The sequence below is a fragment of the Xenopus laevis genome, chromosome 1L (genome assembly GCF_017654675.1).
Source record: "Xenopus laevis strain J_2021 chromosome 1L, Xenopus_laevis_v10.1, whole genome shotgun sequence".
NCBI classification, from domain to species: domain Eukaryota; kingdom Metazoa; phylum Chordata; class Amphibia; order Anura; family Pipidae; genus Xenopus; species Xenopus laevis.
Window position 1 is genome coordinate 32386927 of NC_054371.1, and position 144179 is coordinate 32531105.

Consider the following 144179-nt stretch of genomic DNA (forward strand, 5'->3'; position numbering starts at 1 on the left):
AGCACCCAGGTATTCGTACTTATAGTGTGTGCCCAAGCCTTTGCACATGTATATATATATATATATATATATATATATATATATATATATATATATATATATATATATATATATATATATTAAGAGATACATTTTAACTTTTGTCACTTTAATTTTTAGTTTTTGATAATGTTGCCGTTAAAAACCTTTGTTGTGTTAACTATGTATTGCCTTTCATTCATTAAGCATTAGCTGTGACTGGCTTGTGTCCCTTTAGCACCACCCTTAGGATGAGACTATGGGAGTGTTAACTAGAATGTTTTTATTTGTCATGGACACTCTAGGCAACCTGATGACCCGTGTCACCCTAGCCACAAATCAGAGGTCTCCAAATCAAGATGAAGAGTATTCTTTCAGCTCAGTAATAGTAGAAATGTCAACTGAACTGAAAACATGGAACTCTTTCATTCCAATATACAATGAAGACGCTCTACATCTCTTGGTGTAAGAAAGACCAAACACACTGGCTAAGAACAAACATACACTGCATTTGGATAAGGGCAAAACCATATGAACATATTTCCGATGGTGCAGGCTCTCATGTAACATCAGCAGCCCATGATATTAGTTACAAATGTACTGCTGCACAAAGAAAAGAAAAACTATGGATTCTTTCTATAGTTACACTTGCGCTAAATATACTCGTCATGGTCGCCAGTGACAAAGTGCAGTTATGCAAAGCCCACCGGATTATATTACAGTGTAATGCTTTTACATGATGCCAATCATTTCCCCCACGTATATTCAATCTCTGCAGATAATACTGATCTTTCCTGGAAGGTGATGTTACTTTATTGTGTATTTATTTCTTCTGAATCTGTGAGGATAAGGATCTCCTGTTGCAAGCGTCTCAGTGCTGCTCTAAAGAGATATTATCTTGTGTTGTACTAGTTCTACCAGTTGTGCCATATTGGAGCGTGTACAGAAGTGTGCTAATATCTCTCCTTTGTACTTCTGCTGCACTAAATGTGGCCATATACATAACAATTACGATCTTTCCTGGAAAAGATCTTTCCAAGAAAGATTGTTAATTTCAATACACATTTGTAGAGCTGATATACAGGTAGAAACAATAGAATTTTATCTGTATCTGATGATCAGCATGAACAATGGCCGATGTTTGGGTCCCTTCAAAGGCGCCCGATCAAAATTTTCCGTCCAGCCTGATCGACGAGCGACCGATATCCAAGTCTTCTGCCAATATCATTTGGCTCTTTTCCCACCATACACACACTGAATATCGTACGAATATTAGTTTTGTACGATATTATCTGTGCGTCTATCAGGGCCGTGCCAAGGGGTAGGCAGGGTAGGCAACTGCCTAGGGCGCAGTTACTGGAGGGGGGCGCACTTCTCAGACTTTTTGTCATTTTTACTTCTTAGTTCACTTTGCTTGTTGGCCTTTATTAAAACACATCATAATTCATAAAATTCTCAAGCCCCAACCCCCTTTTGGGTTTGTTTTAGCCTGGTAAATGTCTGAAGGCAGCACTTCCCCACCCTGGAGCAGACTTGGTGCCTTCCAATGCTTCTAATACCTTGGTTTCAAAACAGTTAGCACCTCCCTTTGTCCAATAGGTGTTTAGAAAATTGTTCCCTGGCACTGTGCACCAATCACCTCTAAGCATTGCCATGTGGGCGTGAGACAGGAAAATGTTGCTTATTGGCAGCCTGTGCTGGAGCCGCGGAGCAGGATTGCAGATGATTTCGTGCAGACTGCAGTTGTTGTTGGAGGGTTGTTGGAGTACAGGAATATCGTATGTGGTATAAAACACAGTTTCAGTTGAATAGAGAGCACCTGCTTTTTTGGTTGCAACTTGCTTGCCAAAGGTAAGAAGCGCTTGTAACCACTGCAAAGAGTGACCCTGCCCTATCCGTAGCTTCCTAGAGAATATACATACACCTTTCGCTTTAAAGGGCTTCTGCTCCCAAAAAATAGCATTTTGCCTAAGGCTTTAGCTTCTGCTAAATTGGTACAATTACACCGATGCAGCATTTTCGGCTTAAATGACATTTACAGATAACTTTAAAACAACTGGATGTATATCCAACCCATGCGTATAATTACATATTCTCTCTTTAGGAAAACATGTATTTTTGGGTTTACATTTACTTTAAACATGCAAAAGAGGGTGAGCCAATTTGCAAAGGCAAGACCTGCTAGATGTCTGGCAGTGGCAATTGCTGCTCCTTTAAACACTGATGCTGAAGGTTCCCAGTTTTTAATTATTTGCCTTCTTCTTCTGAATCTTTCCAGTTTTCAAATGGGGTAAATGACCTCATCTAAAAATCAAATACTCTGTAAGGCTACACATTTATTGTTATTGCTACTTTTTATTACTCATCTTTCTATTCAGGTCTCTCCTATTCATATTCCAGTCTCTTATTCAAATCAATGCAAGGTTACTAGGGTAATTTGGACCTTAGCAACCAGATTGCTGAAATTGTAAACTGGAGAGATGTTGACTAAAAAGCTAAATGACTCTAGAACCACAAGTAATAAACAATTAAAACTGGTTGAAAATTGTCTCTGAATATCACTCTCTACATCATACTAAATGTTAATTTAAAGGTGAACAACCCCTTTAATCTTTATGCAGCACTTCATATATTATTGGATCACTTTTGTGTACCTAATTTTTTAAACGGGTTTAACCCATAGTAGCCATTCAGCAGCTGTTTGCTTTAATCAATTCAGAACAGGCAGAATAAAGATATCATTGATTGGATAGCAACCAGGCAAAGGACAGACAGATGGATAAATAGAATAGGCCTGAATAGAAAAAAGGAATAATAAAGAAATAACAAGAACAGTAAAAGTGTTGCCTTAGAAACTAATAGATGTTGTTTGCTGGGGTTTGTGACCAACAACAAACAGCAATTTATTCTGCAAGTTGTAAAGTAGATGAAAAGGAAGGCAAATATTTAAAAAAACTATAGTTGAAAAACTGAAGAACAGTCTATACTTAAACGAGTGCTTCAGCGCTAAGTTAACTTTTCATATGTTACAGAATGGCTAATTCCAAGCAACTGTTCAATTGGCCTTCATTTTTTCTCTATATATTTTTGAATTGTTTGCTTTCTTGTTCAGAGTACAGATTTGGGGGCAATATTTATATAAATTAAAAGTTTCATTAATGTGTTGCAAGGTTTGTTTATTAAAAAACTGTAATGGTAATGTGGGAAATGGTAATACAGGATGGGGGGGGGGGCGCTAATTGAAGCCCTTGCCTAGAGTGCCAACTACCTTGGCCTGGCCCTGGCGTCAATGGCCACCTTAACTCCCAGACACGACCTCTGTATTAAAAACTCCATATATGGAGCTTGGCACTATCGATACTTGCTATGTAACTTATGTACTTGTTGGCAATAAATGCCATAACTTTTGACCATCCCGAAGAAATGACAGATCCATCATTTTAGTCACATTCTTGGAGATTCAGGATTTCATGGATGAATCAAACAAGAGTTATTTGTCTTTATCTCTTTGCTAAGGGCCGACTCTTCTCTACACCACAGACATATGAACACATGGGGGTATATTTATCAAAGAGTGAAGTTAATAGTGAAGTTCCGCCACTAGAGTGAAATTCCGCCACTTTCGATTCATTTCTATGGGATTTTTTAAGGCGTATTTATCAAAGGGTGAACTTTCACCCATTGATAAATATGCCTTTCAAAATCCCATAGAAATGAATTGTGAGCTGCGGAATTTCACTCTAGTGGTGGAACTTCACTCAAAAACTGCAAAAACTGATGAAAGGAAAGATAAGGGTGACCCTCCTACAGATATAGTATGGGTGGAATGAGGGGATCCACAGATTAAATGAATGCCTTAAATCTACCAGTGCCTTAAATTGTCAGACTGGAAAGTGTACAGGCAAAGCAAGACTGAACTGATATTGGTATATCCAGTTTTTCAATACATAAAGTCAACATGGGGTGAGTAACACATGTCTAAACATTTTAACAAACCATAAGTCAATAGAAACAAGACAAGGCACATTTTATAGGTGAGAAAGGCTGCAGCTGTAAAACTTTATTTCAATTTTGGCAATAACATTCCTAAACAACTTATTTCAAACAACCATTGAACAGTTTATACCGTGAGACCAATTAAAATGTGTTAGCCCCAGCAGGCCGCCTCCATTTGTATGCACTTTAACCCCTGCCCAGGGCTTACCTCCAACAGCTGCGACAATATCAAGATTTTACTCCGTCTTATAATTCATTCATTTCATCAAATTATTTATTTATTTATTTTATTTTTTTGAATAAATTAATACAAGGGGGTGGGAGGGAGGGTGGTTGACATCACTGTCTCCCAGGTCTGATGACTCTTCTACCACACCAGTGCCAGATGTTCCCCTTTTTATAGGCCTCCCAACATTTGCCCACTCGTTGTTGCTGGGTAAAAACATCTGCCTGCCAATCACCAAGCAAACACCTGCTAACCCAAGGAACCAATCACAACTAGGGCCTAGTATGCTAGAAACTTCCAAGACTGCCATCCCATAAGCCCTTGCGGTATAAGCCCTGGCAGCTAAACTGGAGATGACCTGCTACTCATCAGCAGCAGGTAACTATTACTACCCTACTATTTCAGCATGTACTACCCCCATGAACCTGAGGGTCAATTCGGGCCCGCAATATCTTTATAGACCTTCATAAAGAGACATACTGTACATAGTAGGGATGCATTGAATCCACTTTTGAACCCCCGAATACTTTGTGAAAGATTTGGCCGAATACCGAACCAAAATACTAATTTACATATGCAAATTAGGGGTGGGAAGGGGAAAACATTTTTTACTTTGTGACAAAAAGTCACGTGATTTCCCTCCCGCCCCTAGGATTCGGATTTGGTTCGGAAAAGCAGAAGGATTTGGCCGAATCTGAATCCTACTGAAAAAGGCTGAATCCCGAACCGAGTCCTGGATTCGGTGCATCCCTAGTACATAGGGATATACATAGCAATGAGGTAGCAGAATATAGATTGAAAAAAAGGATGACATTTTTAGCAGTTATCCCTAGTGTTTATATCATGCACCTATCCTAGTCAGTTACCATTAGGTCTTGATACCTGTATAGTAGGAATACCCTATGTGCCCTTTGTGTTTGGACTTTATCACAATCTAGTAGCAGAACAAAAGCTCATCCCAGCTACGGAGACTTATTTAACATTATGAGCTAAGCCGGCACCCATCAAGCCTCCAATTTAACCGTCACAAGCAAAATAATATTTATATTGCAAATGTACCATTGATCGTGGATAAAAAATTATCTAATTTCATTTGGATTTAATGATTGTACTTTCCTTCCCAGTTAATTCCCTAAAACTCCAGCCAAATGAGATCGATATTGCGATGTGGAACAATGCCTTTGATTACTGACTCAGACATTTTCTATTCTAAATGTAGTTTGGATGATTTTTTTTTTTTTTTTATTAAAAAATTCTTATCTCATATATTTGTCTTAAAGTTCAACTTTTAACTTAGGGATGAGAATGAGAAGTTATTTAGAACAAAGAGTTACTGTAAAATGCCTTTTACGCCAGCTGAATCAGTATGGTGGGCTCAGAGGTTGGAGGTATAAATTTGAAGGAAAAAGATAGAAATCACAATTATTAAAAATGATGATATTTTAAGGATCAATTTATTTGTATTTTTGATAATTGATTTATCAGTATAGTTACATGTCCTCCAACTGCTAAACTGAGCATACAAAGGAAAATAGCTTCTATGTTTTCAAGAATACTAAAGGGGTAAGATGAAGAACGTCATGATGAGCATGTCAATGGTGAGGACCATTTGAAGACAGGTTTGAGTGAATCTTAAAGCAGGGCTCATGCCCTTTGGTGTGCCAACTCCTCTTCTTAAGTGGCTGATCCTGCCTTTCTGTCAGCAGTGGGGAGTTGGGCTAGGTGAGGGTCTTAAAAATGATCTGACTGGGTTAGGTGTTTAGTTAAGAAATATTTCATTAAAACATTTCTGGCTTACATAACACTAGAAGAAAGGCTTCTTGGGTTTATGTTTTTGAAAGCTACTCATAGGAGTCTACACTACTTCTAGCACTACTCTGCTGTTTGCTAGGTCTTTTATTATGCACCCACCTTATTTTTTCTCGAACCTAGGTAACAGCTTGCCAGGAGATAGGGAGCAGGGGCGGATTAATGCATTGTCTACCCTAGACTATAGCCTAGGGGGCCAGTGTAATCACGTGCTCATCTAGATTTTTTCATATATTACTTCTATTTTCTTTTAAAATGTATTTTTATTTGCATTGCTGGGTCTAGTCCTGCTGGGAGAAGATAGCAGAAACCCGAAGCCAAAGCAGAGTAGAGAGTTTGGGTGCACACGTGCCTAGATCTGCATGCGTCTGGACCCAGCAGTAGCCTAGAAGGGGGGGACGGGGACGCTGTGTGTGTATATGCAGCCTAGGGGCCACACATCTCATTTGTCTGCCCCTGATAGAAAGTATATCCTCAAGGCTAAAAAGCAGGTGAAGTGGGGTGATGGTGATTGTTGGTCTCCTCACGCATGTGGTTCTGGGAGATGGCAGAAGGAAAAGGGTGGTATGTAATAATAGCAGAATCCCTGCCAGAGGTGAAATAAGCAAGATATAGGTTACCATGCTCCTGGGGTAAATCCTCCCATAAAGTAGAGCTTCCCATACAGGAATACTCAGCCTGGGGTTTTGTATCTTGGCATCCTGACTGGTTCTCAACTCACCCACTAAAAAACCCTGCACTAGTGGTGGACTCACCACGGGGTCCTAACCCCACTATTTCTCCTTGTTGGAGCGGGAGCTACTCACTATCTTCCCTGAGAAACTATGACAAAACTTACTAGTCCTATATAACTCTGTCTAACTTTTACCAGACGGCAGACCTGGGCCTGTAACACCTCACAGTGAGGTGAGGTCCCAGGAAAGACCTTGAGCACATGGGGCTAAACCCCTTTATACTTTTACATGCTGCCACCTAGTGGGCAAACCATAGCCGCCCTAGAGTAAGTCCCAGTGGACCCAGGAAAAGGGATATAGCAGACCCAGGAAAGGGGATTTAGCTGCCTGAGTAACTAAAGGACTCTTAGGTGTCCAATTACATAGGGGGAACTGCTTGAGTTAAATATACCCAAATCTCAGGGTGCCTACACTAAAGGTCCCCATAGGCACAAAGATTTTTCTTGCCGAATGACCGATTATAGCGAAGTCCGACCAACCCTTCGAAATTATCGTGCGGTTAGTGGGTTTCGAACGATCGTACATCTTACGATTTTTCAGCCACCTGTCAGAAAATTGATCGGACAGGTTAAAAAATCTTTATCGGTCCCAGTGCAATCTATCTATGTAGGGACAAGCATGCAGGTACCCTTTGTTTTCCTGGCAAATGGTCCTTTTAGTTGATAGACAATTCGTGGTCTCACGATGACGATCGGATCTTTTAAAAAATCTTTAGATCTATGGCCAGCTTAAGATGTATTATTTGATATATTTTGATATATCAAATAATTTACACTTATGTAAGTTCTAAGATAAACTTCAAAAAATATAGGCAAGCCACAAGTATTGGCATTTTCTATGTAAGGTTCATGCATGATGGAGATTTGCAGGGCCTATACTAACATAAATAGAATTGGATGCTTAATCAAGCTCATTCTCACTTTTCTGCAATAGAAGCGTCCCAGAAAATAGAATGTAATTTTGAACCTACCCCATGGCTTTTTCTGTATTTTGGACCTTAAAACTTTAAGTAGTTTAAGTCTACTAGAAAATCATGTAAACATTAAATAAACCCTGATTTTGCTTCCAATTAAGGATTAATTCATACCTCCCAACTGTCCCTTTTTCACAGGGACAGTCCCTCTTTTGACAGCTCAACCCGCAGTCCCTCATTTGTACTGGAAAGTCCCTATTTTCTCTGCACTGAACAGCCAGAAACAAAGTTTCTAACTTAATTGGCTTTTAGCAGAGAGCACTAGTGATGGGCGAATTTATTCGCCAGGCGCGAAGTCCCGCAATTTGCCACGCAAAAATTCGCTGGCGTAAAAAAAAAATGGATTTGTCAAAAGACGGACGCTGGCGTCAAATAACGGACGCCGGAGTCAAAAAACGAGACACCGGCGTCGTTTCATGAATTTTTTGTCGTTTCACGAATTTTGCGGGCAATTAGCACATTTTTCAGCGAAACGGAGCACCCCAAATTCGCCCATCACTAGAGAGCACAGCACAGCTAACAGGTGCAAATAAGATACGTTGTAACAATTTTGAGCCATAAAAAACAGTTTAGAAAAGGAGAAATATTTTCAAACTTGCATAACCTGCCAAATTTTGTAAAATGAACATGGTAATTAGGGGGTGTGGCCACCGAAAGGGGCGTGGTCTAAATGTTCGCTGCTCTACGTACGAAAAAAAATGTTGTCCCTCTTTTTACTTCCAAAATGTTGGGAGGTATGTTAATTATATCTGAGTTCAAGGTACTGTTTGATTATTACAGTGAAAAAGAAAATAACTTTATATGGCTAAAATTGAGTCTATGGGAGATGGCTTTTCTGTAATTTGGAGGTTTCTGGATAAAGTCTTTCCTGATTATGAATCCCATACTTGTACCTGCAAGTAGGTTTTGTGAATCTGATGGCCGTCAGAAGTTTAAACTGATCACCTTAACCATGAACAAAAGTATTGTAGAAATTCCAAAACTCAAGAAAAGATTGACATGGCAATAAGGGAAGGATATTTGCATGATATTTCATTTACATGGATGCTTGCTGCATACAAGTATTCCTTATGCCTTCTCCCCTCAAAGCAGAACAGCATATTCCCAGTGGTCAAAGTCTAATCACAATAGAAAATTGTCTACTTCCGTATTTCCCCTTGAGACACATTGACCGGTAACTCCTCAAAATGGAACAACTTTTTCCAGATTGGCAGCTTTGCAGGGTGACTGCTTGTCCAATAGAAGAATAAGTTCAGAATCATTCTGCTGTCCTTGAAAAGGATCAGTGCTTATTCGTAGTGCTTGCATGAATGCAGTGCTGCATTGGGTAATATAAACAAGTATACTCAGTTTCTGCTAATCGTCTAAAATGTAATTAAAGATGTTATATACTTGACTGCATTTGGTTCTTATAAATACACTGTTTGCTCCATATCATAGTCTGTTAGATATTTTTTTTTTAGATAGTTTTATAATGAAGCCTGTGAAGCTTATTTTATATTTTTGTACTGAGCCTTTTTTTTTTTAAATCTTATTCCTGTACATTAGTTGTGGGGTAAAGGAATAGGGGGATATGACTAGGATCAAACAGGTAGATATGACAAGTGCCATAATATACAGTAACAATAGTACTGGTCTCTCTTTCAAGTTCCATTAAAAATGACTAGAAGCTAACCAACCCCACTATCATTTGTAAGTTCTACTAAAACAGTGATCCCCAACCAATGTCTTGTGGGCAGCATGTTGCTCAATAACCCCTTGGATGTGGCCTCAAAGCAAAGGTTTACATTTGAATTTCTGGTTTGGTTTTTTTGTTGGCACAATACTGCTAAACAGAGCCTCCTGTAGGCTGCCTGACCACATAGGAGATACCAAATAGCTAATCACAGCACTTACTTTGCACAACCCAGGAACAGATTTCATGCTTGTGTTGCTCCTCAACTTTCTTTATATCTGAATGTGGCCCTCAGGTATAAAATGTTGAGGACCCTGCTCTAGCAGAAGGAAGAATACATACACTAGAATGCAAAATTAGTTTCAACAAACAAGTATTCTGTTGTGGTATGGTATTATAGAACATGTGTGTTTTGCACTGCTCAGAGCATTTGGGAATCTAGATGATTCCCTGGAACACATTTGGCACAGAAATGAGATGTAGAATGTTGCACTACTATATTTGTTGTAGCCTTAATATAGAGTTACCAAAGATTTGTGAAATGCGCAACTTACCGGTAATACTTTTACCTAAAATAAAGTTCTATGCAATGGAACTATGCAAAAGTGTTCCCCTACATTCATGAGATATGATCTAGGGTCAGACAGGACCTACAAAATGCTATAGAAGGTCACTTCTGACTGCTCAAGGAACCAAATAAATATTATATTATGTTTCAGAAAAACATAGTCCTAAAGTTATATGATTTAAAGGTACATTTAATTAGTTCAGCATGACATGACAGAATTAAAGGGCCAATAAGTCTAATGGCAATCGTTGTTCCACTGGCAGGCTGGCTGCAAGCTCCTTATCTAGAGCTCCTATCTTGTTTTATAATTCCATTAGAGTAACAGCCAGCTCTGAAAGCTTACTAGAACAACCAGGAAGATTGTGTGCCTTTTGCATTACCCTCTATAAATCTATGCTATGCCTTTCTATTAAGCAGAATTCTCCTGGAAACAGAAGAGAATAGTAGTTTCTGACCACTAGTTGGTAATGTTTATAGAATATAATGGAGAATATCCCCCTTCCAAGTTTCTTTCATATCTATAAACACAAACATCCAGAAGAATGACCCATGCACAGGTTACTCTATAGCCTCCTATTTTATCTTTAATTAAGATTACCTTAATAGAAAGTAAACACCAATAGAGAGTATAATTTCCTCGGCCAACAGTGATCACATTTTTCCTTTGAGATGAAATGAAAGAGAATATAAAGAAAGCAATAGGAGGTCTAATTCCCAGTGATAAGGAAATATCTACAGCTCTTTCGACCCACACAAGGTTTCCTCAATAATCAACAGAGGCTGAATGAAAAGTAGGAAGTTAAACAGACTTATCAGTATAGACTAATGGGAAAGTGATAAAGTAGAATCAAATCAACTCAATCATGGATTACTAGAAATGGTAACATAGACACTGGAAAGACGTTAGTGTGTGTTTTAGATATGGCATTCTAAAGGGATAGTGGACATCTTTTGAAAAGGGCCACAGACACCTGGTCTACTGCAATCACACGTGCAAAATCAACTGAAACCTGGTCTCGAGCACAATACTCGTGCAAACACAGAAAATGGGATTTCGATTCTCTCTAGCTTAGATGCAGAATAAGGTTATGGCAAATCTTTATACAGGTATGGGGTCCATTAGCTGGAAACACGTTATCCAGAAAGCTCCAACTTATGGGAAGGTCATCGCCCATTGACTCCATTTTATCCAGATATTCCAGATTTTTAAAAATGATTTCCTTTTTCTCTGTAATAGTAAAACAATACCTTGTACTTGATCCAAACGTCAATAAAATTAGTCCTTATTGGAAGCAAAACCAGCCTATTGCGTTTATTTAATTATTTTCTAGTAGACTTAAGGTACGAAGATCCAAATTGTGGAAAGATCCATTATCCGTAAACCCCCAGGTCCCGACCATTCTTCATAACAGGTCCCCTACCTATATACAATCTTTTCTCTTCAATTTAAGGGGCTTTTAATGGAAGGATATTTAGTAGGTTCATAGAGCAGATCGTAAGTAGCAAATTGTACTTGGAAATTTAAGACAATATTAGCTGGAATTCGGTCACAGATCCCTCATGTGATAGTGAAGGCATACCAAACTGTACCAAACTGGGCGAATACTGATAATGTATATAACAAAAATCAGCTATTAATCTATCTGAAATTTGTTTGGGAATGTACATCTAATTTCAAATCTGCATTAGAGGGAAATTGTGGAAGCACTCAAGGCTAAATCAAAATATATTTAAATATAATGGAAGTGCTACTTATAATGCACTTCCCTGGGCCCCTGTCTCATAAATAATTCAGTATAAATGCAAGTGCATGTTTACAAAACAGGGGTTTTTAGTTACCAAAGTTATGATCATAAAATTGAAAAGCCACCATACCACGTCAAGGTAAACCCCATATGGCGGTCCCTAAATTACTTATTAAAAAGAAGTGTTTCTCTGCATAATAGCATTACCTGTGTTCAATGTATGTTGAGCATTGGTTTCAATTTGAAGGCTGAATCCTCCCCCGCCAGTAAAGGCTTTTAAGAGAGAGAGATTGCCCAAACCAACGCCCACATTTAAAAGCGTAGGACCACCATTAGTTTTAAGGGGTGGGTATGGGGTGCTATTGAAAAACCACATGAAGCTTTGCCACAGCTTCAGGCCAATATACTACATTAGAGGGAAATTGTGGAAGCACTCAAGGCTTAATCAAAATATATTTAAATATAATGGAAGTGCTACTTACAATGCACTTCCCTGACACTGATTACACTGAATGCTACTATGCAGTAAGACTTTTTATACTATGGCCAAAAGGCAAACAAGTTAGGGACCACCATGTGGGGTTTACCTTGACGTGGTATGGTGGCTTTTCAACTTTATGATCATAACTTTGTAACTAAAAACCCCTGTTTTGTAAACTTACTTTTGAGACAGGGGCCCAGGGAATGTGCATTAAAACTAGCACTTCCTTTATACTTAAATATAGTATTACTTAGCCTTTAGAGTGCTTCCACACCCCTATTTTTATACATCATAATTTCAAATCTGTTTGGACAGAGGTGGCACTTGACAATAAAGGGGTTATTTATCAAAGGTCGAATTTTAGAGCTTTGTGATCTTTTTTTTAGACCTCAAAATGAACTCACAAATGGTTTCTAATTTAAGAAAAAAACTTGAATGTAAAAAACTTAAATCAGTGTAGTTGTGGTGGAAAACTCAAATTGATCGAGTATTTGGTGAAAAAACCTTGAATCGCTCAAACTGATGGAATTTTCAAAGCAAAACCCACCAAAAAAACTCCAACATTATTAAGGCTATTAACATCTTCAAATAGTTCAAGGGACCTCTGCCAATGACTTCTACATGGCCTCAAAAGGTTTTAGATGGTGTATTCTCTGATTCGAGCTATTTCCAGCTTCTGGTTTACATCTTGAAAAAATCTAGTTTATTTAAAAAAAAAACCTCGAAAAAGCTTATTTTTGACTAAAAATACCCTAAAAAAACTAGACTTTTTCATGGAAAACACAACCTTGACCCCCTAAATCTGTCCTCATTCCTCTGTGCAAAGGGCTCCAATATTTAGACCCAGCCAACATCAGAAAGAATCTTATATATTGTTACTATGACTTTTAAGCCATAAACTTTGGTCATTTTTGTTGTTGTTCAAAATGACTGAAATCACCTCCCCCAACAATGGAAATCATGGGAAAAGGATAGCATAATAGACTTCCCAGTACCGTTTTCAGGTGGGAATTGTGGGGCCGTTTTGGCAGGCAAAAAGCATAAAAGCTCTGGTTGTCGAAGTAATTATGTCTATGATAAATTATAAGTAAATTTGTAATTCATTTAATAGATAAGCAGCAAGTGCTACTTAGGGAGCAGGTTCTGTAGCTGAGCCTGTATTTATAAATCTGTTATCATTAGGCAGCAGCATTGGGAGTACACAGGGCTTAAACCACATCTGTATTTTTCTGATCCGACTGTTTATGTCCTGGCCAAATCAGCCAGTGCAGAGTCTCTTTGCAGGTCTTTAAATTGTGTTAGCTGTTGGTTTGTGGGCTGAAATCCTACAAAACATCAGCAGCTAATTACACTTATTTGTGCAGTTGAGTTGAAAAGCTACAGTGACTGGTAAAAGCAGTGCGCTTTTCGAAACCAGGTTATTCAGACTCAAAGAAAAAACAAATCTGGAAGGAGGTGGAATTTTCATTGGATGCTTTCACTTTTAAGCCCTAGGGAGAGAGCTTCTTCTTTTCTTAGGCAATCAATACATAAAGAGAAGAAAATATTAGCAAATACTTTGCAGTATAATGGAAATAGAATACTTTGTGCCTATCTACGGAAATACATAGAAACACATCCCCAAGGGCTGCATTCAATTCTTCATTCAATCTTTCTATGGTTTGAATTACTATATTGCAATCCTCTAAGGAAGAGCTGTACTGTTTTTGACCTTCTTCCTTAACCAGATGATTGAATGGACGGAGAAGGATATGCTAAGCTTGCAAGCAAACACCATTCTCATTTAATGCAAGGACCTGAATCCCCTACTTTTTTACCCCTTTTTTTTAGCCCCTTTCTAAAAGTGGTGGTTGGTGCTTTGTTAGCAACATACAGTGTTCATACCTTGACAAGTGATGGGTGAATCTGTCCCATTTGACTCCTCTGAAAAATCCGCAATACCAGGTGAAATGTTTTGCCCATCACTAATCTTGAATATTGATTGCATTGCGAGGGCACAGGTTCTTCTAGAATAGGTACGGTAGCCCTAAATCAGAAGTGTTCATTACAAGGTTCACAAAGCCACTTTGTATTTGGACATTTGGACTACAGCTTTGCGCCCTTCTATGGTGGTCAGCCCTACAGTTTGGAAACCCCTTCCCTGGGCAGATAGTATTAAAAGCCCACTTTACAGAATTATGGAAACTGTGGGCATTAATCATGACCATTCAGCAGGTAAACCTGCCCAATGGGCTCTGAGCTGTGAAATTACGTTCTATTCATTTAACTATTTCCTTTTTACGGTGGAGACAGGCAGCCATTCAAGAAGACAATACTAGGCTCTCTAGCATTTAAACAGAGTTTGTGTGTTTTTTGCAGATGTCATATTATACATTCTAGATCTTCTAAAGAACTTGCATGGAGGAGGTGATTTTCAAAAAAGTGTTTTTAAAAAATATAAAGCTCATTTTAAAGTTTTAGTTATGGGTGGATTCGATTATTGGGGTACAAAAGGTAGGAAGTACCGAAACATAATTTCCTCCGGCCTTGGCAATGAACAGTCCCTGTAGCAACAGCTCAAGGATAGTCATAGTGATCAAAGTGCCCATGTCTACGGAAAACCACCAGCCATTCACGTAAATGGGGAACATGCTGTCGTAGCAGATGCTGCTGAATTATAGTGCCAGGTGATCATGTAACAATTAGCATCTTTAGCAGTACGGATCATTGGCAAAAAGGTAATGGAATTTCACTTTATCAACCATATTGATTTTGTAGCAATGCTGTTACAATGGATGTTGAATCAGTAATAAAGTTATGACAATGCAACCAAAATGGCTGCTCTCCTGTAGGAATGCTCTGGGTACTTAATAAAAAGCTTTTCCATAGAATAGAAAGAGGCATCCAGCTGTTCTGGTAATTGCTTGGCAAAGCATTTCTTGGTTGTCAATGAATACCCTTGTTTTACTCAACAGTGAAAGCAGATTTCACACGTCATAATTTATCAGCATAACGTCCCTTTATTGGGGAATCATTGCAGATATGAATAATTAGTTGCAGTCAATAAACAACATATAGGGGCAGAGTTATTAAGGGTCGAGTTGTGTTTTCCATGATAATTTGGGTTTTAGAGCTTATTTTTTTAAAAAAAAACATTTTTTTTTTTACTTTTTTTGAGAATTATTATACCCTGAACCTGGAAATAGCTTAAATCTGAAATTACACCATATGTTGTCATGTAGGAGTTACTGGCAGAGGTCCCGTGAACCTATTAGTAGTCTTCATGATGTTCAAGTTTATTTCAGTGGGTTTCGATTGAAAACTAGATCAATTCAAGTTTTTTTTCACCGAAAACTCGATCAGTTTGAGTTTTCAGGTTGTTAAACCCAAACTCGACCTTTGATAAATAACCCCCATAGTGTTTTCATCCATTTTCTTATGTTAACATATTAAATTTTGAAATATTTAGCAATTTAGGAGTTCCTCAACCTACCATTTTTTTCTGCATTTAACACAAACATGCTGTGAGTCACTGACAGATTTCCCTCATCTGTTTGATTCCAATATGGGTAATTGACTGGTTCCCAAAAACTAAACTAAATGTTGGTGCTGGTGCCCCCTAGATTACTGGGGTGGGGACCTTGCTGATTTCAACATGGCTCAGCAAATTTTAATGCACACAGCATGGTTGGTTGGTTTGCAATAGAAAAATAAATGTTAGGTTGCAGAAACACACTTATAAACCATATCTCAATAAGTAGAATATAAATGCATGTTTATATCTATGACATTTCCCATATTACGCAAAACAGTAAAAGAACCGTTAGTGAATCCCATAGTGAATCAGCCCCACAGTGTTCACACCTTGACTAGTGATGGGTGAATCTGTCCCATTTCACTTCCCTGAAAAATCCGCAATACCTGGTGAAATGTTTTGCCCATCACTAATCTTGAATATTGATTGCATTGCGAGGGCACAGGTTCTTCTAGAATTGGTACGGTAGCCCTAGATCAGAAGTGTTCATTACAAGGTTCACAAAGCCACTTTGTATTTGGACATATGGACTTCTGCTTTGCGCCCTTCTATGGTGGTCAGCCCTACAGTTTGGAAACCCCTGCCCTGGGCTGATAGTATTAAAAGCCCACTTTACAGAATTATGGAAACTGTGGGCATTCATCATGACCATTCAGCAGGTAAACCTGCCCAATGGGCTCTGAGCTCTGAAATTACATTCTATTCATTTAACTATTTCCTTTTTACGGTGGAGACAGGCAGCCATTCAAGAAGACATAAAAAACGGGAAAGGACAGGTGGCTTTTTGAAACATTTGTTTCCCTTTATTAGCTCAGTGAGGCCAAATGTGTTCTGCACATTAAAAAAATAATCACAGGATTTTTTTATTTTATTTTTTAAATACAATGAATAAAACCACAGTACATGTAGAATCGGCAGGTGAAAACTTGCCCCATGGGTTGCAGGTTAAGCGTCTTCCCGCCGTCGTTACACTTTCTACAAATCTAACCGTAGCGCAATGCATTTGGCCATCTGTATTACTAACAGTGTCTGTCACACAGGTACAGAATTATCATCACGTTGCATTCTATGGCTATTCTAGGCAATTGTAATTCTCATTAAAGACATTGAAGAGGACACAGAATCATTAACCTAAAAAAAATATCTAGAGGAGGGAGGAAGTGCTTTTTAAGTTTTCAGCGCAACTTTTAAAAATCTAACTTTCTCTGCATTTCTGTGCGTCCATCTTTGGCAACATGTTGTAAGCACAATCTCATATGTTACTTTAAATTTACATCGAAAGTCTAACTCTGAGAAAATAAAAATAAGCTATTTGACTATCTTTATCTGTTTTCACAAAAGAGGCAGCTGTAGAATTTACAACCATGGGGCTCATTGCTCCAGTGAGTCAACCAGTTGCAACCAATCAGCTTTGCACAAAACAAACGTTAAGTTGCGGTCGGCGACTACAATCGGAGCAATGTTGCACCTTTGTAAGAGAATGAACCCCTAAGAAAAGCAGCAGAACCTACATATGTAAAAGCTTGAGGCGTTTTATGCACCTTGCATATACCGTGTAACTGGTATGTTTCATATTTTGCATCATTAAAAGAAAAGGTGCACTTCTACTTAAAGGGTAATATCTGCAAAAAAGGGTTTATCTTGCATTTATTTTAACATTTAAAGGATTAGGGTATTAATGTGTGCACAGAACAACTTCCATGTTGTTTGAATAGCCATGGCTTTTGCCATATACAGGAAATGTGCCATTTATTTTGACTATAAGATGGAAGGTAAGTTTTAAGGAGAACGCCATTGAGGCAATATTGGCCATATGAGGCAAAATTGTACAAAAAAAAAAAAAAAAAAGACCTTTATATGTCATTGCACGTTTCAAACAAATGAAAGATTTACCCAACTGCAGATAAAGCACAGTTTCCCTTTAATAACCAATAAAATGTTCCCGATTTCTTTAAAAATGCCCCTAAACATTGGAAAAAAAAACCAAAACACCAGCATTTGTCAAATCTTCCCAAAAAGTCAGCATTAAGATCATGTATTTTTTATGTTCAGAGAAAAAAACAACAAAATCACACCTTTTTTTTTTTTTACTCATTTCAGCAATACAGGCTTAAAATAGAAAGCATAAAACATCTGATTACATAAATTTAAAGGCAAAATAGGTAATGCATCTGATCTTTAACACATAATATGATATAATAAACATTGATTTCTCAAAAATAATTTATTGCTTTTAATATATATATACTTTTTTCTTTTCTTTTTTTTACAACAGAAGTTACTCAAAATTCCGGAAAAAAAAACAAAAAAAAAGAACAGAAAGAAATCTGTAAACTTCGGTTTGGCGTTCACATAAAAAATAAAAATACCTGCATTTTAACCTACGGTTTAAACAACTGTTATACGGATTAAAGCTGTTAATGTTGTAACAGAACCTGTGGAAAAGTTCTTGATTTATTGCTAACTACATTAAAAAAAGAAAAACTAGCAAGCTTCCAGTATTTCAGACAGTGGAATCTCTCAAAACTATGCTGGTGATATGATTTTTTTATATATATATATATATATATATATATATATATATATATTATATATATATATATATATATATATATATATATATATATATATATATAATATATAAGGATACCTTACGGTACAACAGATTTCTGTAGTACGGTAGATTAGACCTGGTTTACACAAATGTATTGGTGTTTAGATTCTGTTTTTGCAAGTTTCATACAATGCAGCTACTGTATTTTTAAGTCTAACATAAAAAGTATATGGCTGTACGGTACAGGTATAGGATCCCTTATCCGGAAACCCAATATCCAGAAAGCTCAGAATTACGGAATGGCTGACTCCCATAGACTCCATTTTATCCAAATAATCCAAATTTTTAAAAATGATTTCCCTTTTCTCTGTAATAATAACACAGTAGCTTGTACTTGATCCCAACTAAGATATAATTAATCCTTATTGGAAGCAAAACCAGCCTATTGGGGTTATTTAATGTTTAAATGAATTTCTAGTAGACTTAAGCCATGAAGACCCAAATTACGGAAAGATCCGTTATCCGGAAAACCCCAGGTCCCGAGCATTCTGCATAACAGGTCCCATAACTGTATAATTATTGTGCATGGAATGGGCTTAGCCAAAATGCAGAGTAATTATGAGGCTAGGGTAAACTTGTATGCAGCCAAAGTCAGCACAACATGGATTAGGTTGGTGTTGCACCCTTTTTACACCAGTGATACCCAACCAGTGGCTCATGAGCAATGTATTGCTCCCCAACCCCTTGGATGTTGCTTCCAGTGGCCTCAAAGCAGGGGCTTATTTTTGAATTCCTGGTTTGGTGGCAAGTTTTGGTTGCATAAAAACCAGGTTTAGTGCCAAAAAGAGCCTCCTGTAGGCTGCCAGTCCATATAGGGGCTACCAATCACCGCCCTTATTTGGCACCCCATGAACTTTTTTCATGCTAACTCTTTTTACATTTGGATGTGGCTCATGGGTAAAATAGGTTGGGGACCCCTGCTTTCAACGCTCATTATAATTAGTAGCAATTGTGTAATTACATTCTTCCTACCTTTATTTTGTCAGACAGGGGCATATATTGTCCCAGAACTAAGACACCAATAGCTGTATAAAAATTAGTTAAAAGGAGGTCCAGGTGCTCATGCCCAGACCTTTCATCTTAAAGGAGTGGTAGTAAAAACTGCAGACAGGACTCAAGCGAAAGATTCCAAATGTTGCAGATCAAACAGTATTTATTAACGAAGAAATAGCATTCCACAAGTGACTTAAGCTTGTATTTATTTTCCCTTTATGCACAAAACACGTAAGACACCCTTAGTGAGATGCTATTTCATCATTAAATACTTTTTGATGATTATGGGCATTTATTTCACAGCTTGATTCTATATATATTCTTTGGAGATATCTTTCTCATGGTGACTAAACCATGCACAACTCTATGTAATACAAGAAAATAAACATTAACACTTGTGTAAATCAGGTATTCCAGGCATAATATACATTCTTCCAAATTTTCAATATTTCCATAAATCATCATCTGATGATATTAACCAGCTTCACCCAAACAGGGCCTCTGATGAGTGTGTGTGTTTGTTGGGAAGATGCAAATGCATGAAAAGCTGGGGACCTATCTCAGCATTCTAGTTGCAACTAATAGAATGCCTTGACAGCTGTAGAACCATAGGTCATACAGCCTTGAGGAACATATTGAATATATATATCTTACTAAATATCTCCTCTGTATATTGTTCTCCTCAGGGGTCCCCATGCTGTAAAACTAGCCCTATCCCCCCCCCAAAAAAAAATTATAATTGATTCACACTGGTGGAAAATAAATATACTTTCCAAGCTTTAATTTATAATAAACAGTAGATTCCATCTGTGTCTGAGAAGATTTCACTGCAAATAAATGAATTACAAGTAGCTGCTTTAACCTAACAATACAGAGAAACTCAAAATAGTATGGTGTGAAACGCGTTGGTTCTTTTGGGTACCAAAACATTTGCATTCTGCCCATCAGTGGGCTTCCTATATAGGTTATGTTTACAAAGAATGTCAAAGAGTGGAACACCACATGAGCTAATTAACATTTAGCAATGTCTGGCAACGGAAGCATTATTCAAATGCAGCATAAGGGTGTTTAGCATCCATATATTAAATTGTACCACTGGCCATATCCTAAGTAATCTGCCTATTCGTATAATAAATAGGATAAAATAAACTGATAAATATGTATTTAGTTAACAAAGGAATGAACGATCAGTATTTTATCAGGATGCTTAAACTGTAAAGAAAAATCATTATATATATATATATATATATATATATATATATATATATATATATATATATATATATATATATATATTGACAAATGCCATAATTTAACAGTGCCGATGAATAACAACAACAAAAACATTTTTTACTGGCTTACTGAACAGTGTTTAGACAGAAGGACATACCACACAAGGTATACAGTGCTGAGTTACCCAGCAGCATTCATAAAATAATTGATTTAATAAAAAAATACACACACAAGCCTATTGTAAAAATAATCAATAGTAACATTCATTCCCGACGCATATAGGCAATAAAAACAAAAATCACTATCAACTTGAACAAGACTCTTTATAAAAAACAAAAACAAAAAAAAAAAACAAAAACACAGATGTTTTGCTTCTGAATCAAATGGGTGTGACAGAAAAGAAAACATGGTTGCACAAGAATGGCAGGCATATTGTCCATGCAAACAACGGCCCGAAAGGATTTCAGTGCCGTATTGGAGGACAAGGCATTAAAACAAAAATAAATGCGTGAAACGCGTTGCCTTCCAATTTGACACTAAAATATTTGAAAGGTCAGATAAATCTGTCACAAACACATAAAAGGAAGCTCACCAAAGTATGGTATGATATAATCTGTGCACCCAAATTAAAAAAAAAGAAAAACAGAAAAAAAAAAATCCACTCACACTTTTTTTGTTTTACAATCAAATATATAAGCATAAATTCAGCTTCCTAAATAGATTAGTATACAATAGTTGTTTCACCTTATATAATTACAATTGAATAGTCTCAATTAAGAAAAAAGTATTCAGTATTTAAAAGAAGGCTGCATTTACAGTGCATAGCTGTAACAAATAAAAGACATTGTCATACTTTATGTACAAGAAAATAAAAATACTCCGTAGAACCTGTTTCCTGCCAGGGGAGCGGGGCAATGTTTGCCGTTGCCCGACATCTCTGGCAGAGAAGACATTTAATATCTGTAAATACTTTGACTACAAGTTTACAACGTAGCTTACAAACTACTTGGACTTGCCTCCGATAGTTTGACTTCTTATTTATTATGTAACACCACATCCACTCATCAGAAAAATAATGCTGAACAAGCTGTGAAATTGACCACGTTACAAGGCTTTTGATGCGGGAGGTCGACACTGTAGACAACTGCATGGGTGTCAGAGTCAAAGAACGGAGAAGCATAAATAGTCTTGTGGCTTCTAGAAAAGAAAAAAGTATTTTCTGTCGTTTCCTCATCAGGTTCCCAATAGAAAAAAAAAAAAATAAAGTCACTAAGGCATTGTCTGTACTGAACAGTTTGTTTTTTGTCATTAGGAGTTTTGCTTTCTTGAAATGAAAGAAATGAGAAGAAAGGTGGGGCGCACCATGGCATCAGTAGTTGTGAAGCTAAGAATTATAAATATTTTGCCTTTCGTATATTTCTCTGTAGGGCTTATTGAGTGTTCCCTGGTGGAGGGCAGGTGGCCTTACCATTCATCAGCCATTACTGGCACAATCCAGCAACAAACTTCTGACACCCATGTTAACGTGTATTTTGTCCGATAACTACTTTGCCTCTTCAGTCTTCAGCAGCTTTGTTCATGTAAACCATTGTAATACAGAGTGTAAAGTAGGAGAAATTCCTAGGTTTGACTTTTAAGAGTCTGTTATTGAAGGACGCAATGTCCTTGAGGTATTCTCCATATTCCTATCAGGCTTGGCGCGATGCTTGTTACCTACGCAGGCTTCTCTGTGCCTCCTTGAGCAAACTGTCAAAATCCATGGAGTCATATTTGCTTTTGGTGGAAGCAGGATCAAAGTCATCTGAATTTGAATCTGAAACCGATAACAGACACTTAGGAAACCAATCTGACCGCAAGCCTAATGCAAAACATTTTTACACTGGCTCATGATGTATTATTTGCCTACTATTTACAGTTAGGAGATCGCCAACTATGTTTCTGATAATAGCCATGAAAATTAATCTGCAAAGAAGATTGTTTCAGTAAAATACAGAAAATAACACGGAAGATCGCCCTTAGGCATAATACTGCGAGCTCTTAAGTTATGTGATCTCCCTTCATGTTGACCAGCTGCCATTGTTATAAATAAGATTTTTTGGGGAGATATTGCTAAAACTTTGCTTGCATTCTACCATTTTGCCTGAGAACAGTTTGATCATCACTTCACTCAATATTGCGGATGAAGCTTAACTGGGGTATCTCCAAAGGAAATGTATGGCTACTCATAACAGTGAACATTAATATGCAGACATATATGGCTCCCTTTAGAGAAAATCCCCTAACTTGTGTTTACAGAACACCCCCAAAAATTGTGAGTGTAGCCCCATATTACATATATTTAATTATGCAGATGCAAACAATTGACTGAATTGGACATGCTTACATATGGCAAGACATCAAATTTCTAAAAGTTCTACAATAAAAGGATTATCTTCTAGAAGCAGTTTATAAAAATGTTTTTAGCTGCAATAGGGCAGCTTTAAAAACACAGCCACTGTCTCCTACCCTGCCCCCCTTCCCTGTTTTTAACAATACCCACTGGATTTAAGTAAATAATCCCATTAATACATAATTTCCCAAGGGAGTTTTCAAGTATTGGTAAATAGATAAGGCATAATAGAGGTGTTAATTTACAACAGAAGAGCTTTCAATCAAATGGGCTTTCCCATGTCACGCCAATAGAAACAAACGACTGTCACTCAAGAAAAACCCATGAATTTGTAAAAAGGAAGCCATCTTTTGGATGCTTAGTATAATGGTAGGCTAATTTCTTTTGATAAGTTAATTATGGAGCACCATTGACTGTTCTAACAGCCTATTTACACTCCAGCTAATGAAAAGCTCCTCTGGATGTTCTCAATCTCATTGTGCATCCCCTGCTTAATATATTTCAAGTGTGAGCCACCAAAGCCATCCAGATGTTACTGAACTACAACCCTAGCATCTCAAGGCTGTTGGTGTGCTGGAAGTTCTAACAACAAAATTTGAAATGATGATGGTTGCCTATAATAATTCATATAGACCACTAGTGGATTAAGGACCTCTTGGGCATGGAGCTACCAGTTATAAGTGAAATGGCTATTAATGGACTGGTGTATGTGAGGGTGGGCAGTAGTGTATTAGACTGTAAGCTGTACTGGGACAGGAATCGCACCATGTAATGCCCTTACCTAAGTCTGCATAGTTGGACTTGCAAACCTGCTTTCTTTCGCAAAAGCAAACCTCAAAGTCTGGCTCGTTTGACCTGCGCAGCGTGTATCCATTTTCAAGAGCAGCAAAAGCGTCACAGGTGTAGCGATAGGTGATAAATCCGTAACAATTGCTGTAACAAACGTCACAAAAAAAACAGCGTGAGCACCGGGATCTGTACATGTTAAATAACGTTCCCCAAAGCTCCGGAGAAACCCTTCCTCTTAACAGGAGCAGATTGGTACCATGGCGGCTCGTATAACACAGCTACTGCATTCATTTATCAGTGTGATTGTCCTGTCATGGAGCTAAATACTTATTTCTGAGGGAAGTGATCTCAACTAGCAAGACTAATAAATAAGAATGAAAGAAAATAAATAAGACTTTGAACTCAATGTGTCATCTGTCACTTCCTTCAGTACAAACTCCTACACCCACAATCTTGCTGCAATGCTTTCTCTTCCTTGATGTGGATGTCTTATCAGAAACACCAATCACTGAAGTTCCTTACCCATCGTCCCGCAGATTTACTGTGCATTCCTCAATTTCTCCAAAAACTTCAAACCGGGCGCGCAGCTCCGTGCGGCTCATGCTGGATCTCATTTTACCCACGAAAATCACTCTATGTTCTTCCTACAAAAACAAATAACATATAGAGAATTTTAATGTTATAAAACTAACAGGCCATGACTTATAAAACCAGATGGGAAGAGTTAAAACATGTATAACGAAGGTAACAAATGTGCAAACTGAAGACAGATGAATGGATCGGGATGTACAGCAGATGACAGATTGTAAACTGAAGTATAGGTTGGCAGATAGTATAGGTACTCTTTATTCTGATGATAAGTTATTATTGCTGATTTTCCCAATATATTACAGAACATTAGATTATAAAGACCACTGTATCTTTTATATTAAAAGTTTGCTAAATGTGAATTTTGCCTAGGCCAGACTAAATCCTAAATAATGACACCATTTCTCAGATGTGCATTAGTCAGGTATATTCAGCAAGAATGAAATATATAAGGTAATTAAATATGGATCACGTCTCACGTTACTGTTCCTGAAGGAACTGCACGCTTCGGTAAATGAAAATGGTTTCTATAGCACTTTAAAGGCACACTCAAGCTTGCTGGGTATTTTCTGCATGTTTGTTTACCACAATAATTATCAGAAGACTAGATTATGGTGTTTCTGCTGCATAGCTTTCCCCTGCTTCTATCAGTGTTTAGAAATGGTTGCATATACAAATTATCAAGCTGCACTCGACCCTAAACCGCCACATAAAACCCTCACCTGACTCGGCCCGTGGGTCTGGGTCTATTTATATACCTGCACTGCCCGGTCTCTGATGCAACAGAGGGGATGGGGCAAGCATGCATCTATGAATAGTTGCTACCGGATGCGGAAGTAGCGCAGTTAGGTCGCAGGCAGAAGGGCAGCAAGTGCAGCAAACCACCAGCGCCTCAAATATTTTTTGCGAGTGTTGCCCCAAACTCATCCGACCCATGGGTAAACCTGAGGTCCTGCAGGCTTCGGGTTGGCCTACGCATCACTCATGGATACCACCCAAGGGCCACAGACAGTATTGCCACCTTACTGTTCCATATTTTGAGCCAACAGCAGCGCCTCCTCGATATTTGGCTGATGATATACAGTATATAATAGCATCCCCAACTCATAGACGTACCACTATCCATGGTACAGGTATGGGACCTGTTATCCAGAATGTTCAGGACCTGGGGCTTTCCAAATAATGAATCTTTCCATAATTTGGATCATCATACCTTAAGTCTACTAGAAATTCATATAAACATTAAATAAACCCAATAGGCTGGTTTTGTTTCCAATAAGGAATAACTATATCTTGGTTTAGATCAAATACAAGGTTTTATGTTATTAGTACAGAGAAAAAGGGAATCATTTTAAAGAATTTGGATTATTTATATAAAATGGAGTCTATGGGAGACAGCCTTTCGGAGCTTTCTGGATATCGGCTTTCCGGATAAAAAAAGATTCCATACCTGCACATACAGTTGGGATCACCCAGCCACTATATACATAATAAAAATTGTATGGAAAGTACCATGAATATCACAGCAAGTTTGCCAGGAACATTATATTAATAATCAAAAACACAGAACAAGATTAAAATTTGAAATAGCAATGGCTGTGGTTTCATTCGGGAGGTATGGTAGGGCCCCCTTTCCTATTACCCAACACTAGCTGCCTGTGTGTGAATGTTTGTGGGTTATTGCCAATTGTTTCCAATGATTCTGGTTTTATAGTCAGAATGTTATTGTGCCTGCTTCCATTATTTCACAACGATTCTCTTTAATTCAAAATGTGTGTGAATGTTCCTATGATCCCTTCCCATTGCTGCAAGCTGATTCAGTGTTGATGTTTCTGTGCCGTTTATGTATTTCCTGCTACTAGAGAAGAAGCAGCGAGGAAATGATTTATTTCTTGTGACTGCCGGTGAATTATGATCCTTTCCCCATTAATACTAAGCAACGTGGGAATATCCATACTGTGGGGTTGCTTTATAGCGCTGTCCTTCAACTGTTATTCAGGAAAACCCTCCAGATGTATTGTGCCACCCTTGGAAGCCTTGAACCTCTATTAAATAGGTGGCCTTACATATGTGTGATAGATTATTCTGTCCACCCAAGGGGTTTAACCATTTTGTTGAAATGTGTATTTTTATACATTTTTTTTTTTACAGCAATTTACATAACTAAATATAAGCATGTATATATTAAAGGTGGACAACCTACGACCTTCCAGATGGTGATTCAGTCGTTTGCATTGTGTAATATATGAAATACTATACCTCCATAAGGATATCAAAACCACTTGGGAGTACTGCGAACAATTAAAGGCCCAAAGAAACACTCTTAATATCCTTTTACTTTAAAGTAGGGGGTATATTAATTTTTACCATCATTTCACAATCGGCGAGTATAACCAACCATCACTAAGGTCATTAATGTTGTTGCCAAGGGTCCATTGTTGACCCTTGGTGAGCATGTAAGAAGAGTTAGTAGCACTATAATATCTATAGACAGATCCTGCCATAGGAAGGAGGCCGTCCAACATTAAATATAAAGTCATGTGATGGTAAAAGAGGTCTTAATGACAAATGTAGGACATTTCTGCTAAGGGATAACTTACAATGGCTTTTTGCCTTTGTCTCTCTCTTTGTTTTGCTCTCTCTGATTCGCGCTTTTCATACTCTTTGCGGTACTCCTCCCTCTTCAGCCGTTCATGTTGGTATTCCTCATAGCTGTCATATCTAGAAAATTGATACGCAAATGAACCACACACTTAAAGGGGAGACTTCATGAGGAATCACTGTAAATGATCATAAATGAAGGAGACTCCATACCTGGGCCTACGACCATATGGTGACCTTGACCGTGATCGTGCATACATTGGAGAACTTTTTTCTCTGCAATGATCAGTCTCATGGCAGCAGCAAGACCTTTAAGCAAGGAAAAAAGGCACTTCAAAACACAAAGCACTGAAAAACTGTTAATAATAAACCATGGTACATAGTGGAATTTCTATGACTACATAAAAGAACGAGGACGAAGGCTGAGTCTTTTTATACAGGTCGTGGAACTCCAAAGGTGACTTCTAATATCCTCATATTTTGCAACAGGGGGGTACTTTATTTATTATAATACACAAGTTTCAATGAGTCATGTGACAAAAATGATCACTAAGCTCCAATTATAACCGATGGCATGACTAATTATAACCGATGACATCACTAAGCACCATTTACTAGGATATCATTTACAGGATATCCATGGCTCTTGCGTATTATAAAGGGCTACTACAGCCATTAATTGTCTTGAAACTGAAGTGTAATGTGCATTCCCTTCCTTTTAACCACAGAGGGTTTTCGAATGCACCTCCCAAAATGACTGATCATCTTTGATTTATGTTGTCCTTTCCCTTTATACCTTATCAATGACTTAATTTGGACCCTGCCTTCTCCCTTTGTAATGTGCAAACCACCTGAACACAGGTGCAATGTATCCGGGGTCTAGTGACTTATACATTATTTGTTTTGGGGCCTGGGATACAAGAACATCTGTATCAACAAAACCTGCACCGTTGGCTCATCCAATGGAAAGGGGGCAGTTAAACCAGTCATGTAGAGGCAATGTTATTGGAAGTGACTTCTAGACACTGTGATTTCAAAAGGGGACCTAAAAGCCCTTGAAATTCTTTGTTCTAGGCTGGATGCATATTGCCTAGAGCAGAACCCCTTCACTGGTTATGCAGATCTACTCAAATAAATGGGAATTCACATCTACACAAGTCTTAGTGAGCAGCCCTCTCCTCTACCCCATTTATGTAAGCCAAGAATGGCCTCTTCATCTGCCTGAGTGAAAACAGGAACGTCTATAAGCTAAGTGCCATGGTGCTTTATGTAGAGAAAAACTATGTCTATGTATAAGCGCCTGTAGAGCAGCAGAAGCTGCCACACAGGATCGTGCAGAGCTCTTTGGCCTCTATTACTCCCCTCCTATAGCAGCTAAGTTATTTAGAATATAATTGTTCTCGTCCTGAAGACGAGATAAGCATGAGTCAAATGTCATTCATGGCTCTCTACGCACTTCTTCCTCACTGCCAAGAAAAATGGTATTTGTGGTTGCTTTTTCGATAGAATTGAGTGCTTTTACTTTTTGGAGTTATTGGGCCTTTAGCACAATGCCACTTAAAATGATAACAGCTCTACCCATACAGCGACTTGTCATGGATATTTTGTTCTTCCATTAACATGAATGTGTTTAATTGTTTTGTGTATAAATGACACAGTTTTCATAAAAATACACATTTAAAATCTTCTTGTTTGGTCTTGAAGCAGCCTTGGTCTGATAAGAGGGACCAAACCACAACTTGCTTCCGATATGTGTTTTCTGACTAATGACCCAACAGGGAGAATTTTTTTTTTGGGGGGGGACGGGGGACGGAGGGGAGGGTTTCATAGTCAACTTCATTGTAACCATTAGAACCCCGTCACAAGCCCAGTACAGGTAATTGTGTACCTTGACAGGGTTATATATGTTTTCCTATCTAACAGTGCATGTAATGCATATAAAGGCACAAGGCTGGGGATGAGTGTTCGATATAGATCCTGGAACTCTAAGGTGACATATTAGCCTCCTAGGTTACATGGCCTAGAGGTTAAGTGATCAGAAGTGTTATGTGAGATAACTGTTTAAAAGGATATATTTTACAGCTCCTTATTATAACAGCTTTCATTACACTTTTACCCTGCTTTTCTACAGCTGAATTTCAGCTAGCATTATGATCTTGCAATGTTGAAATCATTCGGGCTCATTTAGAAACTTTGTACAGCACAGAATGAGTGAGAATATTTGCCCTTCGCATGGTTATATTTAAACCTGGATGCGGTGTATTTAATGTGCAAACAGAATGGCAAATTTATATTCGCACAGCAAATGTCAATAAGGGTTTTCTAGAATAATTGCAAATTGTGAATATTTATGCACACACAGTTACACCAGAATGTTATTGGCAGAGAAAATATTTGCAAAACGGTTTTCACAAATTGTGAATTTAAGTTACTGTCAACGATAGTTTCTCGCACAAGGATCTCGCACAGTCGCAAACACTCATCTCATTTGTGAGCCATTTGCAAATTTTTTTTTGCACAAAACAAACGGCAAGAAGTGCACACCAGTGCAATATTTTAGCATTCAGAAAAAAAACATGGGCAATACAACCATTTGCAAATAAATATGCGATGGGTAAACTTTATAAATGACCCCCATTGTGTCCTCATGGACATGTACATTATAGCCTTACATTAGGAAACTATTCTGTTATTTTATAGGATGAACAGTTGAGGAGTAACGGGGCAGTAAAAAATTTACTATAAAATAAAAAATAAACATTTCCCCTGTAGGTTTCAAATATTCTACCCTTCATGTCCCTGTCATTACCTCCTGAACTATCCAGCAATTGCCTCCTATACAATCTAATCATCCTCACAACTTTACCTCCTCCAGTATTTTAATCAATTTATCCTTGTTTCCAACCATAGAGCTTCTCCAGCTGAACTTCAGCTCGTATCCTTCTGAGACTTCTTCTCCTCATCTCTTTGTCCTATTACACAATCTAATCATGCTCTACTGCAAAAATATCCCTCTTTTACATTCTGAACAAACCTTGCACAATCCAACCAATTTTCCTCTCGCATGCACAATTATTTATTGTGCAGATATTAAACCATTGTTTCCTTCACATTTAACTAAATGCATTATGATTTTGCAAAGTTTAAATCATTCTATCCTAATGCAATCTTCATGGACATGTAAATGATTTGATTGCTAGTACATTATTTAATCATTCTGTATCGGTATCTTGGAATGATGAGTAATTACTCATATGGGCTACATGTTCTATCAAAGAAACACTTCCCTAAATGTTGACTCCCCTTGGCACAAGGCACCATTAAACTACCAGCTGTGTTGGCATAGTAACTAGCTGACCCTTATGACTATGTTTTACAGTTTTTACGGGGGCATTATCAAACCCTCAAAAAGTGACAAATACTAAGTAAATAGAAGTCTGAACTGAAGAAGCGCTGGCTTCTACTGCATTGGTTCAAGAGTCAGTACAAGCAGTGCAGAAGGGACAGACGGATACTGCTTTGAAATGACAGATTTAGAACTAACTAGAATGTATGTATATTGGAAAGTTTTCTTTCATTAGGCAAAATAAATAATTTGGATAAAGCTTCCTTTTGACTATAAATGCTCCTCACCAGAATGATGAAAACAAAGGAATTATTAATGGGTAAGACAGACTGTGAGTAATAACTCAAAGCCATTGAAAAATCAAATTGTGTGCCTTCAGTATATATACAACGATGATGTGATTACTTACTACCATCTTACTAGTCTATACTTGCGATTCATGGGATTGTAAAATAACTCATGTTTGTTTTGGGTTCAACCTTTCCCTTTGAACTGCAGCATTTGGCCAAGTTCCTTTTCCCATACCAACATAACAAACATATTAGATTACATTTGTGTATTAGTATTTTGCTATTGTTCACTGAATATCTAGAACAGAAAATCAATCTAGGGCAACAAGCGTCCCTAACTGCCCTTCAGACTGGGACCCCTGCATTGAGCCCTCAAGGCTTTAGCCTTTCATGTGTTTATCTGTAGAAATAAGTCAAATCAACTGGACTTGCTGTGTTTTTCTTGAAGACGTTTCACCAGTCATCCGACTGGATTTCTCATTTCAATTGAAAAAGAGAGATCTTTCTGGAATAAATACCCTGGAATGTTGCTCCAATCAGCATAATCTGTTCATCATAATCAGCAAGGATCTCATGAAGTTAGGTACTGATTGTATTAGCATGATTGGAGCTTTGAGTTATTAAACTGTCCGGGGAGAGGTGCCAAAACAGCATTGTATATGGCTGTGATTCTACTTATTTCTACAGATATACCATGACCTGGATGAATGAGAAGCTTCACAAACTTTCATGTGTTTCAAAAACAATTGAAAATTGTAACACATGGGTAAGAATCCTGAATAGCTATATCTATTATTTTGTACTGTACCATAAACCATGCCACACAGACTTTAAACTTTACATACCCTGATGATGATCTGCTTGATGGAGATCTGGATCTTGAACGAGAATATGGGGAAAGAGAAGATGATCTGAACTGTGAAAAGGACCTAGATCTTGATCTAGAGCATATCCTTTGTGAAAACAGGGAAGTTGGTGGGGATACTGAATATCTACTTGGAGAATTAAAAGAAGAGCAAGACGGCGATTCATCAAATAATGAATATGACTGTGTTTCATCCCAAGTATAGCACAGTTTATCATTTTCATCCTCGCTGTCATCAAACAAACTATCTATTTCCAACCCAGCAGTTAGAAACATAGGTAGTCTTGACAACTGTTCATCAATATATTTATTGTCCACCAGTTCACTGATTTTAGTTTCATCTTTGTAGACTGCCTGCGTTGGGTGCCCAAAGTGCTTGTTGAGTTCGGCTCGTATTTCCTGGTCCTGGAGCTGTTTCCTATGGCTGTTCTGAGAACTTGGCATTGTGACTGGTAAGCTGTCTTTCTGGCATTGCTTTTGATCAGTGTATGAACAGACTTGCAGTTCTTTGCCAGGAAAAGGATCCTTACATTCAAGATGTCTTGAGGCCTGTAATTCTTGTGATAAGCTAATATGTATTTCGGATTTTGAATTCATAAACTGACAGTAGTCGTGGTCTCCAAAAAGTCGTAAACTAGGTCGCTTTGCTTTTTTCTCCTCTTGTCCAATTGCCACGGTCGTTTTACTGAGCTGCGCATACAGTTCTGATTGCTCTGGACCTTTCTTAGCTGGATATAGAACTTGGATATTGGAAGACTCAATGTAGCGAGATTTTTTAGCAGGTGGCACAGAAGATTTGCAAGATTTCAGCTTAGGAGAGGTTCTAAAGGGGTTTTCTTGATTGGCTTTGTGAGGAGGTGTTGTAGGTGGAGTTAATCCTATAGCAATAAAGTGAATAGACGTAAATTATATAGAGGAAAATGCCAAGACAAACAATGGTCTACAATCATATTTGTGCAAGACACATTTTCATCTTTATGGAAACTTATCAACTGCTCTACATAATAAGACATATATACTCACATATATAACACAAGTAAATTTCATTTTTGCATTTTAAATAATAACAAGAGTATTTCGGGTCAATCATGCAGTCCTGCCTAAATGCTTCTCTTCTAAAAGTTCATCAGTAGAATCAAATCCAGACATGCAACAGAGACTAATTTAAGACAGACCAGAGAGAGTGGGGCTGATTCAATGTAATGCATGGATATTGAGAAAAACTTAAGTAGAGCAGAACTTGTACAATAGTAATTTGGGTGGGTAGTTAATGGGGTTTAGGGATCCCTAGAAGCCTTCATTTGGACAGTTACGTTGTGCATATCATTCACAAGCTAAACAACACCATTTTTTAAAAAAATTCTAATTAGAGTTAGATTACTTTTTATTAAAAACCAGAGAACAAAATTCACTGTACAGTATGTGCACTAATATGCTGGCCAGCAGCTACACAACTAGGCAAGAGGGGGGTGGGTGAGATAAAGGATTATGGGGAAGCTAGTGTAGACGGGGTAGTGGGGTTAGTAAGGGGTCATGGGGAGGAGTGAGGGGGGCATACAGTTTACCAGCTAAGGAGGTCCCTCTGTTACAAGGAAAACAGAATAATACTAACTTAACGTATAATTCTTCACTAAGTAATGCACATTTCAAAAGTAAAAGTAGTAACCTCCGCTGTATGCTGGCAAATGCACGGAGTTTGTCAGGTAAAATGGGAGACCTAGAATTAATTGCATGCTCTAAAAATTATGATATAATTGGTATCACTGAGACCTGGTGGGATGAAACATGTGACTGGATTGTGAATTTAAATGGTTACACCCTTTTTAGGAGGGACAGAGGGATTAAAAAGGGTGGAGGAGTGGGTTTGTATGTAAAGCCTGAATTAAAGCCATGCGCTAAAGAAATAAAAATAGCTGGCACTGGTGAGGGTGTAGAATCACTCTGGGTAGAGATTTCGACTGGGCAAAAGGTATCAAAAAGAATTATCATTGGTGTATGCTATAAACCACCTCGTATAAGTGTCGAGTATGAAGCCCAGCTACTCTTGCAGATACAAGCGGCTTCACAGCTGGGTCAAGTTGTTGCTATGGGTGACTTCAATTATCCAGACATTGACTGGGGTAATGGGGTTGCTAAGACAGAAAAAGCTAGTAGGTTTGTAAATATGCTGAATGACAACTTTTTATTCCAGCTCGTTCAAGAACCTACTAGGAATAACTCTCTTTTGGACCTTGTAATAACTAACAATACTGAACTCATCTCTAACATTTGTGTGGGTGAGCATTTAGGGAATAGTGATCATAACATGGTCTCCTTTGAGATTCTGTTGCAGAAGCAATTCTATAAGGGAGTAACTAAAACACTAAATTTCAGACGTGCAAACTTTGACAGTATAAGGGCATCTCTGCAACATATTAAGTGGGAAATGCTTTTCACAGGGTTAAACACAGAACAAAAATGGGAAGTCTTTAAAATGCTGCTTAATAAATATACTTGTCAGTATATTCCACTTGTAAGCAAGGAACGTCGTTGCAAAGCAAAACCTTTTTGGTTCAATAGAAGCGTTGGTGTTGAGGTGGGTAAGAAAAGACGTGCTTTTAAGGCTTTCAAGTTAGCTGGTACAGCCGAAACATTTATAAGGTACAAGGAGGCCAATAAATCATGCAAAGAAGCTATAAGGCAAGCTAAAATTGCTATAGAAAAGGATATTGCAGCAAGCAGTAAAAAAAATCCCAAATTATTTTTTAAATATGTCAATAGTAAAAAAATGAAGCAGGAAGGGGTGGGACCCTTACTATCAGAGGGGGATCAGCTGGTTGATGAAAACAAAATAAAAGCGCAGATTCTGAACTCGTATTTTTCATCTGTTTACACAAATGAAGAACCAGTAAGTGAAGGTTTCCTTCTTAACACTCCCAATTCTAGTAATACAACTAATGATGCATGGTTCACACAAGAAGAAATTCAAAAGAGACTTGAACAGGTTAAGATTAACAAAGGTCCAGGGCCAGATGGTATTCATCCCAGGGTAATTAGCGAGCTTAGCTCTGTGATTGCCAAACCTCTTTACTTAATTTTTCAGGATTCATTGAGATCTGGTATTGTGCCAAGAGACTGGCGAATTGCTAATGTGGTGCCTCTATTCAAAAAAGGATCCCGTTCTCAGCCTCAAAACTATAGGCCAGTTAGTCTGACGTCAGTATTAGGAAAGATTTTCGAAGGGTTAATAAAGGATAAGATACTGGACTTCATAGCAAATCATAATACTATGAGTTTGTGCCAGCATGGTTTTATGCGTAATAGATCTTGCCAGACTAACTTAATTTCTTTTTACGAGAATGTAAGTAGAGACCTCGATTCTGGGATGGCAGTGGATGTGATTTACTTAGACTTTGCTAAAGCATTTGATACAGTGCCACACAAAAGGTTACTGGTTAAATTAAGGAATGTTGGCCTGGAACATAGTATTTGTACCTGGATAGCGAACTGGCTAAAAGATAGACTACAAAGAGTGGTGGTAAATGGAACATTTTCTAATTGGACCAGTGTTGTTAGTGGAGTACCACAGGGCTCTGTACTAGGTCCCTTGCTTTTCAACTTGTTTATTAATGACCTGGAGGTGGGCATTGAAAGTACTGTTTCTATTTTTGCAGATGATACTAAATTGTGCAGAACTATAGGTTCCATGCAGGATGCTGCCACTTTGCAAAGTGATCTGTCTAAACTGGAAAACTGGGCAGCAAACTGGAAAATGAGGTTCAATGTTAATAAATGCAAGGTTATGCACTTTGGCAAAAATAATATAAATGCAAGTTATACACTAAATGGCAATGTGTTGGGAGTTTCCTTAAATGAAAAGGATCTAGGGGTCTTTGTAGATAACACGTTGTCTAATTCTGGGCAGTGTCATTCTGTGGCTACTAAAGCAAATAAAGTTCTGTCTTGCATAAAAAAGGGCATTAACTCAAGGGATGAAAACATAATTATGCCTCTTTATAGGTCCCTGGTAAGGCCTCATCTGGAGTATGCAGTTCAGTTTTGGACTCCAGTCCTTAAGAGGGATATAAATGAGCTGGAGAGAGTGCAGAGACGTGCAACTAAATTGGTTAGAGGGACGGAAGACTTAAATTATGAGGGTAGACTGTCAAGGTTGGGGTTGTTTTCTCTGGAAAAAAGGCGCTTGCGAGGGGACATGATTACACTTTACAAGTACATTAGAGGACATTATAGACAAATGGCAGGGGACCTTTTTACCCATAAAGTGGATCACCGTACCAGAGGCCACCCCTTTAGACTAGAAGAAAAGAACTTTCATTTGAAGCAACGTAGAGGGTTCTTCACAGTCAGGACAGTGAGGTTGTGGAATGCACTGCCGGGTGATGTTGTGATGGCTGATTCAGTTAATGCCTTTAAGAATGGCTTGGATGATTTTTTGGACAGACATAATATCAAAGGCTATTGTGATACTAAGCTCTATAGTTAGTATAGATATGGGTATATAGAATTTTAATTAAAAGTAGGGAGGGGTGTGTGTATGGATGCTGGGTTTTCATTTGGAGGGGTTGAACTTGATGGACTTTGTCTTTTTTCAACCCAATTTAACTATGTAACTATGTAACTATGCAACCACATTTTCTTTTGTTTCTGCACTTCATTAACTTGGTAAAGCATTTCTAATGCACAAATAATATATCCTTTTAAGCATAACTAATGCAGCTGTCTGAAATTTCTTTTTTCTGCGACACACAGGCAAACGAACAGTTTCAGTTACCACTGTGGCTTTTGATTTATTCCGCCGAGATTTTAAACAACAGTTAATGCCGGTTAATCTCCCTCAATATATGCAATTATTGCTGAAGTATTAAGTTTCGCTTATGGATTTGTGATTTAATTGATTACTGCTTCTGGTGTCCACATTCTAGAGCTTGAGCGGAACTTATTGAAGGAATTCTAATGCGATGCTATTTTCTTAATACCCGGCGCCCTACACTCCCCCAAAATATTAATAAACTTGCAACCTGGAATAAAACTACGTCTCATTGAGGTTTATACACTTTGTTATACACTTTATTTACCTAAACGGCAAATTGGGAAATAATGATATTAAATGATTAGCTCTAGGGAAAATAAATATTGCATTTTTAATTTACTTTCTAAGCAATTCCCTCAAAATAAAATCAAATTAGTATTAGTACTATTAAGTAATTACTGTATGTTGACAAACTCACCAGGCTAGTGGTATTAAAACAAGTATAATTATAGTTTCAGTGAAATTTCTTTTTATGGGAAACCATGTTGTTCTTTTAACAGTAATGATCAAATAAGGACGTGCATGAGTTACACATTAAATTATGATAAATACCATATTTTTATGTTTAGAAATGAAGCGGTTTCAAAGACAAAATAAAAATCTTTAAGGAATACTTTGAAAACGTCTCTAATTGATGTATATTGGAGAGTTTCCTAGGATTGCATAGTCTTTCAATGGCAAAGATTCTCAGTTGGACTGAGATCAGGTCACTATAGGGCATTCACCTATTTGTTCTTTAGCCGATCAAATGTGATTTTGCCGTATGTTCAGGGTCATGGTCCTGTTAAAAAAAAAAAATGAATTTTTTTTTTTAACAATTCCATATAAAATTGACTCGTCTTCAGTGCCTTAAAAATAAAATATCCCACAATTAACTTCCAGAATAGGATTTATTATCCAGTAAAATGAAAAGAATCGGTCAGAGGTGTAAACGTATATTTTAGGTTGTTATTCCTTTGAGTTTTTCCACTATTCTTATTCCTAAAGGTTTAGTTTCTGTCGAGTGCATAACATTGATGCAAAAATACCAGCTGAAATTATTTGGGGGCATTGTGAAATTACTGACAGTTTTATTTAACAATTGCTCATGGTGCTTAGCTAAAAGCATTTGTTAAAAGGGTAAGTTTTCAATGAAAGGTGATATTTCCACTTTGTGTAACTTAATGGTGATGTTATCTGAAGTTTGCCTCGTCAGGTAGGACTCTTACCTTACAAACAGTAAAATTCGGAAGACTCCTAGAACTGACACTTGCATAGAAATACAGGTGGCCGTTATAGGCCGACAACAGGCACTGCTATCACACTTGCACAAAGTATTGGCACTGAAACTCTGCTCAGAAATTCCGACTATGTTTTTTATTGCTGTCTATTTTCTTTTGTCAAAGGAGCCTGCTGTGCACAGCAACAAATAGCTGCCATTACCAAGAATGTAATGGGTGTCAGACAAATCGCATAACACAAACAGTCGGGACTATGTAGGTCATATTTCTGCAGAGCAGAATCTTAGCAATATTTATGATTGCGCCATTGAAATGTGCTCTATAATAAACAAGTAGCTCTGTATCACTCTCACTTTTGGATTTTTAACACTCGCAATCTGTTCATAGTTTTATGTAAGCAAAATTCAGTTTATTTTTGTGTTGGGGAAAAAGAAGCAGACTCCTGCATAGGTTTGCATGGCTGTGGTATAATGTCCCATGGGCAGTCATTATTATTCCACCTGGGATCTCCTCTTGAGATCCAGTAACACATAAGAAGGCTTTAATCTATAAATCAATCCCTCCTCATTAATGATTAAGATGATAGATCAATATGTGATTGTGATCAGAAAAACAGAGAAAATGTCCCAAGGTTATGATGAGGGTATAAATGAGATTATGATGGTGTATAAATGTAGACACTACGCAATCTACAACAGATGGGGCTTAACTTTTGGGCTTTCCTTAGGTAAACCTTTGGCCCTCTAGTTGTTTAACTGCAATTTTAAGGATACCCCAAGAACCAAGATGGAAGTCACAGGGTAGAATTTTGGAAACCTCAAATTTTGTGTCCCCTTTGTTTCGGCTATCTTTTTTAACTTCCATTCTGTAATTACCCAATACAATGCTTCTTACAATGAAGCACCATAAAGCTATTGGACCTGATTGTTAAGGATCCGGTTTTAAAATATTCTCTTCCAGAATTTACAATCATTTTTTTTATTAGGATTAACCTAGGAAAATGTTTTTTCCTATTAAAATCCATGCTCATAAAATGCATATTGTATGGGAATAAACTGCCACACAACAAGACATTTTCTTCTAATTTAATTTTATTGATCTATGTCTGTTTTAGAACCTATGACTTCTGCCTATGCTTTGGCTGGACACCCTCATTGAAGCTAGGAAAGCCATTCAGTAGGGGTTACATAAGCTTGAATAATGCATTGTGCTGGTTTCTGGGAAGAACGGCAAATCTTTTATCTGTTCTTTGATTATATTGATGATGTATGGGAGATGTCAAACTCTTAAAGCCCCCAGGCCAGTGTTTGGAGGTATGAGAGCAAAATCACCTCTTCTCTCAAGGCATTCTTTTGAAAACCATGCAATGTAATATATATGGACATCCCATTTTTCTGTACTGAAAAAAAAACACACATGATCAAACCTTTTTATGCCTCCAAAGGGGGTTGTCATCTTCTCAGAAAGAAAATACCAACCTTCCTTTATATTTTATCTTTCTATCCTATGCAACCCAACCTGCAAGTGATCCTCTACCTTGCCTGAATATATTCACGTTCTTAGAAGTAAGCTGAATGTCTTCCATATGCTATTTCAAGGGCAACTAGCTATGTTTTGAAATTTCTAGACATGAGGCCTTCATTGGCAAGTCAAGCATTTATGGGTATCCAGTGATAGGGCCCATGGCAAATGAGGTTACTTTAGCACCCTATATTTTGTCAGTATGAACCAAAACAAAATAATCTTATTCACTTACATCTACTGACTCTACTGAACTGACTTTGTTAGTTCTGTAGCAGAAGGTATCAGAACCAATCACAGATGCTCTCTTAAATCTCAATTATAATATTTAAAACATTTTTTTTTCTAGCTGACAATTTGCCAAATCATAAAAAAAAAACACTAGGTTAGCAGCTGATGTCCATGTAATAAATTGGTCTCTCACTACCAAGAGATTCCCCCTAGGATATGACAGGAATAGAACACAATATTTATTATGGCATTACTGCTGCTGATGACCTAGAGCAGCAGTTACGTTATCTGATGCGAAAATGCCACATGATGGGTTCCCATCCCCATTGCCGTCTTCTATTAATGATTGATTACGAGAAAATCCCACAGGAAAGTTGCCACAAAAAGCCATTCTAATTCCTTCAGTGGAAATGAATGAATGCTGCGAGGATCAATATATTTAACAAATTGCATGTGATTGGGTGCCTTGGTAACTCCATGAAGCTCTTTAGCCACATCAGTCCTTTGAAGCCTATACACCAATTCATGCATGCTCACGGTTTGATATTCTCTAAATACATAATATTAGATTTTCATGTGCAATATACTGTACACGCAACATTAGTGTCATGGCTACTAACTTCTGAAAAACACAGGTTGAGCGATTAAAATATCCTGGGAGACTGAATTTCTACCTGAATCAAAGAGGAATCCTACTCCTGAGCCAAAGTACTACTGGCTCCTGTATATTAATTTTTTTGACCCAACAGTTGAGCACCAGTCCCATACGACAGCATGGTACCCTTCAATATAACCACGGTTATGTCTAAGTTGTTGCTGCAGAACAGTATTTGTTGCTTCAGTTGTGACCCTCTTTAGCCACAGTTTGTTCTGATTATCCATCCAAAGCAACCACATTATTATTATTTCTCACAAGCAGCTTTATATTTTACCAGAAAGAAAACGAACCACCAACATCCTAATAGGCCCCGTTCAACTAATCCGCAAAACATGAGCCTGGAAATAACATCCTCCAGCCCAACTCATTTAAAAGCGCTTTAGGGTCTATTTGACATTTGTAAATCCATGTTTCAAAGAAAAAGTCAAAGTTTTGCTGAAAATGCAAGTTGGTAAAAAAAAAAAAAAAAAAAAGCAACTAGAGGGAATTATTTTAGAAATCACAAGTTTCTGGTTTTTAATTCAACTGCCCAATGTAATTGAGTTTAAACATCACTTGGAAGGCTCATTTACCTGGTGCCAAGTCTGGCTAGCAGCATTATATGTGCCACTCATTCTTGTTTAGGGCAAAGAATGCCTTCTTTTGGATAAAAAATTCCCCAGTGACTTATTTAAAAGGACAAGTTAACCCCCAAATCACAATATTGACTTTGTTATATTAGAAGCAACGATTCTGTAATCACCACAAAGATCTAGGGTGCCTAATTTTCCCCTCTTATAATTAAGTTCTGGGTGCCAACTTAACTGCCCCTCCACCTATTGGTTCACATGCATGCCTGGATCAGAACATGCGTGAAAAGAAGTTGAAGCCCAGGCGAAGTAAACTACTAGAGCTTAATTAAAGGAATAATGTTGTTAAAATACTGGATCTATATTTAATCTCTTTTTCCCCACATTGTGGAACTTATTCCTGGACTGGATTTGACGGATTCTCCACATTGTTTGAATACTGAAACTACATGTAATTTGAGTATTCAAATTTCAGGAAAATCCCAAGATGGCTTATGTATGTTGAACAACATTCAACATTTCAGCTGAACACTCCGAAAAGTGCCAGGATTCTGTCAAATGCCAAAGTGAACATTGGATTCAGTGTGCAAAATAGCAAGCCGCTGCTTACTGTATATGTCCTTGGGGCACTAATGATATTTAAGATGAAGTAGTGTGTCAGTGAACACTTTGTTTTTATGTCTTTATTTAATGTTAAAAATGCATTGTCAGCAAATTTTACAAAGTTTTCATACCTTGGTGGAACATTACCTTAAAAATAACAAACCAGCATGTGTAAATTCTTTAAAAACAAAACATACTCCTCCAAGAAAGGCTTCTATCTAGTTGATCTATAGAGGGCCTGTTTGCTTACTGGTGTTTAAATAAGCTGGTAATGAGTGACAGTTTAGAGAAGGCAGCTGAATGCTATCTCTAAATATTTCTGTAATCTTATCACCAGCACATTATAATAATGGTTGGGTTGCCTTGTTACAAGCGTGAATAAAGAAATGTTCCAACATAAGAATGAAGTTAGTATTCATAAAGTGAAATAACAGACGGAGCGACTTGGATATACAAAGTCATTGAATATGCCACGATAGGCACCCAAGACTCCCTCTTATGGGGGAATGTAATTAAAGTTGGTAACGGAAAAAATATTTGCAATGCGAAAAGTTATGTCTTTGTGCAAACAAATTTTCCTTTGGGTGAATTTAATAAAGCTTTTGCGAACCCGGAAGCTGTTTAGCAACCACTTCCGACAGTGGAAGAAGGTTTGGGAATTTTATAGTTTGCGCCACTGCACAGTGAATGTAATAAAACTTCTTACTGAAAAAGTCATGTTTGCTCCAAACTATTGTGACACCTTTATGCACTTCTTAAAATTGGGCAATGCACAATTAAAATGTGCAATGTAATAGTTTAAGGAAGAATATTACATTGCTAAATTCGACTTATTATTCTTATTTGTGCTAATCGTTTTACTCTTTGTGACTTTTATTACATTTCCCCATTAGTCTACTCTGCAACTTCAAAGATAAATCAAAATCAATAGGGAATCTTCATTTCAGATACAAAACAATCTGCTGTATAGAAGCTCTACAGCCTCGGCTGGCCAATCCACATCCTGCCTTCAACACTCAAGTGCCTGAGTTGGTTAAACCTGTGGGTTTGGGCAGCCAATCACAACCTACAAATTTAAGACCAGTTCCATGTAATGTCCTCCAGTAGAGGTGTTCCATTCTGCAGAGTCTTGCCCAATCTAGGTAACCTTGAATTTAGGAAAATCAAGCAGGTCTTATAACATATCCCTTAAACCTAAGATCAGGTCACACTGGAGGCCCTTGTTGTTGGTTGGTTGGCTGTGGTCTACCTACACAGACCAATATAATTCTGGGCCATCCACATATGTTTTACCCAGCCTGAACCATATCTCTCAAAAACTACCAACAGTTGACTATCAATAGTTATCAGCAAGCAAAGATGAAAGGTATGTTTTCGAAACATAAACATATATACGTTATGACATATTGCTATGAGATCTGTATTTTAGATTTTGTATTCCTGTAATACTTGAAAAAAAAAAACAAAAAACAAGACCCCAAATACAACAACACTATTAAACTATGAACTATATACATTCCACGACAACACAAGGTTCAGAATAATAATGGTCGACAGAACAAATAAACTGCAAACTAATTAGCTCTGTTTCCAAAACAAAAAAACGAAATAATTCAGGGAAAGCAGGTCCTTCAAGACTTCCCCACAGCATCCATCTCACACTACTTGTAACACATTCCAACCAGACGTGAACTGTGTAACTATGTCCCCCGGCAGCCTGTTCCTCTGGCTCTACAACCAGCATTTTTTAGCCTCACAGCTATGGTTCACGGAGAAAACACGCCCACAATATTACACAGCGAATATCAAACACAGCGCACACTAAATAGGGAGAAGATACTGAAAATAAAACCAGACCTCTGTTTTAATAGTTGGTGCTGAGCGGTTTTGTTGTGCTGCTGCAGATAAAAGGGGTGATATATTGGCCACTTCCAAAATAAACTGCTTGGTGTTTGGTGGCTGTAAAACAGTCCCTGAAGAATTTTATGTTACGGATATATATGATTACACAGAAAAGTACAGAGTAGGGTTGTTAAGTGTGTGGACCTGCTGCTGTCTGGCAGAGGCTTTTGGGACATCCCAGCTACCAAGCTCTTAATATTACGTATATGCTTTCAGATATAATATAATATATCTATATTGTAGCCATTGTGCCTTCAAATTCTTATTGTAGCAACGCAACTGTTATTACAGTACTGTTTTGTGGACACCGACAAGGATCATACACCATCTTTAATTACGTGTTACAGTCATGTGTATAACACAGCATGCCAAAGGGCAAGCAGCCAACATGCCTGGATGTAATCCCTCACCACAGGGAGAAAATGGGTTCCAGAGAACATCTGCAGGGATATGAAACCACTACGGTACTGTTTAGTTAAATGTATTGTTTTATTATTTATTATACCTGAAGCTGCTGTTGAGCCCTATTTAATACATTCTCCCTGTTCTGCCTACCTGCCCCCCCTTTCGATGACCTGTAATGGAAAGAGCAAGTAAATGTCTTCATATGGCAGTTGAGGTTACATTGCATGCTGGCCCTTAGTAATCTACCTTTAGTCACGGTATGGTTGGTCCAAGGCTGAGCATTCACAAGGCAAATATTGAGTTGTGGTTAATTATCCTGTAAATGAGCCCAACATAATTCTAGGTTCACAGAGCCAGTTTCATTAGTTAATCACTTGTAATAATAAACAAAGAAATCATCAGATTTGAAACCAATTAAACCCAGGGTGTAACTGTGCTCACCTGCAGTTCCAGAGAGCTCCATACATAAGGCTCGTTCAATAGTCTTGCTCTCAAATGGGGAACTCTTGGGGTCACTGGAAGACAGCGCATATTTATAAAAACAAGCTGAAATGGAGCTATTGTAGCCAAGACAGGAAGCCACCCATCCCATTCAAGTGTATGAGGCCAATGATTAACACTTACTTTGGTGACTCGGGCGTCAAGGGAAGCGACAAACTCGTTGACCTGGCTGCGAAGTAAATAAGAAACCCAAATTAAACGCTGGGCACATACTATTAGATAATAGTGAGCTTCCAGAGAACTGTAAAAATACACCAAATGATCAGAAATTGTGCCTATGAAAATGTAGCAACATAAATCGAGTCCCTCTATTATATACTGTAATATCATGTATATTCATTCACAAGCCATGAAATATTTGATTAAGAGAGATGACTAGGAACGCTCCAAAGAGATCATACAGGATAATCCTGCATTCATAGACACAAGTCATTTCCCACCGACAATCCCCCTGCTGCTGTTTTTAAAGGTAAAGGTAACTCTCGACTGCTTCTTCCCATAATGAAAGAAAATGTCAGTCTAAGCAACTTTCCAAAGTACGTTCATTACTATTTTCAAAATGACTTGTAAATGTCGAGCAGTATAGGTTTATCCCTTTCAGACTCTTTAATCAATGTAGCAGTTGTTAATTAGGAGGCTTTTGCTACATTGTTTTTAAAGAGTCATAACCAGCAGTGCAGAGAACAGAAATAGCTGGACAGATATTGCCTTCAAAATGACGGAATTAATCATGAGTTTGTATAACAGATGAAAACATTCCATATATTATTACTTATTTAAAGGAGAAGGAAAGCTACAACAGTGCACCATAGGTTAGCCACAACAGTGCAAGCTATAACACTATATTTATTCTGTAGAATGCTTTACCATACCCGAGTAAGCAGCTCTAGAAGCTCCCTCTGTTTGTTTTGGATAGCAGCTGCCATATTAGCTTGCTGTGACATCATTTCCTGCCTGAGTCTTTCCCTGCTCACTCATAGCTCTGAGCTCAGATTACAGCAGAGGGGGGGGGGGGGAGAGGAGCAAACTGAGCATGCTCAAGCCCTAGAGGTTTAAGCTGAAAACAGGAAGTCTGATACAGAAGCCCATGTATACACAATAGAAGGAAAGAAATGCTGTGTTTCTTTTGACAGAGGACTCAGAGCAGCATTACTTTGAGGGTTTACTGGTGTATTTATATACATCTTTCTGATAAAGCTTACTTAGTTTTAGCCTTTCCTTCTCCTTTAAGAGCAAACACCCAATTTTGCAATCAGGAAACGCGGCGATTATTAATGACCGCCATATTGTTTTCCTTGGGAGGGAAAGAAGCAAACCATGACATGAGGATACGGTGTTCCAGAAAAGATGCTTTGTCACTGAACTGGACAAACAATTCATTTCTATATATGAAGGCTTTTGTTATAAGAGGACAGCAATAAGGAATAGTACATAATGTGTTTTTTGTCGAGATTCCTGACATTTTAGCACATTTGCCTGAGGATAAGAGAGCACGTGATGCAGTATATACACACACACACCTCACTGTTTAATAATATAGCATTCCAGTAACGCTAGATTGGACTGTGTACACTAGCGGATGCTTATCTCTGCGGATTAGAAGTACAGAGAGTAACATGCTCTGCTTTATTCTGTGCAATGAAAACTATGTTAAAAGGCATCTTTTCCTTGTGTAGTTCTGCCTAACCAATGGTATAGATACAGTAAGTACGCAATGTTCCAGCTTTTTTAAAAAAATGTTTTTAGCATCCATAAATATTTTAAAGGGGAAATATAATCTCAGAAGCATCAACTGCATAAATAAAGGCCAGTGGCTAGGTGGCAATTCCAAACTACCTTGATAATGTGGCTGAGGCTGTAAGTACGGCTTCTTTTTGCTGCTGCATTTGTCAAGCCTGTTGTTTCTGCTCTCTGTCGATTTGGTCTGAGGAGGGTCGTCATTTGAAGTCAGGTACTTAAGGAGCTCTGAGCAAGGACGCCGTGGTGGCTTTTGCGAGTGACAAATGGCCTTCGGTTTATTGCTCCATGAATTCTCGGTCTTAAAAACCAAAAAAGGAGTAGAGAGGAGAGAAAAAAAAAAATCATAAAAGTTAGTGGGCTGAGCCTTCCCCAAATGAATAAAGCGAAGAGATGGATTTCTCTGGTTGCTGTGCCCTCTATATAACAGAGCTTGGGCTATGATCTGTGAATAATTGTTTGCGCAACATGGAAAGAGAAAATCGCATTTCAGACTCCCAGATGCCATTTCCGCAGACTTGGATTTTCTTTTTTTTTTTTTTTTATTTCTCTGGCACCTTTTTTTTATTCTCAACAACATGTAATCATCTTGTCTTTTACAGTTCCCTTAAAATAAAGGCAACGATTTAAATAAGATATTGCTTATTGTTACTTTGCTCTACAAAGCCACATTTCTCTGCTCTCCTAATGGCCCTTAAATGGTTTGTTCTCACTTCATTTAGATGAAAAGGGAAAACACTGCAGGAAAACAAGTTTCTCCAAATTCTTTGTGTCTATAATAGGGTCTGAGGCAGCTATAAAGTAGGCAACAATGCCTAAGGTAACAACCATGCTTACAACTGCCACCAGTTAACAGTACAGGTATTGGATCAGTTATCCGGAAACCCGTTATCCAGATAGCTCTGAATTATGTAGAGGCCATCTCCCATAGACTCCATTTAATATAAATAATCCAAGTTCTTAGTAATGATTTCCTTTTTCTCTGTAATAATAAAACAGTAGCTCGTACTTGATCCCAACAGAGATATAATTAATCCTTGTTGGAAGCAAAACCAGCCTATTGGATTTATTTAATGTCATATCATGATTTTCTAGTAGACTTACGGTATGAAGATCCAAATTACGGAAAGAGCTGTTATCCTGAAAACTCCAGGTCCCGAGCATTCTGGATAACAGGTCCCATACCTGTACTAATGCTCTTATTAGAACAAAGCTAATAAAAGTTTATTTGTCAGCCTTACCCAATATGGCCACCCAAGTGCTGGGACAAATTGGATTATAACAGGGGCATATGCAGATCCATTGGAAGAGGACCATATCAATAAGCCACTGCAGGCCATGCCCAAGGGAATTTTTTTAACCTGATCAATATCTGGAGAATCCTCAATCAGGAAGGCCTCAGTTTAGCCCCATACAAAGGCCAATAAGCTACGCACTTGCTCAGGAGTGGGGAAGTAGAATACTGCTTTTAGTCAGCTTTAGACATGGATTTGGTCACCCACAGGCTGGGCCAAATTGGGTTTATCCAGTTGTTGTCTCTGGGCCAACAATCAGATCATCTATTGGGGCCTACTGAGACCTTTCAGACCAGTGGACCAATGTGATCCTTCTCAGATGGGATTTCAAACCAAAATGATATCTGGATGAATTTAAGTTGAGCAGGCCCATACACAGGCAGATAAGCTGCTGATTAAGTCAGAAGGGGCCTTAAATCTTCTAGTTTATGGGCATCTTATATTATTGTAACTCTAGCTAAGAGATGGCTTCATGGGGAAAGCCCTTTGCACTTGTTTCTAAGAGGCCATTTGGAGGTCATATGTCATTTGGTAATCTTATTTTTTCAACTTAAAAGTACACCTTTAACAAGTCCTGAAGCTAAAGCAAAAACAACATGTAAAGCACTGTAAATAGCAGCAATAAAACACGCGTTTCTAGTAGTTACTGTCTATTTTGCAAAGATATATGGTTCATACTGCTTTCCTAATTACTGCACACTCTTTGTGAAAATGCCTTCGATTATTGTCCCATTAAGGAGATTCTCCACTGAAAACATAACATTTTTTGGACTAAAGGCCATAGAAGACTATGGGAGGCAACACGGTGGTTCAGGTCATTTCTACACTGGCAGAAAGTCTGAATGGGGACATTAGCCTGTCTGTATAATGGCAACTGCACACATTCATAGATGATTCAGTATTCACAATCTGCAAACAAACCCAAACCCAAGCAGCAGCCCAGTAAAATAAATATAATATATAAGCACAGTGCCAAGTTAAAGTTTGTACCTTAACAACCGAAGAATTAGTTCTGATCCTCTGACTGGGGCTGGCATGGTTCTGCGTAGTGAATCCAATGCATTCATTGTAAATCAGCTGAGCGTTAGCTGGGGCCAGTAACAGCTTCTTGAGCTAGGAACATAGAAAGAGCAAAGACAAAAGTTACACATAAGTGAGGAGTGCAATGGTTCGGCCAATATACTGCATAGCAGGTTTAAAGGGATTGTTTACTTTCGAGCTAACTTTTAGTATGACGTAGAGAGTGAAATTGGTTTTCATTTATTATTATTTGTGGTTTTTGAGTTATTTAGCTTTATATTCAGCAGCTCTTCATGTTGCATTTTAAGCAACCTGGTAGCTAGGGTCCAAATTACCCTAGCAACCATTCATTCATTTGAATAAGAGACTGGGATATGAATTATAGAGGCCTAAATAGAAACATGAGTAATAAAAAGTGGGGATGCACCGAATCCAGGATTCAGTTTGGGATTCGGACAGAATTTGACCTTTTTCAGCAGGATTCGGATTCGGCCAAATCCTTCTGCCCGGCCTAACAGAATCCGAATCCTAATTTGCATATGGGGAGGGAAATCGCGTGACTTTTTGTCACTAAACAAGTAAAAAAGGTTTTCTCCTTCCCACCCCTAAATTGCATATGCAAATTAGGATTCCGATTCGGTTCGGTATTCGGCCGAATCTTTAACAAAGGATCCGGGGGTTCGGCCGAATCCAAAATAGTGGATTCGGTGCATCCCTAATAAAAAGATAGCAATAACAATACATTTGTAGCCTTACAGAGCATTTGTTTTTTTAAAATGGGGCCAGCGACACCCATTTGAAAGCTGGAAAGAATCAGAAGAAGGCAAGTAATTCAAAAACTGTTAAAAAAAAAAAAAAAAAAGACCAATTGAAAAGTTGCTTAGAACTGGCCATTCTATGACACACTAAAATAACTTAAAGGCGAACCACCCCTTTAAAGTAAGCATTATTTGGAATACAATTAAAGTCACAAGGTTTTTACCAGTAACCGACAGCAATTAATCAGGTGGTAGGTAGGTTACTAGACCTGGTGAGACTTCAGTTACATTAACCCTTTATAGAAGTGTGCGGACATATCTGCTACACAAATCTAGAAGTAGTTTTCCACTTAAACATTCTAGTGAGATGTCATTTCTTAGTGTGCACAGAACGTTCCTTTTCTTCCTAAAATGGAAGATGCCGTTGTGCTAGCCTCAATGGCTACTCTTCGTAGAGCTCCACCCGAGTACTCATGAATAGATCTTTGCTTCCGTTGCTTTATTTCATATAAACAACTTGAAATGTTTTGAACACACCAATCAATAAACCCCACTTGTATATTACTTATTGTTTTAAGAATAAAATTATAACGAAGCTGGTTTTCTTTTGCTCTGAACAAATAGGTATCCCAACAGAAAGAAAGCAAAGGAATACTCACAGAGTAGTTAATATCTAGATATAGCAATTATCGATTCAGGGCCACTCCTACTGGACCTTACAATAAAATTGTAATCACAAAAGGATGTGACACACAACAAAAATAATGTTATAGTCGCTTGTAAAACGTATAGCATATTTATTTAGACATGTGAGAAAGCCTAATGTGTTTCGTACCTGCATGGGAGGCCTAACGCACTTTGTGCAACTCAACTATATTTTTTAAAAGCGACTACAACCTTATTTTTTGAATGTGTCCTTTCATTCTATTGTTACAACTTTATTGTGACAACTTTAAGGGCAGAGACACACGGGAAGATTCAGGGATTAAGTCACCTCTTCTTCAGGTGACTTATCTACCCGAAAAGCCTTCCCGCCGGCTAGAATCTAAATCGACTTCGAAAAAACAAACGCTCTGAGTGCCATCCCGCCGGAGATTTAGATTCTAGCTGTCGTGGAAGACTTTTATCTCCCCAAATCTTCCCCTGTGTCTCTGCCCTAAACTGGTATAGGTAATAAACCTCTACCCTTCCTATTATTATTATTATTGGGGCTTACAATAATATGTGCACAGCCCCCTGTGGAGTTCTGCCTCATCACAAAGCACAAACACGCACCCACAGCACATTCACATGTCTGAAAACCTTAGGAGAAACTGATCAATATCTGCGGGAGCAAGCAATACAGCACTCGTCTTTAAATAGATGGAAGGGATATCGGATAGGAGTCCGGTAATCCATTCCTACCCCATTTTAAATATTTAAATAGGAGTTCATAAATAAGTCTTTTCATGTACAGGAGAAGCCAATGGACACTCCACTATATTATGTGCTAAAGGGCCACTAAACCTAAAATTGAAGTTGATCCGATCACAATAGTTTATATAGAAGAATAGATTACTCCAAAACTTTGACAGCAGTTTAATATTCAGTGTACAATGTATCTTTGTTAAATTGCTGTGTGGTATTGCCGAGGGATTGCCTTGGCATGATGAATAAAAACCTTATATTTCCATGGACATATTCCTCTTTCCCTATTGTTTACCCTCTAGTAGACGAACAGGGCATGGAAAACGTTGCAAAGCTTGTACCAGCAACCAATCAGAAAGTATTATCAATGGCTACCCCCCCCATGATCAAATGTAACTCTGATCTCTTGTAACTTTTATGCATTTATTTATGAAAGTCACTAAATTCCCTTTTTAAGAACATTCTCACGATATATTTCTTATGCTTTCTTCCTAAAGGTAAAGTCCAAACCTTATTGGGACTACATCATACCCATGCAGCGGGTAGCCAGAAGCACATCCAATTCCTTTTAAACAGTAGGAAGGGTTCTTACTAGTGACGGCTCTTCTGCCTCCTGAGTTGGAGGGGTGCCGTCAGGCATAGATGAAAGGCTGGGATCATGTTCATTGGTCACATCTCCATCTGTCAGTGCATCAAATGAAGGCAATCCATCCTCATCCACAGGGAGACTGTCCAATGTCTCGGTAAGAACTGCTAGCAAATTCTCTTCATTCTCCTCATCTATCTTCTAGAAAGGGGACAAAAGGTGTCATTAATACCATTAAATGTTATCTGTTTACATACAGCAACATGTCACCAGGATGGAATTTGCACAGGTTTGCAGTTTTGCTTGGCAAACAGTGGTATATTGAGTAATACTTACACTTATTAAATATAACATTACACAGGTCAGTTATGGACTTTATTCCTATGTCTAAGAAATGCCTTGTACAAATGTAATTGACTGGTAGGGTCAAACAAGTTCCAGTCTGGACCTTGGCAGAGAAACCGGAATGGCAGATGGCCAATAAAATAAAAATCAGCAGACAAAGCTGGTGACACACAGGCAAATCTTTCCAGAGAATTAATTTATTTGCAGCTAAAGTGTTGGACCATTATTAAGTTCAAACAAAACATTTTGGATGATCAAACCTTGGTGCTTCCATACAACACTTTGTCAGCAAAAAAGAAAAAAACAGCATGGGGCCACCTTTGGTTCAAGATTTGTGGGGTGATAAGGCTGTTGTGGTCAGATTGCATATTATCTGATTGTTCCCAATGGCCATATTAAAAATTTGTTTCTATAGTTACTTCAGGATTCTTCATGCAGAACAACCTAGTCTTATATGTTTTAGTAAAAAAATTCTAAATTTCTTAGAAGGTCAAATATTGACTATACCCATGTGTTTATAGTATATCAAAGAAATCTGTGGAGTCCTCCAGCAGTTTAGGGTCCATATATAGCCCCTGAAGGGCCACATGTGGTCAGTTAACCTCCAGGTTGGAAGTACAGATGATGACCAATCCTACTGATGGATAAGATGCATCTTCTCTAGCCTGGAACAGTATTCACCATGTGTGTTTCTTCTCCTATTGACTTTTATAATTTTTTAAACACTGTGCCTATTACCCCAAATCATTAACCCTGAGAAGCAGACTCACTGGATCTGACCCACATTCAGGAAGGAATATACATCAATGACCAAGCTTGGGCAACTCCACAGTAAGCCTATATATCAAGTTGTGACACAGAACATGTGCACAAGGACAGTGAGGAGGAAGGTTGGCTTTGAAGTTCAGTAAATACTACAAAAAGATACTGACGTACCAATCAAATGCCGCTCGTAGTTTTGTGTTTGCTTTTACATCACGTTATTGCAAACATTATTCAAATTAGATAATTTTTTTTTCAAGATAAACCAATTTACAGGAACTGTTTTTAAGAGTAGGTCAATGGCACAAGTAGTATATCTAAACCATTGACGGAACAGCCAATTATCACCCTGAAAATAAAAAGCTACAACAAATATGAGGTGGTCATTTGTTGAATAAGGAACTAATTTCTCAGCAGCAGAGAGATCTAATTGCCAGCAGGGCTCTTTGTGTCAACAAGAGCCTTTCAAACAGATGCCATACATTACAATGGCATGGTGCCACCGCTACAGCTGTGCCACTCATACAGCGAGCACTTATTTTACCAAGCCTTAAAAGTCTAACAGTTCCCATTTTTACTCAACAGCTTGCTCATTCTGGATTTCTCACAGAGAACATGAAGAATGGCGAGAGGCAGGCATTCATCTTGTATCATTTAAAGTATTGCGAAGTCACAAGTGTGACAGTCTTCTAATTCATCCACAACAAAGACATTCTGTGGAGCTGGGTAAGAGCCCTGAAAACACACACAAACTTGAGTGTGACACTAGTTATTGTGGGATACTCTATAAGACCACCTATTTACTGCTGGCAGCAGACTGTGGGCCAATTTGCAGCCATTCAATAGCTGCAGTGCAACAACAACTCAAAGACTAAAGGATGGATAAGTGTAGTTATATTTAATACAATTAACAGGACCCTAAGCCAAATACCATTACAGATTACTCTTGCATATTTTAAAAACTGATGAAATATCTAAGACGGTATCCCACTGACCCTTTTTGGAGCAACTTCTAGGGTAAAACCAGTAGCAGTTCCTCTAGAGGCTCCAATTTGGCTCCATATTTTTACATTAAGGAAATGAAAATGTAATATTGGTCATTAGCCTTTTCTGTAGAACTGAAAACTGGCAGTCAGCTCCGAATGACATATCCGTGGGCACTAGTCTTCAAGCAGACTCAATTAGTTTTGTACAACTTTCAACAATCAAACACCCAAGAGAAGTCGGCGCATGTTACAAAGACAACTCTGCTAAACAATTAATGTCACGTTATATTATTGCCTGTGTCCCAATTTACATGGCAAATAAATCAACGTCATTGTAAATGAAGCAAACGTGCCTACTTACACAGGTCTGTTCAGAACTGACATGGCAGCCCAAGCCATTACTTTGGCAAAAATGATTCCGCAAGGTAACCTCTAGGTTTCTTTGATTCTGCTATTATTTCTAATTATCCCAAATTGCTATTTATTCAGAAGCAAATCTTGTTGCTGCAAACGAACTAGTGCACATTTGTTACAGAGATCGTCTACCCATCAATGTGGGGGAAGAACACAGAGTTAATTATGAATAATCAGTTCCAAATAAATTAAAATACAATATATATTGTAGTTTGATGTGTACAGGATAAAGGCCTCCAACTAAATCATTGTACATTACACATTCATGCTTGGGCCAAACACTAGCATAGAGTGAATCTGGAACTTGACTTGGGTCAGCTACAATGGTTAAGCAGAAATCTCCACCTTTAGCCCTTTCTACAATTACAGTATCTGTTGCAGATCCATGGTGTGGACTTCTGGATAATGGATAACAAATTGAGCATTTTTATAGGAAATAAAAATTACATTTAAATCATCTGTCTCTACCAGACTCTAGATAAATGATTGTTGGGTTGTCGGGCCAAAGACCGCATTAAGATGCATTTTTAAACCTGTCTGATCAATATCTGCCCATATATTGGTCAGGTAGTATGCCTGTCTGAGTGACCCATACATGGGCAGTTAAGCTGCCAGAACAAACTGAAGGAGCCGAATTGGCAAATTTATCCTTAAGGATAAATTTGGAGAGGTTCCAAGGGGACCCAGGCCAAAATGTTGTATCAAACAGTTCAAGTAGAATTCTAGTATGGTTAAAAGGGTATACAATAATTTCATGTCTATAATAGAGTTCCTTATCCGACCTACACGTATGGGAAACCTCTTTAGCACAGAAACCTAAGAGAATACAAACCATCTGCAGCATCAGAAAGCACCTCTCTCTATAATATACCTAACGATAAATACTATACATCTGCCACTGCCCATAACGTCTAATCTGGTATCGCAGTTCAAAGGAAATGCTTGGCCCATGCATTATTTATAAGAGCACAGCATTAAGGACATTTCCAGTAACCCTAAAACATTGAACAAGGAGAAAGGCAGAGTTCCGAGGCATCTCAGTTTACTCACTGCTCCATCTCACTTTACTCTGTGCAGTCGTTTCATCACAGACACATCAGTCACAGGAGTAGAACCCTTGAGTGACCCTTCAGGCTCATATATGGGTGTATACCTGATCCATTCCTCATGTGTATCTAGGGCACGCAGAATGCAAAACAAGTAGGTCTAAGGGTGGATTTACATTATGAGGTTCTGAATGGAAGGGAGGTAATGTTTTTAAGGGGGAAGTTCTCTTTTACATTCATTTTTGTATGTCATAAATGAACCTATTCTATGCAACCTTGCAATTATATCCAATGTCTAAAGGAAGCAAATGGGGTGATACCTTGCAATTTGCCACCCTTGTGATTAGTGCCTATAGTGATTTGATGCCAGTGCTTACTATGCACAAAAGTCAGGACCAGAGGATTGACAACAATGGGGTTCTATACCCCAGAAAACATTTCTAGACAAGTCTTGCAGAAAAGCCATTAGATGAGCCGTACAAATGAAGACTTACACCCATCCTATATAATAGTGATCCCATCAAGTATCTGGGTATTGGCTATACTGAAGGTCTCGTTCCAAGTGGAAATTAATTTGAGGTCAAACAAAATGAATTTTAAACTGGTTGTAAATTCAGTTTTGTATCTTGGAATGGTGGCAGCCAATAATCGATTCCACTCTCCTAACCATGGTCAAAACACGTACCGCACTGCCGTCATACATATGCAATTGTGGCCTCCAGCATTCACCTGCTTCGAAATCCCAAAAAAACTATTAAATTTTGTGTAGACCATGTAAAACAACTCAGCAATAAAATAATCAATGTTTACGTGGCGCCAATAATGGATACTACTTTGCAATTAATCAAATATATCTACGGAGCCGGGGAGGGCAATACAATGCTCTGCTGCCCCGAATCACTGAAGATAAAAGAATGAGGTACCTGATGTACAAAAGCCACTTGTTAGTCTCGTGATTATCTTTATTCCTTCCATAGCTGTATTTTTCAGGCACATTTCGAGTTTTCTTTTCATATGTATTTCCACCAGTGCCTACAGTCACCATTCAAAGCAATTAGAACACATGTTGACAAGGCATTCGTCTGGTGTGCTATGAGCCTAAAGCTGGATACACATGGGCAGAGAGCCAATCTGGCCCATGTATGGGTAAACATATACAGCGATTGGCCAAACAAGGTCTGAAGCTGCTGTCTGGTCCCTTTACCCTGGAGCCTACTGAATGACTATACCTAGTGCAGTGCAAATCAACATGTTTAATGCATAACCAGTCCCACTTTAACTTTATTTCTAGGATACCTGAATAGTGTCACTGGTACTGCCAACTATTGACAACCTAAAATGTTGCCTCACTGCCTAACCTGTAGTCTGTCCGTTATCATAAGGTAAGAATATAGCATAATGAGTTTGCAATGGAAGGACACAATTTAGACCAATAAATAGCTCAGTAGAGTTTGGTACATAGAAATGGGAATCATAAAAATGACTATATGATATCGGCCTACACAAGCAACCTGGCAGTTTCAGCCTATATTTAGAAATGTCAGTCTACAGAGAAGGTATATATCAGTATGTTATTCCATCAACGATTAATGTATATTATATTTTTCCACTCACACACGAATATACCATTTACCTCCATTAGGGCTATATGCATAAACTGTTTAACAATTAATGTGGAAGCTTCTAAACATCTAACATAGAACCGTGAAACAAAGCCCAACTTAAATGAAGGCAATTTTATCACTCTAAAGGGGAAAAAGCAATGGCAGTCCTAGGAGTAAATATATTGTTGCCATGAATAACAAATACCAGAGGAAAGAGTTTTAACTGAATTGGACAGGTTTGGCTTCCCACTCCCCCCCACCTTCCTCCTCACAGATTGCTCGGCTTTCAAGAGCTTTATGGTGTCAAGGATTTGCATTCACTAATACCTCCACAGGCCCGGCCATGGCATACAAGTCTCAGGGATGAATGATGAGACAGGGCCTCCTATAAAGCTGTTCCTTAGGGACTGAGCCATAAAAACAAGAGCCAGTGGGAGCAGGAGTGAAATATAGATGAGGCCAGATGATGTTATTGACGTATAGATGAATAACAGGAGTTATGCATTTAGGTCTCAGGTACTCCCTGCCAGGCAGATGGTTCATCAAATCAGCCGATGGTAAAGCCACACACTTGGGGCAGGTCTTATTTTTTTTTTAAATGTTTTATTTATTTCCAGAGCAAGTTCAACATCCAATGTAATACAAAAATACACATCAATAAAAGCAATATTGTTGAAACCCATTGCACTGAAAACTCGTTTTCATTTTTACAATCTCAATAATACCCTGGGAAAACAATCACATACGGGAAAGAGAGGTACCCGGGAAACAGGAAAGAAGAGAAGAAAAGAAAAGAAGAAACAAGAGGCCCTAGATAGGGAGAGAGAAAAGGGAAGAGTCATACCATTACATTGCTATACAAAGGACCTGTACCAATTCAAGTATACCCCTAAACAGCGAAGGCACTCAGCAATAACAAATAGTTCAATCGTTCCATATTAAGATGACTCCATGAGCCAGTCAAGCAAGGGTTGAGAGACATCCTGTTGCCTATTAGAGTAGGATTCGTTTTGCAGGATCCAAAGTGTCCAGACTGCATTGAATTTGGCCGGACATCCCCTAGCAAAATACACTTGTTCCAGAATCGGCAAAGCCTGTTCCACCAAAGTAATCCAGAGGGCAAGGGAGGGTGGGAATTCCTCCTTCCATTTAATGGCAATAGCTTTCTTGGCATAGAAGAGCAAAAAGGTAAGCAGTATGGTTTCTGTACGGGAAGTAGTAGTATCCGATAGGAAATTTAACAAAAGAACAGAAGGATGAATCTCGATTGGGAGTGCCATTAGATGAGAAATATAGGTGGCGATCTCCGACCAGAATCCTTGGATGGAAGGGCAACTCCAGACCAGATGGAAAAAGTCCGCATTGGAACCTTTACACCGGTTACATTTATCAGGAAAGGTAGGGTTAATCCTGTGAAGGACATGTGGAGTATAGTAGACTCTGTGAACATACTTAAATTGTATGAGCCTGTCCCTGGCTCTGATTAACGGTTGGATAGAATCAGATAAAATAACCTCCCATTGCTCCTGCGTCAGATCAGGAATATTTGTAACCCACTTTTGATACAGTTCCAGCCTAGGAGGGTTACCTCTGGGTCTAAGGCAAGCATAAATGGTAGAGAGAGGTTTATGCAGATTTTCCTTACGTATGACTTTTTCAAGTGGAGAGAGTTCAATATGGAGATCAATTGATTGAAATTGTTGAGCCAGAGCATGTCGCACTTGAAAGTATCTAAATAACATACTATTAGGGATCTTAAAATTGTCCTTAAGCTGTTGGAAGGATAATAAATGGTTATCGGCATACAGATCACCAATACATTTTATACCAAAGTGTGCCCAAATCTGGGGGTCTGGAACAGAAGCTAAATGCTGTAGGTTAGGATTATACCAGAGAGGAGTATATGGAGAAAAAACCGGGATGGGCCTCCTTAGTCTATGGGAACCTTTCTGCCAGGCTTTCACAGTATTATGGATCATTGGAGTAGGATAAGCCAGACCCGGGGGCCTACGATATATCAAGTGTCTAAGCCCTTCCAACGATCCAATCAAATGCGCTTCCAACAATGTAACAGGGTCTTCCGGAGTTGGATCTAGCCAACGAATTACAGTCGTTAATTGCGAGGCTAAGAAATACCCATACATGTCAGGCGCAGCCAAGCCGCCCTCGTCCAGTGGAGAGGTCAGGACCTTATATGCAACCCTAGTAGGGCCCGGGGACCAATAGAGTCTGGTCAAGTGACTTTGTAATTGTTTGAAAAATTGCATGGGAATCCAAATTGGAGACTGGCGGAAAAGGTAGAGAAATTTAGGCAGAAACTTCATTTTAAAAAGATTAATTCTACCGATTAAAGATAGTGGAAGTCGAAGCCATTTATCAATAGTTGTGATGAGATGGGACATTAGGGGGTCTAAGTTGAGCTCTACGAATTTAACTAACTGTGGATGAATGTGAATGCCCAAATACTTAATTGCTTCTACGCGGACCAAAAGGGAGTGAGGGATCCATGTTAAGTAAAGCCTGGGGGTCTAATGCCATGATGGATGATTTCGTCCAATTAATTTTCAACCCGGAATACTCAGTATGGAGGTTAATTAACTCCAGAGCCTTATGAAGTGAAGGGCCTGCATCATTTAAATAAAGGAGAGTGTCATCCGCAAATAATGAAATTTTTTCTCTAAGTTTCCCTATCTCAAACCCCCGAATCTCAGGTGTTGCCCTAATCAAACATGCCAGAGGTTCCATAGCTAGCGCGAAAAGGCTTGGCGACAAGGGACAACCCTGTCGGGTACCTCTAGCTAGAATAAAGGGAGGTGAAAGTTCTAGGTTCGAAAGGATACTGGCGTTGGGCTGGTTATACAGAGCTTTAATCCAAGATATAAAGGTTTTACGGAACCCAAATGTTTGTAAGGTCTGCCACAGATATTCCCATTCCACCGAGTCGAATGCCTTCTCGTTATCCAAGAAGGCAATGGCTCTGGTACCCTGATTTGTGTGTGGGATTATAAGATTGGTATATAGCCTACGGAGATTTAATTCTGCCGCTTTATGAGGGATGAAGCCTACTTGGTCAGGGGCTACTAGAGAGGAGATCACAAAGTTTAGTCGCCGCGCCAATACTTTGGCTAAAATTTTAGCGTCCGAATTAATTAGGGAGATAGGCCTATAAGAGGAGTGCAGCTGGGGGTTCTTTCCCGGTTTTAATAGTAGTACTATTATGGCATCACGAAATGATAGAGGGAGAGATTCAGAATGGGAAGATAAATTGAAAAGTTCCGTAAGTACTGGGGCTAGCTGTTTAGTATACATATGATACCAGAGGTTCGGTATGCCATCTGGCCCAGGGGTTTTACCATGCGGTAGAGCCGCAATAGCTTCAACCACCTCCTGTTCTTGTATAGGAGTATCCAATAGGGCTCTATGTTCCAATGAGAGGGTAGGCAAAGCTAGATTTTGTAAATAAAAAGCTATGTCAGAGGACTTCTTCTTAAGTTTAGAGGAATATAAATGTTGATAGTATTCTGCTAAACTACAATTAATATCTAAGGGGTTGGTGATGACCTCGTTATCATTTCGCAGGAGGGTATGGATGGCTGGCTTACTGCAATCCTCCCTTGCCAATAGGGCAAGGAGCTTGCCATTCTTATCCCCCTGTTGGGGCAGGTCTTATTTATGCGTCAGGTCATGAAGGCTAATATTGAAGTAGGCAAGGAAGAGAGACATTGTTATTGGGCATTGGTATTAAACAATTTGGATACATGATAACAATGAAGCAAGTAATTATATAAAACAGAGCTCAAAGGGTATTATTTTCCTTTAGCTAAAATAAATAGTCTTTTATGTGATGTATTATCTTATGGCTTGGGATGCGTCTGTTTGTTAAAGCCGCAGCACCAAAGGCAGTAAAGATGGCAGACTAACAGTTGTCTATTAGGGCTCATTTACAAACATAGGTGTAATCTGCACCACCATCGTTACCCACACCAGTCAAGGAGACCTTTGCCATGTGACATTAGTCAAAAACTTTAATGGTAATGAGGCATGGCCAGCAAATGAGGAAAGCTTTACCAATGTGTTTAAAGTATGGGCCTCCTACAATGTTATAGTGCGAACAGATTTTTCATCTCTAACAAAGGTAATATCCTGACCCCTAATTCCGCACACTGTTCATGTCCTTTTTTGTTAAAAGTCAATTGGTGATTAGATTTAACTTGTGTAAACCTCATATCTGCCGTGTCCTTGACTCTAGGACCCAATATTGAACAAAAGAAATATCCCAGAGCAAACGATCACAATGCCGACTACATTAGCAAACCCACGATAAGATACTGCTGGAGCCACACTGCCTTGGTTGGAGGCCCAAAATGAAAAAATGTATGGTAATTTAAACCGTGGAATCCTTAGAAATGGAGTCAATTTGATTCAGTACCAAAAGGTCACTCTTTTCAATTTCTACTCCATGCCGAGAACAATACAGGGAGAGCACCTGAAAGCAAAATGATCTGATCAGTCGCCAGACCTTAACATTTACTGACTGCGGAGAGTAATTTGCTGATTAGTAAATAAATGCATTACCTGTAGCCATGATAGCGAATACTGGTCTGGGATCGCGGAGATGTTTTAACGACAAAAGAACTTGACTTTGCAGAAGTCTAAAGGTTAATTTGTTTTAATCCCATTAACCGATTTGTGCAATAAACAGTTTGGTAGCAATTTATAAGCATTATTGGAACCACTTCTTAAGGGTGCTTCCATGCGGGAATTGTGTTTTTCCACCTGAGTAATCTCCAGCTTGGTGGGTGGCAACATGCTAAAAACTACCCCCATAAAACTAAATGGCAATCATCAAGATCCTGCTGGTGCAATCTCCAGTAAAACGATTATCACTGGAATGAGCGATAATCGCCTGACTTGCATTTGCACCTGCAGGGGCCCAGCCATTATGATTTAGTTCAATGGAGGAGCCAGTGACCTAAGAGATGGGAAATATGCTGGGGGTTATATAAATAATGAATAATAATTGTGGTTAAAACATTGTTCATCATATGCTGATCATAGTGTATAGTGTTGACTTTCCCTATTTAACATACAGAATTCCCACAACCACCAATCATCAGAAATTTCTTGACATAAGGTGATACTGGTTGGGGGGGGGTGCAATAATGTTTCTAACATGTCTTCAGTAATTTAAAGGGAGAATTGAACCTGAAACATAAGACATTGTATCTGAAAACTTTTATTCTCCTTTTTACTGGTGGAGCTTACAATCTAAGCTACCTATTTTATTCACATACAATATAGTTAGCTTTATCAAGTGATGATTAACCTGCCTGTATGTTTTAGAGTGGGGACCCAATGTTTTTTACTGTGAGCCACATACAATCGTAAAAATAGTTGGGGAACAACACAAGCATATATAAAGTTCCTGGGAGGAAACCAAAAAAGGGCTATAATTGGCTATTTGGTAGCCCCTATGAGGATTGTCAGCCTACAGGAGGCTCTGTTTGGCAGTGCATGGTTTTTATGCAACCAATACTTGCCTCCAAGTCAGGAATTCAGAAAAGGGACCTACTTGGAGGCCAAACATGTTCCTTTCAAGCCACTCGGGGTGAACATGGAAGAAACCCACAGTCATGGGAAAACACACAAACGCCTTGTAAATAGGGCCCTTGCTGAAATCAAACGTGGAACTCCATGGCTGCGGGGCAGCAATTCTAACCACTGTGCCAAGGTGGGACCAAATATATCTGTAGAGAATTTCTATTATGCATTTAGATATTGCAATTGTATTATGAGTCATGCTTTCTTGAGAACTGGGTTTAGTTCTCCTTTAACAAATCTTAACTCATTATGCAATTAAGGCTCATTGACAACTCTACTCTAACAGCTACCGATTTGTTGCAGTTAGGGTTTAAAAAAAATAAATTAAATTCTATGCAACAATGTTCCAGCCAGTTGCAAATCCCAGCAGCCAGTGACGAAAGAAATGTGTGACTCATTGACAGCAGACGTGTGCCAAGGAATATTATGACACTAGAATTTGCAGATTATTTATTATTGGCTCATTTAAGCTTTTTCTTTGAGTGCTTACAGGCTTAGTGTGTAAGGCTGGGGCGGAAGGGATGCCTTGGTGAAAGACTATTAGTGCAGCTTTACCCTCTGCCTATAAATAGCAGCCACTAGAGAATAATCTTAAATACTACAAAACTTGTTCAGCCCAGAGGATGCAGATAAGTGTCATACGTTTCCATTTTTGGTCATCGCTGTGCTTTATATAGTTCTGATTCACACAGCTATTTTTTCCCTTTATCTTCTTTAAATGTCCACCTTTTTTTCTGGTAGATTTGGGAGTCATTCTTGGGGGGGGGCGATTTGCTCAATTTTCTTCAAATAGAACTGCATAGCATAGGGGAATAGAAGCATAGTATAGTGTATGAAGGGTCTTTTTATTTTCTCCTTTTAAATCATTTAAAAAAAAAAGCAAACACAGCCTAAGGCTATTATAAAATGTGCTGCTTCATTGTGAGGACATTTCTTGGCAATGAAATACTCGGGAAGCTATCCCAGCTATTGTCTATTGGAAACCCAGCTGGTAGGATACATGGGAGTGTAAAATGGAATTAAAGATGTGTATTTCTGTCCAGATCCACAAACAAGGGGGATCTTTACTTCAGTGACTGATATGAACATTCATCCTGCAGACCAACAATAAGTTTAGGTCCAGCAGAGGTTTATGGCTTGTGGACCATACATGTAGCCCTCATCCAGGGGACAACTTTCCATAGACTGATAGACATTTGAGAAAGACTCAATTAGCAGTGTGTGTTGGGGTTTTTTTTGGGCAGCGATCAACTTTCAAGGAGAAGCTACCTGTTGCACTACTACTCTTTGCTGCTGATTGAACAGACCCATGCGCCCTAGTGCTAACTGATCACGTTTCCACCAATAAGACATGAAATATTGAAGGAATATGAGCACGGGGGTTCATTTTACCTTCAGTTAGTAGGGTTTCCTCTTGCAAAAGGGTATCCTTTCAGATACATTCAGCCTACTGGTAGCTTTAAATGCTTGACCCACAAACACTCCATCTGTTGTGAACTTCAACCTCAACATTCCCTAAAAGCTTTGAAATTGTAGTTTGAAACAGTGACACATACAGTATATGCCTGTAGTAACCAGGGCTGTATTAATAGCTTATACTGTCCAAGGCCTTATAAATAAATATAATGGTGCCCTATTAATGTTATTTGTGAGAAATATTCAATCTAAAACGTTTCTCTTGCGCCGTCTAGCTCTTTAGATTCCTCCCTCAATGATCCAAACCCTTAAGGTTTTTCTGATACGCCTTACAAATCATTAAAGTGCAATACAAGTGTTACAAAGCTGCTTCTAGTACCGGTCCCCTTTAAAGAAAGAGCAGACAAAGATTAGTCACAAAGCCTGCCGATTCGTGTATTCGTCTACAATGCAAATCCACGCTTCTGCGGGTTAGGAACACAGGCCCGTCCTCTCAGTTATGTAACATAAAGCAGTCAGAAGCTGGAGTTCCATTTCACTAATCCTGTTCCCTTTGCTTCACCTCCCAAAGATCTTTTAAGCACCGCTTTACATTCCAGCAGCACGAGAGGCAGGGACAGGATTCTTCTCCACCTCTCACAAATGGCTCAATAAATTACCGGCCTGCCTGGGACTGCCACAAATGCTCTCACAAGCATGCGATATAAAGAGTATTTTTAGTCTTGAAGGAAATGTTATTGACAAATGCAATAATATATGGATTCACACAGCCCCTTCCCATAAGGCACTAGACATCCTAATTACCAAAACAAACCGCACTGCATCTTCCAATTGGCCGAGGAGAAGATATATTTAGAAAGAAGAAATACAAGTATTAACCCCTTCTCCATAGACACACTTACAAAATCTGTATATTTGAAGTTAACCAATGCAGTCAGGGGGAAAACATACAAAATAATTTTTGGCGTCTTGGCTCAAATTGAACATAGAGCCCCAGCACAATACTGCCCATTGCTTTACACCTGGTATCAGCTCTGTAGACCTTTTAATGCTCTACTGGTTGGTTGAGCCATGAGAATATTGTAAGGTCAATGGCACCCAGGTCACTTTGACCACCACTAACATCCGGTGGAAACCAGCACTGGTCAAATCACCCATCAGCCTGACGCTACTTGTGGAATAGACAGATGGCATGAAAAATGATTGTTACTGTCATAGAACTAGTGCTATGCATTTAATAACACAACCGATGCAGAGGGAGAACTTCACCCATGCTACTACGTTAAAGAGCCCCTGAAGACAGGGCCATCATTAACATGGAAAATCCCCAACCTTGCTTCTGTAAATATTTTGGGTTTATGGGATAGTGTGTTCACAGCTGTGTTCAAAAGGGCAAAGCATGTGACAGCAACACATTTGTCAATCATCCTCCATCGACTATAGATCTAAGGGTACAAATAATACCTTTAAATGTTAATTTCCTTCCTTACATCCTGAAGGAATTGCATAGGCAAGCCACATGCAACACCCTTATCAATTTCAAAGTGGAGCATTTAAATAGCTCAATGATGAGCAAATGCTGCCAGATATATCACCCATGTGTCTGAGACTGAAGCCTGCTTTGAACCTTCCTGCTAGTTATGAGAGAGCTATGTGCTACTGTCTTAAGGTCAGCAATGCTTTGCTCTTACTGGGGTCAGCCATGTAATTCTTAACCAAGGCTCTGCTGTGTGAACAAGAATAAAAAGCTTAGTGACATATCTATTGGCATTTTGCTTTATAGACCAGCAGCAATGCTTCCCCTCATTGGATTGCTTGAGACACAGCCACAACTACTCCTTTAAAGGTTCCCTATAAAAGCCTGCTTTGAAACGTCTTTAGGTGGCAAGTGTTAGGCAATCGGAGGTGACAGTGCAAGGCCCTTCAGAGCTTCAGGAAGGAAGAGTGGGGAAGAAAATCTAGATTGTGAACCGTAACTCTTGCTGGTGGAAGTCTTTAGTCATAAAGAGACTGTGGCAGTGGGATAACAGATTTTGTAGGAAAAAATGATGCCTATAGTAACAGTTGGATAATAAACTCTGGGAAGGGACTGTGGGATAGCAGGTATAGTAGGGAGAGATGGTGCCTATAGTAACAGTGGGATAATAAACTCTGGGAAGGGACTGTGGCTGTGGGATAGCAGGTATAGTAGGGAGAGATGGAGCCTATAGTAGCAGTTGGATAATAGTCTCTGGGAAGGGAGTGTGACTGTGGGATAGCAGGTATAGTAGGGAGAGATGGTGCCTATAGTAGCAGTTGTATAATAGTCTCTGGGAAGGGACTGTGGCTGTGGAATAGCAGGTATAGTAGGGAGAGATGGTGCCTATAGTAACAGTGGGATAATAGTCTCTGGGAAAGGAGTGTGACTGTGGCTGTGGTATAGTGGGGAGAGATAGTGCCTATAGTAACAGTGAATAATAGTCTCTGGGAAGGGAGTGTGACTGTGGGATAGCAGGTATAGTAGGGAGAGATGGTGCCTATAGTAACAGTGGGAGAATAGTCTCTGGGAAGGGAGTGTGACTGTGGGATAGCAGGTATAGTAGGGAGAGATGGTGCCTATAGTAACAGTGGGATAATAGTCTCTGGGAAGGGAGTGTGACTGTGGCTGTGGTATAGTGGGGAGAGATAGTGCCTATAGTAACAGTGGATAATAGTCTCTGGGAAGGGAGTGTGACTGTGGGATAGCAGGTATAGTAGGGAGAGATGGTGCCTATAGTAACAGTGGATAATAGTCTCTGGGAAGGGAGTGTGACTGTGGGATAGCAGGTATAGTAGGGAGAGATGGTGTCTATAGTAACAGTGGGATAATATTCTCTGGGAAGGGAGTGTGACTGTAGGATAGCAGGTATAGTAGGGAGAGATGGTGCCTAAAGTAGCAGTTGTATAATAGTCTCTGGGAAGGGACTGTGGAATAGCAGGTATAGTAAGTAGAAATGCAGCTAATATTAGTTCTATCATAAAGGGGAACCAGAAAATAAAATCAAGAAAACTGAAGATAAACACTGGGACCCCAAATCAAGATTAATTCTACTCAAAGGTCTACATTTGTAGATCAGCTATTATATTCAGGGTTGCTATATGGTCAATTCATTCTTCAGTTGCCATCAAGGCACACACGTGCCTTCCAAGTGGAAGGTATTTTTCTTTGGATAGAACCAAGCGAGCTGAAAAGCAGGAAGTAGTGTTCTGGCTATTATATTAAGACATCCAGTCACTCCAGCCTTTATACATTACATTTTTGGCTAACTATCTATATTGGAAATATTTTGTTAATTTTGCACAGCCTATTTGCCCAGTTTTTTTATACTGAACAATTCCTTTAAGACAAATGTCCCACTAGGATACATTATAACACAGTATTAACAACACACGATTGCCTGCGAATTGATTACCAACTGAACACGGCTTGTTTAATTAGAAACTTCTCCAACCTGAGTCAGAATACTATTTAGTGGTAGATTTAAACAAAATAATGTTATCTATATCATACCATGAATCAATTCTAAGGTAAATGTCCCCTTTAAAAAGGATAAGCTTGATAATAAGTCTATTTATTAGTCTCCAGCTGAACATAGGTGTAACCTGGCTTGACTTTTCACGTTTTGTTCCTGTAACAATGTAATCATCATTTTCTCCAAGGTGCCCAAGTGCTCACTGCGGAAGCCGCACAGACTGAACCTTGTGCGATGAAGCGTGAGATGAGAAGCCGAGGAAAATCCCTCTCACATTTCACTGTTCGGCTTTTATGATGTAAAGATAAAAATAAATATTCTTTCGCCATTGCACAGAAAGTTCTTCTCTTCTGCCCCCGATGACAAAGGTTTATCCAGAGACCCGGATTCCAGAGAAGAGCATTAAATTATGTTATATAATACCATTTGGCTCTGCCTTTCCTCTATCAGCTGAGGGAAAAGAAAGATACGCATCTGCAGGTTTAATTAAGAGCTGCAGAACCAGGGTTCATAACACAAGCATGCTGGACTGGGGTTGGCAAGTGCCCTCTACGTTCATAAGGACGCCATGATTTCGAAAACCCACACGAGCCTACTTGTCCGACTACAAAACCCACATCATTCACACTTAAATCTACTGCTGCAGACATTCTGGAAAATATTTGCTGTCAACCCCAGTTGGATTCATAATCTTGTGCCCCACCAAAAGGCATACGGGATCATTTGACGGGTCTGCCAAAACAGGCTAAAAACAACTGCCACCTTGGCCCCTCCAGATCAGTCTACTGGCTGGTGTGTGGGGCTTTCCAGACAGCCAGTCTAATATCTGGTCAAAACGTTTGCCCTTTAAAGACTTTGTGCAGCAGCAAACCTTTATGCTGGTGGAATTTTTATCAGACAATAAAATGTTATATAACTGATATTATACTTTATGTATAGGGTGTCTCCATGTTATGCAGAGTTGTTAATCATTCACATCAGTCCATACCCCAGTGAAGCCTAAAGCCTCCTGCCCTTCCCACCTGTTCTTGCTAGGGAAATTTTTGTCAGTCGCCAATGATCCCAAAGAAATTACGATTTTTGGAGCAGGTTTTGGGAGATCTCACCTCATTAAGATTCCCATGCCTGAAAAATGCCTGTTTTGATTAAGGATGGAAACCAGAGCACCCAAAGGAAACCCACAGAGACAAATGGAGACAGTGTCCAGCTGTTACCAAACACCAAGACCCCAGAGCTATCAGGGAATGATACCCCTTTCCTTAAAGCCATATAGTCAGTTCTCTTTTATAAATATAATTCCTCAACCCTTCCCCTAATAGCTTTGAGACAGCCCAACTGAACGACAGGTTTGAATAGCAATCCCGAGAATGCCAGCTAGCAGCTTACAGTCAAATGGGCTTTTGTAGAACATTTTCTGTTGATTTTTTTCCCCTTCGTTTTTCCTGGGATAAAAGATTTGGACTAATATTAAAACTCTTTAAACAGCCCTCCTCAGTGCAGTTTTAAAAAGAGAGTGCAAAGCAGTCAACAGATGGCCAATAGAAGCTGCTAACTTGACCCTTAAGATGGCCATAGACGCAAAGATCCTATCGTACGAATCGAGGATTCGTATGATTTTCAGACCGTGTGTGGAGAGTCCGGACATTTTTCGACCGGCGGAGATCAGTCGTTCGGACAAGTTTGATTTTGTCCCGACTGTACTCTCATTGTAATCCAGAAACCTTGTAATCCAGAAACCTTGGGACCTGGGGTTTCCGGATAATGGCTCTTTCTGTAATTTGCATCTTCCACTAGAAAATCATATAAACATTAAATAAACCCAATAGGCTAGCTTTGCTTCCAATAAGGATTAATTATATCTAAGTTTGGATCGAGTACAAGCGACTGTTTTATTATTACAGAGAAAAAGGAAATCTTTTTTAAAATTATGGATTATTTGGATAAAATGGAGGCTATGGGAGACGGCCTTTCTGTAATTCGGAGCTTTCTGGATAATGGATTTCCGGATAATGGATCCTATGCATGTCATATGATTAAAGAAATAACATCTTTCATCACAGACAGCAAGGGATGATATCACTATGCAGCATTCATAAGGATATATTTTATAAACTTTTCATGTCGCTTGTTTAAAGAGAACAATAAATGTGAACTAGCAGAAATCTGTGGCAGAGCGCTTATAAATACTAACAGGCACTGGCAAAATTAAAAAACAAAAAGTTTATATTACTTAAGAACTGGTAATTCCTACCCAAGTGGTTTGTACCCAGCTGAAATGCCAACTTAGTAAAGAGGTAAAAGGCGAAAACAGATGTGCACAGAGACTGTGACCGAAATGGATTTACGATGACCTATGTGTAAAGAAGGGCAACACATTTTTAAATAGTCCTCCTAGTTATCTGTAAATGTCTGTGTGGCAGCTGACTCCAGTTTGTATTTAGCTCTGTGACAGAGTGCAGAGAGTACATCGTGTACTTTAGGGACCCGGGATGATTCGTACATCTTGTTTGTTAGACCTGGGGAGCCGGGCGTAAAGCACAACTGAGGTTAAACAGAAAAAAAAAAGTGATCTGCTAGTGCTTGTAGCCGGCTCCTTTTAGAGTACTTTAAACCTTGTCCCTTGCACAGGTGAAGCGTTGGCAAGCACTATGGAATGTCTTTATAACTGGATGGAACCACGGGATTATTTGCACTCCGTTGATCATGTGCCTGCGAATGGCACGAGGCCACGAAAACCCTGGTACTATATGAGCTGACAGCGTAATTGTCTTTTCTTTCTCGTAGTAATATGTACATATTTTCCCTGTGCCTAATCTTTCACTGCGCACTCCTTCAAGGACAAACAGAAAGGTTGCAGTCAATGTCAAAAGTTATTGGTAGAAGGCAATTACTATAACCAGCCATTTAAAGATTGCAAAGCACAGGTGCAGGAGGAGGCCTCGAGTGAGTCAAGCTCACATATTGTTAAAGGGATAGTATGACTGGCTAGCATATCTAAAGGAGTTTGCTAACTAGAAAATAATCTGCCTTCAATATATTGTCAAGAAACCAAGCTGCCAAGGGGAGTGCATCCAAACAATGCTAACCAATGGGGCATCACATCTCAGAACAAACACGTGCACTTTGTGGGGAAAGGCTGGACATATTCATGATTTATTCTGGAGATTTATAGTAAAATACAAATATACATTATATAAAATATATACAGGTATGGGATCAGTTATTCAGAATGTTCGGGACCTGGGGTTTTCTGGATAACAGACCTTTCTGTAATTTGGATCTTCATACCTTAAGATCATTTAAACATTAAATAAACCCAATAGGCAGATTTTGCTTCCAAAAAGGATTAATTATATCTAAGTTTGGATCCAAGGTACTGATTTATTATTATAGAGAAAAAGCTTAACAAAAATGTGTATTATTTGAATGGAGTCTATGGGAGACTACTCTTTCGTAATTCAGAGCTTCTTGGATCCAAATAACGGATCCCATACCTGTATTTTGCCAATGTATCCAAGCACATATACACTAGGTTAGGCTATTACCAAACAAGCGGTGCATGAGTTTTTGCATAGGGGTCAGATTTTGGATGCAAAGTATAAAATGCTAGAAGGCAGATGATTGATGCCAATGAGAACTTCTGGTTCAGACCTGGAATTTTAAACTACTGACAAATCCAAAAATCACACCATGTGCCATTTTCCTAAAGCTGTAGATGTGCAAATGCCACACCAGACACTTGGTGTACCTTCTGCACGACACTCAATGGGCAACGCTGTACATCATCATCATCATCATCATCATGAGTGTCCCAATATTTCATGGTACAGCCAATCTCCCACAAGAAGGCCATTGGACAGTCTATAACTTACCAGATCTAACAATGCTGGATGTCATGTGTGAAACATGAAGTGGATGACCAACCTTTTTATTATCCCTGTAAAGCTTAAGAACAACCAAGTATTATGACTTGTGCGCCTTCTGAACTTCATGGCTGTTCTAATTATAATATGAGACACAACTCACAGGCATACAAATAGCAATACATCCCACACTGGGTTTGTTTACACTGGGAAATATGCTTCTATGAGGGGTATTGATTACCAGGCGCAAATAAATTCAAGGTCAACTTAAAGTGCTCTCCAAGGAACCTTTCATCCAAAGGGCAGCTGATAAGGCACAAGGTCATTACTTGTGATTGCTTGTGAGTGTAAGACCCATTCTGCTCACAGTGAAGGATCTATATGGCAAGAGTGGAAAATAAATATTCATTATCAGTAAGGTTTTGGGGCAGATTGAATAGTTAAATGGCTGCCCACACCTGGCTAATAATAAAAAAAGCTTGTAGAATAATGAAAACGAATTTAAACCCTCTTTTTAATCCACTGAATGAATATCATACTCTTTTTCTTTAATTCCTCATGTTTCAATAGCATATCAATTGCAGGTATAATGGCACTAGAAGCAGTCAGCATGAGGATGGTTTAGTAGTCCAGAGACTTATGTTGTCATTGTTGATATGGTGCTCTGGAAGACTGCAAATGGCACTCAAAACAGCAGGGACAACCCTAATAGCTTTCCTGGTGATCTGCAATACATCAGCAGAAACTAACTATTCCCATAAAGCCTCCTTTTCAAAGTCTTTTCTCACATGTGTAAATAAATGCTTTACATTTTAACTTCAGTATCTCAGTTATGTAACACTGAACTTCAATCCGGCACTGACCGAGGTGAATACACTCTCCTTTCACCTGTCATTTTGCACTGGGCAGCGTGCTTCCACTACTGTATATAAGCAACCAAAGGAAACAAAATGACTGAACTTTAAAATATTTGAATATGATCTTACATGCAACTTGCAAAAAACTAGCTCTGTTTAGCCCTATTGACTAGACTATGGAGGCCCTTTCCTGCCAACTGTCACTTGTCATTCCACTAGATGGGTAATGACAGGTCCTTCTACCATCATAAGAAGGCATAGATCCTACCCACCGGTGGCGCCATAGATGGTACTTTTGCACTAAAGTCAATGTGCTGTGGATTATTAGCAGACAAAAGTGTTTCAATCCCAGAAGTTGTTCCTTAAATCATCAAAACACCATGTTTGCCGTGGGCCTTAAAGGAGAAGGAAAGGCCTATTTAATTGGAGTGCCAAAAGTTAGGCACACACCCCAGACCTGTGCGGCTTTCAGGAGAAACCTGCACCGGTCCAGGGGTTCTTCCAGCGAGTACCACAGAGCGATCCTCTTCCCTCTTCTTCTTTCTTCAAATTTCCTGGGGCAGACGCATGCGCAGTAGAACGAAATAGTCGACTTCTTCATTAAAGTTCAGCTTTTCGCACTACTGCGCATCCACGTGAAGAAAGAAGCCAATCGCTCTGTGGTGCTCACTGAAGAATTTCCAGACCGGTGCAGTTTTATGCCGATAGGAGGACCGGCCCAGGATGTGAGGTAAGTAAATACAATCACTCGGGGGTGCCTAACTTTTAGCAGCCCCAAGTAAATAGAGCCTTTCCTTTGCCTTTAAAGGGCAATGAATTTCAATAAGGGTATGATAGAAAATCAAAAACACTGTGCATGTTACTGCATATTAATTTATTGCAGCAACTACAATTCCCACCATGCCTTGGACCAATACAGAAGGCATAAATAAGGAACACGTCTCATTTTAGAAACAATTATGAGCCAAATATATAATGATGTCACATCATTTCATTTCCTCTCCCATAACTCACTCCTGTATTTCAGTTGCTATCTGAATCCTTATAATAACACCAGGCAGGACTGTAAACATACTATGATTTCTGAGCTCTTTCCCTAAATATGACCTCTCTCATATGATTGCCTTAACATTTAGTATAATGAAGAGAGTAATATTCTGAGACAATTTGCAATTGGTTTTAATTTTTATTTGTGGTTTGAGCTGTTTAGCTTTGTTTCCCCCAGTTTCCAGTTATCTGGTTGCTAGGGTCTAAATTAGCATAGCAACCATGCCTTGAATAGAATAAGAGACTGGAATATGAATAGCAGAGAGCCTGAATAGAAAGATATAAAAAGTAGCAATAACAAAACATTTGTAGATGTACAGAGCATTTAAACGGAAAATAATTAAAAAAAAAACAAAAAACTATTAAAAGTAAATAATGAAAGCCAATTGAAATGTTCCTTAGAATTGGCCATTTTATAACATACTAAAAATTAACTTAAAGGTGAACCACTCCTTTAATAACTTCTAATCTAGGGATAGGCATTTGTCTACTCCTGCTGATTCACAATTATACCCCAGGCCAGCAAGCCCCTTACAGGTCAAATATGCTCTAGCAGTGATCTGAAACCAGTGTCGCATGAGCAACATGTTGCTCGTCAACCCCTTGGATGTTGCTCCCAGTGGCCTCAAAGTAGGGGCTCATTTTTTTTTTTAATAACCATGTTTACGGACAAAAAGAGTCTCCTATAGGCTGACAGACCACATAGGTGCTGCCTTTAGCCAATCAAAATCCATATTTTGCAGCCCTATGAACTTTCTGCATGCTTGTGTTGCTCTCCAACTTTTGTTTTTTACATTGGAATGTGGCCTCTCCTCTTAATGGATGGCCCAATAGATCTGAGAGATGAATGTTCTCTCGCTTTCCCATCTACTGATGCCCCATCTACCCACCCAGAAGGGCAGACTTAAAGGTGACATTACCTTAGTAAGTCAACTGCTTCCATGTTATGCATGTCACCAAAGGTGGCACAATCCACAAGTTCTGGGAGTGGATAGTGGTGGGCAAGGTAGTGGGCCCAGTTATAAACAGGTAACTTCCATAGAGACTTCCATAATTTAGGGCTGTTTGTTACTGGTGAATTGGAGCCTTTGCTTATACCCCTAAAAGAAAACATTGCAAGGAGTTCTGAGAATTGCAGTTTAAAAACAGATGGATGGCTGCGGGTAAAACTTTAGTGCAGTAAGGAATAAAGTGACGTGTGGCTATTAGCAAAGGATGATCCCTAGTGTACTTATAGCATAGCACCATCACAACACAAACAGCTCTGAGGCTTTCCTGAAAATCTCCAGTCATTCTACCCAACTGCACCACCTCGTAATCCTCAGCCGAGTGGACATCAATAATAAATCATGCTGATTTGGCACTAAAGGGCATCAGCCATCACAACTCCACTACACTGACCCTCCAGGACCATGTCTCCTTGAACTCTAAGCCTCAGGCATGGAACAGCCTGAAAATTAATAATGGGATGGGGGGGGGGCAGGGGATGGTGAGGGAACAGAATCATGTTGATAAATTCTACAGAGGGTCAGTTGTCTGAAAAGGGAAAAAAAAAAAAAAAGATTAACGTAAGTCACATGGCTGGCACAGTGCTAGTTTAAAAGTCACGCCGAGTCGTTTTACACAAGATCTGGTAATTCATTAATCTGTCTGCACACCTACAATGAATAACCTGGCACAGTATGGAAACAGGGCAGACATGCTGAATATTTATAAAGAAGTTGGTTCAGTAATGTAAAATGAGTGACCACCTCTAACTGTGACAGGGTCCTGCACAAATACATTTTCAGAAGCCTCTCATTTCTTTATCATAGGAATCTATAAACCTATAATCTACAACCTGTGGCCTTTGGACACCCAGAGAATCCTTTAGCTGTTGGTTGTAATTTTTGGTATCACCATCTTTCATTACTATCTTGCACGAATATACCCATTGTCCACAGTCACACTCCCTTCCCAGAGACCATTATCTAGTGTTACTATAGGCACCATCTCTCCCTACTATACCTATTATCCCACAGTCACACTCCCTTCCCAGAGACTATTTTCCCACTGTTACTATAGGCACCATCTCTCCCTACTATACCTGCTATCCCACAGTCACACTCCCTTCCCAGAGACTATTATCTACTGTTACTATAGGCACCATCTCTGCCTACTATACCTGCTATCCCACAGTCACACTCCCTTCCCAGAGACTATTATCCCACTGTTACTATAGGCACCATCTCTCCCTACTATACCTGCTATCCCACAGTCACACTCCCTTCCCAGAGACTATTTTCCCACTGTTACTATAGGCACCATCTCTCCCTACTATACCTGCTATCCCACAGTCACACTCCCTTCCCAGAGACTATTATCTACTGTTACTATAGGCACCATCTCTCCCTACTATACCTGCTATCCCACAGTCACACTCCCTTCCCAGAGACTATTATCTACTGTTACTATAGGCACCATCTCTCCCTACTATACCTGCTATCCCACAGTCACACTCCCTTCCCAGAGACTATTATCTACTGTTACTATAGACACCATCTCTGCCTACTATACCTGCTATCCCACAGTCACACTCCCTTCCCAGAGACTATTTTCCCACTGTTACTATAGGCACTATCTCTCCCTACTATACCTGCTATCCCACAGTCACACTCCCTTCCCAGAGACTATTATCCACTGTTACTATAGGCACCATCTCTCCCTACTATACCCGATATCCCATATTCCCAGAGACTATTATCCCACTGTCACTATAGGCACCATCTCTCTCTACTATACCTGCTATTCCACAGTCACACTCCCTTCCCAGAGACTATTTCCCACTGTTACTATAGGCACCATCTCTCTCTACTATACCTGCTATTCCACAGTCACACTCCGTTCCCAGAGACTATTATCCCACTGTTACTATAGGTACCATCTCTCCCTACTAAACCTAACTTAATCCCAAGGTTACAGTCCCTTGCCAGAAGCTGATCTAGATAATACTACAGATGCTGGCAAAACTACTGCTCTGAAAGCCCCAGGGCAGCAAACCTGCAGGTATATAAGAAAAAAAAAAGATCACTTTCATAATATGAAACTATTTGATGCCTGTGAGCAGTCATTCCTCTGTGTAAATCTTGCCTCTGCCAACTATACCAAATGATGATTTTCTAACAGATCTATTCTCCTTGTCCTCTTTTAACAGTTCTTGTGACTGAGCAGCTGAAACCATGCTGGACCATTTTAATCATCAGCAAAACAAGTTCTGTTTCTTGCTATATATGTTCCGCATTCCGTCAGCCAGACATTACTGTTCCGATATGTAAATGCATAGTGTATTAAACCCGGCTACTGTGCCATGCTTGGAATGTCATTGGCTTAACTATGGAAGCAAAGCAGTGGATTTAGATTAGATTCCTAAGTGAAAAATACTGGTGAGTAATGTTGACTCAACACCCTGCGGTGTGAATGATTACAGGGTGACACCTGCTGGTTGACAAAATAACAATGCTACAGGCAGTTATTTCAATGGCCAAATTCTTTGACCACAGGACTAATTTAGCCCACTCAGTGCTGTGGGTACTGCAAAAGAACAGCTGTTTACCTATATAATGACACAGGCAATTCTGGTTGGGAAAATAAAATAGGTTGGTTAACCTGCAGTGCAAAACAACTCCCAGTATTCATTCAAATGTTGGAGAGAGGAGTTGGGAATTGTAGTTTACCACCCTGCTTTAAATGAATTATAAAATGACTATACACTGGAAGATCTACTTGTATGGGAAGATAAACTAGAGTGTCTTTAAAGGGCTGGTTCACCTTTAAGTTAAGTTTTAGTATGTTATAGAATGGCCAATTCTTAACTTTTTTTTTATAGTTTTTGATTTATTTGCCTTCTTCTTCTGACTATTTCCAGCTTTCAAATGGGGGTCACTGACCCCAGCTAAAAAACACATGCTTTGTAACGCTACAAACGTATTATTATTGTTACTTTTTATTATTCATCTTTCTATTAAAGGCCTCTCCTACGCCTATTCCAGTCTCTTATTCAAATCACTGCACGGTTGCTAGGTTAATGTGGAACCAAGCAACCAGATTTCTGAAACAGCAGAGTCTGCAGAAGTGCTGAATAAAAACCAAGTAACTCTATAAAAAATGAAAAACAATTGCAAACGATCTCAGAATATAGCCCTCTACATCATAGTAAAGCATGAGTACCTGTCAGGTGGTTTCAGTGTAAGTCTATGGGGTATATTTATCAAAGAGTGACGTTAGAGATTATCACAGTCCGCTAGTGTGAAATATAGGCTCGCTCTATTAATTTCAATGAGGTATTATTTTTAAAGGCGTATTTATCAAATGGTGTACGAGATATATATGAAATAAACCTTTAAAAATGCCATAGAAATATATGGATAGAGGCGGTATTTCACGCTAGCGGACTGTGGCGATCTCTAACTTCACTCTTTGATAAATATACCCTTATGAGGGCTGCTTTGGCACCACAGTCAAGAAAAACTATACCCTTCAAACAATGTAGGTCTCTATAAAAAGATATTGCATACAACAGCTCATATGTAAAACCCTGCTCCATGTAAATAAACCATTTTCATAATAATATACTTTTTTAGTAGTATGTGCCATTGGGTAATCCTAAATAGAAAATTGCCATTTTAAAAAATAAGGGCCACCCCCTGGGATCGTACGATTCACTGTGCACACAAACAAACCATACATGTTAGGACACATGAGCCAATTAACAGACAGTTGTGTCTTTTGCTTCCACGCTTCTTCCTGTTACAGTTAGAGCTGTAGTATTTCTGGTCAGGTGATCTCTGAGGCAGCACACAGACCATCACAAAATGGTGGCTCAAGGCAAGAGATGTAAAAGGGCAAGATTTAATAAAAAATATATATACCAGTTTGATAAGATTCTTTAATGTGTCACTTAATATGTTATAAACTTTCTGTTGCTCCAGTATTCATTTTGGGGGTATAGTTTTACTTTAATATTCTATTTAAAAACAAAGCTCCTTCCGTAGTCATCCTAAGTGGGTTACATTGTGAATTAAAGTTGACCAAGAGCTAGAGGACTGCAAGTTGGATATCTAAAATCCCCATAAGCCCCAACCCAGCCTTCCTACACTGCTAGAGAAAATATCCTCTCTGGGGCTTATTCATATATTCTACAATATATGGCTTGGCTCAGTATAAATGCTCCGAGTTGACAATAAGCAAGAGAAAAGAAAGCCAGAGGTAGTCACCTGACCCTGCAGACAATATACCTGTTGTCATATGTCAGTGTCTCAGTCCTGTGACTTTATTACTTTTTTTTTTTTTCCTGTATAGCAGCCAGACCAGGCAGCCAGCCTCCAACAAAAATGTCATTCATTCAGTGCTCTCTAGTACCAACTGGCCTCCCACTGGCTTCAGCCAGAGCTACATAGTTACAGCAGGAAGGAGCCGCCCCGGCTGAACTATTTGTTACTGCGTGCATGTGACACTAGAACAAGGGAGCAAAAGGTAAGCGCAGTATAATGGCAGCGAGGGAAAAGGTACAAAGTGAAAGAAGTTCATAAAGGTATAAATGCCGGCGGCAAGATCAGAGCAATGTGCTTTTTTTTTTTTTAGAAAATATCTGGCAGTGAATTAAGACTTTTTCCAAAAACTTTTTTTATTATATTTTCTAATATTGTAATGTAAAGTGTAATTTCTTACCTTCTAAAGCAGCTCTGGGGGGTCGCCGACCCTGTACACTATTCAAAATTGATACATTTAGTTGATACATTTCTTATCTTTGTCCAGAATCCCTCAGTTTCATTACAGGCAACTGCTAAGGTGGCCATACACGGGCAGATAAAACTGACGATATCGGTCGTTTGGACCGATTTGACAGCTTATCTGCCCGTGTATGGGGGCTTCCGACGGGTCTTCCCGATCGATATCTGGCCACGATATAGATCGGGAAGGTTTGATTTTTAACCGACTGACCCGTCGGAGCCCCTTGGCGCATCGTAATTCGATCGTTCGGCCATACGGCCGAACGTTCGAATTACCCCCGATATAGCCATGCCGTTAGTGGCATATCGGGGAAAGATCCGCTCGTTTGGCGATGTCGCCATACGAGCGGATCTTTGAGTCTATGGCCACCACTAGAGTTGATACAATAGTTGCTAATACTCCAGAGATGCTGCTGAGAAATGTATCAACTAAATGTTGCAAAATTGTAACAGTTCCGAGTCTGCACCTGAATTACTGAGCTGCCAGACAAACACCAGAGACATTAAGCTTTAAACTTAGATTTTGGAAAAAATAAAAAATAGAATGTCATTGGAAAATGTCTCTATTAACCCTTTGAACATAAATGTAAGGGCAGGAAGATGATTGTTGATAGGCATAGCTTTAAAGGGGTTGTTCACCTTTTAATAAACTTTTAGAAAGAAGAAGAGAGTGATATTCTGAGACAATTTGAAATTGCTTTTCATGTTTTATGATTTGTGGTTTTCGAATTATTTAGCTTTTTATTCAGCAGCTCTCCAGTTTGCAAATTCAGCAATCTAGTTGCTAGGGTCAAAATTACCCTAGCATCCATGCCTTGATTTGAATAAGCAACTGGAATTTCAATAGGAGAGGGCCTGAACAGAAAAATGAGTAATAAAAAGTAGCAATAGATGTGTAGCCTTACAGAGCATCTGTTTAAATGGGGTCGGGGGACCCCCATTTGAAAGCTGGAAAAATTCAGAAGAGAAAGGAAATTATTCAAAAACTAATTGAAAAGTTGCTTAGGATTACCCATTCATGGGTGGGACAAGGGTTACAATTTTAACAGACTATACAGTCCAAACTGACAATATAATCCACTGAGGCCTTTTCTAGGCCCATAGATGGGGCACTGGGCAATGACTCACTCATCCACACAAAGAAATTAACCTATTTGCCCATAGTAAAAGAAGCAGACATAAGTCCTAAGCCATAAACAATTAAAGGTTCCCCAGGTTTCTGCTGAATAAAGTCATTATATCGGTCTGACCCATAAATGCCTATTACATGTTTGCTTTCAGCATTCTATTTGCACTAGACAGATGAAAGCTAACTGCTGATTGGTTGCTGTGGATTAATGGCCTGGAACAACCATTAGATTGGCTCCAATAATTTTCTCCAAACAAATCATATTACTGAATGTTTTACTCAGTGAGTAGCTCTCTAGATGTTTAACTACAATTCCCACTCCCTGCAACAGGCTCAACAAGCATTGTAGTACAACATTATCTGCTCATTCAATGTGTCCCTTGACTGCAGAGGCTCGTGCAATCATAATGCCTAAAATAAACACTGGCTAAAGCCCGGCGCTAGTTCTCTCCTGTAAACCAATAAAAGACAAAGCCACGTTTTCCGCGTTGTAAGATAAAATGCAACGAGAGATAAAAAAAGTAACAGATTCAATCTGGAAAGGTTAAAATATATCAGCTATGAGTTTAATGTAACATTTCCATCGTCGACCTCCTGTAACGTGAGTAAGGCAAGTGGCCATGCGCGTTCTCCAGAGCTGGGTTCTAGGTTTTGCTGTGTGTTTGTGCCGGTGTAACATTACACTGACAAAAGAAGTGCCGGTGAAGTTCAAGGGCAACAATTCAGGCAGCTGGCCTCTCAAGCATCTCACTTCGGACATAAAAGCAGGCCCTATTTGTCAGTGTCTCTCAAAGGGATGTTCTTCCTCTCAACCAATGAATTTGAGTTATAAATCAATAAAAAGCACTTTAAGACAAGGGACCATAACCTGGGCTGGACCACTGCCAAGCTCTATAATGGTTAGTAAACAAACTATGGGTAAAAGCTGCAATTTTGGGATTCCAAGAACTCTACAAGTTAATTCCAGCCATGACTAGGGCCATTGCTGCAGTATCAGCCAAACTTAAGAATATCTAGCGCAGGTCGTTCCATATATAGAATATAGCAAAAAAAAGAAAAAACATTGGAATGTGCCGGCTGATAAGAGATATATATGGGCCTACTTATATGGCAATGCCCATACTGACTGTATTTCCATGCATTCACTAAGTAAATGGCAACCCAAGGATTCAGAATGGTTCACAGTTTTTCCATTGGAAAAGCCTATCTCCCATACAATCCATCTGCATACCAAAGCAACACTCATACCGACACCTCAAGCGCCAAAGAAACTCTGCGTGACATTACAAAGCACTCATTGGCTTTTAACAAGTACATGGAAATGTTGCTAGAATTGGCATGTGACCTATAGAACATGCGAGAGCCGCTACTCTCTCAGAAATGTTCTACATTGTTCTGTAGGTTAAACACGACATGTGCCAGCAGACGGGTTGCCTATAAAGCAGGATTACTGCCTCTACTCCCTTGCTTTGCGCCAATATAATATCAGGAATGTTAGAAAGATTCATAGTTCTTAAAGGGGACTGAAATACTGAAATAAGAAACTAATTACAATCAATTGAAAATTCTGTAGCGTCTCTGAAATAATCAAGTTGATCTTCAATATCCCCCTCTCAGCATCTGTTTCTCTTCATTCTTCATGCAGCAGTTGGGTGTCAGATATTCATTAACAGTTAGATCCAATATATCTTATAGGGGGTTCCCTTTCCTAGAAGATGTATCAGAGTTTACTCAACAAACAAAATCTATCAAAATAACTGACTTTGACACAAATTCTGCATGTAGAGAGACATGATGTCTGGTGAGCTCTAATACATCTTCTAGGAAAAAGGAGCCCCCCCCCCCCAAAGATATATTGCATTTAATTGTCTTTTAAAATCAGACTCCCAACTGCTGCATGAAGACAGAATGAAGAGAAACAGATGCTGAGAGGGGGATAGCGAAGAGTAACTTGATTATTTCAGAAACAATGCAGAAGTTTTAATTGATTATATTTAGAAAATGTCTTATTTCAGTAGGATGAAGCTTATGTTACATTTTCATGATAGTTCCCTTTAAGCTGCCTATAAGGGTCCTCACATATTCATGTTAAAGTTTTTGATGGTTTATGATGTTGAAAAATGGTGGTGGGAGGGGACAATGTTCTCCTCCTGGTCAACAGATGGTATTGCATTCTATTCTATGCAGGATATGAAGATTGCACAGCAAAATTGACCCACCCCAAAAAAATTAAGAGCTGCATGACGTATATGCTTTTTGTAGTGAACAAAACTGCTCAACTTGTTGCATTACAGCTGTTGTTGAACACCAAGCCTTCAATTCTGGGAGTTGTCGTGCAACAACAGATGGAGGCTGCAGGTAAAACGGTTCTGATAATGTGTATATTAAAGGGAAGGGGCACCATTATATACTACAGGTATGGGCCTATTATCCAGAATGCTCAGGACCTGGGGTTTAACGGATAATGGATCGTTTCATAATTTTAATCATCATACCTTAAGTCTACTAGAAAATCATTCAAACATTAAGTGAACCCAATTGGCTGATTTTGCTACCAATAAGGATTAATTATAGCTTAGTTGGGATCAAGTACAAGGTAAGGTTTTAATTATTACAGATAAAAAGAAAATCATTTTTAAACATTTGGATTATTTTAATAAACTGGAGTCTATGGGAAGCAGGCTTTTTCATAATAGCTTTCTGGATAACGGATTCCATACTTGTATAACATACATCTGTGAATCATTATAAAAAATCTGTAGAACCCAGTGGAGTTGCCACCCAACTCTGGGGAGGTCATCCCTGCCGAGACTCCTTAAAATAATTCGGAACCAGGCAACATAGCTCTTCCTACATAATATTGAATTATAAAAGACTCTTGTATTATAGTGTTCTAATGTTTCCTATACAAATACCCAGATTAAGGAAACCCATGCTCTAAATGCTCTTGCTCAGACAGATGCTGCTGTAATACTCACCAATTACCTTTCCACAATGATATATTGCACCTTTTTGTTTTTTTAATTAGGAACCCAACTGGAACACCTTAGAGAGCATACCGTGCTAACAAATGCTGGTCTGTTCTAACACCTGTAAGTATGGATATAAATATTCCAACTCACTGTCAACAACGTCCATTAATAAAATACCGACTGTTAACTGATCTTCAGCTTCCGTCGTAGCGAAGAAAAAAAATATATATACTGGTTTGTGTCCAACGAAATTTTTTATCCTGATTAAACAAGGTTGTAAAACAACATGAACCTGTTGGCCCAGACCACCCTCATACCTCAAATATGTTGGACGATTCGCTGCTGTATTGATTGGAAATGTTTTCTGATTGGTCACTGTACCACTTTAATCCACCCAAGAAGCTGTCAGCATCTAAGTCATTGACATCAAGTTCAGAGAGATCAAGTTCAGGAAGATCTGGGCACAGAGGCTGGTCTTCACCGACCAGAGCAGCACACTGCAAGGAGACAAGAGAAATAGAAAAAAAAAATTGCTCATAAACTTTAGGAATTTAGTAACTGTAGCAACATGTGATCAGCATTTAGCTATGATCAACTGGTTTCTGTGCTTTGGCCACCAAGGTTACCCTTCGAATAAAAAGCCTGGAAGGTGTCCAAGTTGAGCAATCCTTCAAGCATTCCAATGCCCATCAGGAGATGGCTTCAAGCCACAACCCATAAAAATCACAAGCAAGGGTCGGCAGATGCACCATCGCCATCATATTTTTTAAATTTTTGACCACATAGATCATCTGGCATTCGATTCAGCAGTTTTGTGGAACAAAATAAAATAAATAAAATAAGGTTTCTTGAAGTAAGAAGCTGTATTGGCCATGATTTCATTTTTTTTATCCCCCGTTCTACCAATAATCGGATTACGACTTCAGTAGACACGAGAGTCTATAAATCAATTGCATTCGTCTTTTGTGGATTGAGGTAATTAAAATGGATGCTACAAATGTACAGTGTTACACGGAGAGGGCTATTGCTGCTGTTTCAGAGCATGAATGTTCAATAAATGAAAAATTTTAAAAATAAGATTAATCTTGGCCGGCACTCAATCCTGGGGACAATCCTCCTGCTGACGAATGCTCCTGTTGCACTTTTAAGCTGGAGACATATGGGGTAGGTTGGAAATGACTACGCTGCTGACATACATTATATGTTATTTACATTATAAACATACATTGCCTTTTAGATATCTCATTCCTAAAAGACACATTGTTATTTCATCCATTTCCCCATACATCTATAACAGGTGCTTAGCAACATGGCTGGGATTAAAGCAGAGGAGGGAGAAAGGCATTTGCCCTGGGGCCAGGCCTCGCAAATGCCAAAATATAATTCTTGGCAAAATGGCATATGAGTGCACAGAGTCATTACTCACAGAGGTGGTTAGTATTCACACCAGAGGATTTTCCGCCTGCTGTCTCTCAACTACAACTCCCAGCATTACCTTCCCCCCCCTCTACTCCAGCCTTGCTTAGCGATGCCCAGTTCTTAAATCAATAGTGAATAATAATAAAACTAAACCCCATGAACCACCAGGCGAGGGCTAGGAGGCCAAGGCCAAAACGACAATCCGAATACAGGGGGGAAGAAAAAATTATCATTGCAATATTGCACTTTATTTTTTATAAATCCAGATCAAGAGGGAGTCAATAAATTGCCTTAACCGCTCCAGCGATGGGAAAGGACCGTTGCAATTATGTTTAATTTCCCATTAACCTTTGCAGGTTTTTTTCTTTCCTTGCCTCTGATAGTCACGGCCCAAGAGAGAGGAGCAAGTGAAGTATGGCAGTGTTTAAATTAACCGTTTCATTCCGGCACCTGGCTCAGCCACTTATATGCTGGAAGCAAATGGCACAGTATGAAGTGAGAAACTTGTTGCAATGACCCGGTAAGGCTGCCCCCATCAATCTCTGCAGTCACCTTCATTAAAACCTGCAACATCTAGGAGTTGGAGCTGCGTGGGCCCTTACGAATATGAACATCAGGCTGACCCATGCAGCACATATTGCATCCTCCGCCAACCGTCTGTTCATCACTCCCCAAAACCCTTTAAATAGACTACCAAGCTTAACCCCTTCAGTTTGGGCACCCTACTGTGCTGCAATGTGTTGCTGGCCCACTTGGCAGCGTAAGTGTTCATTAATTTGCTTCCTAGGAAAGAAGCAGCGGGCAGCAGTGATTTGATTACGAGGGGGGGGGAGTGAGGGGAAGAAAAAAAAAAAGGCAGCAATGTATGAGTCAGGCTGCAGCAAGAGTTAATCCATCCATGCATTTCATGTAAAGCGGAGAGAATAACTGTGACATGAAATTCCTGGCTGCACCTAAGTGCCCCTGAGATCAATAGCTGCTCAGAACAGTTTTTTTGAACCCAGCCCTGGCTTTAAAGAAATAATAATAATAATGAAAAAAAATCAAATTTCCTTTAAAAGCTGCTTCGTTCAGCTCCGAGCGGCATCAGGAATAATGTAGGATGAAAATAAATAACGGACCTAGCAGCTGGGGGAAAAAAAGGCTAACACCATACAGGATACTCGGGAATAGGAACAATTAAGACTTGCAACTGTCATCTTATATGCAAGAATCAGTATTGCATGCCAGCAAGTCTTCCCTATATACATGCCTTTATGAATAGATAGAATTGGTCAGTGATCTGCATACAAAGCAGCAAGTTATTTTTATTTATTTTTTATTCCCCCCCCCCCAAGGATTGGGATACCTGCATTTTTAATTATTGCAATAAAGTTTTATATAACTTACAGGATGCCCAAGCTCTTTAATAAGGCTCCTCATTTGTATAGTGCCACCGTGCAGAACCTGTTTCATACACCGTACTCCAGGGACCGGGGCAGAATTGCTGGCTTCTATTTTTTTTTTTCCCCCTTTATGAATTGTAGCCAGCGCAAGCTTTAGATTTGATGTACGACCATCTATTTTTACCCATACAGCAACATCTAGCGCTTCCCTTATACCGTTTTCTTTTTTGCTTTATTCTTATAAACACCGGAGAGTGGAACAGCTGATCACCACTTAGCACAAGCCACTCTGCCCTTGCAAACTGGCAAATAGGACTATGATTTTAGCCTTAAAAAAAAACAAAAAACGGTGAGGTTTTGGTGTTTGAGTAAATGTGCTCAGGCTGGCATGTAGGTGCCATTTGCGTTGCCATATAGCGGATCCTGGGGGGCTCCTACACGGTAGGCAGGAATTCAGAATGGAAGTATGGAAGCATTAATAACTGAGATTATTTTAAGTTAATTGTTATATAAATAGACATGGCAGGTTTCCAAGCAGGCCACTGGAAAGACTTCAGAGACTGATTCATATCAGTGTCCCAGAGGCTATACACAGTGCATGTGACTGGCCAGGGCAGAGCCAAGAGGCACATGCAAATACTTTCCAACAGACACTGATGACAGCAGCTAATCTTTGCACTCACAGCATCACAAGAGTAAAAGCCTTAAAAATAGCCAGCTGCTAGGGCTACGGCAACACAGCAAAAGGCAAGGAATTTTTTTTTTTTTTTTTTTTTTTAACCCTCAATTTTGCAATCTGAATTTAAATATTTTTTTTATAGAAGTAAAAAATAAATAAATAAAAAAAAATGATTGGAATGGATAAAAAGGTAAAAAAAGAGAGCTGGGTTCAAGACTTACCTCTATGTCACTCCATACAGAGTCCTGGTTGCACATGTCCCACGCCATCCAGCCCCTGAATGGATCTAAAGTCCCCAGCAGCAGTCACACACACAGCTCGCACTCATGCAGGCAGCTCGCCTCTTACTGAGGCTCAACTGAAGGCACCTGTCTTACTACTGCTCCTAGTCACGTGACGCGCCCATTACAGGGAGGCTGGGCTGTCTCTCTCCCGTCCCCTCCTTCTCTCTCTCTCTCTCTCTCTCTCTCTCTCTCTCTCTCTCTCTCTCTCTCTCCTGCCGCTGCCACCTGTGACGTCACGAGGAGGCTGAACGCGTGCGAGTTAAATCTCCCTTAACCGGCTCGTTGCTGGGGGGCAGTCAGCCCGTGTCTTTGCCGCATTGCAATTGCCACCTGCCCCAGTAAGGAAAACAAAGCTGTGCTGCAGGGCACAGCGGCATGAAAGCATACTGTTATTATTATGGTTTGAAGCTTTCAGCGTTTACCAGCCGAGAATGCTGGGAGTTGTAGTGCTGCAGTTTGGACATTCTTGTTTATTTTGCTTCCGTCTTCACAGGGACCCTCCTGCTTTTTCTCTGAGGGTTTGTAAGACCTTTTACCAGTGGCTTAAGGAGATGGTATTGGGGCCCACAGCAAATTCATTTGAGGGCCCCCAACCTATCCAAAAGTTATCCTGTTTTACCAATATATGTTGGAATTAATTAGGTCCCTATAACTCCTGGGCCCTCCTGCAGCATTTTTTGCAGTATTTACAGCATTGGACCTAAGCACTCCCCTACGCAGGTCCGGACTGAGAATTAAAATAGGCCCTGGCATTTCAGGTAGACAGAGGCCCAATCAGCCCACACCAGCCCACTAAATAGTGACTTTCTATGGCACCTTATAGCAGCCCCTCTGGCATTTGCCAGAACGCACAAATTGCCAGTCCGGGCCCCTACATCAGGCCCGGACTGGCAATCTGTGGGTTCTGGCCAGAGGGGCTGCTGTAAAATGCCATAGAAAGTGACTATTAAGTGGGTTAGTGGGGTCGTTTGGGCCTCTGTGTAGTAGGAATGCCAGGGTCTATTTTGAATCCCAGTCCAGTCCTGCCCTACGTTGTGCGAGTTGACGCTGGACGCAAAAAGACATGGCTATATAGCAACACAGTTGGGCAGAGAGGGGACCGGACATGGGGTAGTAGATGGAGCAGGTGCGTCGCCAGCCTAGCTTTCAGCCCTTCTCTTCCTACCCCTAGTTCTGGCCCTGGCAACGAGTTCAGCGAAAGTGACGTCACCCAGCTCCGTCAACGGATTTCCTATGGAAATCCGTGGCAGGGAAGCTTTTTTTAAAAAAAACAAAATAGGCACCCCATGGGGGGCAATATATAAATACGGCTCTGAGCTGCAGGGTCTGCTTCCTCTGTAGTTACGCCTATCACCTAAGGAAGATCAGAAATCTGCAGGTTAAACTACAAGTTCCAGCCATAAGCTCAGGACAGCCAATTACTGTTATGATAATCTGGCAGTTCAAAGCTCAACAGGTGGAGCCCTGCAGCAGGACAGGGAGCTCTCTAGTTGTTATTATTATTACATGACTACTGTTACATGACTAGCTTCCCTAACCCTCCCCTCCCTCCCTCCCCAATAAAAACTGATGTGGGGTTATATCGACATCTAGAAGTAAACGGACTTCTACAAGCAAATCTGCATTGCCAGTTTGTCTTTTCTTGGGGCTGCTGGAGTTAAAAGAAAAGGTGATCTTCAAAGGGAAATCAGAAATCTACTATATTGTGAGGCTCCCACTCTGGGGACCAGTGCAGCAGAATTTTTGTGTGGCCCTTGGTGTCCAGATATTGCCCTGTGTGATGGGAACAAGCTGCTGCTGCCATGTAATGGGCCCCTAGCCAGATCAAAGGGCCACACTGGAATTCTTAGAACCCCATACTATTAAATTGCCTGTAACGCAGCAGAATTTTGTGTGCTTGGTGCTCAGATATTGCCTTCCCTGATGGGAGCGCACTGCTGCCATGTAACTGGCCCCTAGTCAGGAGTTACCAGCAGAAATTTTACACTAAATTGTGGGGTCTCCCTGCCTGTACCAGTGCAGTGGAATATTTGTAATTGGCCTTTGTGCCCGGATTGCCTTGCCTGATAGGAACCAGCTGCTGCCATGCCCTTCACATCTGACTGAGCGCCAGGCCCACTGCTATCCTAAAATTACCCCGTATAACAGTCTCAGCTGCTCTCTACCTTCATATCTCAACCTCTTCATGTACAACCTGTAGCTTCCAGCTACTTGTGAACTCCCAGCATCTTTGTGAAGCCAACTAAGAATTCTGGGGATACGCTGCTGTTACAATGGCTGGATATATCTCTGCTCTAGACTGTAAGCTGTTGGGAACAGGGTTCCTTATACTTGTACTCATGTGTGTTTATAAATAAACCACTCCAGTCGCCGGGTCTGCCTCTTAACTTGTCAACCCGTGCCTTAACCCCCACCCAGGATGCAGGACCGCCAAAACCACAGCAGTGATTAAAAGCAGCTTTCAGTGGCAGCTCCCTCCTCCCGTCACAGCCAGTTGTGCCTCATAAGAACGAAAATCCTTTGAAATCTTTTTTTAATTTAATTTCTTTCTAAATTCTGTGCCAAAAAAGGAAACAGCCTTGAAAGCTGCTCAGGGTACTGTCGGTTGTGACTTCTGCACATGGGGAGGTGTTTGTTGAAAATTAAATTGTTCCAAACTAGTGAGCCCAAAATATGATATATTCTGCCCATAGGGGGTTTAGAGCTTTGGTAGCAGGTGGCGAAATATTCTCAAATGAATAGCCGGGTGATCTTTGCCAACCATGGAGCTACAAGACACTCAAGACACTTGCTCTTACTGCATACCACCCAAATGTCCTGTTTTTTGGTGGACAGTCCCGATTTTGACAGCTCAGCCCTCAGTCCAAAATGTTGTGAGTTTCTTGGCACTGAACAACCAGAAAAAGATACAAAGTTTCTGAAATGTGATTAAATAAGAGGTTCTTGGCAGAGAGCCCAGAACACTCAGCACCTGCACTTTGATATATTTGTAACAATTTAAAATAAAGAAATGAGACTCACATCTTAAAGGGCAAGTCACCTTCATTAGCGAAACTGTTATAACACATAAAACATTGCCCAAAAACTCCCAGAAATATTTTCAAACTTTCCATAACCTGCCAAATTTTGTAAAACGGACATGGTATTTAGGGGTGTGGCCATAAAATGGGTGTGGTCAAAATGTCACAGACAGTGTTGACTTAACTACATGCTGAAAACTACACTGGTTTATGTACAGCCATGCATTATGCATCCAAATTGATTCAGCATGGGGAAGTTATCTATTATATCTAACCGTCAAGTCAACTTTGATGCTCTGCATGACACATGACATCTTGGGATCCTCCCTAACCTTCCCCACCTCTTATCTGAATTTTCCACATAAGTCGGTGTTCCCCCCAGCAGGCATAGTTTATTTTTAAATAAACAAAGCAGCAGAAACGCCCAGGCCCAGCCACTGCCAGTCAGAACTCGAGCATGATAAACAAAACCCAATTATGTCATTATTTGCCAGGCGCTGAACTGGTATAGAGAACCTATAAGTGTACATAAGAGATTATCTGTCAAGGGATATGGATGTCAGTGAGTGATTCTCCAACATAATATGTAAGTTGTTGTCTTAAAAGACAGTGCTGCATAAACAACAAAGTACCATGCTCCTGAAGAAACATTATACTGATCCCTTATGAGTTTCAGAGGGGCTTTGTACTTTTTGGTAGTAATCCCCATGTTTTGAGAGGTGCTTTAAAGGGGACATTTCATGTAAAAAAACAAAATGTACCAGTGCATTTTACTCTTTTAGATATAGAAGGAATGTGCTTGAAAAAGTTGTATTTCTGGTTACTTTATTGTAAATTTCCGCAAAAACCCTACTAGTTCCACTCATCTGTTCCACATGTTGCTGCCTCCTTTCCCAGGCTGTGCAGGGGAGCCAGCAGCACTCAGCACGCTGCACTGTAGGATAGGAACCAATCAGTAGCTATGCTGACTTTATAGGGAACTGAAGCCTGACTTTGCTTGTGTGACTACAGGGCTGTGATTGGCTGTCCTCCTAATATTGTACTTCTGGCAGGGTCTGTTAGGACACGCCCACCCCTCATTTGAAGCATGGACAGGGACCAGAAAGCATCTATGGAGAGCTCCAATAAAGTTTCTATTTTTAAAGATGATATTAATTTGTAGCAAAATGTGAGACCAACGCAAAATATTATTCATAACTGCCAACAAAATTCGATTTTTCCACTTATCCTATATGTCTCCTTTAATAGTTCATCATAATAACTTTCATTACATCATACCTCCCAACATTTTGGAAGTAAAAAGAGGGACAAAAAATTGTTTAGCGCGTAGAGCAGCGAACATTTTGACCACGCCCCTTTCTGTGGCCACACCTTCTAATTACCATGTTCATTTTACAACATTTGGCAGGTTATGCAAGTTTGAAAATATTTCTCCTTTTCTGTTTTTTTATGGCTCCAAATTGTTACAACGTATCTTATTTGCACCTGTTAGCTGTGCTCTCTAGTGATGGGCGAATTTGGGGTGTTCCGCTGCAAAATGTGCTAGCGAAATGTTCCAGCGAAATTCGTGAAACGGCAAAAAATTCACGAAACAACGCCGGTGTCACGTTTTTTGACTCCCGCGTCCGTTATTTGATGCCAGCGTCCGTCTTTTGACGAGTCCATTTTTTTTTTTTTTTTTACGGCGGAGAATTTTTGCGTGGCAAATTGCAGGACTTTGCCGCAAATTCGCGCCTGGCGAATAAATTCGCCCATCACTAGTGCTCTCTGCTAAAAGCCAATTAAGTTAGAAACTTTGTTTCTTTTTCTGGCTGTTCAGTGCAGAGAAAATAGGGACTTTCCAGTACAAATGAGGGACTGCGAATTGAGCTGTCAAAAGAGGGACTGTCCCTGTGAAAAAGGGACAGTTGGGAGGTATGATTACATTGTGGCCACTAGGGGTGCTGTTCATTAGCATATGCAGAAGGTATTTTTTGAAAGTGGTGAGCAGGTCCTGTATTAAGGTATATAAAGAATTTACCTTGTGAGAAAAAATTAAAAGTCATTGAAGTCCTTATATCAACTAGGGAAATACTTGGTGCAACCAACTGTTCCTCCTATACGGATTCAACCCAAAATTGGGTAGAGCCATCTCTCTCTCTCTCTAAACTTGCAGACAAAATCAACGTTGCCAAAGATATAAAGTGCCAACTAATGTTAGTTCTACAGTACTGCTTTTAGTGTTGTTCTACAGTGATTGTGTTTTGCTGGGAAATGCACCTCTGCTAGTTGCTGGCAGTTGCAGGGTTAAATATAATACACATTTTGAAACTTTTGATTATTTGCTAATATTTATTATACATTGCTATTATTTGTTATTAAGCAACACTTAAGAAGCAGACACTCATGTCTCTACGTACCAGGCAGTGGCTATATATTCAACCCTACAGAACAGAACCGCTACCAACCCCCATCTGTCTGGCCAGAGGGATGCTGGAAGCTGTAGTTCTGCCGCAGCTGGTCCCAGCTACACTCTGTCTCATAAATGAGCTCTAAGGGATTGGTACAACTATATATCACTTTTATTATCCAGCTTTGGAAGCCGATATGGGTGGTTCCGCTCAAGGTTACATAAGAGATTTAGCGGATCATGTTTAATTGCCCACATTTTGTTTATTTTGCTAGTGTCATTTACAAACAAAGCAGCATAATGAATGAATTTATTCGATGGTTTAACCAATGATTTAAGTATCAGGCAACCCACACACACACACACATATATATATATATATATATATATATATATATATATATATACAGTATGTATATATATGTGTAAGGAAAATTTATGTGTACTTGGGCGGAGCCTTATTTAAGACCAATCTCTTCAACATTTGTTGATGGCGACATGCGATTTACAATTACGAATAAAAATTATATAAAAGAAAACCATGTTGAAAACAAATAATTTACCATCAGATAATTGATAGCAAAATAAAATAAGATACTTCTTAAAGGATCTTATCAAATTGGCGTGTACATATCTATAAATATATTTTGTGATGTTCTGTGTCAGAGATTGATCACAGGAATGCACGTGGGAGTAAAAGACAGAGCTCTGTCCAATCATTGGCTGATGTAACCTAGCATGCACGTGTGCCCCGGGCTTGTGTGTGAGCACAGTGCCTCATTATAAGAACCAGAGGATGGACTTTAAAGGAGAACCAAACCCTTGCTAATAAAAGCCCCTACCCTACATAAACCCCCTCCCTCCCCCCCCCAGCCTAAGTGTTAACCTGGATAAATGCCCCTAACTCTTTACTTACCCCTCGGTGCAGATTCAGGGCATCGGAGTTCACGGGCGCCATCTTCTTTTCTTCAGGAATAGAGCGGCTTAATGGCACATGCGCAGTTGGAGCAATCTTCTGTTTCATGACACCTGCGCATGCACCGAAGTCACGGAAGAGAAGAAGATGGCGCCCGTGAACTCCAATGCCCTGACTCTGCACCGAGGAGTAAGTAAAAGTTAAGGGCATTTATGAAAGGTATCACCTAGGCTGGGGAGGAGCAGGCAGGCCTGGATTTGTGGAAAGGCCACCAAGGCCCGGGCCTAGGGCAGCAGGATTTTAGGGGGCGGCATGCTGCCCAACCACACCCACATTGGTTCAGAAACACTGGGAATGTGCAGGAGATACAATAATTTTTTTAAACTTCCTGTGCACCAATCCCCATTGCTCCAAAAATAAAGGGGAGGGGACAGCGACGAACATCAGCAGGCCTAGGGGCACCTGATATGTAAATCCGGCCCTGGGAGCAGGAAGGGGGTCTATGTGGGGTAGGGGTTTTTATTAGCAAGGGGTTGGTTCTCCTTTAATCCAACCCCTTGCTATCCAATGGCATCAAAGAATGTTATGTGCAATCACTTTCACTACACTAAATTTGCTCAGTCATAATGGCTAGAAACCTCAACCAAGACAACCCTAGATCTCAGGTACTGGTACCTGCAACCACCCGAAATAATCACTAAATAATCACTGAGCATTTCCTAATAACCACACTGAGATGCGGCAAATAATCTCACAAATTACGTGTAATTGCACAATAATACCAGGCCAAGGTAATTTTATGAGCCATAGTTCTAATCGAAGCAACAACTCATATAGGGGCCACATTTATCAGGTGTGTATTTTTATAGCCATTTAAAAAAATACAATATGAATTCCTTCCATAAAATGTGGCCATTATGGTTACAACTGCCAGTAATAGCCCAATCCTTGATATTCTTGATATTTGTTTTCTTTTTTCTAATCTTTCAATCTCCTGTTTGCAAATTCACTCCCCCCCTCAAAGGAAATCACTTCAATTAGCAGCAATAACGTTGTCTTTTTGAACACGTCCTTTTAAGTAAGCAATAAACCCATTTCTCACCGTCATGCCCTATACGATCACTGGCAGACGATTCCCTCACCAGACATCTTTAGCGGTTTCAGAGGTTTGGCTGCGACTATTTCTAATACGCATAAATCAACTTAAAAAAAATCCCTTATCAAAAGTGTTCACTACTTTACCTTCCCTAGAAGTATGTTTATGCAGGTGTTTGGTCACTCTTAGTGATGGGCGAATTTGTCCCGTTTTGCTTTGCCGAATTCTGACGCTTGCATCAATTTTGACACTGGCGTTAAAATCAATGGGCGTTCGAATAATGTTGACGTGCAGCGGTTTTGATGCGATCGACTTTTCCGGTGCACGTCCAAAAAATTTTGACACTGGCAAAGGTTCCCGAATCGATTCGCCCGGCGGCAAAGCGCAGAAATTCGCCACAAATTTGCACCTGGTGAATTTATTTGCCCTTCACTAGTAACTATATTGGACTGTTGTGCTTCTAGTTACAGTCAGTCGTTACAGGGGATCTCCACCCATTGCATTTATGGCTCTTACTCACGAGCGGTTGTAGCTGCGCTCCCCTGCGTTCTTTTTTTCTGCGTTCAGCCGCAGGGGAGCGCAGGAATAGACGCATTACATTTTTTCCAATGGGACTGTACTCACACAGGCATCTGTAGGCGCCAAACGCAGGTTGAGACGCAACATACTGCATTTTTCCTGCGTTCGGCGCCTACACGCGCCTGAGTGAGTACAGCCCCATTGGAAAAAATGTAATGCGTCTATTCCTGCGCTCCCCTGCGGCTGAATGCAGAAAAACGGAATGCAGGGGAGCGCAGCTACAACCACTCATGAGTAAGAGCCCTAAGAAAGAAGTTGTAATTCTAAGCAAATCTGCAAATGTCATTTGAATAAAAAGCAGTGCTGACTCTTGAAACAATGTAGAAAAAATGAGTTCTCCTCCAGGTCTGTTAATCAGATGGCTTCTTCTACATCGTTTCAGGAGTCAGAAGCAGTCGTGCACAGACTATAAACTTGATTTTTAGTTGCAGTTACATTTACCAATACCTTTAAACCCACGGAAAACGTTTAACTAAGGGATACCGGAGAGTTGCTTAGACTTACATTTTCTTTCTTTATGCAAGAAACAGTTTTAGGTGGAGGACCCCTTTAAAGTTCTGTGGAATGAAAGCAGTGCAGTGTGCACGTGCATATCGAGATAGCATTGTTAGCCTACAAGAGTCAGCCAAGGCCCAAGTGGGCACGCTAGTATCTCTGTATGACAGCACAGTCGGTTCCTTTGCTAATATGTGTTTGCACAGACAGGGCCCTAGCAATCTTCCTTGTAATTCAAAGTACAAGTAACTCTTTCACCGCCCAGTTGAAGGCATTTGGCAATAAATGAAGGGGTAGGGGGATAACAATGTGCTCCTATTGCTCTGGAGCCGACCGTACTGTATATTTAGCCTGTGTAATTCAATCCATCTCAGTTTGCAGTAGCAACATTTGGTGACAAAACAAAAGACTTGTTTTTGGACACACAAATTCCTGAGGCTGAAGGCTAAAGCTTTCATGCTGGGAGCTAAAGGATCAGAGTCAAATGCTTTCTTGTCCAATTAAGTGGAATGCACAATAATAATTATGTTTGGTTGTAAACCATAGGACAATCTGGTTTAGAACTGTTTGGGGACAAAGTGTGCCAGATCATTGTTTTTGTGATGAATAGGAGGAGGTCAGTGTGCAACTGCACTGTACATCTATCCCTTTACACAACCATATATAGTATATACCATATACATGTAATAAATATATACCCATAACTATAGCAAAGGGATAATGTCCCCCCTATTGTCTAATATGGATATTGGATATAGACAAGTCAAAGAGGAGTTTTGTGACCATATAAAGGCACAAGGCTGCAGTACATTTAAACAGGTCATATGATTCCTCTATGGCTCTCTGAGAATTTCATAACATGGGGTGGAGAAGAACAAAGCAATTGAGAACGTTTTGAAATTTTGTAGCTTTGGAGGTGCCAAATGATATGCCAAACGTGATACAACAGCGATTGGAATAGGTTATTTCTGTTACATTCTACAATCCATTCTTTGTTGTAAGTTTGAAGTGCAGAATAGATTTAAAATAAAATAATTATAACATGATATAAAAGTGGTTAGAAAGGGTCATTTATAAATGCAGTAGCAAAGAGGTTGCAATAAAACAGACACAAATGTTGCATTTATTGACTTGTTCATTTAAATTTCTTGCATCCAACACTTAAGGATTAGTTCACACGAGGAGATTCGTGGAGATTTTGTCGCCTGGCGACTAATCGCCTCATCTTCTGGGCTACAATCTCCCTGGACTGCCTCAGCGCGTCTTCCCATAGGCTATAATGAAAAGTCGCCTGCGCTAAAGCGCACGCAGAGCTGCCTTTCCGAAGTTTCCTCCGTGAGGAAACTTCGGGCGACTACGGTAAACGCAGCGCGTGGCACACTTTGTCCACCTTTCCAGGTCATGTAGTAGGTTAATGGCAGAGGTCTCTTGAACCAAAACGCGATCAATTAGAGTTTAGTTTTTTTTCGCTGAAATCTCGATCAAGTTGAGTTTTCGGTTTATTAGCGTTGAACTCGCTGATTCAAGTTTTTTCCGTTCAAGTTTTCTCTTAAATATAAAACCATTCGAGTTGTGAGTTCATTCGAGGTATAAAAAACTTTAAAATTCGATCTTTGATAAAGAAAAAAATCTAGCAAAAAAAAAAAATATATAATAGGAAATTCTAATTAGCGTTTCAGAAAAGAGGTACCTTTTCAAAGTGCTTCCATTAACCTGTTACTTCACTCTCCCGGTGAAAATAAACTAATTTCCTTTGCGGTGTGATTCTGATTTAATGATAAAGCTGCAGTAAATTATTGAGAGATAGGCTAAAGGTCACTCCCTCTACCCCTGTACACTGAACTGTGAAATAATGTTGTTGGCTGACTGATCGGAGTGTAGTCAGTCTTTAATATTAACCCTGTACAGACAGGAGAGGCCGCGGAACATTTCCTTGCCAAAAGCAGTTTGTGCCCCTTCCCACCGCAAAGGGTTAAAACTTATCAGTGAATTTGAGCTCAGTAACAGTCTGGTACAATCAATGTTCTTTCTTTTAATTGTGTTCTGTTTATTGACTTCCCAGAAAGCATTGTTAAAATACTTATATTCTTTCCTCTTTATAATATAAACATTTGTACTGGAATTCTGTCCATCCCTGACAAGTGTTTTTATTTTTTTATTTTTTTTGAGAAATTAACGTTTTTTTTCAAGTAGGCAAATAAACTGGCCTAACAAATAACATAAGAAACCTCATCAGAATAGTTTTACTCATCAAGCAAAGCTCGTATTGTTTTTGAAGGGGAAAATTAAATTTCCACTCATTTCAGCGATTGGTTCCCATGGGCCTATTTATTAACCATAAAATGGCCCACAATCCAATTGTAATGGCACACACATCACCATTAAGCTCAGCTAGGTCTAGTTACTATGCATAATTAACCACTTAGCTGCTAAATGTAAAAGCAACTGAAAGGATTAAAGGTGATAATCCATACACAGGCAGACGTTGGCTGCTATCTTGGCCACTTTTGACCAAGTTTCTAGCCTACAGGCCCATTTATAGTCCCAGAATTATCTACAGCCAAATCAGTATCTGAAAGAGATTCAGAGATGGCAGAGTGGAAGGTTCTGGCAGGCAGAACAGCGTCTAGCAGGGAAGACTGCATAAGGAGGTTGGCAGCCAATAGGAGATGACATTCAGGGGGAGACAACCACATTGCAAGGTGAATGCGGTTGCCCCTCGCATGCACATGCTCAATTGGCAACCACAAGGTTTTTGTTAGTTGCTGCTGCAGCGTCAACCGAGGGAGGTTGAAGAAGAGGAGCACCTCCCACCCACCCTAATATATTATTGGTGACTGACTGTTGAAAGTCGCTGCAGCTTTTTTGTCCAATAAAAGTCTCATGTATTTGCTTTATTGGGTGAAACAAGATGCGTTCTACCTTCCCCATGCCAAGGACCACATTAGGCTTCTGATATGGATTGTGAGCAATGGCTTTGGATGGTGCCTTCATGTGATCTTAGTGGGCAACATGGTGCAGTAGCGCAGTTACAATAATCCTACAATTGGGGTGGAAAGTTGTCCATACCAACCAACCATGACCCTCGTTTGCTGACCTGGTCAAGCAATTAGCTTGTGTACAACTATCGTTACCCTGGCCATTGGTGGCCTTCCAGATGTTGCTCTGGCAGCAAAAGATGTATTTTATCAAAGGATAAAAACTCAATTTGTCTTTAAGATCTTTAAGATCTATAAAAGTAAATTGAGTGTGGCATTATTTTTTTTTAAATAAATTTGTCTTCTCACCAGGTCTTGCAGACCATAGCAACCAATCAGTATGTTTGCTTTCAAAGCGCTGCTCAGTAAAGGTTATCTACTGATTGACTGCTCTGAGTTACTAGACATAGTGCAAACTTTGCCACTTTTATTAAATGACACCATATCTAAGGCCTCAGCAAAGCAGTATTGGAACTTCATACTACAGAGTTAGTTTCTGAAGTAGTCCAGGCAAAGCCTTCCTTAGAGTTGCGTATTTTTACATTACTGGGTCCCTGATTTTTTTTTTAAGGACCTCCATCATCAAGTATTTGGCACCAATATTTTGGAGGAGTTCATCTTTCAAGTCTCCTAAATCCCACTGCAGTCATTTGGTCTGATGTCTATATTACTATGCCTGTTTCATTATATGGCCTCCAAAGCAGTAAATGTGCAAAGCTAATTATTTTGGATTTATTAGTGTTGTTTGTTCATTGGAACATCTTTAAACTAGTTACCAAGTCAGCTGGTAAGCAGAAGGCTGAGGTAATTTCATCTAACTTTGTATTTTCCCAGCAGTGGATCAGAAAATGCCATATTTATTTTGACTTTCTGTTGAATATATGTCTACACTAGTAAATATACTGCATATACTATACTATACTATACTATACTATACTATACTATACTAAATATTAAAACAAGCAACTAATAAAGATCCAGACCAGCCCTACATGATGAACTTTCTTATCAGAGAACACCATCACTGTTAAGCAGCCTAGACGAGAACTTTACATCACTTGTAATAGTTTAGTCCAGAGGCATTCAGTTAAATATTACTTAAAATGAGTTTGAATGGAGGTTCTCATTAAAATTTTGTACAGATGGAAGAAGGCAAAAATAAGCAACATGGTGGCTACAAATAACCGAGGAAATTATTTCACTACTTAAATACTTGTTGGGTAGGAAACAATAGATCTAAATGAAATGACATCAAGAATTACTGAAATCCTGGAAATGTAAAACTAAAATTTAATCACAGCAAAACAGATATATATCGTCTATAACTACATCTGTAGTTTCTGCAGTGATTTCCTCCTGGTAATTGAAGGGCGTAACCAATATATATTCAATGAAAGTTGCAAAGATTCTGCCATTTTTTTGTGCCACTTCTGTTGGGTTTCATAGCAACATCGTATATGAAATAAAAATCCAACTCACCCCTATGTAAATCCCATTAATATTGACCAGGCTGTAGGTCAAGGAAAAATACCTATTGAACCATAAGCCGATTTAGCCACAAGAGCGAAAAATAAATTCCATTTGATACTAACAAGACAATCAGATTTCTCACGGTCCAATAAACTTGAAAACTTTAGTTGCTGAAAGCCCATTTAATAAATTCTTACATCTTTACTGAACTGGCTGCAAGAACATATGAATACGTTGAATGCCATATGTTTAATGACAGCTGGAAGAATCCCTTCCTTTGTTTACTTTTAAATCTCCTCCCCTACAGTGGCCCGGCATGGTCCAGTGTCACTAGTCATAGCACTGTGTATGGGAAGGATTGATTGGGCTGCCCTTTGAAGTTTTTATTGAGATAAAGCAAATTCTAGTAAATTAGGCTTTTTTAATGGAAAAATAAGTTATTTGGCAGACCTATCTATCATAACTCAAATCCACAATCTCCAGCAGAACAGTGCTGCCCTTTTCTAACTGCTTTCAGATTCAGCATTATCCTACAGGATTACTAAACTGTACCCCTTTCTGTAGGATCTAAATAGAGAATAATAGGGGCAAGACTCAATTCCTGCCTCTTGCTCCTCTACCAGTATTATGCATGATTGTATTCAGTGTTGCATCTATTGTACTAAGTCCAGATCAGAGATAACCTATAAAGGTTTCTACTATATTCCCCCATTTCATTTAGAAAATAGCTTCTCGTTTTTACTCTCCCCTGAAATGCATGACCTTGTATTTATGTACAATGAATGTCATCTGCCATTTAATTTCCAATTTTATTTAACTTATCCAAAAGAAAACATATTTGTTATCTCCATTTAGAGTTGTATATAGCTTAGATTGATTCTTTCCTTCCAGATGGTGAATACAAATGCTTGTAAGAACTGGCATTATTACAGAGCCCTTGATACACTTAAAAATATCCATAAACTATAATTCTCTCATCCTTGTTTTTACTCTTTCTAGCCAGGTTATACCCCTTTCCCAGGCCAGCTTTATTTTGGATATTAATTACCTATGGAAAACATATTATAAACCATACACTGTCTAAATTTTATATATGTATCAGACTTACTGGTCTGTGATTCCCAGCAGTGGATCAGAAATATAATAATAATAATAATAATAATAATAATAATAATAATATTTATCATGACTTTCTGCTGAATATAAGTCTACACTAGTAAATATACTGCATATACTATACTATACTAAATATTAAAACAAGCACCTAATAAAGATCCAGACCAGCCCTACATGATGAACTTTCTTATTGGGGTCCTGGGTTTCCTGCTGCCTAGATCAGATATAACCCTAGGTTTGAAAGTATATTTGAGTACAATGGTCCCATTAGGGTACCATTTTGTGCACACTGTTAATAAGACAAGCCTTGCATCATCTCACAATTTTGTTTGTGCACCAAAATGGGGGACCCAATGTCTATCCTCATGCACTGGCTACACAATTAAATGGTGAAGAGAATGGGGGAATGTGGGGAGAGCAGTGACATCTAGGAAGTGCTGAATGGAAAGTGAAAGTAATTGTCTGCCCCACCTCTAGAGGAGGGGCAGACAATATTTGATTGACAGCTGAGATGTTTAAATGAGCTTACAACAGCTATGAATGCTTTAATAAAAAACAGAAATTGGATTTCATGTTTAATTTGAAAGGGCTTTTATTATACAGATTTTTGTGTCTGGGTGACAGGTCCACTTTAATTTTCCTATTACAAAAAATATGCACAATCAATGCTGAACTGGGGTGGTCTGTCAGGGTCAGTAATATGTACTCAGGCCCAGATTTACAATGTGCAGGTCTGGACTGGGATTGAAAATAGGCCCTTGCAATTCAAGTACACAGAGGCCCAAACAGCCCCCCACCAGCCCACTAAATAGGGATTTTCTATGGCATCTTACAGCAGCCCCTCTGGCATTTGCCAGAACCCACAGATGTGGGTGCCCCTGTGGGCATACACAGATTTCTGCTTGAGCACTGGGTATTTGGCATGCATGGGCGCATTCTCAGTGCTCTGGCTGGGCGGCATACTGCCCCTAAAAACATGCTGCCCAAGTGCCAGGCCTTTGTGGCCTTCCCACAAATCCAGGTCTGTATGTACTGTAAGTTATGATTACAGGGCCATACACATGTGGTGTAAACCACATCAATAATCGCTTTATCAAAGACACACACTCTAGGCAAACAGCAAGTGCGTTAGGGGCAGCCTAGTGGCTCAGTGGTAAACAATACTACCAGGTAACAAAGGAGTCCCGGGTTTGATTTCAGCCAAGGCACTTTCTGCACAGAGTTTGGATATTTTGCCTGTTTTGCATAGGTTTCCATCAACCAACATACTGGAAGTTAACTGGTTCATAATAAATGACCACTATGGGTGTGTGAGATTCAAACCCAATATTGTAAGATTCACCAGGGCAGGAAATGATGCAAAATCTCTCTCTCTACACACACACACACACATACAGTATATATATATATATATATATATATATATATATATATATATATATATATATATATATATATATATATATATACATACTGTACATGGTCTTGAGAAAAGTCTTAGGAAAAGACCAAAACGTTGATCTTTTTAACGTGTGGTAAATAAAAGCTAATATTTTTTAAAGGATACCGAGTGTGCACTTTGCCCTTCATTTAAACATGTATATATATATTATATATATATTAAATTCTGAATCGACAGTTGCAACCTACCCATTTTCTAGCAACACTGACATTGTGCTGATGAGTTGCTCACAATCTATCTGGGTGCCCGCTCCCTATGCTCCTAAATCTGTGACTCACAAATGTCCAACACCATCTGGTTCCTCACTGGAGCTTTTTGTTGTTGTTACTTTTATTTGACATACATAAAACACTTTGCAATATATTACCTTTTATTTGGCTGTTTATATTTAATGTTTGGAGGCACTTTTTTCCAGCTATTGGATCTAAGTGCTTAAAATCAATTTTGTATTTAAGATAAATACTAGCGATAAACAGGCTTTGTTTTTGGAAAGCAAATAAGTATGGATTGATTTGATCAAAAGCAGCATAAGTGGCCTAGCAGGGAATCGAACGTGGCTGTGTGTTGTATATAAAAAACAAGCACCATTATTTTCACAGCTGATGCAAATACCTTGGGATTTCTCATACATACAATAGAATGAAAGACGGCAAGATACATGGGCCCATTATCTGCATTATCTCAAACTCAATTCATGTCTTTGCTATTTTTCTTTTTTCTTCTCCCTCTTTTGTTTTACACTCGTTAAAGATCTTGCCAGTCATTTCCACTAACCACAGGTCAAAGGACAACAAAGGAATCAGTTCCTGCATCTATTACATCCAGAGAGGCATAAAATAGGGTTGACACCCCAAAACAGAGACTGTTATACAGAATAAAAAGGTTGATGCAAATCAACAAAAGAGCTGAGAGAAAGCAAACGAAGAGGCAGAACTTGCTGCTAAGTGCTCTTTATTGCACACAACATGTTTCGGGCCCAAAGCCCTTTATCAAGTTATACAGAATGCGGGATTCTTTGAGAATTTCTGTATTTTCTTACTGGTATAGGGATACAATATTCTTTTAGTAAATAAAGGAATCATTCTTAATTATTTCTACTAGAGGTGATTAAGCAAACACCCCTTTATTGTGAATTGCTATGGGTTGCATAAGGCCCTATTTACCAAAGTCCAAAAATAGAGGAAAATGCATTTTCTTTTACATGTTTTTCCCCTATTTCCAAAAAAATAATAGAATTTGGTAAAAATATTTTTTTCTTAGATTTTTTTTCCCTTTATCCTCCTCTGTACTGTTTTTCACAAAAGCATCTTGATTTCTTTTTTGGTAATTAATTATATACATTTTTCCAAAAAAAATTATGCCTTCATACCTGTTCTATTGTTTTGTGATTCCTTATTTTAGTGAAAACTGTACGCCTGGGTGAATGTGATGTTAATCACGCGTCATCATTTATTTCTATATGGCCAATAAAATCTGCTTCACCTTACAAACATGTCCTAGGAGAAGACTGTTTTCTAATTCGTTTGGAAGAGTAAATTTAGTACTGAAACATTTGTCGGTGTTCTTTAGTTTTGGTTAAAATTTTTGAATTTTTCAAATGGCGGCAAAGAGGATTATTGAAGAAAAAAATCTTTTGGAATTTTAATAAATAGGCTCTGTTATATTTTCATTACTGAGTTATGGCAATCAGAGTACTTGATATTGTTGCAGGTCACTTCCCAAAGGTCATCTCTGTGGGGCTTATTTATTAAGGTTCAAGTTGTGTTTTCCACGAAAATTCAAGTTGATTTTTTTTGGTCAAAACCCATTTTCGGGTTTAAAAAATTTTTTTTTTCAAGATTTAATATACCCGACCCCGAAAATAGCTTGAAACCGAAAATACACCATCTAAAACCTGTTGTGATCATGTAGGAGTCAATAGCAGAAGTAGCTTGAATCATTTGAAGATGATAATAGCCTCCACGATGTTCGAGTTTTTTTCAGAGGTTTAGCTCCGAAAACGCGAATAATTTGAGCGATTCAAATTTTTTCAGTTCAAGTTTTTACTTAAATAAGAAACTATTCAAGATGTGAGTTTATTAAAGTTAATTTGAGGTATAAAAAACTCTAAAGCTGGCCATAGACGCAAAGATCCGATCGTACGAATCATCATACGATTGGACTTTCTCCATCTCCCGAACTGCCACTAACCATTCAGATCAAATAAAGTAGTAAAAGAACAGATCAGCCGATGTTCTGTCCCTGACAGCAATCGTACAAAAGTTATGTCCGACCAAAGCTGGTGACAGTCTCCCTCTGAAAATCGTACGATCGGCAATACATGCAGAGATATTATCAGCAGCCGACAGAAATCTTTTAACCTGTCCAAACGACCGATCTCCGTGGGACGAAAAATGTCAGGACTCTCCACACACGGTCCGAAAATCGCACGAATCCTCATTCGTACGATCAGATCTTTGCGTCAATGGCCAGCTTTACATTCGACCTTTGAGAATTAACCCCCTGTGAGTAACCTTTAATGAGGGTGAAAACAAACACCTTTACATTTATGGGTGTTAATTGCCTGATAAGGGTTTCTTTATTATATCCTTTTCTTTGCATTTAAAGCTACTCACATCAATTGCGTGCATTTTGAGCAAAATTCTAAAAACTGCAAAACTAACAAAGGAAAAGAAAAATGAGACCTGTCTATATATTTGCTGGAATAAGTCTAATAACCCCATCCCCTGTCAGAAGCCACTCTAAATAATTCATTGCAACAAACTGAACAAGTCACATATAAATTATCTAAGAAAACGCTTAATGTGTAATTTAATTTTTCCCCCTCCTAAAAATGTCACCTTACGTGGAGTAACCCACAAAACATTCTGAAATGAAGCTTATACTTTTTTTTTTTTTTATATACTTTTAGACAGAGCAGCTTCATGAGACCTGATGACAACTAAATGACTTTGGGAGTAATTCATTGATTAAAAAGTGACTCCTGGATGATTTCTAATGTAATTGTGTTTGACACTGACAACAACAGGGATCAATATTTCCCAGCAGCAAAGGTTTATATACAGACTTATTAATCAGTGGAGCAGTCATTATAACACATTCAGCTTTGGTAATGGTTGCACACTTGCTGTTATCTCAGGCAACCCTGAAGACATGTTTTCTGGTGCCTTGAGATCTGGAGTTGGGAACAGGATAAAAGAAAATGTTTAGTATAGGCATGGGAACTGTTATCCAGAATGCTCAGAATGCTCAGGGTTTTCCGGATAATGGCTCCGAATTTGGATTACCATACCTTAGGGGCACATTTACTTAGCTTGAGTGAAGGATTAGAATGAAAAATACTTTGAATTTCGAAGTATTTTTTTGGCTACTTCAACCATCGAATTGACTACTTCGACCTTCGACTACGACTTTGAATCAAACGATTCGAACTAAAAATCGTTCGGCTATTCGACCATTCGATAGTCGAAGTACAGTTTCTTTAAAAAAAAACTTCGACCACCTACTTCGCTACCTAAAACCTACCGAGCACCAATGTTAGCCTATGGGGAAGGTCCACATAAGCTTTTTTTGATTGAAGGAAAATCCTTCGATCAATGGATTAAAATCCTTAATTGACATTTTTTGGACAACTGGTTTCTGAATAACAGATTCCATACCTGTATACTTAACCTGGTAACACAGTGAATGGACATTGAAGGTCTACTCTACATTCTTAATGGCTTATTTCTGATACAATGATGCATTGCTCATAGTTCAGTTCAGTTGTTTGAATTATCTAAATGTGTTAGACAGATCCAAGCTATTCGCGGTGGTTGATATAGCTTACTGTACGAGGGCATAACTGCTATCAGATACATCTACTAATCCGTACCTTTTCCATATACCCTTTGCGTATTTCAGTAGCCACCATGCTTTTGGCTTCACAGGTTTTTTAAACATCAATTTAAAATAATCACAAGGTAGAATTAAAGCATTTTCTGCTACGTTTAGCCCTGAAATGAAACCAGTCCTCATATTTCTGAATAATGATCTTATTCCTTATTTAGCTTTAGATTGCATACACTTTGCCAATACATGGGGAATAATTCTGCTTTTTAGGAGGTAACACTGAACTGCTGTTTCTCTCTCTCTTTCTCACCCTCTCTTTTTCTTTCTGTTTTTTTCCTCTCTGTTAGGTTTGTACTTCTTGGATCCATCACACTGTACAGTCCCCCGGTTTGCAATAGGCTTTGTTAAGGGTTAGTTCTCTATAAATGGACTGATAACTAGAAGAAAGCTTTGAGGTTTACTCATTACAGGTTTGTGGGTCGAGGCTAAAACTGAAAACCTTTTCCTGCAGTCCTTGACTAGACATATAAATTGGTTGAGCATGAAAGGAGATCAGAGGTCAAATGGAGTCCTAGACTATAAAACAGATAGGAGTATGGCATACTAGTTGCGATTGAATGGCTCTTATCTGCTGCTAATATCTATAGCCTAGACTTCAGTAGCAGTAACAATAAGATTCAGGAACATTTAAACTGTATATATATAAGTACAGATGTTCACTTCCCCTCAACAGTATTTCACTCTATTTGTCAATAAAAAAACATGGCTGCTGAGAAATAAAATGTAAGTTATTTAGGGAGATTAGAGGTTTTTGGGGGGATAATAGCGCGCACGCACGCACGCACGCACACACACACACCTGTTATTTGTTATTATAAGAGACTGTGGAATATGTTGGCACTCTAAATTATTATTATTATTATATAAAAATATCTCGTTTCTTTGACACTCAGTACTTAATCGTTAATCTAAATGTACTTTGTAGTCATTATTGTAATAACTACAAGTTTTTTCTATTAATTTATTGTATTTATTGTATTGTTGCACAGCACTGCGCACTTTAGTAGCACTATATAAATAAAAATAAACATACATAAATACAAATTATTTTTAACAATAATTTTACAAAATAAAAAAGTTTAATTTATTTTAATTAATCAATTTCAGGACTAATGAAAGAAAGAAATGATACAAAAATATACTGACATTAAGGGGCAGATTTATCAAGGGTCGAATATCGAAGTGAAAAATACTTCGAAATTCGACCATCGAATTAAAATACTTCGAATAGTGAAGTTGAAGGATTTTTTACCGAATTTGGCAATGGAACGATCAAATTAAAATCGTTCGATCGAACAATTAAATCGTTTGAATTGAACGATTCGAACGATTTTAGCGCACGATCGAGCGCTTTTACTTCAATGTGTAAAGACTTAGAAAAATAGTGTAGAAGGTCCCCATAGGCTAACATAGCACTTCACCAGGTTTAATTTGGCAAAGTATTGAAGTCGAAGTTTTTTTAAAGAGACAGTACTTTGATTATCGAATATTCATACTATTTTTACTTCGAATCAAATTCGAAGTAAATTCAAAGTCGTAGTATCCTATCCGATGGTCAAAGTATCCAAAAAATTACTTAGAATTTCGAATTGTTTTACTTCGAAAATTCCTTCGAATTCACTTCGACCCTTGATAAATCTGCCCCTAAATGTTATATATTTAGTGCAGTTTCCTCTTTGCATGTCAAAGGCTTAAGAACCCAAACTGTAACACATCATTTTGTTTTCCCTTTTGCTGGTTCAGTGCCTGGAGAACGCACAACAAATAAGTAGGGTAAAAAGCAATGTTCAAGCAGAATTTTCGTCATGATAGTGTTGACACAAGATAAACTTTGAAAATCATGTCAGTGACAAAAAGCAAGAAATGTCAGCAATATTTAGTAAAAATGGGACAGGGTGTGCGATGTATCATGTTTGCAGATGCATTTGATGCAAGAAACTGAACTCTTTAGTGTCTGTGAGGTGCAGATCCTAAGTACATGTTTTGCAATTCGCACAAGGTATCATGCGACACCTCACACCATCTCTAAAAACAGGAAAACAGAGTTCAGACACCTGATCTGCTCTTTGTAGTCGTTCATGTTAAAATGCAAACATACTGAACAAAATCCAAATCTAAATGCTGGAGCCTGTAAAATTCAAGAAAACTAACATCAAACATATCTCACATCCCATGCCAGTCATTATTTAATAAGTTAAAAGTAGGATTTATTTTACCCATGCCTGAAAGGAGAAGGAAAGCTACGGAGGCATTTTATTGCCAATAGATTAGCTGCAATAGTGCCAGCTAGAATTTTATATTTATTCTGTAGAATGTTTTACCATACCTGAGTAAAAAACTCTAGAAGCTCTGGAAGTTTGTTTAGGATAGCAGTTGCAGTATTAGCTTGATGTGACATCATTTCGTCCTGAGTCTCTCCCTGATCACTTATAGCTCTGGGCTCAGATTACAGCAGAGAAGTGAGGGGGAGGGTGGGGGAGAAGAGAAGCAAACTGAGCATGCTCACGCCCGGGACAAGGAGGTTTAAGCTGAAGGCAGGAAGTCTGATACAGAAGCCTATGAGTACAAAATAGAAGGAAAGAAATACAGTGTTTCTTTTGACAGAGCAGCATTACTTTGAGGGTTTACTAGTATATTTAGGCTGACCTTTCTGAAAAGGCTTACTAAACTTTTCCTTCTCCTTTAAATCTACAAAGAATTCTACACGATCAGACCAATTATCTCCCCAATCTATTAAGCCCCCACTCTTTAAAGGTTTGTAAATCAGGCCCACAAAAATGGGCCATGAATTTCCTAGGTCACGTGAGAAACGGTACTGCCCCTGTAGAGATCTCTTGGACAACTGCAGAAATGTGTTCTCGTCCTTCTCCTAATTAGGGATGTAGCGAACGGCGGAAAAAATGTTCGCGAACATATTCGCGAACTTGCGACAAAACATGCGAATAGTTCGCGAACGTCGCGAACCCCATAGACTTCAATGGGAAGGCGAATTTTAAAAGCTAGAAAAGACATTTCTGGCCAGAAAAATGATTTTAAAGTTGTTTAAAGGGTGCAACGACCTGGACAGTGGCATGCCAGAGGGGGATCAAGGGCAAAAATGTATCTGAAAAATCCATTGTTGACACAGCGCTGCGTTTTGTGCTGTAAAGGGCAGAAATCACACTACGTCACTCAGGTGATGTTTCTGGACACGGAATGTGAAAAAGCTCACACAGCTAGGTGGCACTTGGTTAAAGACTGGGCAAATAATGCCTGCAAGGTCAACGTATACACTACAGCCGTTGGATACGGAATATATTATTGCTGCTTGAAAAACGTCACTCGGGTGGTGTTTCTGGAGACGGTATTATTATTGATATTTAGACAGCTAGGTGGCAGTTGTTTGAAGAACAGATGCAGATGAGAGATCAGCAGCAGGACAGCTGCCCACAGCAGCTACATACAGAGCACTGCAGTAGAAGGTAGATTACTAGCCAGCAAAGCTACCTAACCTAAAATGTCCCTCAAATCCCTGCAGAGTTCTGTCCCTACAATACAGAGCAGTATCAAGTAGATTACTAGCCAGCAAAGTTACTAGCAACTGTCCCTCAAATCACTAACAGCTCTCTCCCTACACTAGCTCTTCCAAGCACACACAGGCAGAATGAAAAAACGCTGCAGGGCTTCAGTTTATATATGGAAGGGGAGTGGTCCAGGGGGTGTGGGGGTGGTCCAGGAGGGAGAGCTTCCTGATTGGCTGCCATGTATCTGCTGGTCTGGGGTGAGAGGGCAAAAATAAGCGCCAGCTAAGGCGAACCCAAATTGGCGAACGTCGCGCGACGTTCGCGAACATTCGCCGAACGCGAATAGTCGATGTTCGCGCGAATTAGTTCGCGGGCGAACAGTCCGCGACATCCCTACTCCTAATAGCCACCTCTATGTGCTGGGTTTGATCAACTGATTATGTTTTTTTCTATGGAACATTCATATAAGCAGTTTGCTCTGTTATACATGTGTCATTTCAGTCTTAAAGTAACTGTAGAAAAAGGGAGCATATGGCTCTTCCTCTTTAGACTCCACCTGCTGCCAGAGGTGGATTTGCTGGGAAGCCTGGAACATAAGGCTCCAGTATAAAGCTTGGTGCCTTAGGGAAGTGCAACTCCATAGTGAAGTGGGAAAAGGGAGCCCATGAATGTCATGCAATTGGGTGAAAGTCATGCAATGGATTGCAAATCCTGCGATAGCAACCTCTTTGGAGTGGTGAGATAGACAGGGTTGATAGAAAGAGCAGTTTATGCTCCACCAAGGAGATTTAGTGTGGGGTAGTTCACCAAGTAGTAATCACCAAGTGTAGGGACCCATGAGGGTAGGAACTTGGAGTCTTGGGTGTAATAAGTTAAATCACCCTTGAGGCAGCCTAAGATACAGCCTAAGACACTCTACCTGTGGTGTGTCAGTAAACCCAAGAAAACTTGATGTGTGTCATTGTAACTGGAATATTCTTTGTATCGAGAAGTAACTGCTGCTACCTGTTAATAAATTGTTTATTGAGATGGCTCATCTGAGGGTTGCATATATAATGTGTTCTGCCTGTGAGCAGCTGGATTAAGACAATACAACCAAAACAGGATTACACTAGCTATACATGTACTGTATATTTACAGTTTGATGATAATGATGATTTTGAGCAAGCCATGTCAAAAATTGGATATACTGTATATTTAAGAGAGTAATATTAAATATTATAATGATATTAAGTAGGCATGGTACCACTAGACACTACTACCATGTTATTTATTAACTTTCTAATATTCTGTGAAGAATAATGTTTTAATGCAATTGTTGTCCCTTGTGACTTAAACAGCAATGCTGGAACTAAAGTGGGTGCACGAGATGAAAGTTAATGCAACACATTGGATTAGCCTCGTTTTATTTGCTGCTGAGCTTTTCTGTTCATTGTGAAATTCAGCTTGGACTGTGCACAAGTTCTCAGATTGTAAAATATATACCTGTATGCTGTAAAATGTCTTTAAAATATTGCTAATATGTTACAAAAGAAATAGTTAAAAATTAAAAACCATTGTTTATTGTTTGAAATGCATTATCAGAGATGGGGCACTTAAAAGGATGGTGTAGCAGAAATGTTATAGTTGAATTGTGTATAGTACAGGTGTTAGCCCATATTGCTGTAGATTTATGGAGTCATTCTTTACAAACTTCCACAGTTTTCACAGTTAGGGATGGTGCCATTTATGGTCAAGTTTCACCCTGAATCATATTACATGTCACCTTTTTTAGCTTCTGGTAAAGGATTTAAGTGCAGGTATATTGGAGGTGATAAGGAAAGGAGTGGCAGCCAGCCTGAGATAGTGGTAAGTTAGGTAAGACTACAAGCTAGACATTTACAAATCCAATTACTCCTAGTTTACAATATTTGCTCAAATTTTGCAAAAGAATTTGATTGTGCACGCAGAAACACCATGAGGCAAATTCCCTAAGGGCTAGTCCACATGAGGAGATTCAGGGAGATTCTGTCGCCCGGTGACTAATTGCCTCCTCTTCTGAGCGACAATCTCCCCGAACTGCCTCAGTGTGTTTTCCCATAGGCTATAATGAAAAGTCGCCTGCGCTTAAGCACACGCGGCGATGCCTTTTCCATAGTCGCCCGAAGTTGCCTCACACTTCAGGCGACTATGGAAAATGCATCGGCGTGTGTGCTTTAGCGCAGGCGACTTTTCCTATGGGAAAACAAACTGAGGCAGTTCGGGGAGATTGTCGCTCAGAAGACGAGGCGATTAGTTGCCAGGCGACAAAATCTTCCCGACTCTCCTTGTGTGAACTAACCCTAAGCAGTGAAAATTTGCCAGCAACTTTGCAGCCATCGCAACACTTCACCAGGCGTAAATTCGTCAGGACAACGCTAATTCCCTAGAATGTGAAGTTGCGTTCAGGGCACCGAACGATGGCGAAGTTATGCTAGCGTTACTTTGGCGAGCGATGGCTGATTTGTATTAATGGAGTTTAATGGACATATATGGTGCAGCAAATACATTACATTACACAAGCCCAGGGACTTTTAATAAAATAAAATAAAGTTGTTATATTGCCCTACACATGTGCCCAGTGTATAGTTTATGTGCCATATGTTAGAAAATGTAGGGGGGAACCCAGTTACTCAAAAAAAATGTTACAGTCGATCACCCTGCAAAAAGTAAAAGATGCCAGCGTTTTTGGGACTTAGAACATTTTTCAACAAAAAAGGAGTACGTCCTATGCACTCCATTGCACTTCACCTGGTCTGAGGTGGCGAAGGCAAGTCTGGCGACTGAGGTAACCTTCAGTAAAATCCGCATCTTAGTGAATTTGCAGAGTTATGTCCGTTCGCCAGCTTGAGTTAGTAATACCCTGTTGCCCTTAGAGGTTTGGGGTAATTTTTTTAAATAGAGGAAAGAGAAATTTAAAGAAAAATGAAAGCATAGTTGCCCTTTAATCTTCAGGCTAAGTCTCTCTGCACACACAGCACCTTACTGTTTATTGGCACTAGCACACAGTTTGTGCGTATAGAGATATAGCACAGCAGAAGATACTGATGTCTTTGGTGTCTTTGTTTAGCATCTTACCCCATTGAGCCAAATTCTGTACCAGTTTTGTTTTTTCTACAGAATAAACAATAACTATCCACAAATAAAAGGGATTAACATCGTTTCTCCATCTACTGTAACGCTCAGCTTCTGTCATTTTCTCTCACACAGGAACCCTTTAATCTGTATTAAAATTTGCCTGAAGGTTGGCAGCCATTTCTCGCTTGCTGTCGCTTTTTCTTATGGTGCCCAACTCGTGGCTTGTTATCATGTACAAATGGGTTTAATTGATCATGCATTTACTAGTGACTAGTGAACACAGTTTTATATTTGATACTTTTTGAAAGATTCATTGTTTTAAGAGATAAAATAAATTTTAGGCATGTGTACAATTAAAAAATAAACCCCACAAGAGAGGAAAAAAGTGTTTTCACCCCTATTTGACAAATCAAGTTAAATCTGCAAACCTACAGCTGTGGTCTTAACCAAGAAAGAATTTTCTAACCCAAAAAAATGGTATGTATTAAAATATTTGGGCCTTGGTTAAAATGTAATTAGGAAGCAAACTGCCTGGTCCTCTGTCTGCTATAAATCCTAAAGAGAAATCTCTGCCACTGCTGAAGCCAGTGAGCCCCATAACTGCACCACAGAGTGGTTCACCATTAAGTTAACTTTTAGTATGTAATAGAATGAACAATTCTAATCAACTTTTCAAATGGTCTTAATCGTGGATTTTTTTTTATTTTTTATTTTCCTTGACTCTCTGGCTCTTTCAAGCCTTCAATTACGGCTCAATGGTCCCTTCTAAAAACAAATGCTCTGTAAGGCTACAGATTTATTGTTATTGCTACTTTTTATTACTTGTCTTTCTATTCAGGCCTCTCCTATTCATATTTCTGTCTCTTGTTCAAATCAATGCATGGTTGCCAGGGTATATTGGACCATAGAAACCTGATTGCTGAAATTGCAAACTGGAAGGCAACTGAACAAAAAGCAAAATAACTCAAAAACCACAAATAATAAAACATAAAAATCAATTGCAAATTGTCTCAGATTATCCTAGCCTATTAGTAAGTCCCCATTTGGCACAAAACTAAAAAAGCTATACATGTCCTTATAAATACTTTTTAAATGTTATTACTAACTTTTCTACTGCATTTATTTGTGGATCTCCTGCACCTGTTTTGAGTTTTCCAATTAAAGGGGAACAACCCATTTAATATATGCACCCTGCCCTAATTGTTCACTGTACTTACTGTATAAAAAGCACTTCTATGGATTCACATTTTAAAAAATCATCAGTCGGTTCATTTAAATTTATTTTAATTAACACAATGATCTATTGTTCATTTAAATTGATGGGGGTCACAGATTTATTTTAAAGACTCAACTGGGGAATTCTGATCTTTCTTATGATGTATCAAAACTTTCCTGGCTGTCAATAATTTTTTTTTTTTACATTTATCAAAGCTTATACCTGTATTGGTTCAGCACAATGTTTTTAATTGCTTTGAAAAGTCAAATACATTCATTTTGAATGTTAAGTTTTAAGGATGAGGACTGCTCAGTTGCGGCACTGAGCTCTAACACGCACAAGCATCATTAATCCTTGTTGCAATTATGGAGATTAACAATTCTGACAATTATTTCAGTTAAACAACTTTTCCATTTGGATATGATTCCCAATAATGGAAATAAATTGCTGAAACTTAAAAGTTCAGTAATATAAAATAATAAACGTTTGGTAAAAATGTCAGCCCCTATTTGTAGAATTCTGCAACTGTATCCCCAAGAAGCTGCATCCCAAAACACATTAAACCAAGGTGTTCAATGCATTTTATTTTTATTTTATTAAAATATATCTTTTTCTCTATTCTTGTGTGAAACAATTGCATTTCTTTTTCATGCGGCTGCAATTCTTCAGAAAACAGGTCGATCCTCTGTTCCATTGTTGGTCTGATATTGTAAAGGACGGCACGAGGGCATGTGGCTAAATAAAGGAATGCTGTTTACATTCACTTTGCCATATTCTTTAAACAGGATTACCATTTGACAGGCACTGGGCCTTCATCAATCTGATTAGGATTTCAGTTTGATTTCAAATGTAATACCTAAGAGTGTTGTAGGTCAGAGGTGGCTTCTAATATTAATTTCTTTTATGATATTTTTCTGCACAGGTTCACCTCGCTTCTTGTGAAGAATGCTTTGAATTGTCTAGTTGCCTTTGTATGATTTAATGGAGATAGCAGGCCTCTCTGTATTGGTAGGTAACATTTGACTAAAGCAGGAGTTTTATGGCCAGTCCTTTTCTTAGGGATATTGACTCTTACATTCAGACTAGTCCTCTTACATCATAAACTCTAGTTATGTTCACTGGTTTGCTGCAAACCTTCTGTACCTGACCGTCAGCATGTTTGGATGCATCTAATGTCTTAAGATGGCCATACACTGGCCAATAAAAGCTGCCAACTGGATCCCTCCAATTCAATATTTTGTTTTCCAATTCACAAGGCCAGCCAATCAACCTAAATAAATGATATCTGACCAGAAATTAGCCAGAAATCTATCTGGTCAGGTTTAAAAATCCCATTGGTTGATGACTTCATAGACATGTCTCCTAAGGCCCTGCAAATTTGGCCCAAAGCATGGTGGTCGAACCTTGTTGAACGATTGTCTCTAACCACTTTAGTTTCATAGTAATTAAGGTTAAAAAAAAGATATATGTCCATCAAGCTCAGCCTATTTCTTAAGAAAGCCCTACTTAATATGGAGTAGATTCTCCTCCCATTGAATCTGCTGGACAGGGATCTCTTTTCTCTCTGGCTACTGAAATCATGTGGAAATTCTGATGGATCTATCTGTGATGATGAGTGAATGTTCTGCTGGTCCAATCAAAGCTCTAGAGTTGACTAAGGTCTAAAACAGTGGTTTCTAGAGATGGCCACATTGGTTACAGGGGCATGTCAATCAGTTCATTGCAGATTTGTACCCAATTCCATTTTCAAACTTAGTAGATCTGTCAAAGTGGGTTTAGATTACAATATGAGACCAAAACTGTGCAGGTTGCACACCACTTGTACTGGCATATGCCTTTATAGCATTTTATTGCAGAAGTTGTGCTACACCTTTTGCAATAAAATGTTATAAAGGCATATGCCAGTACAAGTCGGTGTGTTTCTTCCCCATACATAACATGGATGGCATATTTGGCCTGGAAGTTTTCTGTGAAGTGAATGCTAGCTTTAGAGACAAGTAATCGGTGTGCTGCATGAAAGAATTGTTGTTAGACTTAAACTGTGTTCAGTTCCTCATCTCAAGTAATTTCCAGTTTTTAATTGAAGACCAATTCCACATACTGAAGTAAGAAGGATTTTCTTGTAGAGTGGGCCACAGTCCTTTGGCCACTTCTCTTCTCAAACATGTTACTGTGTCAGATTTCCTCAAGCGCTGCACCGTGAAAAAAACAAAATATGTTGTTTTTCTAGATAAAACCCCATGCCCTACTGCCTATGGCTGGTAGTTGTGATGTAACTGGCACATACTACTGTGTTTGCAGTAAATATGAGCTCACAGGTCAAATGGCAAGTACATGAAAAGGCCTTCTATGAATTTGTACAAATGGGCACATTATCTACACTAATTCATTGTGAGTTATTGGCCCGACTTTTTGGCCCAATTATGTGGCAGATTGTTACTAGCGAACGCTTCGCACACTTCTCCAGCTGAAAATTAGTTACCACTACGCTAATTCTCTAAAATGCAAAACTGCGTGCCAAACGCTGGCGACTTTTTGATAGTGTTGCTTCGGCAGTTTGAGTGTTTTAAAGCAAAATGATGCTAGCGATCTCTTCTGCCGAGCGAAACTTTGTTAATCCTTTTAGGCTTAGGTCAATTTGAATACAATTTGAACATTAAAGTCGTATGGACGTCTTTATGTTGGTGCAAATGCTTGAAGTGGCCACTTTTTATTACAAATGTCCAAGGAGCCTGAATGAAGTCAAAAGAGATTCTCTAATGCCCTACACATGAGCCCACCCTAAAATGAATGTTCCATGCCCCTCAAATGTCTGGGGTAAAATGTTAACCCAAAAAAGTTTAATAGCTAGGAATTTTGCCGACAATCCCGCTTAAAAAAAGGAAATGTCACCAGCGTTTTTACAACTTTAATGCATTTCCGGCAGACACGATATGATGTCACTGACATAAGATTGAGGAAGATGTAGCTTCATTTTAGCAGTTCACCTGGTCTGAGGTTGCAAAGTCAACCCTGGCAAAAGAGGTAACGTTCAGTAAAATTCGCGCTTTGTTTAATCTTCGGAATAATGACCGTTCGCCAGAGCGAAAAGTGCAAACAAACGCTAGCGACGGTCATGTTCGCTAACGAATTGTTGCCTGCACTTGTTAGTAAATTTCTGATGTCCCTGCAGATGGGATTTCTGGCGAAATGTCGCTAGCGTTAGCCACTTCCTTCACCTTCTAGTAAATCTGCCCCTATGACTACAGATACAACTCAGTGGAAATAAATGGTTCCCAAGCTGATCAAAGATTTTTGCTGATGTCATTCATAGCAGATCAAGGACACAGAAATGTATTTAACAATAATGCCTGGTATGAAAGTGATCTGTATTGCATAAATTCACTGTGTTGGACAACCTTGTGTTCATTGTTGATAAGCATCATCGTCAGTGGCCAAACTAGGTGGGAGCACACCCTGCAAACAGAGAGGGCCTGGCTAGGACCCACAAACCCCCCCTCCACTGACCTTCGATCACGGGGTGGGGAATGTCCTCATTGAGTGCATGGGTGTTGGTGGTGGTGGGTGCTGTCATGGGTTGTGTCTACGGTTGCCACCTGGCTGGTATTTTACCAGCCTGGCCGGTAAAAAATATGGTTGAGTCCAATGTTATTAATAGGGAAAAAAGTTAAATATATAGGAAGGCCGGTATTTTTTTCCAGAAAAGGTGGCAACTCTAAGTTGTGTGTTAAGCTACATAACTGATTGAGATCCTGACAATTTCTCCTTAAAAGCTCAGGGAGTTTGCCCATTTCCAGTTCCGATCCAATGGTCCTACCCCCAGCCCTGAGTATGAGCAATACTCTAAGCCCAGGTGTTGTTCATGCCTCTACCCTCTTTATGTACTTCAGTTTGATCAATCACTTGAGGAAGTGACAGAAAGGTAAAAGGATGGCAGCCACTATGATTGTGAAATTGGGAGCACTACTACGTCTCAGGAATGCTTTCTAGACACTTTTTGTTGGTGCAACATTATGAGGAATATCTTTTAAAACTTGCATTTGTGACTTTTGCACTTTAATGAAATTGTGGCGCTTTAAAGAAAACACTGTACTCAAACACAGAATAAGCATAAGTAGTACCCGTATATCAATTCATATGAAAACTTTTTTTTATGCTAATGTTTCTTTAAATATCATCATGCATGTGTGCTATAAAAGTACAGAAGCACGATCAGGTCAGTAGGTAGGATCAGTTGCAAGAATGCCCCATGCTTGTAAAACATTCTTTTTTTATGCTCTTCAATATCTGCTGCTCTTGTCTTTGTAGTACATATTCTAAATCCCCTTCCCAACAGATGATGATGTTTGTTGTATTTCTATCGTTTACCATTAGCAGGATTACGTCCAGTGATGGCCACCATAGAAACTTGTCCAAACATTTCCTCTTTATAAAATACTGCTTTTCAAAACTGGTTTATTCCTGGCAGTTTGGAGGAGCCGCCTAATGAGAAAGCATTTGTGTCAATTGCATTCATAGATCTCTGTGTGCAGCCCAGCTGTAAATGACCGACACTGACAACAGCATGTGTTCAGCGCTCATTTTTATAGGCAATCATGTAGAAGTCATCTGCACTTGACATGAAACTCTTTATCCACTTCATCAGATTAGACACAGGATCTACTTGCTGATTTCAATTCCCTGAAAGAATGCCTTGTAAGTTGAGATACATTAAATAAAAGTATCGTCGCGTTCTTCAAAGATGAACTAATGTGTACAGAGAGTTAGGACGGCTTGTTATTCTCTGTTTCGCATCGTATATGGAGAGGTGTCTGGGGATACGTAGCCTTTTGTAAACACTTCCCATTTGTCAACAATATAAACTCGCATTATTTAACTGTATATTGACAGGGTATATAAGGTATATGAGGTTATAAAATAAAACTCGCACTTTGCTGTTAATATAAGACTTAAGAAGCACAGTGTACTAAAAAAGTGCCTAAGTGCAGCAGAAGAATCAAGTTTAAAGGGTCAGTATTCACAGTACAGGTATGGGATCCGTTATCCGGAAAACCATTATCCAGAAAGCTCTGAATTACGGAAAGGCCATCTCCCATAGACTCCTTTTTATCCCAAAAAAAAAATTATGTAATAATAAAACAGTACGTTGTACTTGCTCCAAACTAAGATATAATTAATCCTTATTGGAGCCTATTGGGTTTATTTTATATTTACATGACTTTCTAGTAGACTTAAGGTACGAAGATCCAAATTATGGATCAGTTATCCGGAAAACCCTAGGTCCCAAGCATTCTGGATAACAGGTCCTATTCCCATATACATGTCTGAAAGAGACAAAGTGAAATGCGTCTCTGTTCTTGTGACTGTCATGATCTTCGTAAATGTTCTAGGGTGGTTTTCGCCCTTTGACTGTCAAAGACGTTGGATGTAAAACAGTAGTTATGTAAAATCAGTAGACTAAACAATCCAAAGCTGGGTTTTAAAGGATCAGTAACATTAAAAAAATGTAAAAAAATAACCAACACATATTAAACTTTGAAATCGCAAACTCTTTATTTAGAAATGACTTACCGAATCTCAGCTTGTGCTCCTCCACTTCAGAAAAAGCGATTGGGTGAGCCATTGTGCGCCGTGCGGTGATCGATTTCTCCTCCCTGCCTTCCTTTTAGGAGATAGCCAGGGAGGAGAACTCGAGCGCCGGATGATGGCTCACCCAATCGCTTTTTTCTGAAGAGGAGCGCAAGCGGAAATTGGGAAAGTTATTTTGAAATAAATATAAATACTTTGCGATTTAATACTTTAATATGTGTTGGTGTTTTTTTTCGTAGTATACAAACAAATTTTTTTAAAAATTTTTGTGACGTTACTGGTCCTTTAAGTGTGGTGTTTCTCAGTGTAATCAGTGGTGTGACTAGAGTGCGCCCCCCCCTGCAAAAAAAACCTTTAGATGGGTGCAGCGCACTCCTATCCCCATCTTTTTGCCCACTTCCCACCCCTTTAGCCCTTACTGGCCCTGATCTGCATAATCATTTACATATACAAATTAGAGGTTGGGTTCAGTTTGAGATTTGGCCGAATCTTTCATGAAGGGTTCAGGATTCCGCCAAATTACAAAATAGTAGATTCGGTGCATCCCTGCTTACAACCCTTTATTTTCATGTACAAAATAACAAACTACAAGACTACTAGCTTGTCTTCCAGGATCCGCCAGTGTTAATGGAATGGTTTGAAAACATCAATTGAAAGGACAAAATTAGTTTTATATTGCAGCATTCAACTGTCCTTTTATCCAAAAATGCTTCATACACATCATCCTGAAAGTGAAACTGACAATATATTACTTTCTTAAGCCAGTTAATTTGTTTTAATTAGATAATTTATTATTGATAAAGAAGTATGAATAAGAATGGATCTCTCGCTTATGAACTTATGGTTTACCGGCTTTGATTTATGGATTCTTCTATCCTACTTCTTCCTGTTATATGGGATTCTTCAGTTTTCTGAAGAGTCTCCTGTTTGGTTAATGCTGGATGGGTGACAGACTGTGTTCACACTACTGGCTCATTCCCTATTGTTGGTTATTGGTTAAACCTGGCAACAAACCATCCAAATGATCTGATTGTTGCAGAATGAATAACCAGACTTGCAGGGGTAAAAGAGTGGAAGTTGTGAAGATGTGTGACTACTATTGTTAACTGTGAGCTAACAACATCAGACAAATGATTGGATATTAGATATCCATCTTGGTCCAGCTTAGTGGTTAACTACAAGAGGTCCTCTGCACTCAACCCATTATCAATATATTTAAGACAGCGACATTTTGTGCATACTGCTACTAAAAAATGCCTTACCCTTTAAACAACACAGGGATTGTTTGTCCATATATTGCAATATATTTAAGCTGGCCAACTACGTCAAAGTCATTCCATATCTGGCCAGTCCTACGCTTAATTTTCATCTGATTCATTAAGAATTCTATTGCTTCATTATACATTTTACAAAGGTACTAAGTTTTACCTGCAACTTACTAGCTGCTTTCAAAGTAAAACTCCCAAACTTGGCTGCCCTTTTATTAGACACCAGTGGGATCACCTGACTATAGCTGGGAAGGGTGGGAGCTACAACATGGAGCTGGTCACTACTCCTGTATAACTATAACAAACAAACAAGGACCTCTTGTAGTTGACTATATGTATTTTGTGGTCACACCCTCATTGCACCCCCGCCTAATGGTTTTAAAAATAGTGGTGAGCACAACTTTCCCTTGTTGGTCCAGCTTAGTGGTTCTCAACTGTATGCAGAAAAGTAGCATAGGGGTTCAGACTGAATGCCAGTTAGGGTGAAACTTGGGCTTAGTAGTTATTTTGTTTGCTAGATACTCTTAAGGGCAGAGACAGATGCGAAGATTCGGGAGATTTAGTCACCCAGCGACTAATCAACTCTTCTTCCGGGGACTCGTCTCCCCGAAAAGCCTTCTCACCAGCGGGAGGGCACTCAGAGTGCTGAGTTTTGGGTGACTTCGGAAAACAAAGAGATCCGAGAGATTAGCCTCTGCCCTAAAAGCCCAGTGAAGGTCTGTTAGGGTGACATATGTGTTTGCTCTTCTAGATATTCTTCGGACTGATACACCAATATTTTGATATATCTGTACATTAGTAATAGCCAAAGGAGGCCCTTTCCAAAGGTCAAGGGGAATTTGAAAAGGTCCAAAATCTGTATCTCATGATTGGCTTTTGGGATGTTTAATGACAATTCAATGGCTTAGAAACACCTTTATAAAAAACAAAGCAAAGGCCATCTGCAATATTGTAAAATATAAGGATATTATAAGTTCCGGAGGAGCTCCATGACCACATAAACAACTTCTAATATCCTCATATTTTCCAGCAGGGTGTACTTTATTTATTATAGCACACAAATATCAATGAGTCACGCAACAGAAATTACATCACTAAGGGAGTGATTTACTAAGAATCGAATTGTGATTTTTGTCAGTGAATCACAAAAAATGCGTGGTTTTCCTATATTTCTAAAATTCTCTAAATATTCTAGATTTATTAAGTGAAAAAAAAATCCAAATTTTTGATAAATTCAATGTGGTTTCTGAGTTTAGTAAAACTCTAAAACCACTAAAATCCGACCTAAACTCTAAAACCACTAAAATCCGACCTTTAATAAATAAGCCTCCACGCATTGATTAGAATTAGTGACACCATTAAACACCGTTTAAAAAGATATTAGTGGGTCTTTTGTATTACATAGTTATAATTTTCCCTTTTAAATATCAAAAATAGTTGTCACGTTTTGAGGGTCAAATAGTCACAAAAAGACTTATTTTGAGTGTTAAACTTTTTTGCGTGTGTATTTGTTAGGGATGCACCGAATACAGAACCGAATCTGAATCCTTTAAAGATTTTTACTTCCTTGTTTTGTGACAAAAAGTCACACAATTTCCCTCCCTGCCCCTAATTAATTAGGGGTGGGAGGGAAATCGTGTGAATTTTTGTCACAAAACAAGGAAGTAAAAATGTTGCGAATGCAAATTAAGGATGGGAATTTGCATATATGAAATTTTTATTTACTTGTTTTGTAAAAATTAGGATTCTGTTCAGTATTCAACCTAATCCTTCGCAAAGGATTCCGGGGTTCGTCGAATACAAAATATTCGGTGCATCCCTAGTATTTGTATTTAAATGTATGATAGGGAATGCTCACATTGCCTGACATTCTGCAGAGATCTCAGCAGCAATAATGTTGTTAAATTAAACTCCACTAAGAATACTCATAGCAAAAGAAGTTTCTACTTATAAAAACTAGATATTGACTAGGTACATTTTACCTTTAAATACGATATTCTTGGTTTTTCTAATTGGAAACTGTATTTACTTTTCCCCTTCATTTCTCGAGGATATCCCTGCTTAGAACCAGCTTATTATTCTCTCCAGTATAAAGCACAATTTCAGCAGATCCTGTAAGTAGTTTCAAATAAAAAATGGTATTTCATCATTGTATTTTTAGCAATTTATTAAACCAAAACTGCATACAAGAGAGATGACTGTGAAGGAGCCCCCAGGGAGGGAAGGAGGTGTATCTCCAGCTGTTTCTCTTTTCCCTGCATCTTTGTTTAAGAAGAAATTCTGAAGATTTGTGCTTGAGCTCAAAAAATTTTCAAAAGAACTTTGTTAGCATTTTTCATTTTGTTTGAAAATGGATTTAAAACTCAGCTGCACTCCAATTTTACATATGCACAGTGATTAAGCCAGCGGAGGAAATAGCTCCACAACCAAGTTTTTCATTTTCAAAAAACATTGTCCGGGTGTGACTAAATCATTTTCCATTTCTCATGCCAAGCCTTTGCAGATGATGGTCCTTAGAGAACAGCTAAGCCATATGTAAAAGGAAAACAAAACCTACTTAGAAGGAGAGCATGTTTTCTATATATTTTCTCCTACAATATTAACACGTGCCTGTATCCACTGTTGTTACTTTATAGCATGTTGGGTATGGGAGTGCCCACTATTCTTACTGTATAATTGGTTAAAGATGTCCACACAGTCTTTTTTTTACTGTATAATGTACAGGGATGCAGTGCATTTACTGTAAAATGTGCTGGGGTGTCAGTGCCCAACACTCCCACTGTATATTGTGCTGGGGGTGGCAATGCCTAGTGCTCTCACTGTAAAATATGCTTGGGGTATCAGTGCCTAGATCTCTCACTGTATTATTTTCTGGGGGTGTCAGTGCCCAGAACTCTCACTGTATAATGTGCTGGTGTGTCAGTACCCAGTGCTCTCACTGTATATTGTGCTGGGGTGTCCGTGCCCGGTGCTCTCACTGTATAATGTGTTGGGTGTTTCAGTACCAAGTGCTCTCTCTGTATATTGTGCTGGGGTGTCAGTGCCCAGTGCTCTCACTGTATAATGTGCTGGGGGTATCAATACAGAGAGCTCTCACTGTATAATGTGCTGGGGTGTCAGTGCCCAGTGCTCTCAATGTATAATGTGCTGGGGGAATCAATACCGAGAGCTCTCACTGTATAATGTGCTGGGGTGTCAGTGCCCAGTGCTCTCAATGTATAATGTGCTGGGGGTGTCAATAACGAGAGCTCTCACTGTATAATGTGCTGGGTGTCATGGCCCAGTGCTCTCACTGTAGAATGTGCTGGGGTGTCAATACAGAGAGCTCTCACTGTAGAATGTGCTGGGGTGTCAGTGCCCAGTGCTCTCACTGTAGAATGTGCTGGGGTGTCAATACAGAGAATTCTCACTGTATAATGTTCTATGGGTGTCAATACAGAGAGTTCTCACTGTATAATATGCTGGGGGTCAGTGCCCCGTGCTCTCACTGTATAATGTGATGGGGGTGGCAGTGCCCAGTGCTCTCTCACTATATATTGTGCTGGGGTGGCAATGCCCAGTGCTTTCACTGTAAAATGTGCTTGGGGTATCAGTGCCCATAACTCTCACTGTATAATTTTATGGGGGTGTCAGTTCCCAGAACTCTCACCGTATAAAGTGCTGGGGGTGTCAATACCCAGTGCTCTCACTGCATAATGTTCTGCTGGTGTCAGTTCCTAGATCTCTCAGTTTATAATGTGTGTGACTTGTCAGTTATCACTTTTTTCCTATAACTTTACACAGTACACTAGGTGCTTGTAAACCACTAACCACTCTTCCTACTTTACTGGGAGGAAAAAAACTTTGAATTTCGAAGTGTTTTGTTGGCTACTTCGACCATCGAATGGGTTACTTCGACCTTCGAATCGAACGATTCGAACTAAAAATCGTTCGACTATTCGACCATTCGATAGAAGTACTGTCTCTTTAAGAAAAAACTTCGACCCCCTAGTTCGCCACCTAAAAGCTACCGAGCTCAATGTTAGCCTATGGGGAAGGTCCCCATAGGCTTGCCTAACTTTTTTTGATCGAAGGATAATCCTTCGATCGTTGGATTAAAATCCTTCGAATCGTTCGATTTGAAGGATTTAATCGTTCGATCAAACGATTATTCCTTCGATCGTTCGATTGAAGTATTTGCGCAAAATCCTTCGACTTCGAAGGATTTTCATTCCCCAGTCGAATATCGAGGCTTAACCCTCGATATTCGACCCTTGATTTATTTCGGCCTTAGTATGTTATAGTATGGTGAATTCTAAGCAGCTTTATAATTCGCTTTGCTTTTTCTTTTTAATAATTTTGGAATAATTTGTCTTTTTCTTCTGACTCTTTCCAGCTTTTAAATGTGTGTCACTGACCCCATCTAAACAACAAATGCTCTGTAAGGCTACACATTTAGGGGCCGATTCACTAACTTCGAGTGAAGGATTCGAAGGTAAAAAACTTCGAATTTCGTTTCGTTTTTTTTGGGTTACTTCGACCATCGAATGGGCTACTTCAACCTTCGACTATGACTACGACTTCGAATCAAAGGATTCGAACTAAAAATCTTTCGACTATTCGACTATTCGACTATTCGATAGTCGAAGTACTGTCTCTTTAAAAAAAACTTCGACCCCCTAGTTCGCCATCTAAAAGCTACCGAACTCAATGTTAGCCAATGGGGAAGGTCCCCATAGGCTTGCCTAACTTTTTTTGATCGAAGGATATCCCTTCGATCGTTGGATTAAAATCCTTCGATTGTTCGATTCGAAGGATTTTATCGTTCGATCGAAGGAATTATCCTTCGATCGTTCGATCGAACTATCTGTGCTAAATCCTTCGACTTCGATATTCGAAGTCGAAGGATTTTAATTCCTAGTCGAATATCGAGGGTTAATTAACCCTCGATATTCGACCCTTAGTGAATCGGCCCCTTATTGTTATTGATACTTTTTATTACTCATCTTTCTGTTCAGGCCTCTCCTATTCATATTCCAGTCTCTTATTCAAATCAATGCATGTTTGCTAGGGGAATTTGGACCCTAGCATCCAGATTGCTAAAATTGCTACTGAATGAAAAACTAAATAACTGAACAACCACAAATAAAAAAAAAAATGAAAACTCATTGCAAATTGTCTCTGAATATCCCTCTCTACAACATTCTACAAGTTCATTTAAAGGTGAACATCCCCTTTAAGTTTATAAGTAGTGATGGGCGAATTTGTCCTGTTTCATCGAAAAATTTGTGAAACGGCGAAAAAATTTGCGATATGTATTGTATAAATAATTTTGATGCGTGACAATTTTTACACGAGCGACAATTTTTTAGAGGCGTGACTATTTTGTCCAAATGCATTAAAGTCAATGGGCGTCCAAATCATTTTGAGGGGCGGCAATTTTTATGAGCACCAATTTTGTGCCAGCAAATTTTTTCAGTGGACTTCGCAAATTCGTGACAAAAATAGCAAATTTGGCCATCACTATTTTTAAGAAAAGAATACTTAGAAACTGTACAATATTAACAATAAAAAAAATTTAAGTTTTAGGATGATCCCTTTAATTATACATTTATGTATATAGTCAGACTTAATGTGGCCATAGACGCACAGATAATATCGTACAAAAAAAATTTCGTACGATATTCAGTGTGTGTAGGGTGGGAAAAGAGGCGACCGATATCGGCAGAAGACTTGAATATCGGTCGGCTTGACGATCGGACTGGACTGAAAATTTTGATTGGGTGTCTTTGAAGGGACCCCAACATCGGCCATTGTTAGTGCTGAATCGTCAGATACAGGTAGAATTCTATTGTTTATATCTGTATATCTGATGATTCAGCTCTACACGTGTGTATTGAAACTAACGATTTCTCTTGGAAGGATCTTTTCCAAGAAAGATTGTAATTGTTACGTCTATGGCCACCTTTACGTCCTAGTTTCACCGATATCCATGGAAAAGATACTTATAATATAGTGAATAAAGTACCCCCTCTTGTAAAATATAAGGATATTATAAGTTACCGAGGAGTTTCATGACCATATAAAAACACGAGGCCGAAGGCCGAGTGTTTTTATACAGGTCATGGAACTCCGAGGTAACTTCTAATATCCTCATATTTTACAACTGGGGGTACTTTATTAATTATAATACACAAATTTTAGTGAGTCATGTGACAGAAATTACATCACTACTCATCGTTTATAACTGATGACATCACTACTCACCGTTTATAAGGATATATTTTACAAGATATTCATGGCTTTTGTGTATTATATACTAATATAATATAATAATAATAATATACTAATATAATAATAATAATATAATATAATAATATTCCCCTAAAATATGGAGTAGATTATTTTTATAAATAACGGCATTCCACTTCTACCAAGCTGCCTAAATACACGAGGACATTGGGGCAAGAGGGACAAGTGTTCCAAACATGTGCGTGAACATTCCCCAAACCCCTATAATATCACCCTGACTTGTAAGCGGTACCCTTAAATAAGCAAAGGACTGTTGTAAAGATATAAATATTGCACGTGCCCATGTTTAGTCTTAATCATACTGACACGCCGTTATAAATAGTTTCGGCATAACATGCAACCTTGGCCATTCTGCGGTGCAGAAGCAGCAGTCCTTTTGACTTTGTTATGTCTGGAATGCTCATTAGCCCCTGCTCTCTCTTGTTACAATATAATTTGCCATCTCTCTCGGGAGGAATGACCTTGATAGATAAAGTGGTCACGTGGCAAGTTCAAAGTTATACCAGAAGAGCTTTCATTGCATCTCTAGCAAATATTGGCAATAGATTGTATAGGCACAAACAATAAAGGGGACATGGTTTCTCTTCCATTTATGTTCCCTGTATAACATGAGGAGCATGGGTCTTTGTGCAGAACATTCCTTCTAAGAATATTTGCAGTTTTACATGAGTGTTGGCTGCCAAATGGAATAGACAGCAGCTCCAACAGCAGCAACTATTTATGACTGCTATGGGGGGGTATTCCATTTCATTGTCTAGTGCTGCTTGTGACAGCTTCACATGAGCTCTTAGCTTGGCCATGTATCATAAATACAAAAGTTTTCAATTTCATTTTCAAATTAATTTTCAAATTGTAAATTTTTTTTTCTAGCATATTTCACTTGAACCAGAAAAATGGCGGTAAGTGTGTGTGTGTGTGGGAGGGGGATCACCTCCTATAGAATTTCAACAAATTCTAGTTGCTGGATTTTTCAAATTCATTTTTGAGACCTGCTACGATTGATAAATAATACAAATCTGAGGTTGGAAAAACTTGAATCAAAAACCAAAATTGAAATTGTGTGTTTTTTTTTTTTTGCAGAAAAAATGTGATATTTCATTTCTTTAGTAAAAGTAAAGTCTGTGGCATATTTAGGTAAAAAAAACCCGTTAGGAAAGCAGACCTAGTAAACGGCTAAAGTCTGCATTCTGGATCTTCTTTAACCGCAGCTTGAGAGGACTAAAAACTGATCAACATGAAAAGGTCTTGGAAATTCGAGTTTGGATAACTCAAGTTTAAAAAAAAATTTAGATTACGTTTTTTGCCGTGATTTCAAATTGCAAAAAATTAGATTTTTATAAATTGTGCTCCTTAGGAGTAGCGTAGTATGGAAAGTCTATAAAGTACATGGTTGGACTGAGCTGGCTCAGACCCGATCCCTACTTCTAAGTACTGCTGCTCCCCTCCACTGTCTTCTCCCCCTTGATCGCTGTGTGAGCCGCAAGGGGCTGGCAGGTGGAGTGAACGGTGGCGGGGGTCCTTGGGAGGATGTGGCCGTCCCCGGGGCAGCACTCTCGACACCCAGTCTGATGCTGGTAGCGTATTTAGGTCTAAAATATTGTTCTTAAATGCTAGTAACAGCAGCTCTGGGGTCTTCTTCTAGGAAAGCAGACCTACTGAACATGAGTTAAACATTGCTTTATGGATTTTCTTCCACTGCAGCTCAAGAGGAATAAAAACTGATCCATGCATTGTTATGACAACATAAATCTTTCGCTTTAAAGGCCCTGAAAATTTGGGTTTGGAAAACTCAAGTAAAAAAAAATCAGGTTTTTTTTTCTACGATTTTCTCAAATCGTGAAAACAATGTGATGTTGAATTTGCATTAAATTAATTAATTAATTAGATAAAAATTTATTAAATTTGCTCCTTGGTGGTAGCCGTAGTATGCAAAGTCTGTAGAGCATTTAGGTCTAAAACCTTGTTCTTATAATAACAGCAGCTCAGAAGTCTTCTTCTAGAAAAGCTGACCTACTGAACAGTTAAAGACTGCTTTAAGGATGGTCCTCAAATGCAGCTCAAAGAGGACTAAAAACATATCCATGCATTGTTATGACACTAGAGTTGCCACCATTTGGTATCTACATTACTGGCCAAGACGTGGGCGAGTCTGTAAGGAGGGCAAGTTCATGACAGGTGGAGCAATGATACAAACAGAGCCGATCCATAATGCCAGCATTGCTATTGGAGGGGAACTTCATGAGTAGAGAGGAGTAGCTTGGAGAGGGGTTTAGGGTGGGTCAGAGGAAAATCAGAGTAATGCCAGGATGGAGGACTAGTTCTTAAAAATTTACAGTACCTGCCAGTACATTTCTAATACCGCCTCCAGCCTTGACTGATATATTACCGGCTGGCCAGGTGGCTTCCAAAGACACAACCAAGAGGGGCCAATGTATGGAACATTCACATTCCTTTTTTTGAAACTTTGGGGCAGCTGTCAATCCTAGGTGGACATGAACATTTGTAAAAGAAATAACAGCTGACAACAGCACACAAACCATGCTTATAAAAGTTAAAATGTTTCTCCTTTAATGGACACAAAGGGAAATGCTCAGAATGAACGCTGTAGGATAAGCCAAATAATCATTATACATTTTCTTTAATGCTTCTGTAAAGAGCTTGTTGCAGAAAGGCAAGGAGGTTACTGATATTCCTGGCTCATTTTTTTTCATGCCAGCGCCGTTGAAACTCAGACAAAGCCAAGCATTGTAGCCGTACTGTTGAAATATAAATAAAGGGCATAAAGTTGTCTTTGTCTTGCTGCCTGCAAATGGTCACCTGAATGCAGAACTGCTTATTTGTTATAATAGCAAATTCAGTCATATCCCTATAATAAAATGTCCAGTTGTTATAGTTTGTATAGTTATAGTTTCTCATGGGCAGACATAAAAGGCAACTGTCATGATAAAATATCTAGCAACCATCATTCATGAATGTTTTTTTTACCAATTTAATTTTTTTTGTCTTGTAATAAAAGTCGCAAAGTTTTCAACAGGTTTAGTAGCTCACAGAAACCAATTAGATGTCTGCTTGAAAACGAGCGCATAGTAAATTCTACCTCCACCACTCTCTGTGCCGCCTGTCAATCACTTAAATGGCAGTTACCTGTCACTGCAGGTGATTTGTATTTTTTCAACCTGTTAATGTGTAAATGTACATTTCTGAGCACATTTCTGGCACAGAGAGGTAGTGGCTGTTTCTCCGCCGGCTGAGATGAACCAGCAGAGAAATATTTTGTACAATATAGACGCCATAGAATTATAATGCCACTGTTGACAGGACAGAGAGTAAGGATAGGTCTAATGGTTTTACTTGTATTATCTCTGGTATCTAACTCGTAGAAGTATGACCTGAGAAAGTATCAATGAAACCACACTACTTTTTGATAAAACCCAAGGCAATGTTATATCATATACTTTTGTAGATTCTCTTGACTATAATTGGAATCTAGGGGGGCTATTCACTCACATTCCGATTGCTTTATTGTTTTCACAAATCGCAATGTTTTCTCTCAAAATTTGTGGTTTTTTATTTCTCGAAAACTCTAAAAATGTATCATGTTTAAAAACCACAAAAAACTCCAATTAAAAGCCGCCGAGGTCTTATAGAAGTCAATGGGAGCCATTTTTTTAAGCCATTCAGGCTTTTAGATGATTTCTGATTTTTTAGCAACTGTCCGAAAAACACGAATTTTAGCACTCAGCATTTTTTTCCATTCATACTTTTTACAATGGGATCTTTTAATAACTTCATGGCATTCGTGGTTTTGGAGACAATGATGATAATCTGCATTTCAAAAAGCTCTACACTAAAATTCAACCTTTAATAAATGGGCCTCTTTGTGTTATAAAAGCTGGGGTGCAGCCATTCGTTGGAAAACATCTGAATGAAGACCATAGGTTGCATATCTAGACCTAGAACTTCAAGTCCTAGACTTCTTCCATCTAGTGAATGGCTGAAAAGCATTCAAAGGGCCAGATAATATCAAATTAATGATGCCATATACAGCAGCTTATGCTACCCATAAAAAAGCAAAGGGCTCTTAAGCCTACCTAACCTAGACAAAGATTGCCAATCAGATAGATACTTATATGGCTTCCTTCAGTCATTGCTTTATGGCAGGGATTCTATATTGACTCAGTATCATAGCAAAAGCTATTCTAGACTAGACACATAACAGCAGCAATTACCCTTTTCCTGAAAGGCTTGTTTACTATACAGGAATGGGACCCATTATATGGAAAGCTCGGGACCTGGGCTTTTCTAGATAAGGTCTTTACATAATTCGAATCACCATACTAAAAATCACATATAATTTATGATTAAGGAATTTACTCCCGAAACGCGTAAGGTTCTACAGCAGTAACCCCAATAAAACCCTTTCCAGAAGTGCCGTCTGCTTGTTTCGAGTTCATTATAAATTATATCCTAATAAACGGTGAGTTCAACATTCCACTTTGTATTATTCTTTCTAGAACCAAGGCATGACCCTAACGTCTACTTCAGTGGCTGTATATATTTCTATTCTGTGATTCTGGTAACATATAGAGAACAATCCTGTCTGCTTGTTAACATATAATACATATAATACAGAACACAGATTCATTTTAATACAGGGCATTGCTAGGCCATACATTACATTTGCTAGTTTCACTCAATGGACCAGTTTCAATTCAGTGAGAAAAAGAAAATAAGAAATCTCATGGTTTATCACGTGAGAACTCATGGACATGATTCAATTCTAGGAGAAAAAACTTTTCTCCTAATTCAGTTGCAGTTTTTCCCCATAGACTTCAATAGAATTTTCACATGATAAGCTGTGAGATACGTTTTTTTTTAATTGAATTGGATCTCAAATTGAATCACGTCCATGACTTTTCACGAGATAAAACTTTTTCTCACTGAATTGAATCTGGTCTAATATCCTATAAAAAACAAGGGAAAGTTGTGTTCACCACTAATTTTTAAAACCATTAGGCGGGGGTGCAATGAGGCTGTGACCACAAAATACATATAGACAAATACATGAGTCCTCTGCACTCAACCCATTATCAATATATTTAAGACAGAGACATTTTGTGCATACTGCTACTGAAAAATGCCTTACCCTTTAAACAAAACAGAGATTGTTTGTCCATATATTGCAATATATTTAAGCTGGCCAACTACGTCAAAGTCATCCCATATCTGGTCAGGTGATCCCACTGCTGTCTAATAAAAGGGCAGCCAAGTTTGGGAGTTTTACTTTGAAAGCAGCAAGTAAGTTGCAGGTAAAACTTAGTCCCTCTGTAAAATGTATAATGAAGCAATTGAATTCTTAATGAATCAGATAAAATTGAGCATAGAACTGGCCAGATATGGGATGACTTTGACGTAGTTGGCCAGCTTAAATATATTGCAATATATGGACAAACAATCCCTGTTTTGTTTAAAGGGTAAGGCATTTTTCAGTAGCAGTATGCACAAAATGTCTCTGTCTTAAATATATTGATAATATCTTGCATTTGTCTAATATCCTATAAAACCAATGCCACAAAACACTAAAAATGCTTTTATGCTTTTAAATGTAAAATAAGGTATTGTTGCTCCATGCTGGTAAAAATGAATATTTGCTTCAGAAGTACAAGTACAGGTATGGGACGTTTTATCCAGAATTTTCAGGACCTGGGATCATGTAAAAGTTAAATAAACCCAATAGGATTGTTTTGACTCCAATAAGAATTAATTATATCTTAGTTTGGATCAAGTACAAGCTACTGTTTTATTCTTACAGACAATGAGGAAATCATTTAAACATTTTAATTATTTAAATACAATGGAGTCTATGTCCAATCCAGTAAATTCAGAGCTTTCTGGATAATAGGTTTCTGGATAACAGATCCCATACCTGTACAGTATATATAATAAAGCTGCTGTGTATCCATGGGGCAGCCATTAAAATCTAAATTGGGCTATAGGGCACATAACAGATACAATTGTTTTTTCTAAAACAGCTATTTCTGACTCTCTACAGAACTATGAAATGAAAAACGTGTCATATAAACTAGGACATTTATTGCCACAGCAAACGGTAAAAGTCAAGTTAGTCTGCTGAACAGGACATTCCTTCTTTGTACATTTGCATTGATTCATATGACAGGGAAATGCTTTGCTGCTCACTGTGGTTCAAGTATTTTCAGCCATGTCTGTTGGACATACATCCATTGAGCTTTCTATAGAGAATGTCTCAACCAAGCAATAATAGGGTGTAGTTGAAGGAGAAACATAAGGCTCTTACTGCCCTAGAGGCTACACCTATGGAACCTTATAGGACTTTGTTTAACCAATGTTTGCAATGTTTAACCAATTTGGACAAAGTAATAAAAGCAGCACTAGGTCTAGTAACCCATAGAAACCAACTAGCAGGTTGCATTTACTGGTCAGTTGCTTGAAAGCAACCTTCACTTGTCTAATTAAGTCTCTGCTTTGGTAGGTTCTGCTATATTTGTAATTTGCCATTAGATCTCATCCCATCACTACACCAAGGTGTTGGCCAAGGGGAGACACAACATCATACTGTGCTTTGTCATTCCTTCAGAAGCTCCTGAGATGTATACCTTGATGACCTGAGATTGCAGGAGGAAGAGGGCAATGATTCCCCAATTATATTGACTTGGGACATTCCAGTGAGTGTTTACAACCGACAGAGACTCATTTATCAACTCTGGGCAAATGTGCTCCTGGGCAGTAACTCATAGCTTTTTTTCAGACAGCTGCAGGTAGAACAATTAATGCATCAATTTGATTGGTTGTCATAGGTTACTAACCATGGGCAAATTTGCCCAGTGTTGATAAATGACCCCAACATAATGTTTGAGGAAATGTATTCAGAGTGCTGAAGTGAAGCCAATAGTAGATATTCAGAAATGAAACAAGGTAATGAGTTCTAATCTGAACAGGACAGCATACAGGCTGTTTCATTTGGTGTCTGTCGATGGTAGAAACTAGAGTGTAAGCTCCACTGTGGCAGGGACCAACGTGAATGATAAACAATCTCTGTAAAGCTCGACGTAACACACCTACACTACTATAAATAAAGGATAATAAAAATGGCAGCTCTCACGTATATAAATAAAATATGCAGAGAAAGAACAATCTGTACAATAATAAACTCGCCTTTCATGTCTATTGATCGCAACATAAATCCTAATACAGCCTTCTGGTAAATTGGGTACGTTATCCTTTCACTCGAATATCGTTCTTCTCCATTCTGCATGATGACAGCCTGGGGGATCCCAGCTTCAAATACAGCCAATACAATGTATTATGTATATGACAGAGACCCATATATATTACTTATACACAACTCAAGAGTGATAGGAGGGTTTTGCTAGTGGTCATGGGTTTTACTAATACAGGGATGGGATCCATTATCCGGAAACCCGTTATCCAGAAAGCTTTGAATTATGAAAAGGCCATCTCCCATAGACTTCATTTTATACAAATAATCCAAATTTTTAAAACTGATTACATTGTTCTCTATAATAATAAAAAAGTAGCTTGTACTTGATCCCAACTAAGAGATAATTAATCCTTATTGGAAGCAAAACCAGCCAATTGGGTTTATTTAATGTTTACATGGTTTTCTAGTAGACAAGATATGAAATTACGGAAAGATCTGTTATACGGAAAACCTCAGGTCCCGAGAATTCTGGATAATAGGTCCCATACCTGTACAACCAAAATGGCAAAAGGCACCACGTTCATTAGTAGGGTTCATCTCCATGCATGTATTAAAGCTCGTTAGCACCAAGAATATCAACCAAAAGAAGATTGCTTTCAAGCAACTGACTAATTGGTTGCTATGGGTTACTAGACCTAGTGCTGCATTTATTACATTGACCCCATTTAACCCTCATGCAAAAAATGTTTTAAACAAAGCGATGCTGTATGTACATAAGTACTTAAATCAAATGCCTGGTAACTTTTTTCTCTATACCGAAGGGGAACCCCTCTATCTCCTGAACAGGTTAAATGTAATCGTTATATTGTATTTTAATTTGCTCATTTAAATACGTCTAAAGGGGCTGTTAAGACAATTTAGCTCAGTTCTTTGGAACTTTCTGTGATCGCATAAGCCTCGTCTGATTCCCACAGAGTAAATTTCACTCAGCGTGAATATCATTATCGCTGAGTATCATTTTAATTGACTAACTCAGAATTACACATAAATATGGCTGTGGTAAATGACTGTTCAAGACAGCAGAGGTCTCGATTAAAAACAGAAGACTTAGTAACGCTGTTCTCGAGTTAAAAGGGATCTCCACCCAAAAGCTGTTTTGCACAATGCAAGAAAAGGCCATTTTTTTTAATAAACTTTCCAATGTACCTTAATTAAAGGAGAACTAAACCTGAAAGGGAATGTTTTTCATTTCATTTTCATTGGTTTTCATTTTTTATTATTTGTGGTTTTTGAGGCTATTAATCTTTTTATTTAGAAGCTTCTCTAGATTGCAATTTAGAGTCCAAATTACTGTAGCAACCATGGACTGATTTGAATAAGAGACTGGAATATAAATAGGAGAGGCCTGATTAGAAAGAGGCGTCATAAAAAGTAGCAATAACAATACATTTGTAGCCTTACAGAGCATTTGCTTTTAGATGGGGTCAGTGACCCCCATTTCAAAGCTGAAAAAAAATCAGAAGGAAAAAGGCAAATAATTAAAAAAACAACACAAAATAAATAATGGTGACCAAAACCAAGGGGCAAATTTATCAAGGGTCCAATTTCGAAGTTAAAAATACTTTGAAATTTGACCATCGAATTGAAATACTTCAACTTCGAATATCGAAGTCTACGTTTTTTTCATCGAATTTGGGTATCCTGCGGTCAAAGTAAAATCAAACGATTCGAAGGATTTCAGCAATCGATCAAACGATTTTACTTCGACTTCCAAAAACGTAGAAAAATGCTCTAGAAGGTCCCCATAGGCTAATATAGCACGTTGGCAGGTTTAATTTGGCGAAGTATTGAAGTCGAAGTTTTTTTAAAGAGACAGTACTTCGATTATCGAATGGTCGAATATTCGAATGATTTTACTTCTAATCAAATTCGAAGTCGTAGTATCCTATTTGATGGTCGAAGTATCCAAAAAAATTACTTCTAATTTTTTTACTTCAAAAATTCCCTCGAATTCACTTTGACCCTTGATAAATCTGCCCCTCAAATGTTGCTTAAAACGGACCATTCTATGATATGAAAAGTTTCCCAAAATTTAAACCACCGCTTTTACAAAGTAGTAGGATAGAAATACTAAATACGATAGGGCCTTTTGGATATGTTAGCGTAAACCTCTTCTCTCTACAAGTAGAAATCTGGCAAGATGTTTTTCTAAATGTAAATAAACCACTATTACCCATTGGTTCCCATTTTTTCCTGAATGTATTCCATATATGAGAATAGAGATAGATCAGTAAATGCAGATAAGTATCGTTTGCAATAGTGATTACGTCCCAGCAGCGCCGTTTCTGGGGAAGGAGCTGCCTGAGGCGGCTCCTGCAATGCCGCCCCCCGCACCGACTTACCTGTCGGCGAGGGGAGGCAGGAACACGATCGCGGAGAGCGCAATTGCGCTCTCTCGCAATAGCGCAGCCGAATTTCCGGTTTAAAAACCGAAAATTCGGCTCTTAAAGGTGCAGGAGCGGCTTTTTGCCGCCCCTGGAATCCTGTCTGGCGCTGCCGCCTGAGGCGAGCGGCTCAGCTCGCCTCATTGGCGGAGCGCCCCTGCGTCCCAGCAGTTACTGGTTGAGCGTTTGAGGCAAAAGCAATAAAATCAAAACAGAATGGAGTCTTGATGCAAACAGCATAGTCTTCAGCTTTAGTTTTAATGTGCATTCCCTGTAGGGCTCTCATAGTGAATAAAAATAGCTTTCTGTAAATGTTTCACCAGGTTAGTTAATAAGCTTATTATCCCCATTATAGAACGTGGTGCTCAGTGTCTTGTGGTCAGAGATTTTAGCAGGATCTCTCCTCTTCAAGTGATAAGTATGAGAAATGGTGAAAATGCTCACGTGGAATGTTCTGAATTGCAGAAAAACATAAAAGTGTGCACTTTACTAGCACTGCAGTTGCTGGCCTACAAATTTCCCTGCAGTCTGTTGCGTTAAATCCAATCCAATCCCAAATTTCAGGTTTTCACTATGAACTCCGTCAATACCCACAGCACAGATGCGGCAAAAGAATCAGGTGCACAGACCACTCTCACATTGAACACACAGACAAACAGACTTTTTCCATGCAATGGCATCCAATTCTCATTAGAGTGCAAGCACCCTGGAAGCGTATACCCCACTACTAGTAAAGGCACCATCTCTGCCTACTATGGGCCAGATTCAATTCAGTGAGAAAAAAATCTATCACGTGAAAAGTCGTGGATGAGATTCAATTGGAGATGTAATCTTATCTCATGGTTTATCACGTTAAAACTTTCTTGAAGTTTATGAGAAAAACTGAATTTGGAGAAAACACATGATAAACCAGGAGATAACTTTTTCTCACAGACTTCAATCTGGTCCCTTATCTGCTATCCCACAGCCACAGTCCCTTCCCAGTCCCAGAGACTATTATCCAACCGTTACTATAGGCACCATCTCTCCCTACTATACCTGCTATCCACAGTCACACTCCCTTCCCAGAGACTATTATCCCACTGTTACTATAGGCACCATCTCTCCCTACTATACCTGCTATCCCACAGTCACACTCCCTTCCCATAGACTATTATCCCACTGTTACTATAGGTACCATCTCTCCCTACTATACCTGCTATCCCACAGTCACACTCCCTTCCCAGAGACTATTATCCCACTGTTACTATAGGCACCATCTCTCCCTACTATACCTGCTATCCACAGTCACACTCCCTTCCCAGAGACTATTATCCCACTGTTACTATAGGCACCATCTCTCCCTACTATACCTGCTATCCCACAGTCACATTCCCTTCCCAGAGACTATTATCCACTGTTACTATAGGCACCATCTCTCCCTACTATACCTGCTATCCCACAGTCACACTCCCTTCCCAGAGACTATTATCCCACTGTTACTATAGGCACCATCTCTCCCTACTATACCTGCTATCCCACAGTCACACTCCCTTCCCAGAGACTATTATCCCACTGTTACTATAGGCACCATCTCTCCCTACTATACCTGCTATCCCACAGTCACACTCCCTTCCCAGAGACTATTATCCCACTGTTACTATAGGCACCATCTCTCCCTACTATACCTGCTATCCCACAGTCACACTCCCTTCCCAGAGACTATTATCCCACTGTTACTATAGACATCATCTCTCCCTACTATACCTGCTATCCCACAGTCACACTCCCTTCCCAGAGACTATTATCCCACTGCTACTATAGACACCATCTCTCCCTACTATACCTGCTATCCCACAGTCACACTCCCTTCCCAGAGACTATTATCCCACTGTTACTATAGGCACCATCTCTCCCTACTATACCTGCTATCCCACAGTCACACTCCCTTCCCAGAGACTATTATCCACTGTTACTATAGACACCATCTCTCCCTACTATACCTGCTATCCCACAGTCACACTCCCTTCCCAGAGACTATCATCCACTGTTACTATAGACACCATCTCTCCCTACTATACCTGCTATCCCACAGTCACACTCCCTTCCCAGAGACTATTATCCCACTGTTACTATAGGCACCATCTCTCCCTACTATACCTGCTATCCCACAGTTACACTCCCTTCCCAGAGACTATTATCCACTGTTACTATAGGCACCATCTCTCCCTACTATACCTGCTATCCCACAGTCACACTCCCTTCCCAGAGACTATTATCCCATTGTTACTATAGACACCATCTCTCCCTACTATACCTGCTATCCCACAGTCACACTCGATTCCCAGAGACTATTACCCCACTGTTACTATAGGCACCATCTCTCCACAAACGATTTAGCCAAATACCAAATTGAATCCAACCCCTAATTAACATATTTAAACTAAATAAAATAGATCAACTGTAAACAATAAATGATTGCAGTCAAATGTCCAGAAAGTCACACTATTTTGGATTCAGTTTGGCTAAACAAAATACTTCTCTCCCTCAGTTACAAAATGTTAAAATAAAACTTAAAAAAATTTTCAATTGGAAATACTATTGTTACTTATTTTTTTAATACATTTTCCTTTTCAGGGGCACAAATATGTCTACACGTTTGGAAAAGCAAAAAGAAGCATCTTGAATCATTTGTATTGAAGGCAGTGGAGGAACATTCTGTAATCTGTGTTTTCTCCCATGAAAGAGTAGGAGATAAAAAATGGGCAGAATCCATTACCTAAATCAAAACATGTTTTATTTATTTTTTAAAAGAAACAATTAAACTTACAGGGTGCTTTTATTTAATAATAAAAAAAAAAAAAACCTTAAGATTAAATGAAGGGAAAAAACACTGCTTTTTAATTAGAAAAAGACAAAAGAAACACTTCTGGTTTGTGCTTTACTTTCTAAATCTAAAGATAAAAGCGAAGCGCAGATCTTTTAATGTCCGTATTTAGATTAGACTTGGTGATAAGACAGCTTTGAAATGAGAGGAAGCAGAAATCATAAACTAGGTCTTTGTTGCAGTATTTAAAACTATTCTCAAGACTGTGATGCGGATTGGTATGTATTATAGTCCTATTTTCTCTCCACTGTTACAATTTCTCACCTCTGAATAATACAAAGACTTCACAAAGTAGTGGCCATTTACTTACCGCAAGTGCAGTTGTGTTAAAGCGATTAGGAAATGTAAAACTCACACCTTGTTAAAATAGTCATCATATTTTACTTTGTTTTTACACCGTTCTGTAGTCATTTTATGCATTATGATAAGATAGAGCTTATAATTGGGGTAGGGGACCCCCAGGCAGCAGCGCTGGTGGGTTCCAGACACACCAATTTAATATTGCATCTGTGATCAAAAGTGATATAGCCTATGATTAAGGGGCACATTTACTATGGGTCGAATATTGAGGGTTAATTAACCCTCGATATTCGACCATCGAAGTAAAATCCTTCAACTTCGAATATCGAAGTCAAAGGATTTACCGCATATACTTCGATCGAACAAAGGATTTTAATTCATCGATCGAACGATTTTCCTTCGATCAGAAATTACCTAGAAAGCTTATGGGGAAGGTCCCTATAAGCTAACATTGGTGCTCGGTAGGTTTTAGGTGGCAAAGTAGGGGGTCAAAGTTTTTTTTAAAGAGACAGTACTTCGACTATCGAATGGTTGAATAGTTGAACGATTTTTAGTTCGAATCGTTCGATTCGAAGTCGTAGTCGAAGGTCAAAGTAGCCAATTCGATGGTCGAAGTAGCCAAAAAAAACCTTCGAAATTCAAAGTTTTTTTCATTTTAATCCTTCACTCGAGCTAAGTGAATGTGCCCCTAAGTGTTTATCACAATCTGCCTGGTGGAAGATTGCCTTCATTGAGTGCCTGCTCCAAAGGTTTTTTTTTGTTTTGTGATCAAAAGTGAAGCAAAGTGAAGGCAGAGATCCTCTATTGTCCTAAGCCACGAGCCCACCCTCAAACAAATGTGGCATGAGCTTCAAATGTTATAAAAAAAACGTGTAAACAAGATATTTTTAACAGTTACAAATTGTAAACATAATCAAACTTTAAATATGACCAACCGCCAGCATTTTGACTTTTGCTTTTGACCTTTTTGGATTACATGATATGAAATCGCTGACATAATAATGTATTAATTCGCCAGTCAGAAATAGGCGAAATAGATTTTGGTAAATATTTTGGAGAAAATTTCACCTTGTAATACTCATTGAAAATTCGCCAGCAACAAGGTAATTCACTAGCGAAGTGTGTTGCTTGACCTTTAGTAAATAGGCAATGTCGCTGCGAATTTGTCTTTTTAGTGAAAATTCAACAGAAAAACACAATTCACTCTTTAGTAAATGTGCCCCTTTCTGTCGTGTATATAAACCATTATCTTTCTATCACATATAACTCTCTCTTATGCAAAGTATGTGGCTGAGTAATGATGTGTGTTGCAAGTTCAGATTGTCACAATAATTTATATATATATCAGCTCAGCCCACTCTCATGCCCAAGGGGATAAACCACACACTATTTCACCAAATCCTGCAGACACTGCTAAAAGGTTCAAATTTCCATCATATCTTGAAATAGTGTCAATTCTATGCAAATTAAAGGAAACACGTCAAATTTTGTTCATAATAATAATAATAATAATAATAATAAAAAAGGGATTCGTTTTAGTTTTGCTGTCTGCAAACTCTCTTCCTACGTATTTCCCTCTTTACTCACATCTCTTATGCTTACTTTATCACATCTCCTCATTGAAACGTGCTCTTTTCATGCTTACTCTTCCACAAACAAATTCTCTTTTTCTCCAAGCACCATAATAATTTGTATCGATCACCTGAATTGGTTCTTCATCAGCCAGAAGCACCTGAACAATTGCTCTCTGCTCCATAAGCTTAACAATAATGATAATTGCACACCTTATGGCTAGAAACAATCCCACTGTGGTGCCACAGCTTTACATATAATCCAAGAGAGAATATGCTCTGCTGCCTATTGCAACCACAACATGACCCCCACCCTAAGCACAAAATGTAAGATATAGGGAGATGGAATGCATTGAGTATGAATGCTAAGGGTAGGACTACACAGACGTGTTCGGCGCGATCCGACGTGCTGCGACAACACGCCTGCGACAAATCGCATGCAACGGAAACATGGTGAGCGAATGCATTGTCAGATGAAGTCGCATCGTTGATCCGACGCGACACGACTGACAGATGCAGACGCTCCACGATGTGTCTGCATCCGACAGTCGTGTCGCGTCGGATCAACACTGCGATTTCATCCGACAATGCATTGACTTACCTTATTTCCGTCGCATGCGATTTATCGGCACCGAAAACGTCCGTGTAGTCCTACCCTAAGGGCTTATATAGGTATGGGACATGATATCCAGAATACTCAGAACCTGGAGTTTTCCAGATAATGGATCTTTCCATAATTTGGATCTTCATACCTTAAATCTACTAGAAAATCATGTAAACATTAAAAAAAACAAAAAAACAATAGGCTGGAAATAAGGATTAATTATATCTTAGTTTGGATCAAGTACAAGGTACTACTGTTTTATGAATAGAAACACAAATTACTGCACACAAGCTCTGAATTGAATGTTAGACATCCATCCAGCAACTATGTAGCAAGCCAGCCAGTTCAGGTTATGATCGCAACAGTATATTAAAACTTAACCTTTAATAGTAACTATATAAAAACCAAATAGGCTCAAACCAACATAAACACACGCAGCATGTTCCAATCACAGCTGTGCAGGACAATGTCCTTAAAAATAACACATATTAAAAACTGAATGTGTAGGCGGATTAGGTAGGCTAGTGGTAACCAAATGTTTAAATGCACTTCACTGTTCACACAGCGTTAGTGCCAGTAGCGCTCTTAAATGTATTCCACACCTTCCAATGAGCCACCTTTGAGCCCCCCACCATTCCCTCCCAATGCTATAGTTTCTGCCTAGCTACGTTGGGAAGCGTGGGAACTAGCCTCACCACCTTCCACCTACACCACCCAACGCGTTTCACTGCTTGGCAGCTTCGTCAGGGGCATAAGTGTCGGACCCGCTCCTTTCCATCCTTTAAATAGTCACTGTCTGAAAAACTCACACTAGTTGCGCGACGTCACTTCCTGTTTAGGGCGGAAGTGCCCATACTATTGCTTCACCTAATAGGGAATCATTGATGCTTTGCCAGTAATTTATCATCGCTGATACTCACTGGGGGTCATTTATAAACTTCGCGCAGGGCAGATTGGTTCGCAAAGTGAATATATTTGCCCTGCGCATGGTTATATTTATAAAGCTAAATAAGAGGGTGCATACAGAATTGCGAATTTTTTATTCACAATGCGAATGTCTAAAGGGGCTTTATAAATATATCATAATTCGCAAATTGCGAATCTTTATGCGCACACTCTGCGACTCAATTACGCCACAACTTTGGTGGCGGATAAAATATTCACAAAACAGTTTTGCGAACTGCGTATTTAAGTTACTGTCAACGCTATTTTCGCGCACAACAACCTCGCACATTGGGTCCGCTCGCGCAAACTCCTGTCTCATTTGCGCGCCATTTGCGAAAATTTATTCACACTGCGAATTCGCAAAAACTGGAAAAACGGGCAGAGCAGTGCAATATATTAGCGCTCAGCAAAAAACATGCGCAATACAACCATTTGCGAAAAATATGCGCTGCGCGAACTTTATAAATTACCCCCACTATGTCAGTAAAAATTTGCAGTATGTTGGGTCCCAATATACGTCACTGACATTTAGGGGACCTTATAGTCTTTGGGTAAGTGAAGTATTGCGCTATGGTTATACGATACATAAGTCGCCAACTTCAAAAAACGGATGGAGCGGAAGAATCAACTGCCTATTCAATCTAAAATGAAGTCATGCATAAATTCACACTGTAATTAAATTAAGTAAGTTGCCTTAGTTTCCAGTACTACTACTGTCATAATGACAGATATAATCCCTGAATAAATGTTTATTAGATTGTATCCTGGTCACAAAAAGGGGGAAAAGGTAAATCCCTCATTTAGTCCATTGGGGGACTTACTGTGAAGCCAGTATATCCATTGTGCTTCACTCTGTAATAGTTTTCTATCGATGTCCCCTATTCTCATAGTAGATTGAAAGTGTTCTACTCCTGTGAATTTCATGACTGCAGTATTGCCATCGTGACATTCATTTATGTGATTGGCCACCGATGTATTTCTTTTATGTACCACATCCCCCACATGTTCGAGGATCCGACGTCTCCATTCTCTTTTTGTTTTCCCCACATATCTCATCCCACAAATGCAGTTCATAACATAAATTACTCCAGTAGTTTTACAGTTAATAAAGTGTATTCCTTGATGTCTGATCTCCCACTTATTTTTATTGCTTTATTTACCCAGGGACATGCTTTGCAAGACCCACATTTATAGCAGCCTTTAGTACGGTTGGCTAGCCACATCGTTTTTTGGGGACTGATGTAGTGACTGCGAGTCAATCTATCTTTCAGATTTCTACTCCGCCTATATGTGATTATAGGTGATTATAGTGTTTGTTAAGAATGTGTTTTATCTCCTTATGTTCAGCACAGTAGTCACCTATAATTCTGATTACATTAGAGTCTCGTTGTACGTCCCTTTTATTATTTTGTTTTTGTCGGATTAATAAGGAATTTCTATCTGCTTGTAATGCTTTATTGTATGCCCGTTTGAGAGAATTGTGGCTGTACCCTCTCTGTTTAAATCTGTTATACAATTTGTCTGCTTCTACTTTGAAGTCTTCGACTGTACTACATAGTCTCCTCAGCCTTAAATATTGCCCGGTTGGTATCCCTTTAATCGTGTTCACAGGATGTTGGCTGTCAGCATGTAGTAAGCTGTTAGTGGCTGTCTGTTTCCTAAATAGTGTAGTTTGGACACTATTGTCAACCCCTCGAAAGATATTGATATCCAGAAATGTAACCCTATCTCTATTAATGTCCGCCGTGATCTTAAGGTTGATATTGTTGGTGTTCAGTTTATTAATAAATTCAAAGAACTTATCTTCCGTTCCGGACCATATAAGCACTATATCATCTATATAGCGAAGCCACATCGGGATAGCTTGTGTGTATTCAATGAGATCTTCCCCGAACACCATATTCCTCTCCCACCATATATTTGCATAACTTGGGGCGCAGGCACTTCCCATGGCGGTCCCCCTTATCTGATGGTAGTAATATGAGTTAAATGTGAAATAGTTATGTCGTAAAGTGAAATCCAATAATTCTACCACAAAGTTGTTATGTTTCTCAAACAATGGTCCCCTCTGTCTAAGAGTATCTTTTACTGCTTCTATGCCTACATCATGCAAAATGCTTGTGTATAGTGACTCC

At 39.0% G+C, this 144179-nt stretch overlaps 1 protein-coding gene across 2 annotated transcripts; it reads right to left on the reverse strand.

Annotated features, from left to right (window-relative positions):
- Nucleotides 1–20101: 20101 nt before the first annotated feature.
- On the reverse strand, nucleotides 20102–85907 carry ppargc1a.L (PPARG coactivator 1 alpha L homeolog). Of its 2 annotated transcripts, XM_018228937.2 has the most exons (13): nucleotides 85676–85907; nucleotides 82289–82468; nucleotides 50677–50871; nucleotides 47890–48012; nucleotides 45704–45905; nucleotides 43991–44036; nucleotides 43808–43881; nucleotides 31428–32325; nucleotides 27160–27255; nucleotides 26946–27066; nucleotides 24280–24401; nucleotides 23750–23901; nucleotides 20102–22392 (listed from the first exon to the last, which is right to left on the reverse strand). In XM_018228937.2, exons 1-13 carry the CDS (start codon nucleotides 85721–85723, stop codon nucleotides 22289–22291), a joined length of 2361 nt encoding a protein of 786 aa, XP_018084426.1. In that variant the 5' UTR covers nucleotides 85724–85907; the 3' UTR covers nucleotides 20102–22288. The 2 variants fall into 2 exon arrangements, with proteins under 2 accessions (XP_018084426.1, XP_018084431.1); XM_018228942.2 differs by lacking the exons at nucleotides 82289–82468; nucleotides 85676–85907 and having other exon boundaries at nucleotides 50616–50752.
- Nucleotides 85908–144179: the final 58272 nt, after the last annotated feature.

Coding starts and splice junctions, on each gene's coding strand:
- ppargc1a.L (XM_018228937.2), bottom strand. CDS start 85,723: ATGGCGTGGGACATGTGCAACCAGGACTCTGTATGGAGTGACATAGAG. Junction 48,013..50,676: donor AGGCAGAAGAGCCGTCACTA/GTAAGAACCCTT, acceptor CTATGTTCCTAG/CTCAAGAAGCTGTTACTGGC. Junction 45,906..47,889: donor CTAATTCTTCGGTTGTTAAG/GTACAAACTTTA, acceptor TTGGTTTTTAAG/ACCGAGAATTCATGGAGCAA.